Source organism: Chiloscyllium punctatum, unplaced genomic scaffold (genome assembly GCF_047496795.1).
Source record: "Chiloscyllium punctatum isolate Juve2018m unplaced genomic scaffold, sChiPun1.3 scaffold_440, whole genome shotgun sequence".
Classification (NCBI taxonomy): Eukaryota; Metazoa; Chordata; class Chondrichthyes; order Orectolobiformes; family Hemiscylliidae; genus Chiloscyllium; species Chiloscyllium punctatum.
Window position 1 is genome coordinate 1,807 of NW_027310174.1, and position 144,179 is coordinate 145,985.

General features: G+C 48.6%; 1 long non-coding RNA gene across 2 annotated transcripts; it reads right to left on the minus strand.

Moving 5' to 3' along the window:
* Positions 1-21,566: 21,566 nt before the first annotated feature.
* Positions 21,567-71,145, minus strand: LOC140472772 (uncharacterized). Of its 2 annotated transcripts, none has more exons than XR_011957850.1 (8): positions 71,066-71,145; positions 62,767-62,873; positions 60,264-60,363; positions 57,286-57,390; positions 40,146-40,718; positions 35,142-35,248; positions 29,277-29,394; positions 21,567-22,172 (listed from the first exon to the last, which is right to left on the minus strand). It is a non-coding gene; the product is annotated as an uncharacterized lncRNA (long non-coding RNA). The 2 variants fall into 2 exon arrangements; XR_011957849.1 differs by having other exon boundaries at positions 29,210-29,394.
* Between the last annotated feature and the right edge of the window lie 73,034 nt (positions 71,146-144,179).

The window sequence follows — 144,179 nt, forward strand, 5'->3', positions numbered from 1 at the left end:
CAACCCTTCTGCCTGTTCCACAAGAAAAGAAGCAGTCTCGTCAGTGCATCTAACTGCTAAACAGGAACGTGAAAAGTCCAATCAGACCCTTGAGCGTGTTCCATGCGACCTGGACGAGAACATTCATCTCCTCAAGGGTTTATGGAGAAAAAGGAGGATGTCATTGATGCTCCAATGTGACAAACAAAAGGAGCAGAGACTGCACTCAGCGATGGCTCCATGATGTTCCTCGTAGCCCCATTGCATGTGGAACGTGTGCCATTTTAACATAGTTTCCTGGCGGTGAGGAGAGAAGCCACATATCTTATGCGAGGTCTCAAGGAGACATCTTCCCCCTCCGAGAAGACAGAACCATGTTCTCCATCCAGGACAGAAGCTGTTGGGAATAGTTAACTGTTTTAGAGTAAAGATATTTTGGCTGCTGTCGGGATTGTGGATAACATGACGTTCTGTGCAGAATCACACATACCGAATGTACTATATTAATGTCGGAGACTGTATGCAAACCCTGAACCTGTCTCTGTCAATCGACATGGAGAGTAGGGCTGAAGTAGGAGAAACGTTCTCAGAGGCACTTAAACTATCGAGAATTATAACCCGCGTAAAAAAATACAAACAATGGAATTTATCACGTTCTTAGTGTCTGTTTAGAACATAATGAGTGATTGCCCATTCCCCTCAAGTTTCAATGCAATTACCTCTTATTGTGTCACAGAGCTACAGATTAATCTTCACTCACTCCTCATGGTACAATGATTCCTGTGATTAGTCTGTTGACACTCTTTCACACTCTCTCTGTGACGAGGAGATCATTCCTTATAAAGGAGAGAAAATCTGCCCACAATACCCTAAATACTGCCTCAACAACACTCTCAGGGATGATCATAATAATTCCCTTCCCTCACTTTGCCGTCTCTGTTTCTTTCCTGTGGTGTGAAAAAGCCATTCCTTCTCTATGCCCTGAGACTGACGTGAAATTTACAAGTTCCTTCCGTCTGTACATCAACATCAATAAAGCCAACACCAGAGATGGAGATGAACATCACTCTTGTGGAGAACTTCAAAGATATAGAATCCACCTAAAACAAGGAATGGTCACCTCCCCCAATGGAAATGGGCTGTGGGAATATGGTAAACACGGAGAGGGAGGAGCTATCTTTCCTTTGTTCTTCCCTCACAGGATGTGTGCAGCCCTGTTCAGACCAGCATGTTATACCGATCTGAAACTGAGTGGCTGGTTCAGCTGTTCCACAGGACAGTAAAGAATAAACTACATTGCTGTGGGATTGCAGTCACACGGAGACCTGTCCAGGCAAGGATGACCCATTGTCTTCTCATAAGGACATGAGGCAAGCAGATGGGCTTTTTCTCACAAATGATAATGGTTTCATTTTAATTATATCAATTTCTTTCATGAGATGTCAATGGATTATTATTCAATGGCAGTAGGTTAAGTGTCATTGACTTGAGCACTATACACTGTCTTACATCTGACAGATTTTGTTCAGAGAACAAGTTAAACATCTCAAATGCAATTATTTTGTAGTGGACATGTGGTTTGAAGAGATTTGATGAAACAGCTGTATCGGATTTAACAAAAACACAAACGATGGTTCATTCAGGAGTTGCACTGAGGCTGAGGAGGCGACTGGGATATCATAATGGTGGTAATGGACAGCATTGGTGGGTAGGGAGGATATGGAAATGAAAATTTGTGCAGGACAGAAAGGATTATGGAGTTTGAGTTCCTTCTCGCATATCTGTGAGTAATTTGTAAATAGTAATTTGCTTTATATATTTTATAAGGAAAGGAACTTTTGATTGGAACTGAAGACATTGATTGCCATTTCCTATTATTTACATATCATGAGCAGAAATTCAGTTCGACCCAGGTTAACAGTCAAAGAGAATGACTTACTAAGAACACCAACTATAGTGAGGATGGGTTAGTAACCACCTTGAATAATCCAAAGGATTTCCTGGATCCGCCATGCTAATGATATCCAAGGCTGAGAAAGAAAGTAAAGACCCAAGGATAAACTCCTGTTCATTGTGGGAACATTCAAGTGTAATGTTCTCAGATTCTGATCTCTCCTCCCTTCCCTTTGGAGCTGCTGATCCCTGTTAGTGCTGTCGGTAATACTCCCTCTCACACTATCGGATAATACATTGACAGAGCCCATTTATCGTTTAACGATGGAAACCCTCCACTGGGATAATTAGAATCCACAGAGATTGACAAGAATCACAGTCGGTGAACAATTAGCTCCAGTTAAACCCTTTCAATTCAATATTAATTTTATTAAAATTCAAAATAACGTTTAAAATTTTCACAGTCTGCATGGGATATGTTGGAGTGACTGTGGGAAGGGATGTTGGAGATGGCAGATTGTTTGTGTGCAATCATTCAATCTGCCTTGGATATGAGAGCAATGACAGAGAATTGTTGGAACATAAACGAGTTTCTCCATTTATCAATGGAAATGATAGCCTGAAATTATTGATCAGTGATTATATTGATGAATTAACTTTTATAGCCCAAAATCTGATGGGAAAATGTGTTTAATATAACATGGATTATAACAGGCAAACTGCATGGATATGTTAACAGAGAATTGTACATGACAAATACAATTCAGATTGTTATTTGAGGATGAGAAGGGGCAAGTAAGGGTCATGCTGTTGATGTTATTGATGTCAATGAACTCTGATAAAGTATAATTTATTAGACTTCAATTACTGTGTGATTATGACATTGGGGAGGAGACAGAAATCAGAGAGAATTGGAGGAAATGGCTGCTGCGACTGGAGGGAGAGATAATGATATTGCCAGTCATCAGTATTGGAACGTGCCTCTTTATAAATCATTAGGTCAGAATCATGATGCAGCTATAGTAAGGGATGAGGACAGCCAACATTAACCATAAGATCAGAAGACATAGGAGCAGAAATGTGGCCTTTCCGCCCATTGAGACTGCTCCGCCATTTGATTATTTCTGTTTAGCTTCTCAACATCACTCTCCCGCTTTCTCCCCATAACCCTTGGTCTCCCTGACAATCAAGAACCTATCGAGCTCAGTCTTAAATATACATAATGACCTGGTCTCTCCAGCGTCTGTGGCCGTGAATTCCAAAGATCCCCGACTCTCTGGCTGAAGAAGTTTCTCCTTATCTCTGTTCTAAAAAGTCTTCCCTTTATGCTGGGATCTAGAGTCCTAGTCTCTCCTATCAGTAGAAACATCTTTCCCACATCCTGTCTGTCCACGTCATTCAGTATTTGGTAAGTTTCAATTAGATTCCCCAGATAATTCTAAACTCCATCATATACTGACCCAGAGTCCTTAAATGTTACACATATGTTAAGCTTTTCATTCGAAAACCATTCCTATGAATCTTCTCTGAACATCCTCCAGTGTCAGTATATACTTCCTGAGATACGAGGCCCAAAACTGCACACAATGCTCCAAATGTAGTCTGACCAGAGCCTTATACAGCCTCAGAAGTATATCCCTGCTTTTATATTCAAACCCTTTTGAAATGAATAGCTTCATTGTATTTGCATCCCTTACTAGTGACAACCTGCAAGTCGACCTTGAGAGACTCCTGGACTAGAACTCCCAAGTCTCTGCACTTCTGACTTCTGATTTTACTCTTAATATTGAAAATAGTCCATGCCTCTTATCTTTCTGGCAAAGAGCACGACCACACACTTTCGCGCACTGTACTCTATTGACCAGCTCTTTACCCAATCTCCCAAACTGCCCACATCCTTCTGCAGGCGAAGGTGAGGACTGCAGATGCAAGAGATCATAGCCCAAAAGTGTGGTGCTAGAAAAGTACAGCCGGTCAGGCAACATCCGAGGAGCAGGAGGTGCGACGTTTCAGGCATAAGCTCTTTGTCAGGATTGAGCAGGGTGGGCGAAACGGTGCTGAAAGATAAATAGGAGAGGCTGAGGCTGGGGGGATGGTAGCATGGAATGCGATAGTTCGACGAAGGTGGATCGTGATCGTGAAGGACAGGGAAGATGGAGAGATTGGACAGTTCAAAGGGACAGTGCGAAGTTGGAGTGTTCGATGTGAGATAAGGTGGGGAAGGTGAGATGAGGAAATTGGTGAAATTGACATTGATACCGTGTGGTTGCACGGTCCCAGGGTGGAAGATGAGATGTTGTTCCTCCAGGTGTTCGGTGACTTGGGTTTGGCAGTGGAGCAGACCCAAGACTGGCATGTCTTTGGCGGATTAGGAGGGAGAGTTTAAGTTTTCGGCCATAGGGTGGTAGGGTCATTGTGTGTGTGTGTGTGTGTGTGTGTGTGTGTGTGTGTGTGTGTGTGTGTGTGTGTGTGTGTGTCCCAGTGATGCTCCCTGAAACGTTCCAAAATTTGACATCCTGTCTCCTCAATGTAAAGGAGACAGGGAACAATGGACAAAGTACAATGTCTACGGGGTGTGGAAGGATCCTTTAGGGCCTTTGATGGAGTTGAGAGGGAAGGTGTGGGCGCGCATTTTACACAACTTGGGATGGCAAGGGAAGGTGCTGGGAGTGGATGATGGCTTGGTTGGGGGGTTGGGGCGTGGACCTAATGAGGGAGTTGTGGAGGGAATGGTCTCCGCAGAATGCTGATAGGGGTGGGGAGAGAAATAATCTCTGGTGGTGGGGTCTGACTGGAGGTGACAGAAAAGTTGAGGATGATGATTCTATCTGGAGGTTGGTGGGGTGGAAGTTAAGGATCATGGCAGTCTATCCTTGTTGTGGTAGGAAGGGTGGGGTTCAAGTAGAGAGGTTTGGGAAGCTGAGGAGAATCGGTGGAGCAACTTTCCACAAGCTCACTACCTCTTCAATGCTATCTGACCCTCTTCATATCTTTGTACTGTCTGAACATCAAGCTATCGGTGGCATGGTGGCTTAGTGGTTAGTACAGTCTCAGGGACACGGGCTCGATTCCCACTTCGGGTCAATGCGAGTTTGAAGTTTGTGTATTCTCCCCATATCTGCGTGGGTTCCCTGAGGGTGTTCTGGTTTCCTGCTGCAGTCCAAACATGTGCAGATTAGGTGAAATGGGTGTGTTAAATTGCCCAGATATTACGTTCTTAGTCAGCAGAAAATGGGTCTGCTTGGATTATTCTTCGGAGGGTTGGTGTAGGACTTATTTTGCCAAAAGGTCTGTTTCCACACTATGGTGATTCTAATACTAAAAATTAGCCAAAGTGCCCTCTGTTCCTTCATCTAGATCGTTAGCTGTATAAGGTGAAATTTGGTGCTCCCAACACTGAGCCTTGTGGCAATGCTTGTCACTGACTGCCATCGTGAGATGGCAGATTTTATGCTTACTCTCTGTTGTCTTCAATCGATGCCAGCACGTTGCCTCTGACACAATGGGTCCCCTTTCTCTATAACCTCCAGTGTAGCAATTTGTCAAAGGACGTCTTGAGGTGTAGGTAGATAATATCCATTGGCTCTCCTAATCTGCTCAGTACTTCCTCAAAACATTCTAGTATGTTTGTCAGGCATGACCGCCCCTTGATGAAACCAGGCTAACTCTGCCCTATTTTACCATCTACATCCAAGTATTCAGAAATCCCATCCTTCATGATGGATTTCAGAATCTTACTCACAACTGAGGGTAGGTTAATCAGTCTGTAATTTTCTGTCTTCTGCCTTAATCCCTTGTTAAACGGGGTGTCACGTTAGAGATTTTCCAGTCCACTTTGCCCTTTCCTGATTCTAGTCATTCCTGAAAGATCACAACTAACGCTTGCACTACACCTTCAGCTATCTCCCTTACAAGGCTTGGGTGTAGTCCATCTGGTCCAGATTATTTATCTGCATTCTGGCTGTTCAGTTTTCTAACCCGTTCTCTTTGGTGATGAACACCATACTCTGTTCTTCCCCTCACTCTGTTGATTTTTTGGGGAAAGTAATCCTGTCTTCCACTGTGAAGACTGACGCAAAGTTCCTCAGCCATTCCTTTGTTCCCCACCACGACCTCTCTGGCATCATTTCCAATATCTACTTTTGCTTCTCTTTTGCACTTTATATATCTAAGTGGCTCGCTTACCTCATTATTTAATTTTCTCCGTCCTGAAACATTTTTGTTGCCCTCTGTTGGTCTTTATAAGCTTCCCAATACTTTGGTTTCACACTGCCCTTCACCACATTATATACTTCTCTCCTTTGCTTTGATGCTATCCCTAACTTCCCGCGTCAGCCATGGTTGCCTCATCCTCCCTGTACCATGCCTCTTTGTCCTTGCAATGTATCTCTGCTGTGTCTCCTAAATTACTCTTAGAGCCTCCTGCCATTGCTGTTCTACTGTCTTTTCTGCAAGGCTACTCTCCCAGTCAATTCTACCCAACTTCTCCCTTATGCCTCTGCAGTTGCCTTTATTCAGCTGAAGTACTGTTGCCTCTGATTCTATCTTCTGCCTCTGAAATTGTAGTATAAATTCAACCATGCTATCATCGCTGCTTCCGACGGCTTGCGTCAATTTAAGATCCCTTATCTAGTCTGCCTCTTTGCACAACACTAAATCCAGTATTGCCTGTTCCCTCGTGGATTGCACCACAAGCTACTAAAAAAAAATCTTGTAGACATTTCATGAATTTCTTTTCTTACAATCCACTACCAATCTGATTTTCCCATTTCCCCCTGAATATTGACATCGCCCATGATCACTGTAACCTTGCTTTTCCTACACATCTTTTCTATCTCCTGATATATCTGATGGCCCAGCTCCTCACTACTGTTTGGAGGCCTGTATAAGACACCAACTGTCGTTGCTTTAACATTGTGCTTCCTCAATTTTACATATGCAGATGCTGCACCATCTGACCCTATGTTATTTCTTGCTATTGATTTAATTTCATTTCTTACCGATAAGGCAACCCCACCTCATCAGCCCACCAGTGTATCTTTTGGATAGGGTGCATATCCTGGAATATTTAGCTCCCAATCCTGATCCCCTTGCAGCCATAATCTCCGTGATGCCCATCACGCCATACCTGCCATTGTCGATCTGGGTCACAAATTCATTTACCCTATTCCTCATACTGCATGCATTCAGATATAATGCTGCCAGTCCCGTATTAACCATCTCTCTTCTCATTGTCATTCATATTCCAGTGTGCTTGAAGTTTGTTTGTTAATCATTTCTAGATACTCAATGCTATTTATGTCTGTGATGGAGATTTTAATAATCTATCCTGAATTCTGCACTCTTACATCCTCTTTTAATTCAGGTTTCTAATTCCCCCGATAACTGATTCCCGTTCCCCCACTCCTATTCCATTTACATCTCTGTCTATCGCCCTAGTTAAGCGATTCATTCGGACTCTGGTCCCAACATGGATCCGATAAAAGCTGTCCCATCAGAACAGGTACTTTCTTCCCCAGAAATGATATGCGTTTATTCAACACAAAATACAGGGTCAAAATGATTTTCTCGACAAATCAAAATATGAAATGTACAAAGAGATAGGATTGTTAAAATACCCTCATGATACCGAGCTGTATGAAGTGAAATGTGGATTACTAAACCATGGAAGTGGGGTGCAAACCTTTTCAGTCATTACTTGACCCATAGCTGAGATGCTGATTTCCCCTCTGACAGTGATCCCCCTCACTGAGATTCTCTGGCTCAGTCACTCGCACAGTGTCTCAGGGGGTTATCAGTTCCTGCTACCATTGGCACAGTCTATTTAAATTAATCCACCTTCTCTCTGGAGTCAGTCAATTGGTCTATTGGATTCTGTTTAGCTGTCAGCCACTCAACTCTGTGATATTATAGGAGATAAATGATCTGGGATCATAACCAGTATCACCATGGTGCTCACAGGGTATGGCTCCCAAACAAAGACCTTTTGGTTCAGGGGAAATGTTGAAATAAAACTTCCATGTTCTGTCTATGTCTCCTCATGCTGTCTCCTGATCTACCTAATTTCATCCCCATTTCACACCCCTTCATTTCTCACTCACTCTGTCACTCCGTTTTCTCTCCTCTCTGTTCATCTCCCTTCACATTCTTTCTTTCTATTTCATTCTCTCTCTCTCTCTCTCTCTCTCTCTCTCTCTCTCTCTCTCTCTCTCTCTCTCTCTCTCTCTCTATCTCCAATAACTCTCTCTGCTTTCTGATTGCATAGTTGGAGAGCTTGTGAATGTACGAAGGACTGAATGGCTTCCGTCTGTGCTCTATTAATTCTGTGGTGCTCTGACCCACAATAAAAATATTAGTTGCCTGTAGAGACAATCTGATTCAGTGAAGGACACAGGTCACAATCATCCATTATCTCTTTCTGTTCTCTGGTATACAGCGACTTCGAAATATCTGTTCAAATAAAATAGATTGAAATTCGAACAGTCAAGAGGACGTTCGCCAGATGATATTGCAATCAGGATTTAATAAACAGTTGCCACATACAAAATGTGGATTTGTCTGATAGCTACTCCTCCCAATTAACACTCCCTAGCTCCTGCCTGATACTGACATAACTTGCCTTACTCCAATTCCATAGCTTCTCAAAAGGTCCTGACTTATCCATGTTCTTAGCTATCTTAAAACTGAAGGAGTTTCCAAAATGATTCCACAATGCTGTCCCTGAAAGGTCAGTCAACTGTCCAGGCTCATTAGCCAATACGAGGTCCAGTACGGCCCTTCCTGGAGTGGACTACCCACATACCGATTCAAGTAACCCGCTTGGATGCACCAAATTCTGCCCCGTCTAAGCCAATTGCTCTAAGGGAGTCCCAGTTCATATTGGGGATTTTGAAGTCACTCAAAATGACAACTCTGTTTTTATTACACCTTTCCATTACTGGTCCACACATTTGTTCTCAAAGCCTCGGTGGCTGTTGAACGGACTATAGTATCATCCGAACACAGTAATTGCATCAATCTTATTTTTGTACTCTACTCATATTGCATCAGTGGATGAGCCCTCCAGTACGACCTCTCTGAGAGCAAATGCAACATGATCCCTGATTAGTAATACAGCTCCTCCACCTCTTTTACCTTCCTTTATATCTCATCTAACACAACAATAACCTGGAATGTTGAACGCCCAGTCCTGTCCCTCTCCAAACTAAATGCCTGTAATAACTGCAACATCATGGTTCCATGTTTTGAATCAGGCTGTAAGCTCATCTGCCTTACCCATAATAATTATTGCATTGACATAAACACACTTCAGCCCAATGCCATCAGATCCTGAGTCGATAGGATATACACAAGAAGGACAGGATGGACCTTAATTGGCAGCAATCTCCGATATGGGGATCATTGGGATTTTCAGGTCGGTAGGATGTTCGCAAGAAGAACGGGATGTACTGAACTGACAGCAATCTCCTGGCAGGCAGGTTTGCTGTTGTCAAACAGGAGGGTTTAAGCTAGTGTGGTCGTTGGGGGGAGGGGGGAACAGTGGGAACCAGAGCAGTAGGTCCACAAGTACACGACTGAGGCGGGGTTGGTGACTAGTCCCAGTACAACTAAGACCAACAACAAACAGACAGAGGTTACTGAACACAATGATCCTGGCAGTCTGAAGTGCACTGATTATAATGTGAGGAGTATGACAGGCAAGACGCATGAACGTGGAGCTTGGGTGAGTATATATCACTGCTATGTTAACATTATAGAGATTTGTTTGAGAGAGGGACTTGGGAAACACAATGATACACATATTGGAAGTGCTGCCTCCTCTACCAGTTCTTTGCCCATGTATTTAACTCTACCTCCATCCTATTCCTAACCTCATTGGCGCATTGAATAATCTTGTCGCATGAAAATGTAAATATCACTTCAGCACAACTCCGGCAATTACGTTGTATTTAAAATGGACAGACTTGACAATAAATACTTAAGAGTGAGTTCATTAACTGGGAAAGAGGAGTCCTCTGAATCAGTCCAGTGATTACAGGATCTGATATCTATCACCTCCACCAAACCTGCTTGACAACAGCCTCCATTTTTCCAGAGCGGCGGGGAGAGGAGGAGGAGTGAAGCGAGGGCTGATGGGAAGGTTAGGGCTTAATTTATATCTGGGCTGTGGCTATACCGAGATAGGACACGTATATCTCCCTAACGCCCCGCTCAACTAACCAGAAGAAAATGATCCTGTAAGGTAAGGATTTTATATCTTATCCATCCTTTTCATTTATTTAAGTGCATTGTTTGGTTTTAGTTAGTTCATATAAAGTTAAGCTTACAATGGCAGGGGACCTCAGACACGTGCCATGTGACTATTGCTTGATGTGGGAGCTTAGGAACGTGTCTGTCGTTCCTGACTCTTACACTTGCAAGAAATGTGTCCAGCCGCAGCTGTTGTATGACCACATGATGGCTCTGGAGCTGCGGATGGACTCACTGTGGAGCATCCGCGATGCTGAGGAGGGAGTGGATAGCACAGTTAGTGAACTGGTCACACCGCAGGTTAGGATTGCTGAGCGAGACAGCGAATGTCTCCAGCTACCACATGATGCAGAAATAACACATCCCCCGACCAACCATCGTTATTGTATTGAATTTGTGGTGTTTTTATTTTTAAATGTTTTTATATCTCTACTTATGCAACTTGTAACCAATAGATGAACAAAATTCAATTTAAGGCAGATTCATATTTCGCAGAGTCCCAATTAGCCAATCAAATCACATCCTTTCTTGTCAAACTTGCACATTCTCATCTGAAATAATTCTGCCAGACTGGTCAGCGAGACCTCTCCTTGATGAAGTCATGCTGACTCAGCCCTATTTTACTACGCACCTCCAAGTACTGCATTCCAAGGGCCCAGTTCTGCAGCGAAATATCCCATGCCAAGCCATATCCAGCTGCTTCATCAATGTCCTTCCCTCCATCATAAGTCCAAAAGTGGGAACGTACAATGACAAATGTGCAATTAATACCACCCACAACTCCTCAGTTTAAATTTAACATAGCACAATCCATTAGAGATTGGGCAACTTTAGATTTAGTCCTAGCAATGAGAAATTCTAATTGCCAGGCCCCAAGGGATCTTTCCATATCGCCACAAATTCACCTGCACTCCACACATATCATTTACTGCATCCGCTGCACCCGATGTGGCCTCCTCTATATTGGGGAGACAGGCCGCCTACTTGACGAACGTTTCAGAGAACACCTCTGGGACACCCGGATCAACCAACCCAACCACCCCGTGGCAAAACACTTCAAATACCCCGCCCCCAACTCCACCAATGACATGCAGGTCCTTGGACTCCTCCATCGCCAGACCATAGCAACATGACGGCTGGAGGAAGAGCGCCTCACCTTCCACATAGGAACCCTCCAACCACAAGGGATGAACTCAGATTTCTCCAGTTTCCTCATTTCTCCTCACCCCACCTTGTTTCAGTCCCAACCCTCGAACTCAGCACCACCTTCCTAACCTGCAATCTTCTTCCTGTCCTCTCCGCCCCCACCCCCACTCTGGCTTATCACCCTCACCTTAACCTCGTTCCACCTATCGCATTTCCAACGCCCCTCCGGCAAGTCCCTCCTTCCTACTTTTTATCTGAGCCTGCTTGGCACACTTTCCTCATTCCTGAAGAAGGGTTTATGCCCGAAACGTCGATTCTCCTGCTCCTTGGATGCTGCCTGACCTGCTGCGCTTTTTCAGCAACACATTTTCATCCTAAATTATTCACAAGGTTTATAAATAAAACATGCAGAGCTGGCAGAGCGTACGTAAAACGAAAGTTCAGCTCTGTGTTCAAAATGCTACTTCAGGCTCCCTCAGAAATGACCTTAACTCCATTACTCTGTACATTCCCCCCAAAATAAGAACAGCAAGAGATTGTCCCACTATTTCCATCGCTGTGAGCATCATGTGGTGAGGAATACAATCTCCAAGGTTACACAGCATCCTGGCTTGAATCAATATCATTGTCCCTTAAATGTCACTTGTTTAGAATTCTGTGGCTCTCTTTGAAACATATCAGTTAGTGCCCCTGCACCACGAGGATCACTGGGGTTCACCACCATATTCTGAATGGAAATTAGACATGGGCAATAAATGCTGGTCTTGCTAATGGAATTCACCTTACAAGAACAACTGACAGGAATCTGCTCAATTAACGGCATCCATTCTAACCTGTCTGATTTTTAACGCAGTTTTAATGAGGCTTTTACTTTGACCTAAGCATCTGATCTTTCTGTAACTCCATGAAACTTCCACGAGCGCTTTTGCAGTGCTGATTAAAAATCACATTTGCAAGTTGTGCTCATCATTCTGAAAGGGAGAGCCTTTTTGCACTTGAGAATGCTTTCATTATTTGTCAGTATCTAAAGGCAATAGCTACAAAGAAACTAAGATCAGGAGTAAGTGATTGGACAACTTGAACCAAGTCTGCCATGTAATAAGATCATGGATGATCTGATTGTGGCTATGCCCTATAACTTTAATTCATAATTCATAGCCGATAAACTGTCTGACTGTGTCTTAGAATATTCATTGTCTTACGTTTCATCACTCTCTGGGAGGGATGTTCCCACAGACGCAGAACCCTTTGAGATGGTTAAAACAATCACAAACTCCTTCACTGGGATATTCTCCAGTTTCCAGGAGTCCATCCATTTCTGGAAATCTCTCGCACAAATTGAAATATTGTTTCAGCATTCAACTTGAATAGACTACTCAGAATATTATGGGTTTAAAAGGGATCATGCGTCATTTGCCTATACCCTAACTGATCCAAAGCCAATCTGACAACGTTCTTTCAGAGATAAATGCTCCTCACAGGAATCAGTTGAGTGAATCTTCTCTGGACTGCTTTTCATGTCATTGGGCCCTCAGCTCTCCTAATGTGGTCTCACCGTACCCTACAAAAGTGTAGGATATCTTCCCTACTCCTGAATGTATTCTCTTTCAAAAGGTTTGAAAATTTATATCGCCTCCCTATGATGTGCACGCAACGTGTTTTTTTTTGTTATCCAGGTGTCTGATTCCTCTGTGCCTCAGCTTTGCAATCTCTCCATTGGATTAATGCACCGTTTTTCATTCAAATCACCAATCTATTCAAACACAGACACATATTTCCTGCTATGCCCCATATACCAATATATCATTCACTTGACCCACTTCGAACTCTCTATAATATAATGAAGTGGAGGTCAACATCCATCTGATAATTAAAAGCAATGCACCCAGCGAAGAGAGTGTGACAAGTGATGTAACCCACTTCCTTTTTGACAACCCAGTTTGTTATAAAGGAATGGTTCAATGAAATGGAATCCTTTCACGCATTTTGTAATTAACAAGTACTATTTGATTGTCTAAGGGTGACACCGTGGCTCAGGGGCTAGCACTGCTGCCTCATAGTGCCAAAGACCCAGGCTTGATTCCAACCTCGGGCAACTGTCTATGTGTAGTTATCACATTCTACTCGTGTCTGCGTGGGGTCAAACACGTGCTCCTGTTTCCTCTCACAATCAATGATGTGCAGGTTACTTGAATTGGGCATGCCAAATTGCCCATAGTATTCACGGATGTGGAGGTTAGGTGCGTTAGTCAGGGGTAAATATAGTCAATAGTGTAGAGGATTGCATCTGAGTGGTTTACTCTTTGGAGGGCCTGTTCGTCCGAAGGGCCTGTTTCCCTACTCTATGTATTCTATGATTCTAACTTGAACAGTGAACAAATCACTAACAAACTGAACGAGCAGTCTGTAACTAATTACGTTTTCCGGAAAAAAAAACAAGATTTTCATGATATGCAGTTTCATTAATGCGGATTCCACTCATAAATCCAGTAGTACTGAGTAAAATTAAAACTTAGTTTCTCAAAGTTCATCCAGAATGGAATCTCTTGAAATTTCTGTATCTTATTCCGTCGTCTTTCTCTGCCTGAAATGCCTTCTCAGTTGTTTTCTGGTTTCAAGAATATTTGCTCAGCGTGTTGTGTACCTTTATTGATGGATAGAGGTTTTTAGGCAGGGCATGGAGATTTTGTGTGAGACCCCAATATTTCTTTCACAGATGACACTTCCCTGTCATCGTTTTTTTCAGCTAGCAGTGGACTCCCCCCCTCTGTCCAATTGCCTCTCTGTTATATATATCTCCTTGACACAATAAATTCTTAGTATATGATTAGTTTCATATTGTTAACGCAAAAATGGTTCCTAATCTCCAAGTGCCGTTTGAAGTTAATTGGCAGCATTCGAACTGTTGCCTGGATAAAAATGCTGCTTGGGCCTGCTAACTGAACGGGTTTGATCCATTCTTTCAATTTGGGCACCTGTAAACTGCTTACCACAGACATTTGTTCTTCTGTTGAATCACCAAAAAGCACCTTACCTTGTTAAAAGTCATCATGGTATTGCCAAAAATTTTGCAAGTTCGCCGCTTTCACTAACCAATAGACTGATATGCACACTGATACCTCCACCTCTATAATAATAGCCCGATCAAAAAATCCTGATGAAGATTTTTTTTAAAACTCTTATTTCAAAACCAGGCAGCTGTCGAATCTTCTCGATATTCCTTCCTTATTATTGGGGATTCTGCTTCCCAGGTCTTTGGTTGATAAAGGTCCCTGTCAGATTAGATTAGATTACTTACAGTATGGAAACAGGCCCTTCGGCCCAACAAGTCCACACCGCCCCGCCGAAGCGAAACTCACCCATACCCCTACATTTACCCCAGCACCTAACACCTGACCTGCACATCTTTGGACTATGGGAGGAAACCCACGCAGACACGGGGAGAATATGCAAACTCCACACAGTCAGTCGCCTGAGGCGGGAATTGAACCCAGGTCTCTGGCGCTGTGAGGCAGCAGTGCTAACCACTGTGCCACCGTGCCGCCCTTGAGAGCAGATCTTTCTGCTGCCAGGCTGGACTTGTTAGCGGCTTGCTGCTCTTTGCAGCTCTGGCCAACTGTTCAAAATGTTTGATATTTATACCTTCAAAAATTGGATTGTTTTATTGGTTTTATTATTGTACAAACACTAAATACAAACTTGATTAGCATTTGGCGTCTTGGCACATTATTTAAACTGATTGGCTGAATTTAAATTTGAATTTGTTTCATAGCAACCCAGATAATGCTAGCTGTTTGACCAAATATTACATTTTTAATTTTTCCACTACTCTGGCCAGCCTTTCAAATCTCTTGAAGGTATATACACTTAAAGATTCATAACACTATCCACCCTATCTAACCCTCTGATTATCTTTTCTAGATCAATTCAGACAGCTCTCATCCTTCTTCTCTCGAATGAAAACAGCGACAACTACCTCAGACTTTCCTTATAAGACCTTCTCTCAAAAACAGGCAACATCCTTGTAAATCTCTTTTGCACCCTTTCCAAACGTTCCACGTCCTTCCTGTAATGTAGCAAGCAGAAATATACAGTACTCCAAGTGCGGCCACATCGGAGTTTTGTGCCCCTGCAGTATGATCATGTGGCTCCAAAATTCTATCCCTCTTACAATAAAAGCTAACATACTCTACGCCTTCTTAACAAGCCTATTAGACAGATTGGCAACTTTCAGTGATCTACGTACATTGACACCGAGATCTCTCTGCTCGTGGACACTGCCAAGAATCTTACCATTGGCCCAGTACTCTTTATTCATTTTGCTACTTCCAAAATGAATCACCTCACACTCTTGCACATTAACCTGAAGTTGCCACCTCTCAGCCCAGCTCTGTAGCTTATCTATGTCCCTCTGTAACCTGCAACATCGTTCAGCACTATCCACACTTCACCAACCTTAGTATCATCATTAAATTTACTACCACATCATTTTATGCCCTCATCTAGGTAATTTATTAAAATGACAAACAGCAGTAATCCCAACAAGGTCCTCTGTAGGAACTATAGTTTTTAGTGTAGTCTGTGAAAACAGAAAACATTGCTTTTGTGCCTTTGCCATTTTTGAGTTTTTCATCGTTATTTTGTCAGTTTCATCCTGCAAAGAGCCATCACTTAGTTTCACTCTGCGATTCTTTTTTATGTACTAGTGAAAGCTACAGGTATCAGTATTTATATTTCCGTTCATTTCTTGTCATAGCTTCTTTTAATGTTGTGTGTTAACCCTTTGCTGATTTTTTTTTGTTTGTTTTCATCAATTCACAGGAAGTGGGCATTGCTGCGTAGGCCAGCATTTATTGCTCATCCTTGATTTCCCAGAGGGCAGTTAGGAGTTATCTACATTGATGTGGGTCCGGAGTCACATATCGGTCAGACCAGGTAAGGATGGCAGTTTCCTTCCACATAGGACATTAGTGAAACAGGTGAGCTTCTTCTGACAATCTACTCATGTTCACCATCAGTTTGGTAAAAACAATGACTGCAGATGCTGAAAAATACATACTGGATTAGTGGTGCTGGAAGAGCCCAGCAGTTCAGGCAGCATCCAACGAGCAGGGAAATCGACGTTTCGGGCAAAAGCCCTTCATCAGGAATAAAGGCAGCGAGCCTGAAGCATGGAGAGATAAGCTAGAGGAGGGTGGGGGTGGGGAGAGAGTAGCATAGAGTATAAAGGGTGAGTGGGGGAACGAGATGAAGGTGATAGGTCAAGGAGGAGAGGGTGGAGCGGATAGGTGGAAACGAAGATAGGCAGGTCGGACTAGTCAAGGAGACAGTAAGTGAGCTGGAAGTTTGAAATTAGGATGAGGTGGGGGAAGGGGAAATGAGGAAACTGTTGAAGTCCACATTGATGCCCTGGGGTTGAAGTGTTCCGAGGTGGAAGATGAGGCGTTCTTCCTCCAGGCGTCTGGTGGTGAAGGAGGCCCAGGACCTCCATGTCCTCGGCAGTGTGGGAGGGGGAGTTGAAATGTTGGGCCACGGGGCGGTTTGGTTGATTGGTGCGGGTGTCTCGGAGATGTTCCCTAAATCGCTCTGCTAGGAGGCGCCCAGTCTCCCCAATGTAGAGGAGACCACATCGGGAGCAACGGATACAATAAATGATATTAGTGGATGTGCAGGTGAAACTTTGATGGATCTGGAAGGCTCCTTTAGGGCCTTGGATAGAGGTGAGTGAGGAGGTGTGGGTACAGGTTTTACAGTTCCTGCGGTGGCAGGGGTAAGTGCCAGAATGGGAGGGTGGGTCGTAGGGGGGTGTGGACCTGACCAGGTAGTCACGGAGTGAACGGTCTTTGTGGAAGGTGGAAAGGAGTGGGGAAGGAAACATATCCCTGGTGGTGGGGTCTTTTGGAGGTGGCGGAAATGTCGGTGGATGATTTGGTTGCTGCGAAGGTTTGTAGGGTGGAAGGTGAGCACCAGGGGCGTTCTGTCCTTGTTACGGTTGGAGGGGTGGGGTCTGAGGGCGGAGGTGCGGGATGTGGACGAGATGCGTTGGAGGGCATCTTTAACCACGTGGGAAGGGAAATTGCGGTCTCTAAAGAAGGAGGCCATCTGGTGTGTCCTATGGTGGAACTGGTCCTCCTGGGAGCAGATACGGCGGAGGCGGAGAAATTGGGAATACGGGATGGCATTTTTGCAAGAGATAGGGTGGGAGGAGGTGTAATCCAGGTAGCTATGGGAGTCAGTGGGTTTGTAAAAAATGTCAGTGTCAAGTCGGTCGTCACTAATGGAGATGGAGAGGTCCAGGAAGGGGAGCGAGGTGTCAGAGATAGTCCAGGTAAATTTAAGGTCAGGGTGGAATGTGTTGGTGAAGTTGATGAATTGCTCAACCTCCTCCCGGGAGCACGAGGTGGCGCCAATGCAGTAATCAATGTAGCGGAGGAAGAGGTGGGGAGTGGTGCCGGTGTAATTACGGAAGATCAACTGTTCTACGTAGCCAACAAAGAGACAGGCATAGCTGGGGCCTGGACTATCTCTGACACCTCGCTCCCCTTCCTGGACCTCTCCATCTCCATTAGTGACGACCGACTTGACACTGACATTTTTTACAAACCCACTGACTCCCACAGCTACCTGGATTACACCTCCTCCCACCCTATCTCTTGCAAAAATGCCATCCCGTATTCCTAATTTCTCCGCCTCCGCCGTATCTGCTCCCAGGAGGACCAGTTCCACCATAGGACACACCAGATGGCCTCCTTCTTTAGAGATCGCCATTTCCCTTCCCACGTGGTTAAAGATGCCCTCCAACGCATCTCGTCCACATCCCGCACCTCCGCCCTCAGACCCCACCCCTCCAACCGTAACAAGGACAGAACGCCCCTGGTGCTCACCTTCCACCCTACAAACCTTCGCATCAACCAAATCATCCACCGACATTTCCGCCACCTCCAAAAGACCCCACCACCAGGGATATGTTTCCCTCCCCACCCCTTTCCGCCTTCCACAAAGACCGTTCCCTCCGTGACTACCTGGTCAAGTCCACACCACCCTACGACCCACCCTCCCATTCTGGCACTTACCCCTGCCACCGCAGGAACTGTAAAACCTGTGCCCACACCTCCTCACTCACCTCTATCCAAGGCCCTAAAGGAGCCTTCCACATCCATCAAAGTTTCACCTGCACATCCACTAATATCATTTATTGTATCCGTTGCTCCCGATGTGGTCTCCTCTACATTGGGGAGACTGGGCGCCTCCTAGCAGAGCGATTTAGGGAACATCTCCGAGACACCCGCACCAATCAACCAAACCGCCCCGTGGCCCAACATTTCAACTCCCCCTCCCACTCTGCCGAGGACATGGAGGTCCTGGGCCTCCTTCACCGCCGCTCCCTCACCACCAGACGCCTGGAGGAAGAACGCCTCATCTTCCGCCTCGGAACACTTCAACCCCAGGGCATCAATGTGGACTTCAACAGTTTCCTCATTTCCCCTTCCCCCACCTCATCCTAGTTTCAAACTTCCAGCTCACTTACTGTCTCCTTGACTTGTCCGACCTGACTATCTTCTTTTCCACCTATCCGCTCCACCCTCTCCTCCTTGACCAATCACCTTCATCTCCTCCCCCACTCACCCATTGTACTCTATGCTACTCTCTCCCCACCCCACCCTCCTCTAGCTTATCTCTCCATGCTTCGGGCTCAGTGCCTTTATTCCTGATGAAGGGCTTTTGCCCGAAACGTCGATTTCGCTGCTCGTTGGATGCTGCCTGAACGGCTGTGCTCTTCCAGCATCACTAATCCAGAACTCACCATCAGTTTGTTAATCCCAAATTTGAATTCAAATTCCACCATCTGCCATGGCTGGATTCGACCCCAGCTCACCAGAACATTGTCTGGGTCTCTCGATGAGCAGTTTAGCTGTAATGCACTAGGCCACCGCCTTACCCAATCTCCCGGAGCATGACTAACTTGTGCAGTATGATTTGCCCTAGTTTTTGCCCTCATGTTGTCGTTGAATTCCTTATCAAGACATGATATAAATTTTCTCTGTCATGCAATTCCTCTTCTCTCACAAATATACTTTAATTGAGAGGCATTTAGTATCCCCTTAAGTATTTGCCAAATTTCTTCATCTGTCCTGCCTTTGACTGTTCCCCCACACCCCACCAACACCTTCCTTAGGCCACTGTAAGTATCATTACCCTACACTAAGGCTCTCGTATGTGACTCTGTCCTCACTCTTTCAATCTAAATTTGAAACTACAGCATGTTGTGGTCATTCTTTTCAAGAGGATCCTTTCCTGCAAGATCGTTTTTCATTCCTTGCTTATATCAAAACTAAAGTACCCTGCTCTCTGGTTGGTTCCATGACATGTGTTCTTAGAAACTATCCTTCATATACTCTACGATTTGTTCTTGGAGCCTACCCTTTGCCAAGTTGATTAATTGATTCAATATGCACGTGTATCCCACCGTTGTTATCTTGTCACGAACCTTCATCATTTCCGACCTCAGAAGTATTTTAGGGAGACGGTGGCTGAAAATTACTCTTCCAAAGAGGTTTCTTCAGTTGCTTTTTATTTGCACCTGGACTGATTTTAATTTTGCTCCCTAGTGCCAATATCATTTCTTAATATAGCCTTGATATCATCCTTAACCAACACACCAATTCCACCTCCTTTACCTTCATGTCTATCCTTTCGGAATACGGAGTACCCATGGGCAGTTCACTGTCCAGTCCTGATCTTCCTGTAACCATGTTACAATCATCCTTACCAGGCCATACCCATTTATGTCTGTATCTACTGCCAGCTCAGAAATTTTATTCGAAATACTGTGTGCTTTTAGGCCTAAGGATTTTAAATAAGATTGTTTCAATTTATTTTTCCCCTTTAATAGTTTCTTGAGTACGAGCTCCTTGATCTCACACACCGCACTCCTTCACGAACCCCATACATTCCATCTTCATTTATTAATCGTTGACATACATCTCGATCATTTATTCCAATCTCCAACTAACATTTTGGACTGATTTGATTCCTTCTCGCAGCATCGTCATGAGACTCACCTCTACATTCTGCTCCGTTGCTGACCTGCTGCTTTGTTTCCCAGCCTCCTGGTTTATTAGTTTAGATCCACCCAATTTGCACGAGAAAACCTCCCCACTAGGATGTTGGTGCTCTTCCAGTTAAGATACAATCTCTCCATTTCTTAAAGCCCCCACCTGTCGTGGAAGAGGGCCCAATGATCCAGAAATCTGAAATCATCGCCCCTGAAGTAGCTCTTTTACCATATGTTAATCGTTACCTAATCCTTACCTCTTTTACACCAGGCATTGGGTGTAATTCAGACATTACAGAGAATTGTTTTCTCTCTCTCTCTCTCTCTCACACACACACACACACACACACACACACACACACCCTTCATTACTTTGAAGAAGAATACCTGGAACCTTATAAATAATCAGAATGATAAGTGGAATGAAGAAATTAGTTAAAGGTAGGATGTGAGAAATTAGAGTAATGAACTTACTCCTGATTGATCAGAACAGACTAGGATGTGAACTTATTGCAGTGATCAAAATTATGGCAAAAAAACAGGGTAAAATAAGAATACTTCATTTCTCTTAGCTGGCATTACATCATCCCAGTTTCAAGATCATCGGCACAAGACGTTGGAGTGAGATAAGTCAAAAGCTCTTTATTGAGAGAGTTGTTAGGATTTGGAATGCCCTACCTGGGAGATTTGTGAATGAAGACTCAAGAGGGAAATGGATATATAATTTAACCTTCCCAAATTAAAGGGCAACAGTGATAGAGGTGGCAAATGGGAGGATTTGGGAGACACTTCCTCAGCTGATGCATACACACTGTTCCAATAGCCTCATTGTGTACATTAAAGTTCTGTTCTCTATCAGGTACAGATGCAAGTCAAAGCCAGTATCAGATTATTTCCAGCTGTAAATGTTGGCAAATATCTGATCATTTTGCTGTAGCATAACCATTTATAATGCAAGTATTGCAAGTTCAGCTTCCTGATGAAGTCTAATTAGTACTCAGCACACGAATATTTTAAATTTTGTATCCCAACAAATAAAACAAATATTTCCTTTGCTTTGCCACAATACTCTTTCGAAAATGTCTGACTGTTTACTCACACGGATGTATGTTGTTCATTCTTTTTCACATTTCACATTAAATACCATTCATTCTGAAAATTGCAAGGTTTCAAATTGTTGTTCACTTCAATTTAATAACATAAATCATTTATTTAATCTAATATTCTCTGAATTATTGTCATTTTTCAATTGTTGGAAAATAACTGAAGCTCGCACATTTGGTGAGAAATTAAACTGATCGATTATGCATAAATATGTAAGAACGCAATTTCTATATTACTGTTCAATAGTTTTCTCACTCGAAAAATACAATCATTCAGAAGCCAACGACTTTCCAAATGTTGGAGCAACGATGTATTCATTTAAATACTGACAATGAGTGTGCAATTGCAGCGAGTTTTGAGAAGATTTTTAGCTCAGGTTGAAATTTTGGATGTAGGCTTCTTCGCTGAGCTGGGAGGTTCATTTCGAGATGTTTTACCATCTTCATCTTCAGTGGGCCTCAGGGGAACCAACGCTGAAACTTCCTGCTTTCTATTTATATGTTTGAGTTTCTTTGGGTTTGTGATGTCATTTCCTGTGGTGATGTTATTTCCTGCGGTGAAGTCACGTCCTGTTCCTTTTCTCAGGGGTGATGGCTGAGGTCTAACTCGGTGTGTTTGTTGATAGAGTTCAAGTTGAAATGCAATGCTTCTCGGAATCCTCGTGCGTGCCTCTATTTGGTTTGTCCTAGGAGGGATGTGTTGCCCCAGTTGAAGTGGTGTCCTTCCTCATCCGTATGTGAGAATACTAGTGAGAGAGGATGATGTATTTTTGTGGTTACATGATGTTCATGTATGCAAAAGCATGTAATTGTGATCACCACTATAGTCAGATAACATGTTCTTTGTTCGGTATTAAATAAAATATACAATCTTTATTTTTGTATCATAAAATGTTGGCAGGAAAGTATATTTTAGTTCCATAAATATAACATCAACCTAATTATTTTCAGAGGTGATGCAATTATTGTTTGGTTAAATAATGATATTTCACACTTTTGTGAATCACAGTTCACGATCATAGCAAATATCTGATTTTATCAGATCAGATTGCAATCATAACCTACATTGAAAAAAGACTTTAAAAGATTTGAATTCATGCACAGCTGCCTGTGATACTGGGTAAGACATTTGTCTGCTCTTAAATGAATCCAGAGAGCTTCCACCTGGGTCAGGGCAGTCATTCAAACATTATTTCACAACAAATTATTTCGACTCCATCTTCGGTCTGAGCCTTGACTGGGGGCAGATGAATGGACATGGAGTCTCAGAATCACATCGCACAAGTTACTTATGGTGATTATATCTGGCCTGCCTCCCAGACTCCAAGCATCTGCTATCTGGACCAGACACTGGGTAAAGACAAGTTGACAGTATTCTGCAGCACATTGTGTCTCGCAAAGAAAGCTCCAAACCCGTGTCCAATAAATGTCACCTTCACATTCACCAGTATACAAATAAAATTGTACATCTCTGTTGATGGACAAAAAAATAATACATGGGTCAACCAACAAAATCTATCTGAAGAAAACAGCAGCAAATGACAAGTCCAGAATCACCTTAATAACAGAACTTGACAGATTCTGTCTGGTGTAGGTCATCACACACATGTTGTACTGGTACTCAGGTGACTGTAAAAATGCACCCCAGAAGTGGACGCCTTGGCCCAAGGCCCCTACAGAGCTTCCTGATCTCACACACATCACTCCCTCACACATTCAACAATTGAAAAGAATCCACATGCTGAGTGAAACATAGAACAGTACAGTGTAGACCCTTTGGCCTTGACATCCTGCCGACTCTTTATCCTACTCTAACATCAGACTAACCTACATACCCTTCATTATACTATCATTCAATTGCCTATCCAATCGTCTCTTAATATATCCCCAATGCAGCTGACTCTACTACAGTTGCCAGCAGTACATTCCAACCATCCACCATTCTCTATGAAAGGAACCTACCTCTGACATCTCCATTCAACCTTCCTCCAGTTACCTTTAGGTTTTTCTCCCTCGTGATAGATATTTGCATCATGGGAAAAAGTATCTCGCTATCCACTCTATCTTTGCCTCTCGTCATCTTATAAACCTCTATCAAGTCATCTCTCATACTTCTTTGTATTCATCAAATGCAACTTTCCAGAACTAAGTAATGGAGAAAGTGAGAACAGCAGATCCTGATGAACTGCTGATTCCCAAAGCTTTGACTCTCCTGTTCCTCAGATGCTGCCCCAATGGCTGTGCTTTGCCAGCACCACACGTTTCGACTCTGATCCCCAGTACCTGCAGTTCTCACTTTCTCCATTACTTCGAGCTCTCCCCTCTGCACACTGAACAGGGAATTAATCAGCAGAAACCCGTTGCATGTGGAGCTGACTGTTTAGTTCTGGAAAGCTGCATTTGATGAATACATTTATTAAAAGAGAAATTACAATTCAACAAATATTCATTCATTCCCAGAGGTATAGGATTGGTTCATGAATTGGGCAGCTTGAGAACAAACAATGAATGACGAACGAACTCCGCGTTATAGAGTATTCCAGGTGTTACATTCCAGGCTGGATTTTGTTTACCTTAATGCTGGGAATGTTATCGGATAAACAGATGTGATAACGGAATGAGGTGAAATGGAGAGTTGTGACATTTTTGCCATCACAGAGATGTGTTTGAGGGAGGTCAGGGCTGACAACTCAATGTCCTGTCGTACAAGATCTCGAAGCACGACAGGAGAGGTGGTAAAAGAGGAAAGGGGGTAGCATTACTAATTGTGGAGAAAGTTACTGCAGTAAGAAGGATCTAATGAGGCTTGGTGGTTAGGGCTCAGGATCAAAACCATGAAGACACACCGCTGGGGATATATTATAGACTCCCAAACAAAACAAAGTACAGGAGCTGATATAGAACCAATTTACTGAGGTGTGCTAATACAACAATGGGGTCATTATATTCAGGCATTTCACTTCCAAACATTCATTCGGGCAGTGATAACATTTTTAAGAGGGGACAGATGCCTTGAAATTTATTCCTGGGAGCTTGTTATGTCAACGTGTAGCAGATACAACAATGGGCGGGGCTGTGCTGGGCCTCACCGTGGGGAACGACGCCAGTCAGATGTTGCAGGCAGGATTGGGGTGAGCATGAAAGGACCAGTGACCGTGTCTCCTATGTCTTGAGTTTGCTAAGGAAAAGACCCAGAAATGTTTGAAAAATAAAAGCTTCTTGGATTTTGGAGACCGATTTTATGAAAAATATATGACAGGATCTGGCCAAAGTGCAGATGCTTCTGGGTGCAACTGTAGCAGAACAGCGTGGGGCGCTAGTTAGGGGGTCACTTGAACAAAATGTAATTGATGACAGTATCGGCCCAGCATGTTACACCGAAGATAAATTTTAGGAACACAAGCCCAGAGAACCTCGGGTGTCGACACATTTCCGAACAGAATTAAAAAGGAAAAAGAAGCTTAAAGCAGTTACAAAGTGAGCAGGTCCACGGAGGTCCGAAAAGAATATAGAAAGTGTAGGGCAAAACTTAAAAAGTCAGTAGAAGAGCAGAAATGTTGGCGGGGAGTTAAAACATTCGAGGGTAGAGATGAGCAAGAATTCAAAGACATTCTTTCGAGTTATTAAGGGGAAGAGGATAACGCGGGAGAGAATGGGGAGTATTAAGGACCAAGGGGGCAGCCTGTGCACGGAGCCAGAGAATATGTTAAACACTGACTTTCTTTCGGTCTTCAGTTTGAAGAAGGAGTTCCTGGATTCAAGGAGAGTGACCGTGTGATCCTTGAGTGAATTGATACAGAAGCTGGCAATGAATTGGAAGTTTTTGTGGGATAGAGAGTAGTCAAATGCACAGACCAGAATGCGCTGTATCTTAGGCTGACGTGAGGAGAATACTGTCTCTTAACTTTTCATTTTTGTTTTGCCTCTGGCCACAGAGAAGGTGTGATAGGACAGGATAATATCTAATATTGATACAACTTTCAAACAGAGTGCTAGAAATACCGCATGGGGTTAAAGACCACCAAGTCTCACATCAGTGAGAGGGAAATCATGTTCGAAAATTCTTCGGGCTGTTGAGGCTGGCTCATTAAATATCTTTAGGATTGAGGCAGACATTCTCATACAAGGTTTATGGGGAAAATGCAGACAAGTGGAATGGGGGATTATCAAAATCGATCTCACCTAATTGAGTGGAAAAGCAGACTCAGTGAGCGGATAGACATATTGTTGGCCCTGTGTCGAATTGTATCATTTTTTCAATCGCCTTGTATTCTCTGGAACATCAACCTCTCTCGCTGTGGAGTGAGACACAGTTTGGAATGCAGTCGATAGATTCATGGAATTAATAAATGCAGTACTCTTAGACAGAAAGGACCAAGGGACTGTGACAACGCAGATTGGCTGCCGGGGTCAAGATTAGCATCAGTGCAGTTAGCACTACCAGAAGGAAAATCTCAGTAAGACATCTTCCAAGGCCAATCAGTGATCTTGGATGGAGAGCAGGTAGTTAGTGGCCAGGTGTCAAGGAGTGCTTAATGCCCAAGTGCTACATCACTGAGTGTCTCCCTCCTTCCCTAACCAAAACTAAATGTGAAGGGGTAGAGAGACATGCGGTTGGTAGCAGAGTCAGGAGTAATGTTTGGCTCAAGAGGTTTTGGACAACAGCAGCTCAGCGAAAACTACAGGCAAGCTCAAAAAAAAGTCCTTTAAACTTTAGTCTTGCAGCAATGGAGATGGCAGTTAGGACTGTTGATACGGGATGTGAGGAGCTCAGAGAAATTCCCACAGTCCTTGGTAACTACACGTGTGGAAAATGCACCCAGCTGCAACTCCTGGGAGACCGTGTTCGGGAGCTGGAACTGGATGCACTCAGGATCATCTGAGATATTGAGAACTTCATCGATAAGAGCTTTCGTGTTGTGGTCACACCCAAGACTCGCCCCAATCATATTTCTGTAATGACTATAATATCCCAGTCCCGCATTAAGATCCATGTTGTGAGTACATTAGGTTTACCTATCTGACCTGTTGCATTTAAATAAGGGCAATTTAATCCAACATGAGTCCTTGCTCCCTGTTGTGTTCAAGACAGAGAGGAAGTTGGCGACCACCTGGAATGGGGAACGGAGTAGGCAGAGAATGCAGGAATACCCTATGGCAATTCTCCACAAAAACAAGTACACCGATTTGGAACCTGTTCAGGGTAAATACAATCCAGGGGAAAGCAGCAGTCGCCAAGGTTGGTGGCATTACCATTGACTCTGGGGCACAGTGGGAAAGGGTAACAGTTAACAGGACCTTAGAGATAGTAGAGTCGATTGTTAGAGGGACAGACCGGAGATTCTGTGGCTTCAAATGGGAATCCAGAATGTTGAGTTACCGCCCAGGTGCCAGGGTCCAGGATGTCTCCGAGCGGCTGCAGAACATTCTCAAGGGGGAGGGGGAGAAGCCAGAAATCATTATGCACGTTGGCACAAATGACACGGGTCGATGTCGGAATGAGGTCGGACACAGTGATTAGTGAGAGCTGGGAGAAAAGTTAAAAACCAGGACCTTGACCATGGTCATCTCCTGATTACTTCCATTGTAATGAGCTAGTGAAAGTAGGAACAGGAGGATATGGCAGATAAATAAGTAACTAAAGAATTGGTGCAGGGGTGGGGGGCAGGGAGATTCAGATTTTTACATTGTTGTCTTTTCTGTGACAGAGTTGACCTGATCAGGAGGGACAGGTGGTGCAAGCACTGGGAATGGGACCAGGATCTTGTTGGCGAATTTTGTTCATGCTACAAGGGAGGATTTAAACTATATTGGCGAGGAGCAATATCGTCATGATCAGGGAGGCAAGAACGAGGCTGGTAGGAGATACAGTAATCAGAAACAATAAAGTGAAGAGACAGGACAGGCTGGAACATGATAAGGAGTAAGGAATGCCTGTTGGATTAAACTACTTTCATTTCTGTGCAAGAGGGTTGGCAGGTAAGACCAATAAACTAATGGCGTGGATAGGAACATGAGATTGGGATAATGTAGCCTTTATAGAAACATGGCTAAGCGAGGGTCAGGACTGGCAGCTTCACGCATCAGGTGCTGGTGCTTTAGGCGGGACACGGATGGTGGAAGGAGGGGAGGAGTTGAACTTTTGATTAAGGGGATTATCACAGCAGTAATCAGAGATAAAATAACTGACCAATCATCCAGTGAGGCTTCACGGGTGGAGCTAAGAAGTAGGAAGTGGATGATGATGTCACTGGGTTTGTACTATCGGCCTCCAAATAGTCAACGTGAATTTGAGTAACAAATATGCAGGGGGAAAGTAGACATGCAGGAGCAATATGGTTGTCAGAAGAGTGGATTTTAATTTGTAACAGACTGAGACTGCCAGAGCGTGAAGGGATTTGATGGAGTGGAATCCGATAAGTGAATTCAGGAAACTTTCCTCCAGCAGGATGGAGAGTGTCCTACTTGGGAAGGGGCAAAACTCAAACAACTCTTGGGAAACAGAGCGGGACAGGTGACTGAGGTGACAGTGGGGGAGCACTTTGGGACCAGTGACCATCGTCCTATTAATTTTCAAATAGCTATGGAGAGGGACAAAGCTGGTCCACAGGTTCAAGTTCTAAATTGGGACAAGGGGAATGTTGATGGGATTGGACAGGATCTTGCAGGGGTCGACTGGAGTAATTTTTTTGCGGGTAAATGGCTCGCTGGCTAGTGGGAATCCTTTAAACGTGAGATAGCTAGAGTTCAAAGTCTATATGTTTCTGTGAGGGTGAAGGGCAAGGTTGGCAGGAATGGGGAACCCAGGATGACAAGAGATATTTAGGCATTGACTGGAAAAAAGGGATGTGTGACTCAGGCACAGGCAACTGGGATCATGGGAGTCCCTGGCGCACAATAAGGAATATAGGAGTTAACCTTTGATGGAAATCAGGAGACAAAGTGGTTATGAAAGAACCTTGGCTGAGAAGATTAGGATGAATCCAAAGAGGCACTTTAAGAATATGTGAGAAGTCTGGTTGAATTTATAAAACAGATGTCAAGCTGGAAGATTAAGTCCAATCCCAAGATCCTGTGCTTAACCAAAGTAGACTACAACAGGATGAGACAGTAATTTTTCAAAGTGCACAACAAAATTATGTATATTTGTGAAAAGGAAGGACTGTAGGAAAAGGAGTAATCTGTCATTTGTATCTAAGGAAATTAGGGAGTCTATCAAATTGAAATAGAAGGCATACAAATTGGCAAAGACCAAGGAGAAACTAGGAGATTAGAAAAACTTTAAAGATCAACAAAAAGCTTGATGGGATTTTGACTGGGTATACAAATGAGTAGCTATCCCCAGGGCAAGAATAGCAGTTTACAATGCTCGAGGAAACCTATTGCGTGGGGAACATATGGCTTATTTAATTGTTGAAGTACTTATCTGAAGAAGTCTGTCAGCATAGAGATGAACCTGATAAAGTTAAAAATTACATCGTGCTTGGAAAGCTAGTGCTTCCTAATAAACCTGTTGGACTACAACCTAGTGTCATGTGATTTTTAACTTTGTCCACCCCATTCCAAGACCGGCTCCTCCACATGAGAATCCTGACAGACAACCCCACCGAAAATGAAGCACCTGTCAAGTACTTGACTGAGCCATGGAGGTGTTGGGGAGGGGTGTGTTGTTAAAAAAAAAAATGCTGAATTGAACTAGTATTTTTAAACTGCCGTTGCCACGGAGATAATCCTGACAACCAGCTTCCATTCAAAGCCACAAAGCACGTTAACATGGACTTGCCTGTGTCTCAGTCCGTTTTCCAGTCACACTGAGATTTGAAATATTCGCCCACGGACAGAATACACACCTTTCCTTCCAGATGAAAAGGCCAATGATATTCAGATCGGCACGGATCAAGTAACTATCAGATCAGAACATGAAGTTCAATTTGAATTTCTCATCCGCAAATCCACCCTTTCAGTACCCTACAATAGGAAAAAACAAGTCAACATTGTTAATACAGGATGGAACTTTAAAAGACAATGATAGTATTAAATTGTAGTTTCCTTGTTCCCCCAAAACTTTAAATCTCAGTCTCACGATTTCTCTCTCTTGTTAACTGAAATCCAAACCAATCTCGTCCCTCCTTTCCTCCACACTCAGTTCTCGCAATCTCTCTCCTCGTCTTGAATTCAGTTTCCGAGCTGCTGTCTGCAGACTAAGAACCAAATCAATGAGTTTGACTTGGAGCCTCCAGGGTGTTGGTGAATCCTCCCCCAATCTCCCAGAACACCCATTCTCTGATGAGAACCATTCTGCACACACTGGCCAAATCATATCTGGTTGAACTAAAATTAACCAAATTAGAACTCTAATTAGAGGCCCATCCTTGTCATTTTCCATAACAATCCTGACTATTCATAAGAGTTCTGACAACTTGCTGCAAAATGCTCCCCCAGTGATACTTTGACCAATCGTCAGGACACCAGGCAAAGGGCTATTCCCCTGGGTCGTGTCCTCAGAAGAAAGAAGGAAGGGAGCTGCTAATGACAGATTAATCCCACACATCCACAGCCTCCCTCCCTGGCACTGACCCGCCCTGCACATCTGCCAACAACTGGCCAGCACTGCGCCCGTGCACTGATCTCCCTTCCTACGGAACATGCTCTCGATCACACAGGAGCCTGGAGGATTGATATCAGCTGCTGCCCAATAGAGTGGAGGGGGCGGGGCTGGAGGACGGGAAATAATGGGATTGTAAACAATGAATGAATGTGGAGGACACTGGGGGATGGACAGGTCAGTGAGGGACAGGAGCAGTGCAGCAGCAGGAGGGGATCCTGGACAAACTGAGCAATGGGAGAGTCTGACAGGAGAGAAACGACAGGATGGTTCTGTTTGGAGCCTCAGGCAGGGACAGGTGGGAGACAGTATGGCCTGGTGGCTTGGGCATGATTTCCAATCAGCCTCTTCAAAGCCGCTGTTACCAAACTCTGAACCCGATTCTCTTGGTCCAGAGGAAAGGACACTACCACCATTTCATAGTGGGGTTGTGGAAAGAAAGGAAGATTTGCTCAACCTCACTCACATGGAAACTCCGCGAGTTCCTTGTACTTACAGTCTACCGTGGAGATGGAGGAGACAGAGCAGGTGGGAGGGGGTAGGGATATAGGGACTGCCTTTCAAAAGGAACTCACCTGTGTTGGTGTTATTAACAAGACTCAGTACACAGTCACCAACACAAAGCTGGTGTACGTGAATGTCTTGTGCGTGGGAAATCATGACTCATGGAGTGGACTGAGTTTACTGAAGAAGTAACAAAGCGGATTGATGAGGGCAGAGCGGTGAACATGATCTTCATGGACTGCAGTAAGGCGTTCAACAAGGTTCCTCATGGGAGATTGGTTCGCAAGGTTAGATCTCATGGAATACTGGGAGAGCTAACTATTTGAATATAGAACTGGTTCAAAGGTCGAAGACAGAGAGCGGTGGTGGAGTGATGATTTTCAGGCTGGAGCCCTGTGACCAATGGAATGTCACAAAGATCGGTGCTGAATCCACTACTGTTTGCCATTTATATTAATGTGAACATAAGAGGGATTGTTAGCATGTTTGCAGATGAGACCAAAATTGGCAGTGTAGTGGACAGTGAAAAAGATTACCTCAGAGTTAAACGGGATCTGGATCAGATGGGCGAATGGGCTGAGGCGCTCAGTTTACATAAATGTGAGATGCTGCATTTTAGGAAAGCAAACATTAGCAGGATTTTTGCAGTTAATAGTAAGTTCCTGGGGAGTGTTGCGAAACAAAGAGACCTTGGAGTGCAGGTTCAGAGTTCCTCGAAAGTAGAGTCACAGGTGGATAGGATAGTGAAGAAGGCAGTTGGTATGCTTTACTTTATTGGTCAGAGACTGTAGGAAAGGTGTCGGGATGTCGTATTGTGGCTGTACAGGACATTGATTAGGCAACTTTTGAAATATTCCAGCAATTCTGGTATCCTTCCTATCGGAAGGATGTTCTCAAACTTGAAAGGGGTCAGAAAAGAATTACAAGGATGTTGCAGCGTTGGATAGGGTGTTTTCCCTACAGCGTCGGAGGCTGAGGGGTGACCTGATAGAGATTTATAAAATCAGCCGGTCATGGGTAGGGCAAATAGACAAGGTCCTTTCCCTGTGGTTGGGGTATACAGAACTAGGGGAGAGGGAGGGGAGAGTAGGCAGAGAGGGTGGGCTGAGGGTGGGGGGAAAGAGAGGATGTGGGGATTGAGAGTGGTCGCACGGGTGAGGACAGAGATGGGGGCAGGGGAGGACAGACAGAGGCAGGTGAGAATCAGAGAACGGGGAGTGGAACAGAGGGGGAGGGAAACAGAGTGGGGGGGAACAGAGTTATTTTATGGATCTACAACTCAACCCTGTTCCTGTTTTCGCCTCCTCACTTTCAACCCCCCTGAAGAGCTCAGAACTGCATAGTTCCTGGAAAGTCGAGTTTCAGGGAAACTGGGTGCTGAAGACTGCATTTGGCATGCTGACCTTTATTGGTCTGTGCACTCATCAATAAAGGGACCTGGGTTCGATTCCACTTTGTGTCGTGTTGGCACATTCTCCCTCTGTGTGTTAGCACGGGCGTCCTCTGGGCGCTCTGGTTTCCTCAAACAATCCAAAGAGGTGCAGGTTAGGTGGATTAACTGTGGGTAATGCTGGGTTACATGGTTCTGGTGGGATGGTATTCCGATGGTTGGTAAGGTCTCATGGGCTGAATGGGCTGCTTCCACACTGTATGGATTCTGTCACTGAGTATAAGAGTTAGGAGGTCACGTTGTGGCTGTACAGGGCATTGGTGAGGCCAGTTTTAGAATACTACATTCAATTCTAGTCTCCCCGATTTCAGGAAGATAGGACTCAGCGCCATAATAACAAGTTCCTGGGAAGTGTTGACAAATAAATACACTGTGCAGAGTGGTTTGATCGTTCCTTGAAAGTAGGGCTGAAGGTAGACAGGTCGGTGAAGGTGGTGTTTGGTATGCTAGCTGTTATTTGGCAGTGCATTGAGTATAGGAGTTGGGAGATCATGGTTCGGTTGTACAGTTTATTGGCTCAGCCACTTTTGGAATGCCTAGACTGCTTTACATTCTAGTATCCCTGCTATCGGAAAGATGTTGGGAAACCTGAAAAAGTCCAGAAAAGATTTATAAGGGTGCTGCCAGTATTGAAACATGTGACCCATAAGGAGGGGCTGAGGACATTTTGCCTGGAGTAGTGGACGTTGTGGGATGGCATTATACAACGTCTTCAAGGCTGCAATGTTTCCTGCAACTATCACCATTTCAGATGCTGCCAGACCTGCTGAGGAGCTCCAGTAATTTTTTTTTTTAAATTTCAGATTTCCACGATTTTGCTGAGGCACTTAGAGTCATAGACATTTAAAAGGCTTCATATTTTGTTGACTCTCACCCCTGGGATGGCAGGACTGATGGATGAAGAGGACTCAAACCTCGTTTAATTCTCCTTTCCTTTGTCTTTCTGAGCTGTTGCCTGCATCACGAATACTCTATCTCCCATTCCCTGACCTGAATCTGGCCCATCTAAGCCACTCTTTAGCTCCTAACCCCCTGCCAGACTAGTTACAGTCTCATCAATGGAACTGGCAATCACCCCACCAGGAGATTTCTCCCAGCCCTGCCCAGGGGTAACCAGTCAGGCTGGTACAAGTCTCACCTAGCCCAGAAACGGTCGCAGTGCCTGGAAAATCTAAACGCTTCTCTGGTACACCATTTCTCCAGCCACACATCCAGCTGATCTATCCTCTTGTTCCTGGTCTCACTAGCACATGGCACTGGGTGTAAATCTGACATTATTTCTTTTCATTTTAATATATCTCTGATTTTCCTTTATACATATTTCAGGCCCTCATCCCTTTGTTTCGCGATGTTGTTGGTATCTGTGTGTTCCACAACCATTAGTTATTAACCCTCCAGCTGCAGAACTCACTGTAGCCACTCCATGCTATGACGAATCCTAGCACCAGGGAGGTAACATGCCATCCTTGATTCATGTCTGTGGCCACAGAAGTACCTGCCCTTACTCTGACGACTGATCCCATGTCACGATAGCCCTGCAACTGTCTTTCCTCCTGTTCTGTGCAGCAGAGTTATCTGTGGTGTCATGACCCTGGCTGTTGCTGATTTCCCCGAGAGACCACCCCACCCATTCACCCCCAACAGAATTCCAACCAGTATACAATATCTGTTTGAGAAGGGGATGATGAATGGGGACTCCTGCACTCCCTTGCTGAGCCTTTAACTTGATGTGATGGTCACCTATTTGTGCCTGTGTAACCCTCACCTGCAGTGTGACGAACTCACTAAACGTGCTGTCCATAATATTCTCAGTATCGTAGATGGTCCACTCACAGCTCCAGGTCTGAAAAGCAGTTTCCCAGTAGCGCAGATGGACACACTTCCTACACACATAGCCGTCAGGGACACTGGAAGCGTCCCTTATTTCCCACATTGTACAAGAGGAGCCCGCCACGGGTCTGAAGATTCCTGTCTCAATGTCTCTCTAGATTCAGCTAGTTGCTCTCATTAAGAGAATTTAAAAGAGCTTTCAACCTTACTTCACTTCAAACATGTCCATTATAATCAATAGCCCTAATCTTTACTTAAGCTGATATATTATACTTTAAAAACTGTTAACAAATACTCCACAGTGTCGCTTACAAATTGGCTGTTCCCACTGGGACCATGCGAAATTCTGAATAGACTGAACTAAAACTGAGTTTCAGCATCACCTTCTCCCTGTCTCATCCCCCTCTGTTTTCACCCAACTCCAAAACATTCTCATTGAGCCAAGCAGCACTCAGCGTCAACATGGCCTTCAGCAATTTCTGGATGAACAGATAATTGTCAGAATCTGTAAAATTCCACCTGAAAAGTTACTGGAATTTGAGTCCATAAGAAATTGTAATGGGAAATTTACATGGAATTGAAAGTAAGGAGTTCACAGGTGAAAGTCATAGAGTGGTTGACTGGGTCTAAACATAACAGTTCCTGCAAAGAGTCGAGGTGTAGTTTGGATAAATCTATGTTCCCTCTCAGACCAATATCTCCTTCCCGGGCTGCACGGCCCAGAACAGAGCACGTACCCCAAGGGTGAACCAACCATGAATTTGTACATCTTTCTGCTATTTGCTTGACAAAAATATGAGAGTCTGGAATAGGGTGGTTCTGGAAAAGCACAGCAGTTCAGGCAGCATCTGAGGAGCAGTAAAATCGATGTTTCGGGCAAAAGACCTTCATCAGGAATAGAGACAGGGTGCCTGCAGGGTGCAGAGATAAATGAGAGGAAGAAAACGTAGGAAAGAGTACAATAGGTGAGTGGGGTGATGATGAAGGTCAGAGAGGAGGGTGGAGTGGATAGGTGGAAAGGAAGATAGGCAGGTAGGACAAGTCATGGGACAGTGCTGAGCTGGAAGTTTGGAACTGGGGTGAGGTGGGGGAAGGGGGAATGAGGAAACTGGTGAAGTCTACATTGATGCCCTGGGGTTGAAGTGTTGAAAGGCGGAAGATGAGGCGTTCTTCCTCCAGGCGTCGGGTGGTGAGGGAGCAGCGGTGAAGGAGGCCAAGGACCTCCATGTCCTCGGCTGAGTGGGAGGGGAGTTTAAGTGTTGGGCCACAGGACATTGTTTTTACCTAAAAATATGAGCTACTTTTCGACAGACAGAACAGACAAACCTTTCTCGTTCCACAGTGAAATGCCAATGATATCCAGATCCTGATGACTCCACTGACTGTAGAAACCTGCTTTTGAGATCCCGGTCTCAATTATTCTCAATTAATATCTGATAAAAAAAATCACAAGACAAAGGTCACAGTCAGTGCAAGATGAATATCAAAGACAAATATTTCCCTGGTATGTGTCTGATGTGTAAATGCTCCTCTTCAAATCGCCCCGCCCCCACCTAGGAAGAGGACATGTCCATGCGCCTCGCTGTACCTTGCCCCCAATAAAGATGGTGGCCATAACCCAGGACCGATCATTGCCGGAGGGCCACAGACATTTTCCCATTTGCTGCAAACGTGGGAGCAGGAGTTTCTAATTCAGGACTAGCGACCTGTACAGAGTGTAATTAAACCTCTCCCAGTCTAAACTGATACATTTCATTCGATTTCCGCCGACACTTCCCCTTTCCCGTTTCCACCTCCTTCACACACCAAGGGTCATTCTGGTACCTGTGACCCGTCCTTAGATCCGATTGTAGGAATTCTGAATTTTCCCAGCTCCCGTGTGGAAACAGGGCCATCAGCCCAACAAGCTCACACCCACCCTCCGATGATTATCCCACCCAAACCCATTCCACGACCCTATTACTCTACATTTCCCCTGACTAATGCACTTAAACTATGCATCCCAGAACACTCCGGGAAATGTAGCTGGGCCAATTTACCGAACCTGCATATCTTTGGACTGCAGGAGATAGGGGATAAAGAGTAAATAATAGGTTGAGATGGAGTGCAAAGAGAGACAGGAACATGTGGACAGACAAAAGAGTGGATAATGATCTTGCTGGAAGGGTGCACAGCTGTTAATGGAGGGGACAGGAACCTGTGTCTGGCAGCATCTCAGTGGAGGTGGTGGAAATGGTGGCTGATGATCTACGTTCTGCTGCAAAAACAGACCCTGAGCTTCCAGTTGCCTGCCACTTTAACACACGAGCCTGTTCCCTGGCCAACATCTCTATCTCAAGCTTACTGCAGTGTTCCAGTGAAACTTGATGCAAGCTGGCAGAACCCTCCAAAAACATACCAAATTGCCTCCTCTTTCAAGGATTCACAATTTCCCCTCCCATGTGGTCAACAATGCTCTCCAGTGTAGTTCCTCCACTTCCTGCACCTCTACTCTTGAACCCCACACCTCCAACGCAACAAGGATAGAACCCCCCAGTCCTCACCTTCCACCCAGATACAACACATCATCCTCTGACAGTTCCACCACCTTCGATCAGACCGCACCAGAGATATATTTCTCTTCCCACTCCTTTCAGCATTCCACAAAGGCCATTTCCTCTGCGACTCCCTCATTAGATCCATGCTCCCCACCAACCCACCCTCCACCCTCCACTCCCAGCACCTTTGCTTGCCAGTTCAAGAGGTGTAAAACCTGTGCCCACACCTTCACCTCAACGTCAATCCACGGCTCCAAAGGATTCTCCCACATCCAGCAGAGATTTCCCTGCACGTCCAGATACCTCACCTATTTTATCCTTTGCTCTCAATGTGGTCTCCTCTACATTGGGGAATCAGAACGCCAACTTGATTCAGAGAACATTTCTGGAACACATGCACCAAACAACTCCACCACCCTGTGGCCGACCACTTCAACGCCCTCTCCCACTCCACCAAGGACATGCAGGTTCTGGACTGCCTCCATCGCCAAATCCCAGCCACCCGACGTCTGGAGGAATAACACCTGATCTTCCACCTTGGGATCCTTCAACCACACGGCATCAAGGTTTGCTCACCTCCCCTCCCCCCACCTTATCTCCGATCCAACCCTCCAACTCGACACTGGCCTCTTGAACTGTCCCACCTGTCCATCTTCCTTCCCAATTATCCACTCCAACCTCTCATCATTACCTCCCATCTACATCGACCTATTGCCTTCCGAGTTCCCATCCCACCAACCCCACACACCCCTCTTATTTACCTCTCAGCCCTCTTACTTTTGGAGAGCTGATGAGTGAAGCAGCCTCCTTTCAGCATTTACAATTCTGTGAACATTTCATTCTGAGCCCTCGAAGGAAAATCAGGGCAGGGTTTGTAAAGAGGTCAGATTGAATGAGGGTCTCAGTGAACAAAAGTGAGACACAAATACAGAGAGGTTTTGGGATGGATTGAATCAAATGTTATCAATTTGCACGGCTGCCAACATTACAGAAGTTACAAATGGGACTGATCAAGAGAGTGGAATTAGAGCAGCAAATAAATCTTAAACATTTATGCAGCTAAAGGGGATACTGGGTAAAGATACCACAGTTAGTGCTGATTTCATTCCAGACACACCGGCCAGGGCACACTTCCGTGCTGTGTCTACCATATTGATCTCTTTAAGATTTTTGTTCATTTGAAGTGTTTCATGTTTAGATAGTCCAGAGAAGACAGCTTCATTCTCCTCAATGTCTTCTGCCAAGGCAATGCTGCTGTTAGAATTCAAGTCGCTATGGTGTGTTACTGGCTGCTTCAAGGACTGGAACTGGCAATTGAGACTGAAAGGTTACTGTATAAAATATCTTCAATTGTATTGCCAGCTTGCCAGACACATGAGGGGCTTTAGAAAAAGAACTTAAATGATGGGCACTGAGTGTCAGAGTGCCTACTGTTGTGGGGACATTCTGTTTGGCTACAATCTATTGGTAATTGTTAGAATTGACTTATCCTGGCTCCAGAGAAGTGGTCAGAGCATTATAACGGTCATCAAAGATGGTAACAAATTTCCCAGAGGTTACAAATCGTAAATGACAGAGTAGGCATGAGTTCTGCTGGTAAAAGTGTATAAATTTATTCAAAATGGCTCCAATTTACTTTCAGAAACAAGTGAGAGAAAAGCACATTACTGAGGCCTTTACATTAGTTAAAATTTAGACATTCAGGAGAGCTGAAGGGAGAGCTGGTGTTGGCAGTTGTAGTAATGATAGGGAAAAACTTGTTTCACAGACAGAGAGAGTTCACAGATGGAAAACTCAGCTTTAACATCACATCAACTGCAGAGTCGTCCAATTCTGCAGGTCCTGGTCCTTATCAGTAATATAAAAGGGAAAGCAGCATTCCTAGCTCAGAGAAATCATTCCCATGTTAGGCAGCTGGTCGAATATTTAACTGGTCATGTGATCTGGGAAGACACCAATGTAACGGGACCAGGGCGAAGCTGTGTAAATGTGGGGACTGTGGGAAGAAATTTACTTACCCTTCCCAGTGGGACACTCACTGACACAGTCACACTGGGGAGAGGCTGTTCACCTGCCTCACGTATGGGAAGGGATTTACTCGATCTTACAATCTGCTGAGGCACCAGAGCGGGCACAATGGATTTAGATCCTTCACCTGCTCCATGTGTGGGAAAGGATTCACTCAGTCCTCTGATCTGCTGAAACACCAGCGAGCTCAATCTGGAGAATGACCATTCACTTGCTCCCAATGTGGGGAGAGATTCACTCAAATGGACCACTTGCTGAGACCCCAGTGAGCCCACACAGGGGGAGAGGCCATTCAGATGGTCAGTGTGTGAGACGGGATTCTGTGATTCATCCTGACTCCCTGAGACACCAGCAGGTTCACACTGGGTAGGAGCTGTTTCCCTCTCTGTGTGACAAGGGATTTGCTGAGACTCAACACGACTGAGGGCCCAGTGAGTGCTCACAGGGAAGTGGTCATCCCCCTGCTCCGTGTGGACTGCAGGACTCTGATTCTGATGTTACTGTCCATCAGAGTCAGGAGTGGACCTTGTACATGATGACACTGCTGGAGTATTGATGTTGTTGTTAACCACATTAACTGGGCTGGAGTTGACTGAATTTATATTGCCACTTTCTGAACCTCTGGGTGTCTCTCTGGGCAGTAGGTCACCACAAACAGCAATGTGACAAGGAGCAGGGTTCATCTGTATTGATTTAAATTGTGATCATAGCACTGCTGTCTCACAGCACCAGGTAAAAGGTTAGAGTCCAGCCTTGGTCAACGGCCTATGTGGGGTATCCACATTCTCCCCATAATAGTGTGGGTCCCCTCCATGTGCGCTGGTTTTCTCCCACAATTCAAAGATATGCAGGTTAGGTGGATCGGTCGTCATAAATTGTCCACAGTGTTCAGAATTTGCAGACTAAGTGGATCAGCCATGGGAAATACACTGTTACAGGGATGGAGTGCTCTGGGCGGGATGTTCTTCGAATGGTCGGTGGGGTTTGATGGGCCAATGCTCTCCTTCCACACTGTAGGGATTATATTCTATGATTGAGGATAAAGAATATTCTCAGGGTCTCCTTGGAGGAGGAGCATGTGGAGTGTATCAATGCTCTCTATGCCATTAGATAGAGGTGGGCACCGCAGGGGATACAGTGCATTATCTCCACCGCCACCGCCACCCCCTCACCCCCAACTCTACATTGATTTAGTCCCTTCCCACTCTGTCACTTGTAATGGTTTGCTTTGCCCATAATGGGTTTTGTTTGTAAATATTCAACTGACGACACTGGTGTGCTACTGATGGTGATTATATGTTAACAAAAAGCAAAATAATGGAATAATGATGTTGATGGTGGGAAAGTTGCTCAGCTGTGTGAGATAACACTTCTGGGTAAGAGAAATGGGAGAAAAATGCTTTACAGCTCACAGAACAAGAACTGAAAGTAGTTAAATCAAACCAGAGAGGAAGGAATATTTCCCTGGAGTTTGAGTAACTGAAAAGTGATGGGGTCCGGGAGTAGGCAGGATTTTGTTTAAAGGGCATTTGAAATTTTAAAAACTGTTATATGCAGATAGTTTCGATTCTTTAAGTTTTATTTATTATGGAATAAACTTGTACTTTTAAAAAAAAACAAATTCACAAACCTGGCGTTAAAGACAAATGTTAAATAAAATCCATCAAACTATCCCTCACTGAAAACAGATGTGGAAGTGCAATCTCCTGCAGAATCCCTGCCCTGACTACTTCTTCCTACCTGGGGCCATTGGCTATATGCGTACCTGGGAGATAGCAGCAGGAGAAGGCCATTCGACCTTTGAATCTGGCTCCACCATTCAATGGGAAACAGCTGACCATCCAGATCAGTCTCCTGTTCCTGCTCTGTTCCAATCCCCTTTCATGACTTTACCACGAAGAACTATATTTCAGTCCTCCTTGGGCTTCACTGCCTTATATACCAGTGATGTTGCTGTGTTATTGCTGGGTGTAGGCAGGGGTAATGTGATGGTGCTGCTTCCTGGAGGACACACTCAGCGTCCCTCATCATCCTGCAGTAACATCAACTGGGTTTCAGCAATTAGAGATAGAACCCATTTCCAGGATATGGTCATCACTTGCTCAGCCAGCATTTATTCCCCATCTCTAGGTACCATTGAGAAGATGGTCGTGAGCTGCTGTCTTGAACCATTCACGGTCCATTTGGCGCAGATAGACCGACAATGCTGGGAGGGAGAGTGTTGCAGGATATTGGTCCAGTGATTCTCCATCTTTGGTTCTTCAAATACTGGTCAACTTAATCACAATCTGCACATGATTTTGAGATTTCAGTCTGCAAATCTTCACCGTCTCGCACCCTGTGTAAAGGAATATGCACAGATTAGAAATTCAGAACAGACTATTCTAGTTTCTCTGGAATATCTTTTTCCCCTTTCTTCCCCCGAAGCTGTAACCCTCCAGTCCACTTACTCTCTCCTACCATTCTGACTCTGCTGCCCCTAATGAACACCCTCCCCATTCTCATGGAGTTACTGATAAACAGATCCATGCCATCACTTCCTGTCCCTGGTTAGACTCTGCACCCTTTCTGGGTTCACTTCCTTTCCCTTCAGTTGTTGCAAGACAATAATATAAGAACAGAATGAAACAGACAGAAACAGAAAGGGAGGTGGCACATCCTGGACAGAAGAGGAACCTTAAGTCTGGGAGAATGAGTCAGATTCTTCCTTGTTTCCCATTAGTTTATTCCCAGCATTACAATGAACTGGGGATGGAGAGTGGTCCCACGAGGGTGTAGTGACACTCTGACCCCCCAACTGATCAATACTACAAGCAGATACGTTCCTCCTCTAGCCAATCACAGTGTGAAATACTTTCCCCTAATTACCCCAAAACACGTGCTCCAAAACCTGCCAACATTCTGCACATGTACAGTGCCGGGTTTCCCCACACATGTATTGTCCCTGCCTCAGGGATTGTGGGAGTTTCAGTCCCCATGAAGTCACTGGAGGCCTGTCTCTGGAAAGTGAATGAAATGTGTGGGGTGGAAGGGTGTTATGTATAGGATCCCCATTCAGACAGACAAGGACATATGGCTTGTCAATGGGTTTTACTGAGACATCTGGTTAGACATCCCAATTTCTGACGTAAGGAATATAGATTCAGTCAATTGCAGGGTGGAGGGGTCAATACGGGGAAGCAGTTTTAGGCAGAGGTGGCTCAGTGACTCGCACCTCAGCCTCACAGCTTCAGAGATCCTGGTTTGATTCAACCCTTAGGTGACTGTGTAGAGTTTACACGTTCTCCCAGTGGCTGCATGGTTTTGTTCGGTGTTCCAGTTTCTTCCCAAAGTCCAAAGATGTGCAGGTTAGGTGGATTTGCCATGCTAAACCACAGTGTCCATGCATGTGCAGGTTAAGCCATTAACCATGGGAAATACTGGGAATGGGTGACTCTGAATGGGATGCTCATTATAGGATTGGTGTGGACTCGATGGATGAATACCCTGCTTCTGCACTGTAGGGATTCTATTCTATTCTCATGAAGAAGAATGTACCTATCTCGATGTGTTGTGAATCTGTGGAATTCCCTATTCAATACGCAGTGGATGCCAAGACAATGAGCAAATTTAATGGACAGATACAGATTTTTAATTTGCAATGAGCTGAAGGGTGAGAGAGACAGAGAGAAGGCGGGAAAATCCAGCTGAGACCGAGGTGAGCTCAATCATCATGGTATTAAATGGTGGAGTTGATTCGAAGGGCTGCATTGCCTCTCCTGTGCCCAGGGCTTATCTTCTTACGGTAATAACTGGAAAGCGGAATCAAAACTCACCAACTTCACCAAAGGAGATTTTCGGAAAATGTCGGATAGTCAAGTGGAATAGTATTCAAAACTGAGATAGTGAGGAAGTGTGTAGAAGATAATGATTTTGCAATTTTAAACTGAGGGGTAACAGTGATTTATGGTTATAGACTGTGTGGTACATTCACACTGTCCAGAATACTGTTTTGTGAATATCTATTCTGCAATTTATTACAAAGCCAAGGTCACTGATAATGAAAACCAAAACACCCAGGAAACATCGCCTCACCTCGTAATCTAACAAAAGACGCGTGATATATCTGGTTGAATTTAGAACACAGATGGAAAGCGGGTAGATTAAATCCAGTACTAAGATCCTGTGCTTAAACAAAGAAGACTACAATAGGACGAGGCAGGAGTTGGTAATGTAGACTGGGAGCAAAGACTTTACGGTGAGATAGTTTACAGATAGTGGAGGAATATCAAAGTAATTTTTCGAAGTGCTCAGCAAAAGTATATATCAGTGAAAAGGAAGGACTGTCGGAAAAGGAGTAATCTGCCGGGGGTGTCTAAGGAAATAAGGGAGTCTATCAAATTGAAATAGAAGGCATACAAATTGGCAAAACCAAGGAGAAATTAGGAGATTAGAAAAACTTCAAAGGTCAACTGAAAGCTTAATGGGATTGGGTATAAATAGTGATGAGTAGCTATGCCCAGGGCCAGAATAGCAGTTTACACTGTTAGAGGGAAACCTATTGTTTGGGGAACATATGGCCTCTGTAATTGTTGAAGCATTTAACAGTTACCAGAGAGATAATCCTGATCAAATTAAAAATCACAGCACACCCCAAAAACTTGTACTTCCAAATAAACCTGTCGGACTATAACCTGGTGTTGTGTGGTTTTTAACTTTGCCCACCCCACCCCAACTCCGGCTCCTCCACATCAGAATCCTGACAGACAGCCCCACTGAAACTGAAGCGCCTGTCAGGTACTTGAGGGAGCCACGGGGGGTGTGGGGGGATGGGGTGGAGTGGTGTGTGGTTTAACCACAGAGTTGAACTGAACTAGAATTTTTAACTGTTGTTGCCATGGAGATAATCCTGAGAGACAGTCTCTATGTAAAGTCACAAATCACAAAGGAAGAAGAATGGGAGCCGTACATCGGACCTGATGCTGCCTAAAGGCGTTTTGCACGTAAAATACCCAGGTAACGACCACGTCTCATCAATAAATACTCAAAGAAGACCTCTCAGAGTTCTGTGCCTTGTAATTCCTATCCAGCAGGGTTCAGGAAGATGAGTACACAGCAGTCAGTCTTCACAATGGAGGATACGAAGAACATGCCAGTAATTGATAAGGAAACTGAGGAAGGTGAGGACCTAGATAATAACCATTATCGTGAAAGAGTTAGAGCTGGGCAAGCTAATGGAGTTAAAGGTACACAAGTCTCATTGCCCTGATGGAATACATCCCAGGATACCAACAGAGTTAGGGGGACAAATAGCAAATGCACTTACTTACTGCATCCTACAGCAGAGACAGGCCCTTTGGCCCAAAATGGCCCATGCCGATCAGAATGCCCATCCATGCTAACCCCATTTCCCTGCACTTGGCCCACCTTCCTCTGAAACTTTGCTATCCATGTATTTGTCCATGTTTTTACATGTTGTTAGTGTACCCGCCTCAACCACTTCCACTGGCAGCTCATTCCATATGCGTACCACCCTCTGTATAAAACAGTTGCCCCTTAGCTTCCCTTTTATTCTTTCTCCTCTAACCTTAAACTGATGCCCTCCAGTCCTTGGTTCCTTGGGAAAAAGACTGAGTGCATTCACCTTACCCACGCCTCGCATGATCTTATACACTTCTATAAAATATTCCCCCTTGGTTTCCTCTGCTCTAAACAAAAAAGCCCTCACTTGTCCAACCTCTCCCTGTAACTCAGATCCCTGAGCCCTGGCATCACCCTTGTAAATTTCTTCTGCACCTTTTTCAGTTTAATAACTGAATAATAATAGTTTAATAACATTGCGTTCATCACTTTTCCAGTGTTTCCCCATGGCGCTGGAACAGACATGACAACGCCAATGGATTACAATCAATGATCAATAACTTACCCCGTTACAACAATCCCATTTTCATAGCTTTTTCCATGATGCAGGTATTCTTTTGTCTTTCTGGTTTCATGGTTAATTGCCCTCATACAAAACCAATCTATGGCTTACCTCTTCCAGGGAAATGTGCCATGATTTTTTAGACTTTCAAGAACCAATGAAATCTCTCTCCACAATCCCCACGCTAACATAGACTTCACTGTCTCAGTACTTTTTTCCCCAATCACACTGAGATTTGAAATATTCGCCCACGGACAGAATGCACCACCTTTCCATCCAGATGAAAAGGCCAATGATATTCAGATCAGCACGGATCAAGTAACTATCAAAACTGAACATGAAGTTCAATTTGAATTTCTCAACTGCAAATCCCCCCTTTCAGTACTCTACAGCAGTGAAAACAGAAAGTGCTGGAAATCCTTAGCAGGTCTGGCAGCATCTGAAACGCTGACAGATGCAGGAAACATTGCAGCCTTGAAGAAGTGGTTAGATTATCACACCAGGCATGTGCGCTTGGTGGCCAGTATGTAGAAGATGGGGACATTGTGTTCAACAGTTTTATACCAGAGACTCTGACCTCATTTGATTCCATGTTTCTCTGCGATTCCCTCTTTTTCGGAAGTAGGCAGGAGTGGGAAGCAGTGGAGAATGTAAATGATGGGTGACCTTCCCAGTGAGAGGATTCGTGTACAGGAGCAGGGATCCCTTTCTGGAAGGGCCTTGGTGAGACCACACCTGAAGTACAGTGTATACCTTTGTTCCCCTTTCGCAAGGAAGGCTCTCCTGGTTATTGAGACAGTAAAGTAGGGTCACCAGCCTGAGTCCTGGGATGTGGAGATAGTTATGGGCTGCAGATGCTGGAAGTCAGAGTTTATACAATGTGGATCTGGGGAAGTGCAGCAGGTCAGGCTGCATCACAGGAGCAGGATGGTTGATGTTTTGGGTCGGAACCCTTTGTCAGCCCTGATGAATAGTCTTGACCTGAAACGTCACCTTTCCAGCCCCATCTTATTCATGCTGGTCATCAAGCACCTATTAATTCTCGTCCCACGTTCTGGCACTCAGCGTGTAACCGATATTGTAGTGCCTGGTGTGATCATCTCAACACTTCTTCAAGGCTGCAATGTTTCCTGCATCTGTCACCATTTCGGATGCTGCCCGACCTGCTGAGGATCTCCAGCACTTTTTATTTTTATTGTGGATTTCCCCCATTTTGCTCAAGCACTTCGAGTCAGAGAGCTGTACAGCTCCATATTTTGCTGACTATAATTCCTGGGATGTCAGGACTGATGGATGAAGAGGGACTCAATCTTCATTTCATCCTCCTTTCCTTTGGCTTTCTGAGCTGCTGACTACATCACTAATCTTCTACCTCCCATTCCCTGTCCTGAATCTGACCCATCTAAGCCTACACTTTAGTTCCCATCCCCCTGTTAGACTCGTTAAAACGACACCAATGGGACTGGCAAAACACTCCACCAGGAGATTTCTCCGAGCTTGCCCAGGGGTAACCGGTCAGGCTGGTACAGGACCCACCCAGAAACGGTCCCAGTGCCGGAAGAATCTAAACCCTTCTCTGGTCCAACATTTCGCCAGTCACACGTCCAACTGATCTGTCCTCTTATTCCTGCTCTCACGAGCACATGGCACTGTGAGTAAGTCTGACATTATTTTATTTCAGGAGCTACATTTTACTGTATCCCTGATCTCCCTATATCCAGCTTTCAGGATCTCATCCCTTTGTTAAGTGATGTCATTGGTATCGGTGTGTTCCACAACCACTGACTTTACCCTCCAGCTGCTCCATGATAATCGCGGATCCTGGCACCAGGGAGGTAACATACCATCCTGGATTCATGTCTGTGGCCACAGAAGTGCCAGCCTGTACCCCTGACCATTGAATCCCCTGTCACTATAGCCCTGCCACTGTCTTTCCTCCGGTTCTGTACAGCAGAGCTATCTGTGGTATCATGAACCTGGCTGTTGCTGATTTCCCGAGAAGCCACTCCACGCATTCACCCCCAACAGAATCCCAAGCAGGATTCAGTATCTTTTTGAGAAGTGGATGATCACTGGGGATTCCTGCACTGCCTTCCTGAGCCTTTTATTTGGTTTGATGGTCACCCATTCTCTTTCTGCCTGTGTAACCCTCACCTACAGTGTGACAAACTCACTAAACGTGCTGTCCATAATATTCTCAGATGACTCCACAATGAGTCCACTCATAACTCCAGGTCTGAAAAGCAGTTTCCCAGCAGCTGTAGGTGGGCCCACTTCCTGCACACATAGCCATCAGGGACACTGAAAGTATCCCTTATTTCCCACATTGTACAAGAGGAGCACACCACAGGTCTGAGGGCTCCTGTCACAACGTCTCTCTAGATTCAGCTAATTACTCCCATTAAGAGAATTTAAAAGAACTTTCAACCTTCCTTCACTTCAAACATTTCCATTATACATCAAAAGCCCCGATCTTTATTTAAGCTCATACATCATATTTCAAAAACTTAACAAATACTCTGCAGATATCACTTACAAATTGGCTGTTCCCATTGGGACCATGTGAATTTCTCAATGGCCTGAACTAAACCAGAGTTTCAGCTTCAACTTCTCCCTGTCTCACCTCCCTCTGTTTACACCCAACTCCAAAACGCACTCATTAAGTCAAGCAACACTCAGTGCAGCCCTGTCATTTTCATTGTCTGCTCACACCTACACTGCCCTCAGCATCCTGTCCTGTCCCTATGCATCGCAATGGGAGCTCAGGAACTGCATCTCATCTTTCAGCTCAGCCCTTTGTAACCCCAGCGTCAACATGGACCTCAGCAATTTCTGGATGAACAGACAGTTGTCAGAACCTGGAACATTCCACCTGAAAATGTGCTGGAATTTGAGTTCACAAAGAATTTTAATGAGAATTTTGCAGGGAGTTGAAAATTAGGAGTTTACAGGTTAACATCATGAAGTGAGTGATTGGGACTAAATCTGACAGTTCCTGCAAAGAGACTAGGTATAATTTAGATAATTCTGTGCTCCCACTCAGGCCAAATCGCCCATGGGGGATTCAACCACAAATGTGAACATCTTTCTGCATTTTGCTTTACAAAAGTATTGAAGATATTTTACCAGAGACAGAACAGACAACCCTTTCTCCTTCCACAGTAAAATGCTCATGATATTCAGAGCCTGATGACTCCGCTGAGTGCAGAAATCTGCTTTTTTGAAATCCCGTCCTCAATTATTCTCATTTAATATCCCATAAAGAGAATTCACAAAACAAATCTCAGCCAGTGCAGGATGAATTGGAAAGACAAATATTTCTCCGGTATGTGTCTGATGTGTAAATGCTCCTCTTTCAAATCACCCCTCCCCCACCCAGGAAGAGGACATGTCCATGCACCTTGCTGTACCGTGCCCCCAGTAAAAATGGCGGCCATAACCCAGGACCTATCACTGACTGAGGCCCACAACCGTTTTCCCATTTGCTGTAAACATGGGACCAAGAGTTTCTAATTCAGGACTAACATCCTGTACAGACGTGTAAATAAAACCTCCCAGTCTAAACTGAATCATTTTCTCCCGGTTTCCGCTGCCAATCCCCCTTCCCAGTTTCCGGCTCCTGCACACAACAAGGGCCATTCCGGGTCCAGTAACCCTTCCTCAGAACCGATGGCAGCTGGGAAAATTAGACTCCCTACAGTGTGGAAACAGGCCATTCGGTCCAACAAATCCACACTGACACTCCGAAGAGTATCCCACCCAGACCCATTCCGCTACTCTGTTACTCTAAATTTCTCCTGAACAACGCACCTCACCTACACATCCCTGAACACGACGGGAAATTTAGCTTGGTCAATTCACCTAACCTACACGTCTTTGGACTGCAGGAGATAGGGGTAAAAGAGTAAATAATAGGTGGGATGGAGCGACCCTTCAACAACTTGTCAACATTTACTCATCTCCTCTCCCCGACCTTATCTCAGATCCAACCCTCCAACTTTTCACCGCCCTCAAACTGTCCCATCTGTCCATCTTCCTTACCAAATATCCACTCCACCCTCTCACCATTACCTCCACCTGCATTTCCCTATTGCCTTCCCAACGACCTTCCCACCAGCCCTACACACCCATCCTATTATCTGTCCTCTTCCCCACCCTCACATTCCTGAAGAAGTGCTTAGGCCCAATATGTCAACTCGCCTGCTCCTTGCATACTACCTGACCTGCTGTGCACATCCAGCGCCACACTTTAACACAAGCTGGAAGAACATCACCTCATCTTGTACCTGGGGACCCTTCAGCCCTCTGGCCTCAATATTGGATTCCATAATTTTAAGTCCTAAGCCTCCTACGTACTAGTGTCCTAGCCCCCATCCCATAGACCAGGCCCTGTTATTACATCGCCTGCAATTACACACTACCTATGGTTAGTCACTAACAGTCTCCATAAACAGCTATTCACCCTCCCCCAGCCAGATCGTTATGCACTCATTTGTCCAACTGCTCCCATCACGTTCTTTGGAATCTATCACCACCTATCATTTACACCTTAAACCCTACCTTCTGCATATAAACCAACATTGTTTCTCAGGAACATCAGTTCTGACAAAGGGTCATTGGATCAGAAATGTTAACTTTGACTTCTCTTCACAGATGCTGCCAGACCTGCTAAGCATTTTCAGGATCTTCTGGTTGTTGTTTCTGATTCACAGCATCCGCAATTCCTTTGGTTTTCATTTACTGGGAGTTTATAATTCAGGTCTAGCAGCCTGCATCGTGGGTTTATCAACCCACCTAGTACACAAACTCAATTTCTCTCCCAGTCTCTGCTGTCTCTCCCACTCTCTTCACACTCACTGGGTCCCCCCTCACAGTGACATTGCACCTGCACAGCTCATGGTCACGTGTTGGCCTGCTGGCCACACCCCTCATTCACTCCCATTGGCGGGAGGATTACACCAACTCCCCTATTGGTCTGAAGCTGCCATCAATCAGCCGGGTCCCTTTGTGACTTGAGTGGTAGGAGGCTGAGGGGTGACCTCAGAGGTTTATAAAATCATGAGGGGCCTGGATGGGATACAGAGACAAGGCCTTTTCCCTGGGGTTAGGAAGTCCAGAACGAGGGGGCATAGGTTTAAGGTGAGAGGAGAATGATATAAAAGAGACCCAAGGGGCAACTTTTTTCATGTGCGTGTATGGAATCTACTGTCAGGGAAGTGGTGACAGCTGGTATAGTTCCACCATTTGAAAGGCAGCTGGATGGGTATATGAATGGGAAGGGCGTAGAGTGATATGGGCTAACTGCTGTCACATAGGACTAGATTAGATTGGGATATCTGGTCGGTGTGGACAGGTTTGACTAAAGGGGCTGTTTCCTTGCTGTACATGACTGTGGCTCTGCCCTGGGATGAGCTTCATCATTCAGTGAATGGGGCAGTATCACAGAGCCCAGGGCCTGGGGGTTATTCAGCCCATTGGGGCTGTACTCTCTCCATCTGGAGATGCTGCCAATCTGCCCTTTCTCCACTCCCATTTACCAGTAGCCCTCCACATTTATCCTCAAATAGTTAAATTCCAAATCTTTTTTGAAAATAACAAAAGCTGCATCGAGCTGTGGTTCAAGCTTTTCCAGATGCTCAGAACCTACTGAGTAAAATAACCTTCACATTTTTAACCTGCATTATTTGCCAATTACCTGAAAGTAGTTACTAAAAATTGTGACAATAAATTCTCTCAGTGTTTCTGTAAATTAAATATCCTGGAAACAAATCTGTTTCTGGTTGAAATGACTGATTAAGCTTCTCAGCTCCAAGGAGAATTGTCAGGTCTTTTGCTAGCTCTCCATAAAAGAGAAATCTATCTTAATTTGAATTTATTAGTGTCATAGAGATGCACAGCACAGAAACAGACACTTGGGTCCAACTAGTCAATGCCGCCCAGATATCCTAAATTAATCTCGTCCCATTTGCCAACACTCGGCCTATATCCTTCTAAACGTTTCCTAAACACGTACCCAATCAGATGCCTTTTAAATGTAATCCTACCAGCCTCCACACTTCCTCTGGCAGCTCATTCCATACACGTACCATATTCAGCTTGAAAACATTGCTCTTTAGATCGCATTTAAATCTTTTCCCTCACACCTCACGTCTGTGCTCTCTGGTTTTGGACTCCCCTAACCTGGGAATAAGACCCTGGCCGTTCACCCTAACCATGTCCTTCACGATTTATCAACCTCGAAGGTCACCTCTCAGCATCCGATGCTCCAGTGAAAACAGCCCGAGCCTATTCAGCCTCTCTGTATGGGTCAAACCCTCAACCCTAGAAACATCTTTGCACACCTTTTCTGAATCCTTTCATGTTTTATTATATCATTCCGATAGCAGGGAGCCTAGGACTAAAATCAGAATTCCAGAAATGGCTGAATCAATGTCCTGTACAGCTGCAAAATAATGTCGCAACTCCTATACATAATGCACAGACCAATAAATGCAAGTTAACCAAATGCCTTCTTCACCACCCTGCCTATTGTACTTTCAAAGAACTATGAACCTGCACTTCAACATCTCTTTGTTCAGCAACACTCCCCAGGCCCTTCCCTGATTTGTTTTTCCAAAATGCAGCACCTCACATTTATCTGAATTCCACTCCATCTGCCACTCCTCAGCCCAGTTGTTTGAAGTCTCATTGTTCTCTGAGGTTACTTTCTTCCCTGTCCACTGCATCTCCAATTTTGGTGTCTCTGTAAAGTCACTAATCATAGCTCCTATATTCACATAGAAATCATTTATATAAATGATGAAAAGCAGTGGACCCAACACCAATCCTTACACCATATTGCTCATCACAGATCTCCAGTCCGAAAAGCAACCCTTCACCACTATCCTCTGTCTCCAATTTTCCAGCCAATTTTGTATAATTTGTTAACCAGTCTGTTATGTTGAACCTTGTTGAACGTCTTTCTGAAGACCAAGTTAGTGATTTCCATGCACAAAGCCATGCTGACTATCCGTAATTATTTCTTGCCTTTCCAATTACATCCAAATCCTGTCCCTGAGAACCCTTCCAGCAACTTGCCTGACTTCAGGCTCATCGGTGTATTGTTCCCTGGACTTTCCTCATCACCTTTCTCAAATAATGGCACCCGTCTTACAGCACATCACCTGTGGTTATTGGTGATACAAATATCTCAGCGAGGGGCCCGGCAATCACTTCCCTATCTTCCCACAAAGTTCTGGGACACACCTGATCAGGTCCCAGGGATTTATTCAGCTTTATGTATTATAAGATATCCAGTACCTCATTCTCTGTAATATGGACACTTGTCAAGTTATCACTATTTATTTTTCCAAACTGTCTCACTTCCACATCCTCTAAGTAAAAGCTGACATGAAATCCTGCCACCTCCGATGGTTCCACAGACAGCCTTGCTGATCTTTGAGGGTCCCTAATCTCTGCCTGGTTACTCTTTTGTCCTAGGTGTATTTGTCGAATCTCTTTGGGTTCTCCCTTAAACCTATTTCCCAAAGCTATCTCATGTCCCCTTTTAGCCCTCATGGTTTCCCCCGACTATACTCCTACTGCCCTTTTACTCCTGGAGGGATTCACGCAAACCCTGTAACTGCCATATCCCTCCTTCATTTTCTTGACCAGGCCCTCAATTTCTCTCGACAGGCAGCATTCCTTACACCTCCCAGCCTTGGCCTTAACAGGAACATACTGTCTGTGTACTCTCGTTGTTGCAGGCCTATGGATGCAATGGCAGATGAGGACATAGAAGCATTCTCAGTAAAGAGGTAGTGTTGGGAAAGATAACAGCCGAAAGGTAGATGGGTCGTCTGGCCGTGATGGAGTGCATCCCAGGAGACTATAACAGATGGCAGAGGCTAAATAGCAAACGCACTCGTGATAATTCACTAAAATGTGCTGGACTCTGGGACGGTTCTGACAGATTAGATAGCTGCAGATGTGATGCCAATATTTTTAAATGGACCTGTTAGCATAACATCTGTAGTGGGGGAAATGCTCGATCTCTCAAGGAAGAAATAGTGAGCTATCTGGATAGAAATTGTCTCAGAGCAGACACAGCATCGATTCATGAAAGGTAGACAACACTAAGCTGAGTGGTAGAGCAATGTGTGCAGAGGCCACTGTAAGTCTGCAGAGGGATACGGATAGGTTAAGTGAGTGGGTAAGGGTCGAACAGATGGAGGACAATGTTGGGAAATGTGAGGTCCTCCATTTTGGTCGGACTAACAGCTAACTGATGAAATGGTGAAAACTTGCAGCAGGCTGCTGTACAGAGGGAGCTGGGTTTTCTTGTGCATGATTCACAGGAAGTTGGTTTGCAGGTGCAGCAGGTAAATAAGACAGTGAAGGGAATATTGTCCTTCATTGCTAGAGGGATGGTTATGCTGCAGCTGTACAGGGTGCTGGAGAGGCCACACCTGGAGTACTGTGTACAGGTTTGGTCTCCTTACTTCAGGAAGGATGTACTGGCACTGGAGAGGGTGCAGTGGAGGATCACTAGTTTGAGTCAGGATTTCAGAGGGTTGGCGTATGCAGAGAGATTGAGAAAACTAGTTCTATACTCATTGGAATTTCGAAGTATCGGGGGGTTGGATAGGAAAAAAATTGAAATTATTAAGGGAGTAGATAAACTTGAAGCAGGGAGGTGATTTCCACTGGGGACAGAGCAAACTAGGGAGCAGAGAGTCAAAATAAGGGGATATCAGATTTAGGACTGAGATCAGGATGGACTTCTTCAGATAAATCTGTGAATCTGTTGAATTTGCTGCTGAGTGCAGCAGTTGACGTTATCAACTTGACTATCGTTAGGTCAAAAGGTAGATTTGTGAACAGGAAAGGAATTAAGGGTGATGGTGAGAGAACAGGACAGTGGAGCTGAGGCCATGAAAAGATCAGCCCTGACCTTATTGAATGGTAGAGCAGGCCCGAGGGGCCAGGGAGCCTACTCCTGCTCCTCTTCCTTCTGTTCTTTTGTTCCCACTTTCCAGCCATCCCTTTACCTGGGAATAGCAAAGAAATATTGAAGGTTCTCGCCTTGTACCGTCAAAATTCGCCTTTGTCCAATTTAGAACACCGTTTAGATCTGGTTTATTATTTTCTGTAACTATTTTAAAACTAGTAGAATTATCAGAGAATCCTGACAGTGTGGAAGCAGGCCATTCGGCCCATCACATCCACACTGACCCTCAAAGCCTCCTACCTTAAACCTGTAACGCTGCATTTCCCACGGCTAATCCACCTAGCCTGCACATCCCTGAACAATATGGCCAATTCAGCCTGGAATATCCACCCAACCTGTATATCTTTAGATAGTGGGAGGAAACCACAGCAAACAGACGAAACCCACGCAGGTAATAACAACAAGGTGATCATCCCTTTCTTATTTCCCAGGTCAACCTAAGTAACTTCGCTGGACGTAATCTCAGAATATCCTCCCTCAGCACAACTGTAATGCTATCCCTAATCAAAAAGGCCACTCCGCCCCCTCTCATGTCCCCCTTTCTATCCTTCCTCTTGCATCGATACCCCGGAACATTACGCTGCCAGTCCTACCCATCTCTGAGCAACGTTTCTGTAATACCCATGATATCCCAGTGCCACATTCAAAACCATACCCTGAGCCCATCTGCCTTCCCTGTCAGGCCTCTTGCATTGAAGTAAATGCAGTGAAACTTGTCAGTTCTACCTGGTTCTGTGCCTTGCCCTTGCCTGCCTTGACCGCCTGACTTCTGAACTGTACCAGCCTCAGACTTACCTCTTTTCTCACTATCTCTTTGAGTTTACCCACACTCCCTCACTGGTTTAATGACTCCTGAGTAGCACGAGCAAATCTCCCTGCTTGGATATCAGACACCTTCCAATTCAGGTACAATCCATCCTTCTTATGCACATCAACTCTACTCAAGAGGAGATTACAATGATCAAAACATGTGAATCCTTCTGCCCTATACCAGCTCCTTAGCCAATCATTCATCTCCTCCATCCTGCTATTCCTAGTCTCACGAGCATGGAGCACCTGGAGTAATCCACATATTATGACCGAGGACCTGGTTTATTATACTCCAGGCTAATTTGCTATATTCTCTCATCAGGCCATTTATCTTTTCCCCTTCCTTTTTCATTGGTACCAATGTACAATGACCTCCCACTGGTCATTCTTTCCTTTGAGAATATTCTGCTACCTGTCCGAAACATCCTTGACCCTGGCACCAGGGAGGTATCACCCCATTCTGATGTCTCACTGTTAGCTGCAGAAACAGCAGTCTGTGCCCGACTAGAAAGTCCCTTATCATCCTTGAGCGTTTGGAATCTGATAGACCTCTCATTATAGTGGAGCCAATCTCAGTAACAGTAACTTGGCTGTCAGTGCAACATTCCCTGGAAGTCTATGACAACCTACATTATCCAAAACAGTAAACATGTTTGAGATGGGGATAGCCACAGGAGACTCATGGCTGAAAAAATGTGTTGTTGGAAAAGCGCAGCAGGTCAGGCTGCATTAAAGGAGCAGGAGAATTGACGTTTCTGGCACAAGCCCTTCTTATGCTCGAAACGTCGATTCTCCTGCTCCTTGGATGCTGCCTGACCTGCTGCGCTTTTCCAGCAAAACATTTTTCAGCTCTGTTCTCCAGCATCTGCAGTCCTCACTTTCTCCACAGGAGACTCCTGCTCTACCTACCTCCCTCTCCTACCTTTCCGAGAGGTAACCCATCTACCTGACTGTATCGGCAGTTTTCCGGCCTGAAACTGCCACCTATCACACATCCTGACTCTTGTAAATTCTTCATTACCATTAAGTACTGCTCCATCTGATCCATGTGATCCAAGAGGACTTGCATCACTTCCTGCAGGCTATCATCAGGATCATTCAAACTCCCCCTACTCTCCTCCAGGAAGTGCACATCACTGTACGAATGGCCATCTCTGCACCTTAATCTGTAGATCCAGAAAAAGGCAGAGTCTTACAGCTTTACAAAAGACTACTCTCGAATACATTGGTACCTGTATTTTATATTTAAAACATTCAACCAAAAGATCATAACAGAGGCATTTAAACTAGTAAACACTCACCCTACTGAATGTTTTACTTTTTACAATCCGCAACAGAGTAAGATTTACCTTTTAAGAGACTGAAACCCACTGAGCTGATCCCCGGCTGCGAGTCACAGACATACAGCACGGAAACAGACCCTTCAATCAAACTCGTCCATACCGACCAGATATCCGAACCTAATCTCGTCCTATTTGCCAGCACTTGGTCGATATCCCTCTAAACCCTTCCTATTCATATACCCATTCAGAAGCCTAATAAATGATGCAATTGTACCAGCCTTCACAACTCCCTCTGGCAGCTCATTCCATAAACGCACCACTGTCGCATGAAAAAGTTGCCCCTTAGGTCCCTTTTATATCTTTCCCCTCTCGCGCTAAATCTATGCCCCCTCGTTCTGGACTCCCCCACTCCAGTGAAAATACCTTGTCTATCTATCCGATCCATGCTCATGATTTTATAAATCTCGGAGATCACGCCTCAGCCTCTGACACTCCAGGGAAAACAGCCCCAGCCTGTACAGCCTCTCCCTATATCTCAAACCCTCCAACCCTGGCAATATCCTTATAAATCTTCTGTGAACCTTTCTAGTTACACAACATCCTTCTGACAGGTGGAGAACAGAATTGCGCAGAATATTGCAAGAGTGGCCAAACCAATGTCCTGAACAGCCGCAACATGACCTCCCAACTCTCTTACTCAATACTCTGGCCAATAAAAGAAATCATACCAAACACCTTCACGATCCTATCTACCTGCGCCTCTACTTTCAAGGAGCTATGAACCTGCACAACAAGGTCTCTTTGTTCAGCAACACTCCCCAGGACCTGACCATGATGTGTATCAGTCCTGCTAAGCTTTGCTTTTCCAAAATAGAGCACCTCGCACTTATCTGAATTGAACTCCATCTGCCACTTCTCAGCCCATTTGCCCATCTGATCAAAATCCCATTGAAATCTGAGGTAACCTTCTTCACTGTCCACTACACCTCCAATTTTGATGCCATCTACAAACTTACTAACAATACCTCCTGTGTTCACATCCAAATCATTTATATAAATGATGAGAGGTAGTGGACCCAGCACCGATCCTTGTGGCACTCCACTAGTCACAGGCCTCCAATCTGAAAAATAATCATCCATCACCACCACCCTATGTCTTCTGCCTTTGAGCCAGATCTATATCCAAATGGCTACTTCCATGAGATCTAACCTTGCTAACCAGTCTCCCATGGGGAACCTTGTCGAATGCCTTACTGAAGTCCATATAGATCACATCTACTACTCTTCTCTCATCAATCCTCTTTGTTACTTCTTAAAAACCAGATCAAGTATGTGACACATGATTTCCCATGCAGAAAGTTATGCTGACTATCCCTAATCAGTCCGTGCTTTTCCAAATACACGCAAATCCTATCGCTCAGGGCTCCCTCCAACACCTAGTCTAGCACAGCGTCTGTAGTTCCCTGGCTTGTCCAAACCACCTTCGTTAAATAGTAGCACCATATTAACCAACCCGCAGTCTTCTGACACCTCAGCTGTGACTATCAATAATACAAAAATCTCAGCAAGAGGCCCAGAAATCACTTCCATCGCTTCCTACAGAATTTTTTGGATACACCTGATCAAAGCCTGGGGATAGATCCACCTTTATGCATTTCCAGACATCCAGAACTCTGCAGTATGGACATTTTTCAAGATGTAACCATTTATTTCCCCACATTTTACATCTCCCGTGTCCTTCTCCACAGTAAATACTGATGCAAAATATTGCATCTTGATAAAACAAACAAGGGCAGGACTTACACTAATTAAAAGTAAGGCTTTGAGTAGTGATATGGAACAAAGAGACCGAGGGGTTCAGGTTTTCTTAGTCTGTGTCACATGTAGACAGGGTGGTTAAGAAGGTGGTTAGCACACTTACCTTCATTGCTCAGACCTCTGAGTACCGGAGTTGGGAATTTAGGTTGAGGCTGTACAGGATGTTGGGGAGGCCTCTTCTGGAATACTGCGTCCAGTTCTGGTTGTGCTGTTATAGGAAGGATATTATTAAATCGGAGCGGATTCGGAAGAGACTAACCGGGATGTTGCTGTGAATGGAGGGATTGTGTCACAAGGAGAAGCTGGATAGGCTGGGATGCTTTTTCACTCAAGCGTAAGAGGTGGTGGGGGGGGGGGGGTGGAATTCAAGACCTGGGTGCATACAATTTGAAAATAGATGAGAAAGGTTTGAAAAACTAATTGGGGATTTGTTTTTACTTTTACATGTGTGAAGTGAACTCCCAGAAAAAGAGGCAGCTGTGAATACAATTACAATGTTTAAAAGACATTTAGACAAGTCCATAAATAGGAAATGTTTGGATGAATGTGGACCAAGCGGAGGCAGGTGCGATTAGATTAGTTGGGAATTATGGTCGACACGGACTGGTTTAACCACAGGGTCTGTTACTATGCTGTATCACTTTATGACTAATTCTCGCTATCTCTGTGAATTCCTCCATCCTCACAACTCCCCAGATCTCTGTCACCTCATCCAGACTTAACTCTTCCTTATCTCTAGAAGTCCTCTCTAGCCTCAGAACCATCACTATCTCTGGTATCACAAACATGTCAATCTCTATAACATCCTCCAATCTCCTCCTGTCTCATCACCCTCACGATCTCTAATCTTGACAACCTCCACAAATCTGTCCTTCTCCACAGTAAACACTGATGCCACTCGTTTAGTATCCCCCCAACAACCCCATCTCCTGCGTCTTCACACATAGGCTGCCTTGCTGATCTTTGAGGTGGCCTATTCTCTCTCTAGTGACCCATTTGCTCTTAATGTATTTGTAAAAACCCTTTCCCTATTCGCCAAAGCGGTCTCCTGTCCCCTTTTAGCCTTACTGATTTTACCCTTAAGTATACTCCTCTTGCCTTTATACTCGAAGGATGTTTGTGATTTGTTGGATTGGAATAAATGCAAAATATTACATCTTGGTAAAACAAACGAAGGCAGGACTTACACTGATTAAAAGTTGGGCCTCGGATAGTGATATGGAACAAAGAGACCGAGGGGTTCAGGTCTTTGAAGTATGTGTCACATGCAGACGGGGTGGTTCAGAAGGGCTTTAGCACATTTGCCTTCATTGCTCAGATCTTTGAATATAGGAGTTGGGACGTTATGTTGAGGTATTACAGGATGTTGGGGAGGCCTCTTCTGGAATACTGTGCCCAGTTCTGGTTGTGCTGTTATAGGAAGGATATTATTAAATTGGAGCAGGTTCAGAAGAGATTTACCAGAATGGTGATGGGAACAGAGGGATTGAATTATAAACAGAGTCCTGATAGGCTGGGTCCCTTTTCACTGGAGCACACAGGAGGCTGAGGGGTGACCTGATTAGAGGTTTATAAAATCCTGAAGAGTTTCGGTGATGTGAACAGCAGGTGCCCTTTCCAGGAGGGGACGCAATTCAAGACTGGGGACATACTTTTTAACGTGAGAAAAGGAAGGGTTTAAAAAGAAGTTCCGGATTTATATTTTGTTTTTGCACAGAGAGTGGTTCACATGTGGAACAAACTTGCAGAGGACGTGATAGATGTGAATACAATTACAATTTCAGGGTGGCACTGTGGCTCAATGGTTCGTGCTGCTACCTCTCAGCGCCAGGGACACAGGCTCAATTCCTGTATTGGGTGACTGTCCATGTGGAGTTTGCATATTCCTCCCCATGACAGCATGGGTTCCTCCAGGTGCTCCCGTTTCCTCCCACAATCCACAGATGTACAGGGTAGGTGAACTGGCCGTGCTCAATTGCCCATAGTGTTCAGGAATGATTGGGTTGAGTGAATTAGTCAGGGGTAAATGTAGAGCAAGAGGGTAGGGGAATGGGATTCTAATAGGAAAAAAAACATTTGGACCCGTATATCAATAGGGAGTGCTCGGATGGACTTGGACCAAGTGGAGGCAGGTGCGATTAGTTCAGTTCGAATTTATGGTCGACACGGACTGGTTAGACCACAGGGTCTGTGTCGATGCTGTGTAACTTTATGACTCGTTATCTCTGTAAATTCCTCTATGTTTGGAACTCTCCCTATCAGTGCCACCTCATCCAGCCTTACAAATCCTCCACATCTCTATAATTCCACTCCAGCCTCAAAATCCAAAAACCTCTATCACAAATATTTCTATCTCTGTAATATCCCCCATCCTCACAATCCTTTCCAACTTGCATCTCCTCCAGCTTCATTATCATCCCCATGTCTAATCCCCTCCAGTCTCTCAAAGCTCTGCTATATCTGCCTTTCGTTATTTCCAGCTTTCAGGATGCCCAATGTTTATTTCTCACTTGATGATGGCCCTTTCCAATTCCTGCGCTGAGCTTCTGAATTTCCTCTTAAAACTCTGCATCTCACGTTTCTCCCAAAAACATTGACCAATCACGTGCCATCTATTCTAGTATCACCTTTTCTGACCTGATGTCCAATGGAGCCTGTCATATTCCTATAATAAACATCTCAGCGGTCTACAAGACAGAAAAACGCTCTAGTGGTACATTGGGTCTGTGAGAAAGAAAACTTTCTTTCATACTGTTGAGGGCTGCACTGATGCAGGCAAGTGGAGAATGTTCCAACACGATCCTGATGCGTGCCTTATAGAGAGCAAACAGACACTGGGGAATCAGGGGTTTGGGAAAACTGAGATTGTTCTCCTTGTAGCAAAGGAAATTGAGGGGAGCTGAGAGACAAGTGCTTACAAAACATATACATCAGGATGTTAAACCTTACACTCATCAATTCATCATAAATGGATTACTGGACACATATTGAAGATTTCGGGGAGATCGATTGACAGGACGGTTTGATTCAAAGGAGAATTTTTATGCAGAAAATGGAATTGAGCTGGAACAAAATACTCACACACAGTGCAAATATCCAGGTCCTGATGAATGGAGTAATTCAATCAGAGTTTGGCGTTACAATTACTGAGATTGACATCTGAATATCCACCTGTAGTATCCTGTAATACAAGTTTATAAAATCTGTCACTGTCAGGTCAGGTTAGAAACTCACACCATCCCCTCCTCCTGGTCCAGGATGACTGTACACATCACCCCTTGTGGAGACCAGTAGTCAGCTCAGGGGGAAATCTGTGTGGGTTTCTATGAGTTTCCACCTTGGGACTTCATGTGACTGAACAGGGCAGATCTTTGACACATGGGAGAGAATGTTCCAAGAGTCAGTGAGATGCGGACAGCAGGATTTTCTTCCTTTTCTTTCCTTCCGTGCTGCCGCTGTGCCTCATCAATAAGACATGGAGGGTGAAAGTCTCATGCAGCTTGATGGGCAAGTTCTGACCAATGGGCAGCAAGATATTCCCAATCCTTCCAAAGAGTCTCTCTGAAAAGACAGCAACTCAGCATGCTTCACACTGCCCGGTGCTCCCTGGAAAGGTTGAGAAGAATGAGGGGGGAATCTCCGAGAAAATGCAGACCAGTATACTTCCAAAAGGATTATAAACTGTTTACAGAGAGGGATTCGTTGGAGAAGTGGACACCAAGTTGGCAAATGGCGCATAACTTGGGATAATGTGAAGTTGTTCATTTTGGAGGAGTTAATAAAAGAACAGAGGACTATTTAAATGGTAGAAATGTAGAAACCTGCAACACAAAAGAGACCAGGAGGTAATTGTGCAGGAAACACAGAAAGCCAGCACACAGTTACAACAGGTCATCAGGAAGGGAGATGAAACGTTGTTCCTTGTTTGAAGGGATTTGCAGTATAAGAGTTTGGAGTATATACCTGAGAGCAACTTTATAAAGTGCGAGTGAGACTACATATGGAGTAATGAGAGACATTTTGGACCCTTTATATAAGGAAAGACATCACTTCATCGGAGGCATTTAGAGAAGATTGACTGGGATGATCCCTGGTTTGCAGGGACTCCCTTTTAAGAAAAGGCTGAAGAAGTTGGGACTCGACTCACTGGATTTGGGGGAGAATGAGAGGGGATCTTATTGAAACACATTGGCTTATTAAGGGGTATAAAAGGGTAAATACTGAGAGGATGTGTCCCATCATGAGGGAACCTGGAACCAGACTCTGGGGCAGTTGCAGAATCAAGGGTTCTGTTTTAGATTTGTCAACTTTAATGCAACACAGACATGGGTAAGGGGTTTCAGTAGCAATGGAGCTGGGGTGAGGTGGAGAAAAATAACATTTTAGAGATTGGAGTTCCTGGTGTTTGCGATTGTGTAGATGTCTGATCAGAAGGTCACCTTGGGGTCAGAATATGAGAGCAATATTGTGAAGTCCTGCCTCAGGCATTTCCCAGTAAGAGGGATGGGCTCAGCAATAAGGGAAAGGAATTTGTAATAGCAACTGAAGGCAATGGGTTTAACCATTGCAGTGTTTCATTGGAGGAAATTGCAGCCAATCGAGTGGTAAGCAGTTTGATGAATGAGTAACAGTGGAGCAATGGAGAGGGATGATAGGGAGAGAGAGCTGGGCATTGTCAGTCTACATGGGAAACCAATACGATGTCACCTCCTGGCAGTATGTAGGTGAGATACAGGAGGGCACAAAGATAGATCCTGGATGGACACCACATATGAGGAATCCAGAAAGGAAAGGGAGAGTGGAGATGGAGCAGGACCTTGACGTCAAACATTAGTTCTTAGCAGAATTGGAGAGAAGGACATAACCAGAAAAGACAGACAGAACAACGAACAATATTTGTGAATGGGTGAGGGGGAGTGATGAGGAGGGGCCCGACTCAAAACTGCTATTCCTACATCAGTGACATCACCCAACTCCACCCTAGTCTCAGCTCATTTACTGAAATACTCGTGCATCCTTGTGTTATCTCCAGACTTCGTTCTCCAAACACACTCCTGGCCAGCCTCCCACATTCAAATTACATATAATCTCAAGAGTATCGAAAACCCTACTGCCCAAGTGCTCACTTGTACCAAAACTTGTTGATTCATCAAAAGGCTTCTATTTACAAGCAACAATTTAAAATTCTCTCACTTGATGTAATTCCTGGCTGTGAACATCCCTGTCTCCCTGCACCACACAACCTGTGAGACCTCGACAACTCATTTTCTTTCAGACTCCCAAAGATGCATTTATTCATTGCTTCACCGGTCTGGCTGTTTCGACAGTTGTCAAGGCAACACGGTCTGGAATTCACTTCCTGACCCTCTCAGACCTGCTTTTATTCTTTAAGGTATTCCTGAAAACCTGCTTATTTGGCAATACTTTTGATAACATACCTAATATCCCCATCTGTGGCCTTATGTCAGAAATTCTCAATGTCTGTGAAATTATAAAAATGATAAAAATACAAACTGCTGTTGGTTTGCACACACATTGTCAACTCTTCACTGTCGCTGAATGAATAACCTATAACATCTCTTACCCAAGAACATTGTGGGAGCACCTTCACCACACGAACTGCAGCTGTACAAGGAAGTCAAACATCATCCTCTCCACAGGCAATGGGGCTTTGGCATTAATCACTGGTGTCTGTGGAGAGAGAAGCATTGTTGATATTTCAGGGAGGGCTAAATGCATTACAGGAAATGAGAATGTTGCAGAATATGATGGTCAGAAATGGAAGGAAAATGCACTCTTTTGTTGAAAAAAAAAGAATTATTCACTGTCAAAGATACTGTGGAAAATTTAGTCCGTTTAGAGAGGAGCACATTGTCAGGGGTTGGGCAGCAGAGGAAAATTAACTAACAAAAGGTCTGTGAAAGTAACAGGAAAACACTAAACAAGTCAAACAGCCTGTGCCCAAAGACATTAACTCCCCTTCCCGCTGCACCAAAGATATGCAGGTCCTGGGCCATCTCCACCGCCAAATCCCAGGCATCTGATGCCTGGACGAAGAACGCCTCATCTTCTGTGTTCAGATCCTCCAATCACATGGGATCAATGTGGATTTTACCAGTTTCCTCATTTCCACTCCACCCACCTTATCCCAGATCCAGCCTTCCAACTCGGCACTGCCCTTTTGACCTGTCCTACGTTTCCAACTTCCTTCCCACCAATCGGCTGCTGCCTGACCTGCTGTGCTTTTCTAGCATCACACTCTTTGACATTGAAAACATCCTGACTCTGACACTGTGTAAATCCTGCCCTATCACTCCCTGCCAAGGAAGGCTGCGCATGCGTCCCCCTACAGCTTGCCCCTCTCAAAGTTGGCAGCCACACACACGTGTCCCGTGGATCACTGCCCCCAATAAAGATGGCGGCGATCACTCACACCTTTCACCATTTGAAGCATTTTCCCGTTTGCCACAAACACGGGCCTGGGATTTTCAAATTTGTGTTTTCCCATGTGCACTAAGTTCTGTAAAACGTCTCAGCCCGTTCCATTAAAATTTCCTTCTCTTCCTGGTCAATATGTCTTTCCTTAACCATGTACTGCACCTTCACACATTTCCAATGCCTTGGTCACAACATCACAGTGCTGCCAGTGAAGGTTATCACGTGGTATCACTTCATTCCTGATGAAGGGCTTTTGCCCGAAACGTCGATTTCGCTGCTCCTTGGATGCTGCCGGAACTGCTGTGCTCTTTCAGCACCACTAATCCAGAAGCTTATCACATGGTTGAGTGTAGCCACGCCCCTCATTCACTCAGACCAACCGGCATTACCTTGTCTTCCAGCCCTGTCCCCATCCTCTTATTGGTCCTGCACTGAGATCAATCACCAGAGGCCCTTTGTGGCTGGAGCATGCTCAGTGCTTCCTGCTTTTGCTGCTGTTCATCAGGTACAAGAGAGAGTGTTCATTCCTGTTTCTCCTAATGTCAGACATTAACAACAACGAACTGCATTGTATGGAGCCTTTCACACTGACAAGTCTCCTGAAGTGCTTCACGAATGCTGGAAACATTGATTAAAGAGAACAACTTTAAGATACATCTTTGAGGAGTACTGAGGGGGTTGGGAAGGATATTGAAGAGGTTTTTAGATCAGACAAACCATCTAAAGAGCAACCCACCCAGACCCATTCCCCTACATCTAACACTACGGGCAATTTAGCGTGGCCATTTCACCTAACCTGTACATTTTTGGACTGTGGGAGGAAAGCGGAGCAGCCAGAGGAAACCCACGCAGACACTGGGAGAATGTGCAAACTCCACACAGACAGTTGCCGGAGGTGGGAATAGAACGCGGGTCTCTGGCACTGTGAGGCAGCAGTGTTAACCACTGTGCCACCGTGCCGCCAATCTGCAACTTTGTCCTCTGCAGCTCCAATCATGGAGTGATGTCTGTGGAGAACAGCTTACGACGGAGACAGTTAGTGGCTAACCGTAGTTTAGCAACCCCATGTCCTAGCCCCCCTACCCCACACACCAGTCCTTGTTCTCACAGCCTGTCATTACACACTACCTATGGTTAGCCACTAACAGTCTCCACTAACAGCAAGTCGCCCTCCCCAGCCAGATCGTTATCACTCCTTTATCCAACCCTTCTTCTCACTCTATTCCCACCTATCCTTTACTCCTTACATCCTCCCCTAAACCCTACCTGCTCATATAAACCAACATTTTTTCTCTCAGTATCAGTTCTGAGGAAGGGACACTGGGTCTGAAACTTTATCTGATTTCTCTTCACAGATGCTGCCAGACCTGCTGAGCTTTTCCAGAACCTCCTGGTTGTTGTTTCTGATTTACATCTTCCGCAGTTCTTTTGGTTTTAATTTCCCGGGAGTTTGTAATTCAGGTCCCACAGCCTCTGTCCCAGTCTCTGCTGTCTCTCCCAACCCCAAACAGTGACACTGCACCTGCACAGCTCATGGACCTGTGTCATCTTGCTGGCCACACCCCTCATTCACTCCCATTGGCTGCAGGACCACACAGATTCTCCTCCCATTAGTCTGGAGCTGCTGTCAATCAGCCGGGCCCCATTTTGATGAGAGTGGAGGGCTAATCCCTCTCTCTGCCCTGGGATGAGCTTCATCATTCACAGTGAATGGGGCAGTATCACAGAGCACAGGGCCTGGGGGCTATTCAGCCCATCGGGGCTGTACTCACTCCCTCTGGAGATGCTGCAAATCTGTCCCAATTCCCCTCCTATTTGCCCACAGCCCCCCAAATCTTTCCTGAAAAATTAAAATTTCAAGTCTGTTTCAGAATACCTGCTAAATCTGTGTCGTTCAGACTGTTCCAGAGGCTCAGAACTTACTGAGTACAATAATGTTCACATTTTCACTTTATATTATTTGCCAATTACTTGAAAGTAGCTACTAAACGTTGTGACAGTGTTAATAATTCGTCTCTCTCTCTGCAAATTCAAGACCTTGGAACCAAATCTGCACCAGGTCAAAATCACTGCTTCACCTTCTCACCTCCAAGGACACCTATCTGTGCTTCAGCTTGCTCTCCACAAAAGAGGAACGGATCTTAGTTTATTAACGTCATAGACATGTCCAGCACAGAAACAGGACTTCGGTCCAATTCATCCATGCCAACGAGGAATCCTAAACTACTGGAGTCCCATTTGCCAGCTCTTGGTCTGTATCCATCAAAACCCTTCCTGTTCACCTACCCAATCGGATGCCTTTTAAATGTTGTGATTTTATCAGCCTCCACTACTTTACCTGGCAGCTCATTCCATACACACACCACACTCAGCTTGAAAACATTGCCCCTTAGATTCCTTTTAAATCTTTGCCCTCTCAACCATGTGCTCTAGTTTTGGACCCACCTAAGCTCAAGAAAAAGAACCCCGGCTGCACACCTTATCCATGCCCCTGGTGATTTTATAAATCTCCATGAAGTCACCTCTCAATCTTTGAATCTCCAGGGAAATTAACCCCAGCCTATTCAGCCTCTCCCTGTAGCCCAAATCCTTCAATCCTGGCAACATTTTTGTAACTCTTGCCCGAACCTTTTCACGTTTCACAACATCCTTCCCAGAACAGGGAAAATCAAACTGAAAACAGAATACGAGAAATGGCTTCATCAATGTCTTTTAAATGTTGTAATTGTACTAGCGTCCACCCCTTCCCTTGGCAGCTCACTCCAAACATGCACTGCCCTCAAACTGTCCAACTCTGGCAAAGTCCTTGCAAACATTTTCTGAAATGTTTCAAGTTTCACAATATCATTCCTGGAACAGGGAGATTGGAACTGAAAACAGAATTCCAGAAGAGCCTTAATCAATGTCCTGTACAGCAACAACATGACGGAGAGCATAACAAACGCTGCATTCACTCCCTTACCTACCTGTGACTCTACTTTCAAGGAACTATGAACCTGCACTCCAAGGTCTCTTTGTTCAGCAACACTCCCCAGGACCTTACCAGTAAGTGTATAAGTCCTGCCCCGATTTGCCTTTCCAAAATCCAACAGCTAACAGTTATCTAAATTGAACTCTATCTGTCATTCCTTGCTCCACTGCCATTCTGATCAATATCCTGTTGTATTCTGAACTAACCCTCTTCGCTGTCCATAACAACTCCAAGTTTTGATGTCTTGTGTAAAGCTACTAATAATACCTCATATATTCACATTCAAGTCATTTATTTAAGGACCCAATAATCGATCCTTGTAGCACACTGCTGCTCACAATCCTCCAGTCCACAAAACAAACCTCCATCATCACCCTCTGTCGCTTACCATCAAGCCAGTTTTGTACCCAGATGGCTTGTTCTCCCTTCATTCCATGTTATGTAACCCTGCTAACCAGTCTGCTTTGTGGAACCTTGTCGAATGTCCATATAAACAAAGTTCACAGCCTGGTTTAATCAATTTTCTTTGTCACTTCAAAACATTCAGTCAAGTTAGTGAGACACGATTGTGCACGTACCAAGCCACATTGACAATAGTCAATGATTATTCCTTACTTTTCCAAATAGATGGATATCCTGTCCCTCAGAATCCCTTCCAACAACTTGCCTGCCACTGACTTCAGGCTCACTGTTCTCTTGTTCCATGGCCTCTCCTTACCACCTTTTAAAATAATGGCACCTCATCTGTCGCTATCAATGATACAAATACCTCAGAAGAGGCCCAACAATCACTTCCCTAGATTTCCAGAAAGTTCTGGGATACATCTGATCAGGTCCCAGGGCTTTATCCACCTTGATGCGATTCAAGACATCCAGTAACACCTCCACTATAACATGGATACTTTCATGTTCTCTCTGTTTATTTCTCCAAACTCTCGAGCTTCCATATCTTTCTCCAGTAAAAAGGACGTGAAATATTTGCATATCTTCCCCACACCCCGGTGGTTCCATAGACAGCCTCGTTAATCTTTAAGGGGTCCTATTCCCTGGTCCAGTTCATCTTTTGTCTGTGATATATTTGTTTAATCTCTTTGGGTTCTACTTAAACCATTTCCTGAAGCTATTTCATGTCAAACAGCATCAGCAGCAACAGAGCTAAACAATCCCACAACCAATGGAATAGATCGGAGCTCTGCAGTTCAGCCACACCCAGTTGTGAACGGTGATGGACAATTAAACAACTCACTGCAGGAAGCATCACAGATATCCCCACCCTTACTGATGGAGGAGCCTCACACCCTGCAACAGATAAGATGACAGCATTTGCAGCAATCTGCAGCCAGAAGTGCAAAGTGGGATGATCCATCTCAGCCTTCTCCAGTGGTTTCTAACATCACAGATGTGAGTTTTAAGCCAGTTTGATTCAGTTTGAATAACATCAAGAAATGGTTAAGTAGTGCAAACGCTATGGGCCCTGCAAAATTCTGGCAATAATACTGATGGTTTGAGCTCCACAACTTGCCACCCACCAAGCCAAGTACCGCTCCAGCACTGGCATCTACCGACAATGTGGAACATTGCCCAGGAATGTTCAACACAAAAACACAGGGCAATCCAACCCAGCCAATTTCCCTCTATCAGTCCACACTCGATCAGCAGTAAAGTGATGGAAGATGTCATCAACAGGACTACCAAGCAGCAGCTGCTCAGCAACAGTAAGCTGAGTGACACTCATTTTAGGCTCCACCAGGGCCACTCAGCTCCCGATTGTGTTACCGCCCTGATTCACAACCTGACAACCAGCTGAATCCCAGAGGTGAGGTGAGGGTGACAGCCCAGTCCCACTCCAAGATCACTATTTCTAGCCGATTCTACCCTTGTCTCAGCTCATATACTCTCATCCACCTTGTGTTATCTCCAGACTTCAGTATCCAAACACACTCCTGGCCAGCTTCCCACAGTAAATCTCCCTGTAATCTTCAGAAAAACTAAATCTCTGCTGCCCAAGTGCTCCCTCCTACCAAAACTTGTTGATCCATCAAAAGGCTCCTATTCATAATCAACAACATAAAGCCACAGAGATGTACAGCATGGAAACAGACCCTTCAATCCAACCCATCCATGCTGACCAGATATTCCAACCCAATCTCGTATCACCTGCCAGCATCCGGCCCACATCCATCAATTTAAAATTCTCACCCTTGATTTAATTCCTGGTTGTGATCATCCCTAGCTCGCCGCATCACACATCATTGAAGACCTCGACAACCCATTCTGTTCGAGACTCCCAATGATCTGTTAATTCATTACTTCACCTGTATGGCTGCTTTTACAGTTGGCAAAGCAATATTTTCTGAAATTCGCAGCCAAAACCTCACAGCTCTGCTTTCCTCCTTTAAGACATTCCTCAAAACTTGCTAATTTGGCAATGCTTTTGGTCACCTGACCTAATATCATCCTTCTCTGGCCTTATGTCTAAAGTTCCCAATAATATTTTTGTGAAATTATAAGCACGATGATAAAACTACAAACTGTTCTTGATTTGGACATTACCTTCAAATCATCACTGTTGCTGAATGAATACTCTGTAATGTCTCTTAACCAACCACATTGTGGGAGTACCTCCACCACACAAACTGCATCTGTACAAGAAAGTCAAACATCACCCTCTCCACAGGCAACAGGGCTTTGGCATTAATCACTGGTTTCTGTGGAAGGAGAAACACAGTTGATGTTTCAGGGAGTGCAAAACAGATTACAGGGAATGAAAATGGTGCAGAATTTGATAGTCAGAAATGGAAGGAAAATACACTTGCTTATTGGAAAAAAGAATTCTTGACTGTCAAATATTTTCCAGAAAAAAAATTAATAAGCGGCACATGGTCAGGGGCTGGGCAGCAGTGAAAAATTAATTTACAAAAATGTCTGTAAAAGTAATCATAAAATACTAAACCGACCAAAAATACACCATTGTTCGATACTGAGCAAGCTAGATATTGACAAAGTGCTCATAAGGGATCCCAGAGATGAAGCACAGCTGTATAAGCTATTATGATCCCACAGTCATAGAGACGTATAGCACCGACACAGACCCTTCGGTTGAACTCATCCTTGCCAACCAGGTATCCGAACCTAATCTATTCCCATTTGCCAGCACTTGGCCCATATCCCTGTAAACACTTCCTAATCGTATCATGTGTCTAGTTAGATGCCTTCAACAAGTTTTAATTGGACTAGCCTCCACCACTTCCTCTGGCAGCTCATTCCACCCACTGCATGAAAGAGTTGTCCTTTAGGCCCCTTTGAATTTTTGCCCCGTTCAACCTAAAGCAATGTCCTCTACTTTTGGACACCACTGCTCGAGGGAAAACATCTTGTTCATTTACTCTGTTCATGCTCTTCATGATTGTATAAACCTCCATAACATCACTGCTCAGCCTATGGCACTCCAGGGAAAACAGCCCCAGCCTTTTATGCCTCATCCTGTCGCTCAAATCCTCCAAACCTCACAACATCCTTATAAGTCTTTTTTGAAACCTTTCAAGTTTCACAGCACCCTTCTGATAGGAGGCAGGCCAGAATTGCACACAATATTCCAAAAGTGGCCTACGAATGTCCTGTACAGCAAAATGACCTCCCACATCCTATACTCAATGCTCTAACCAATAAAGGAAAATACACTGAACACCTTCTTCATCATCCTATCCACCTGCAACTTGACTCGCAAGGTCTATGAATCTGCAGTCCAAGGTCTCTTTGTTCCGCAAGCGTCTCCAGGGCCTTGCCATTCAGTGTATAAGTCCTGGGCTGAAAAAGCACAGCAGGTCAGGCAGTATCAAAGGTCAGGAGAATCGACGTTTCGGACATGAGCCCTTGATGCAGCTTGACCTGCTGTGATTTTCCAGCAACACATTTTCAGCTCTGATCTCCAGCATCTGCAGTCTTCACTTTCCCCTAGTGTATAAGTCCTGCCCTGACTTGCTTTTCCAAAATGCAGCACCTCACATTAATCTAAATTAATCCGTATCTGATCGATATCTCAATGTAACCGGAGGTAAACTTCTTCACTATGCACAATACCTCCAATTTTGAATGACCTGCAAACTCAGTTACAACAGCAAGTCATTTAAATGAATGACAAAACAAATCCAGAAATAAACATTCATTTGAATGTGCTCTGTGCAAATCCTGCCCAATGACTCTGTACCAGAGAAAGGCTGCACATGCGCCTGGCTGCACCTTGCCCCCTACAAAGATGGCGGCCGCGCACGTGTCCAGTGAATCGTTGCCCCGAATAAAGATGGCGGCGCTCACTCAGGCCTGCAGCCGCGCTGAGGCAATTCCTCGTTTACTCCAAACACGGGACTGGGACGTTCAAATTTGTGTTTTCCGACGTGCACAACTTATTTGTAAAAACTCTCCGCTCATAACAACACAGTTTTTCTCCCGTTTCCCTGTTTATTTATTTCCTTACCGTATCCTTTCGCTCCATAACTTCCTGAGCATCCATTACAGCGACTCTCCTCCGCGTGCGAGGGTGATCACGTGGTTTAGTCTAGTTCTGCCCCTAGTTCACTTTGATTGGTTGGAGGATCTCCAGTTCCGCCCACCGTCCTTTCATTGGTCCGGAGCTGACATCAATCACCCGGGGGTCCCTTTGTTGGCTAGAGCATGCGTAGTGCGTGCTGCTTTTGCTGATATATTGGGTAATGTGATGGGAGAGTTCACTGAGGGGAAGGATCCCTTTGTGTGAGCTCTGCAGTAGATTTCCTTTATTCATGGAGGGAATTGCCTTCCTACTCATGACTGTATAGCTGTGATTGATGAACCAATGCCATCTGAACCAGTACATAAACACACCATTTTCACAATATCTGAGATCTTCAGCACATTGTATCACACTCTTCTTTGGAGATAAAAAAAGCATGAAATGGAGCCTCAAGGAATCAGAACAGGAGTAGGGCATTCATCTCCTCCAGCTTGTTCCCCCATTCTATCAGATCATGGCTGGGCCAACCCAGACCTCAACACCTCTTTTATGCTTGATCCGCATAGCCCTCAACTGCTCAATATTTCAAAAATCTATTTGCCCTCTTTTAGAATAATTTGAGATAGAATCATAAATTCCCTACTGAGTGGAAACATGCCCTTCGGCCCAACAAGCCACACTGACCCTCTGAAGAGTAACCCAACCAGATCCATTCCCCTACCACATTTAACTTTCACAATTGTTTGGGCTAGAAAATTCTAGCCATTCACTGAGATAAAAAAATTCTTTACATTTTTTACAAAATGAATGTTCCCTTATGTAATGTTTGGTTTGAGACTTCATTGGTGCTAGAAGATCTAGTCAACATCTACCCTGTCAAGGTCCTCAGAATCTTGTTTCCATAAGATGACCCTTATATTAAGTGGGTGTCACAGTGGTTAGCACTGATGTCTCACAGCGCCAGAGACCTGGGTTTAATTCCTGCCTCAGGTGACTCTCTGTGTGGAGTTTGCATGTTGTCTGCGTGGGTTTCCTCCGGGTGCTCTGGTATCCTCCCACAATCCAAAAAAAATGCAAGTTAGGTGAATTGGCAATGCTAAATTGCCTGTAGTGTTAGGTGAAGGGGTAAATGCAGGGGAATGGGTCTGGGTGGGTTGTGCTTCGGCGGATCGGTGTGGACCTGTTGGGCCAAAGGGCCTGTTTACACACTGTAAGTAATCTGGCTGTCGAGATTCTATTGAATAATGACCTAACCTGTTTAGCTATTCTTGATAGAACCTTTTCGTTCTCAAAGCAGCTAGTTGAATCTTTTTTTGAATGGTCTCCAATACTGGTTTATCCCTTATTAAATATGGGAGCTAACATTGTATACAGTACTCCAAGTGAGGTCTCGGCAACAGCCAGTATGGTTAACCAATCCTCACTCCATGCAAATACCTTACCCCTGACACAGTGAGCTCCTGTATTATGCAATTAACTTTTCTGTAGCACCTTATCATTTGCATTTTTAAAATCCAAATACAGAACATCATTGGATTGCCCTTTATCAGCCCTGCTTGTTATCTCCTCAATGAACTATCGTAAATTTGTCATAGTGTCTCTTTCACAAAACCCAGTCTACCATGTTAACTGATGAGCTTTTCTAAATGTCCTGCTACTTATTACTTTAATATTCGACTCTGCCGTATTACAAAATCAGATATTAAACTAACTAGTCTATAGTTTCCTGATTTCTGTCTCCCTTCCCTTCATGAACAGGTACATCAATCCACTGGATTTTTCCTGTATCCCCTGATTCTGGAATGTTCCAATCGATGCCTTGAATATCTTTGCAGTCAGTTGCCCTAAAAGTGTTTGATCCAGGCCATTAGGTCCTGTCTGCCATTAGTCCTATTAGTTGGTCAATACTTTGTCCCTTGTGACAAAGACTGTTTTAACAATTTTCTACTCATGATTAACTTGCTTATTTGCTACCTTTAGGATGATAACGGTATCCTCCTTCATGAAGATCAATGTAAAATATCGGTTTAAATTATCTGCTGTTTCCTTGTACCCATTATCAATTCCACAGTCAGAACCTCCAAGGGTTCGATGCTGACGTTAGATACTCAATTTTTATATACCTGTACAACTCTTGCCATTCATTTTTGTTTCTTGTCAATTTAATTACATGATCAGTTTTCTCCCTTTTTAGTCATCCGCGGCTATGTCATTCTTTTCCTTGTGGGTACTACTCTTGACTGTCTTTATTACCCATGGGCAGTTCACCTTTCTCTCCGAGTTCTCCTTTTTGCTTCAAATTAACTTTTGCTTAGAATTATGTTAAACAAAACTCATCATATTACAGTGACTGAGAATGTGATTTTTTTAAACACTGGTTGCCTTCATGTTCTCATTGGGTTTTGCTGTTTCAAAGAAGAGCTGAGATCATCTGCAAAGGAGGTGGCAGCTGATTCACTGTTAATTTCCAAAATTAATTTGAATACTTGCAAAAAGAAATTATTTGCTTTACTGTGAGAGCAGGGATCTAGCCAAATAGCTATTTTAAAAAGGTGGCACTGTTGTGATGGGTTGAATAGGGGCCTCTGATTTCAAAAGCACAATGTGATCCAAGTTGTCTTCTTATCTGTGCTGTACTAATTCTTTCTGATAGAGATGACTGGGTTGGCATGTGCGCAGGTTGTAGCAGGATCTCTGACTGCCACAAACCGATCTGGGGGAACAGCTCCTGTGTCAGTGACAGTGCTGTTGGACTAATAGAGGCAACAACATTCAGACTTCACGAAGCAACTGCGAACCAGGGCTGCAAACCCACAATTCAAAGAACTGCAGGTTAGGTGAATTGGTTATGCTAAATTGCCATAGTGTCCAGCGATGCACAGTTTCAGCGCATTAATCAGGGGTAAACATTGAGGAATAGGTTTGGTTGGGATACTCTTTGCAGGGTTGGTGTGGATTTGTTGGGCTGAAGGGCGTGTTTCCACAACGTAGGGATTCCTTGCTATGAGTAATTTTGGGGATCTAACAGAATCCTGGAATTCAGAGGGTTCTCTGTTAGTTAAAATAGTATTGTGCACTCTGCTTATGCTACCTTCTGAAGCAGTTTGAGGTAGACTGCTCTGTGCAATTTTACAGAACAGATGCTCTGGAACCAATCAGGGAACAGCTATTTTAGACCTGATAATATGATTGATTAATGAGCTCAATGTAAAAGACTGTTTTGGTAAATGCAATGCAGCATGATAGAATCGAGCTTTAGGGTGAGGAATTTGACTCTTCAACTAGTATCTAAACTTAAAGGCAGTGACAAGGGGATAAGGTAGTAGTTCGCTAAACTGGAATGGGACTCTAGTTAGAATGTCAAAGCAGAAGAATATATTCAGTTATTTTATTATTCTCAACAATATATATTAACTTGTAAAAGAAATGCACGATGAACAGCGGTGCATAGCTGAGGGAATTATGAGTGACATCAAATTGAAAGAAAAGATGTACAAAACTGCAAAGATGATGGTAGACAAGAAAGTTTAAAAATTTCAAACTATCGAAGGATGAACAAAACAACAGATGGAAGATATCTTGTCCCTTGTCAGAGAGACTGTTGTAACATCTTTGCTCCCATTTAATACCTTGCTTATTTCCCAGCATTAGGATGGTAACAGTATCTTCCAGATTAGTAAGATAATTGGGCAAATTAACCCACCATTTACTCAGCCTAAAACACAGTGCTCTTGTGTCTCCAACTTTGAGCCAGAAGGCCTGGAACTGTCCCACCTGCTCCAGAGGTGTCACAATGCATTGAAATAGGTTGATTGGGAAAGCAATACTGAGACAAACTTCAGTAATTGAATGGACAACCTTGATGGTCTCTGGAAGTTCCAAACTTGACTATTTGTATCCTCACCTGAGGCCTGATCTCAATTAATCTGCCTCATTTAAATGGAATTGCCTTTTCTTGTGTTGAATATAAGTGAAGTTTGCCCTGTCTGCATGCCCCCTTGTGCAAAACATGTTGCAATCTGTCAAAGAATAAGATTGAAAACTCAGATCAGCTGATAGCCGGTTCAAGGGCTTAAACCAGTGGCCTTTTCCACTGGGACAGTAGGCGCTACAGAATTGATCCCATTTCCCATTAAACTGAGACAGGTGGTGGTGAGCTTGCTGAAATGTCTTTCACTGAAACATTTTTGAAATAAAATAAATTACTTTGGTTGCGGTGCAATTGAATTTAGAGATTTGGTGGGGAGTATCGACTGTTATCTCTTTGTTTGTTTCATCGCAGATTTAATGAGACCAGCCCAACGCCAGCCGAAACTGCGGAGAAACTGCCAGATATTAAAATGCGTAACTCTGCTTCATTAGCCAATCTGACTGAGTCATCCAGACTCAAACATCATAACCGGAGATGGGCTTTTTGTGTTCACTGTGGATGCTTTTACAGAGTTCAAAATTAATGCATAACATATTTCTTGAGAACTGAAAACAACAAATACTGAAGATCACAGGAGGGAGCTGATGGCTGAATGGTATTACTGCTAGACTGTTTATCCAAAGATCCAGGTTGCATTCTAGAGAACCAGGTTCGAATTGTGTCACGGGAAATGGTGGAATTTGAATTCCGTGAATATCTGGAATTAAGAATCTCATGACCATGAATCCTTTGTTGGGTTACGGAAAACCCATCTGGTTCACTAACATGCTTGAAGTAAGAAGCTACCATCCTTACCTAGTTTGTCCTACATGTGACTCCAGACACACAGCAATGAGCTTGACTTTTTACTGCCCCTTGGGCAATTAGGGATGAACAATAAATGCTGCTGAGCCAATGACACCCTCATCCCATGAACTTCTTTTCAAAAAAAATTGATGGAGAGACCAAGCTAACATTTTGAGTCCAGATGATTCTACATCAGATCTCTGATCGAGTCATGGAGACACATCGTTAGCTTGCTTGGTCTCCATGGATGCTTTCTGACCTGCTGTCAGCTCCAGCATTTGCTGTTTTCAGTACAGGTTCCACCATCTGTAGTAATTTCCTTCTATACTTCTTCATTATGTTGTTTATTAAATGTCCACTAAATTGCAGCTACTACTCAACACCTTACCTACAGAGTACTGTGGCCCTGATGTCAAAAGCCTCCATTAACTTGTTCAATTACACCATAGTTTAGGACAATTGCAAAATGCCACTGTGGCTGAAAAGAATAGAATCATAGTCACCAACATGGAAATGAACCCTTCGGTCCAACTCATCCATGTCAACCAAATTTCCCAAACTATGCCAGTGCAGTTTGTCAGCATTTGGCTCATATTCCTCAACCTTTCCTATTCATGTGCCTCTCCAAATGTCTTTTAAATGGTGTAACTGTACTTGCATCTACCACTTCCACTGGCCGTTCATCCCGTGTCCCAACCAATCTCTTTGTGAAAACGTTGACAACTGATAGTTTCACTGTTGACTACGGTGTGTGAATCACTGGGGATGATTGTTCGTTCAGGACCACCCCTGTCCGAGCACGGCTTGAATGTAGCTTGGGCCTCCTTGTGGGTTACCACATGCTGCTCAAGGCTTTGTGTTTGTGCAGCGCAGCTGTCTATGGGTGGGGGTGTTGTGGAAGGAAGGAAGAGGCATGAAGGAATTAATGAATTTATGGAATATGGGTGTCACTGGCTCTGCGAACATTTATTCCCTCATTCTAATGCCCTTGAGAAGGTGGTTGTGAGCTCCCTTTTTGAATCACTGCAGACGGTGTGGTTTATAGACCTATTGGTAGTGCTGTTGGGAGGGAATTCCAGAATTTTGGCTCAATGACACTTCAGGACTGCCGAAGGATTTTCAACTCCAGATGGTAGTGGCTTGGAAGGGAACCTGCAGGAGGTGATGTTCCCATGAAACTGCTTCCCTTTTCCTTTTATTTGGTATTGGTCATAGGTTTGGAAGATGCTATTGAAGTGTTATGAATTGATGTAATGTATCTTGGAGATAGTACATAGTGCTGCTCTGGGCATCAGTGGAGGAGGGAGTGAATGTGGTGCCAATCAAGCAGTCTGCTTTTTCCTGACACTGTCAAGCTTCTTGAGTGTTCTTGGAGCTGCACCCAAACCTAGCCAAGTAGTGAATATCCTATTGCACTCCTGAGTTGATTCTTGTAGATGGTGGACAGGCTTCAGAGTTTGGAGGGTGTTTTCCTTCCCGTAGTTATAGGGAAAGTCCACTTCAATTTCTAGTCAATAGTAAACCCCCAGAATGTTGATGGTGGGGGATTCGGTGATGGTGGGTTTGGAGAAAGAGGCTGCAAGGTTTTTGGTGAAGGAGCTTCAGGCTGAAAGCTAGGGAGGGGGGAATAAGGTAGAGGCTAGAAACGTATAGGTGGGGAAAGATGCTGCAAAGAAAACATCACGGTCTTTTCTCTGTGCTGGGCCCAGCTGGTCTGCTGACACTACTGTAGAGATATTGTGCCACACTTCACCAAATCAAACAGCCTCTCACCATAGTCTTTCCAATACCAGGCCCATTAAACACCTTGTATTAGTCCATTCCTCTTACTTCCTCCTTTTGAAATAAAAACATAAGAGCATCAGAATTAGGAGCAGGATTATTAATCCAGCCCCTTGTACCTGCTCTGCCATTTGATACAGACATGGTGAATCTCATCTTGGCCTGAACACCAATTTCCTGCCAGCTCTCCTTAACTCTTCAACCCATTATTAATTAAAAACCTGTGTGTCTCTTATATAAATTTACTTCATGTCCCAGAATCCACATTGTTCGGAGGTAGTGAATTCCCAATATTCACAATCCTCTGAGAGAAGTATTTCCTCCAACTTTCCTTTTATTGTAAACTTACGACAACTCATTGTAGATTGAATCATCTTCTCTGCATCTACTTGGTCAATCCCTTGACCATTTTATAGACCCTCAATGATACCACCTCTCATTCTTGGGCTGCAATGAATATGAATGCAAATAGTGGTTGGAGTTCAGCTTGTGACATTTTAATAATTGTGGCAGAGGATGTTGGTTCAAAACTGAGCTGGACAGTTAGCGCTTTTCAAATAAGAAATAGTTGATGAGATTAAGTATATTAATATATTGAAGTTTTGTTTTGAGGAAGATTTACTGTTGGGAAGATTTGGTTAAGGGAATATTGCAGTCAAAGCTGTGGAAGATTAAACTCCACCCATGTATGAGGTCGTACACTGTGGTCAAAAGACTAAAGAGACCACTTTCTCTTTGAAAATATGTCCTTAAATAGGGCAGAGGGATCTGGAGATAGGAATGAGTCACTGGCAGCAAATGGCACCGGTTTGTGAGATTAGATCGAGAAGTAGGCCATGGGTTTATTTCTGGGGCGACAGAATGGAAATGTGTTAGATATGTGTAGGACCATGGACAGATCACCCTTGGAGCACTGCAAACAGTTCTAATCTGGGAAGATAAAGAATAGTTACTGGAATTATATCCAAACTGAGTTTGAATTCATCAAGTAAGATTGGGCAGTCTTGTCTCATTGAAAAAGAGTGACATGGTCCAGTAACGTTTGATCGAGTAGACATGGAAAAGATGTTTCTGCTTGCGAATGACAGAATCCACTGGATCTGGGGATATAATTGTAATCACTATTAAATCTAATGGGGAATTTGCAGAGGGCGACAACGTCTTTACCAAAAAGGGGTTTGAATGTAGAACTTACTTCATCAGGAATAATTGAAGCAAATAACAGATGAATTCAAGGAGGAGCTTGGAAGACAAGAAATCGAAGAAAACTATGTTGATGTGTTTACGTTGAGAAGGAGGCCTGTGTAAATCATAAATACTGAGAACCTGTTTTTGTGTCCTGAAACTATACATCTGTGTTGTTCTGTGTCATTTCTATAGGAGCAGCAGCGGCAGCAGTAAACAAGGCAGCTCACCCTTACCATTCTTGGAGAAAAGCAGAACCTCTGGCCACACAAAAGGGAAATAGCTCTATTGAGGAGGTGGTTCAAACAGTGGTCTACGTCTCGATCCGCAGAGACAGTGTGCCTTCAGTACCAGGTGAGAAAGGTGAATTCTTTAACCAGAAATGATGTTTTGTCCTTCCACTGATCTCATGACTGAAGCGGGGAAATGTGTCTCTTCAGTTAGATGATTTGAATCAATCAAATCTTTTGCTACGTTAGCACTCCTTCCCTACGCAAAGGATATGTGGGTCAAATAGGCACATGTCCTGCACTGATTTATTTCAAGATTCCTTTATTCAGTCATGTGCTTAAGCTATTCAATCCAACTTTCTTGTGTTTCCCTTGGATCTGTGGTTGTGCATAAGGAAACTTAAACAATGTGTGATTCAATATCAAAGTTGTGTTGAATCAATAATTGTAACCCAACTCTGCTCTTTGAGCAGATAATTAATTCAAAGATTCTAGCTCAGCCCCTAACTTCAAGTTCAAGTTCTAAACCTTTCACTGAGCAATGGAAAATAACAAAGAACAATGTCAATCATTTATTGTCTCTCCAGACTCTGCTTCTGTTGCCACTGAGTACTCCCATGAGTTCGACAAGTCAATGACGAAAGATGAGATTGAAGAGAAAACCGTCCATTCCCTTCTGCCATCAGAGAGCCATCACCGCTTTAATCAGGGGAAGAAACGCAGCCAGCAGGATGATTCAGATGAGGACATAGTGCGGGACCAATCGGCTTCTCCTATGGATTAGGGTGAGTGGTGGTACCAATTACTGGGATCTCAGTGCTTGGAATAGTTGCTCCTCTCCATGTTCGAGGTACTTTGCCATGAGATTCAGATGGAGAGGACGAGGACCACATTGTGTAACGGGTGTAAGCCAACAGTTGGGCGGGGCCTGTGTTTTTGAAAAAGAAAGCGAGTACCACTCGGTAACAATGTGCCCAGAGTTTATCAATCGTGAAGGAGAATACATATTTAACATTATTAATCTTTGTGATTGAGTTACCATGTCATGAAGATAAAGATTAATATTTAATGGGATTCATTGCTCCCCCAATCAGATAAACACAAGGCAAATTTGACTGTGAAGAATGTCCCTAAATTTACACCTTTCTACTCTCCATTAAAGGTAATAAGATGCAAAAGATGACCTTTCAGAGGAACTTGATTTGAACAAGACACATTTGTGCAGATAATAAGAGATATTCTCGTTGGAAGGATATGTTTAGTGATATCCTGCACGGATCAATGTTGGAGCCCTAATTATTCACTATTTATAATGAAAGGAAAGGCACATTCAAAATTTGGGACCACTCTGCAGATTACTGCGATTCCAAGTGTAGGTAAATGGAAGCATAGCATTAGAAAGCAATCTTGATAGATTCAGTAAATGAAAACAAAACGACAGATGAGTTTGTGTCGGCAAGTGAGAGGTTGGATCAAAATAGGATATTTCTTGATTGTGAAAATAGAGAGAGAGTGGACTCCAAAGAAACTTGGTGGGATTGATCCAGCTGTATAGTTCATGAAAATGTCACCAACAGGTTCAGAAAAGTGACCAAGGGACCGGTAGAATGTTGATTTTGATCTCGACAGAAGACGAGATACCAAAGGATTAGAAGTCATGCTTCAGCAAATCTGAACCTAGTTAGACCAAGCTGTGAGGGCTGGGCACCATGGCTTAAGGAGAGTATCACTCTGACTGGAAGTGCAGTGTAGATTTACTGATGTGATACTTGGATTCCAAGGCTTAATTTAAGAAGAAAGATTAAACAGATAAACTGTTAGAGTCAGAACATTGAGGTGTGATATCGGGGAACACTTTTATACACAGAAATGGATAAAGTTTGATAAAGTTCCACAAACAGCGATTGATTTGAAATCATTTGCAAATTTTAAATCTGAGATTGGTAGATTTTGAATGAAAATGCTGAAGGATTATGAGACAAAGACAGAGATTTGTCATGATGATGAAGATTACCATGATTTGGGTGAATGGTGGAATAGGCTCACGGAACTAAATAGCCTCCTCATGCTCTGATGTTGATGCAACCATGGCTCCCTTATTCTCTGCAAGTGCAACTCCTGTTGTGTCTTTGGTTACTATCAGAACCTGGCAGCAAGTTAGTGACTGGAGTCCTGAACAGAAAATCATCAGTATGAGGGCCTTCGCCGGACTTAAAGTATTTCACAGATGGTGAAATGACGTAGCCAGCACTCTCCTTCCCTCTCTCCCCCCTCTCCCCTCACTCCTCCCCTCCCATCCCTCTCCCCCACCCTCTCACGCGCCCCCAGCAAACCCCTCTTAACCACCCCCACCTCGCACCCCCCGCAACCTCCCTCATCCCCCCTCTCGCACCCCCGGGCCACCCTTCCCCTCCATTCACCCCCTCTCACTCCCCCCCGGCCCCTCCCGGGCCACCGTTCCCTCCCTCCCTCCCTCTCTCACACCCCTCTGTCTCTCATCCCTCTGTCTCTCACTTGACCCCTCTTTCTCTTGCCCTCTCGCTCTCCTCATCTCTCTCTCTCTCACTCCTTCTCTCTCTCGCTCTCCTTCCCCCCTCACACCCCCTTTCTCTCCTCTCTCATCCCATCACTGTCACCCTCTCTCTCCCTCGCCCCTCTCCCTCTCTCTCTCTCGGACCCTCCCTCTCTCTCGCCCACCCTCCCTATCTCTCTCGCTCCCCCTCTCTCTCTCATCCCACTCCCTCTCGCTCTCTCGCAACACCTCCCTCTCCCTCTCGCCCGCCTCCCTCCCTCTCTCTCGCCACCTCCTCTCTCTCTCGCCCCCTCACTTTCTCTCTCTCTCTCGCCCCTCTGTCTCTCACTCGCCCCTCCCTCTCTCTCTCTCGCCCCCCTCCCTCTCTCTCTCTCCCACCTCCCTCCCTCTCTCTCGCCACCTCCCTCTCTCTCTCCCCCCTCTCTCTTGCCCCCCGTCTCTCTCTCGCCCCCCCTCTGTCGCCCCCCTCTCTCACCCACCTCTCTCTCACTCTCGCCCTCTCCCTCTCTCCCTCTCACCCCACTCCTCTCTCTCTTGCCCCCCTCCCGCTCTGTCTCTCACCCCCTCCCTCTCTCTCTCGCCCCCCTCCCTCTCTCACCCCATCCCTCTCTCTCTTGCCCCTCCTTTTCTCTCTCGCCCACACCCTCTCTCTCTCACCACATTCCTCTCTCTCTCTCTTGCCCCCCTCCACTCTCACTCTCGGCCCCCTCCCCTCTTTCTCTCGTCCCCCCTCCCAATCTCTCTCCCCCCCTCTGTCTCGCCCCCTCCCTTCCTCTCTCTCGCCACCTCCCTCTCTCTTTCTCTCGCCCCCTCCCTCTCTCTCTTGCCCCGTCACTCTCTCTCTCGCCCCCTCCCCCTCTCTCTCACCACCTCCCCTCTCTCTCGCCCACCCTCTCTCTCGCCCCCCTCTCGCTCCCCTCCCTCCCTCTCGCCACATCCCAATTTCTCAGTCCCCTCCCTTCCTCTCTCGCCCCTCCGCCCCCCTCTCTCATGCTCCCTCCCCCTCTCTCTCGCCCCCTGTCTCTCTCGTGCCCCTCTCTCGCCCCCTGCCTCTCTCTCTCGCCCCCCTCTCTCTCTCGCCCCCTCCCTCTCTCTCATCCCCTCACTCTCCCTCTCGCCCCGTCCCTCTCGCTCTCGCCCCAATCCCTCTCTCTCTCGCTCCCTCTCTCTCACTCTCACCCCCTCCCTCTCACTGTCACCCCACTCCCTCCCTCTCTCACCCCATTCCTCTCTCTCTCTCGCCCCCTCACTCCCTCTCTCTCAATGCCTCCCTCTCTCTCCCACCCCCTCCCTCTCTCTTGTCCCCCCTCTCTCTCTCGCATCCCCTCCCACTCTCTCTCGCACCCCCTCCCTCTCTTTCGCCCCCTGCCCTCTCTCTCACCCCCTGCCCTCTCTCTCGCCCCCCGCCCTCTCTCTCACCCCCCTGCCCTCCCTCTCGACCCCTGCCCTCTCTCTCTCACCCACTGCCTCTCTCTCTCAACCCCTCCCTTCGCTGTCTCTCGGCCTGTCTCTCTCCCTCTGGAACCGTCCCTCTCTCTCTCGCCCCCTCCCTCTCTCTCGACCCCTCCCTCTCTCACTTGCCCCCTCCCTCTCTCTCTCTTGCAAACTCTCTCTCCCACCCCTCCCTCCCTCTCTCTCAAACCCCCATCTCATCACTCCTCTCTCTCGCCCCCCCTCTCTTGCCCCCTCCCTCTCTCTCTCTCACCCCTCCCTCTCTCTCTCTCGCACCCTCTCTCTCTCTCTCGCCACCTCCCTCTCTCTTTCTCTCGCCCCCTCCCTCTCTCTCTTGCCCCGTCACTCTCTCTCTCGCCCCCTCCCCCTCTCTCTCACCACCTCCCCTCTCTCTCGCCCACCCTCTCACTCGCCCCCCTCTCGCTCCCCTCCCTCTCTCTCGCCACATCCCAATTTCTCAGGCCCCTCCCTTCCTCTCTCGCCCCTCCGCCCCCCTCTCTCATGCTCCCTCCCCCTCTCTCTCGCCCCCTGTCTCTCTCGTGCCCCTCTCTCGCCCCCTGCCTCTCTCTCTCGCCGCCCTCTCTCTCTCGCCCACTCCCTCTCTCTCATCCCCTCACTCTCCCTCTCGCCCCATCCCTCTCGCTCTCGCCCCACTCCCTCTCTCTCTCGCTCCCTCTCTCTCACTCTCACCCCCTCCCTCTCACTGTCACCCCACTCCCTCCCTCTCTCACCCCATTCCTCTCTCTCTCTCACCCCATTCCTCTCTCTCTCGCCCCCTCACTCCCTCTCTCTCAATGCCTCCCTCTCTCTCCCACCCCCTCCCTCTCTCTTGTCCCCCTCTCTCTCTCGCACACCCTCCCTCTCTCTGTCATCCCTCCCTCTCTCTCTCTACCCTCCCTCTCTCACTCGACCCCCCTCGCATCCCCTCCCTCTCTCTCTCGCATCCCCTCCCACTCTCTCTCGCACCCCCTCCCTCTCTCTCGCCCCCTGCCCTCTCTCTCACCCCCTGCCCTCTCTCTCGCCCCCCACCCTCTCTCTCACCCCCCTGCCCTCCCTCTCGCCCCCTGCCCTCTCTCTCTCACCCACTGCCTCTCTCTCTCAACCCCTCCCTTCTCTGTCTCTCGGCCTGTCTCTCTCCCTCTGGAACCGTCCTTCTCTCACTTGCCCCCTCCCTCTCTCTCGACCCCTCCCTCTCTCACTTGCCCCCTCCCTCTCTCTCTTGCCCACTCTCTCTCTCACCCCTCCCTCCCTCTCTCTCAAAACCCCATCTCATCACTCCTCTCTCTCGCCCCCCCTCTCTTGCCCCCTCCCTCTCTCTCTCTCACCCCTCCCTCTCTCTCTCTCGCACCCTCTATCTCTCTCTCGCCACCTCCCTCTCTCTGTCGCCCCCTCCGCCTCTCTCTCACCCCCCCTCTGATTCTTGCCCCCACTCTCTCTATCACGCCCACCTTTCTCTCTCACCCCTCCCCCTCTCTCTCTCTCTCGCCCTCCCTCTCTCTCTCTCGCACCCTCCCTCTCTCCCTCTCACACCCTCCCTCTCTCTCTCGACCCCCTCCCTCTCTCTCTCGCCTCACTCCCTCTCTCCCTCGTCCCCTCCCTCTCTCTCTTGCCCCCTCCTTCCCCCCTCTCTCGCCCACTTCCCTCTCTCTGTCGCCCCCTCCCTCCCTCTCTCGTCCCCTCACTCTCCCTCTCGCCCCATCCCTCTCTTCTCTTTCACCCCCTCCCTCTCTCTCTCACCCCACCTCTCATTCTCGCCCCCACTCTCTCTCTCTCATACCCACCTTTCTCTCTCGCCCCTCCCCCTCTCTCTCGCCCCCTCCCTCTCTCTCTCGCTTCCCTCCCTCTCTCTCTCGCCCCTATCCCTCCCTCTCTCGCCCCCTCCCTCTCTTTCTTGCCCCATCCCCCTCTATCTCTTACCCACTCCCTCTCTCTCTCAACCCCTCCCTTCTCTGTCTCTCGCCCCTCTCCCTCTCTCTTTCGCCCCTCTCCATCTCTCTCTCGCCCCTCTCCCACTTTCTCTTGCCACTTTCTCTTTCTCTGAACACCTCCCTCTCTCTCTCATCCCCTCCCCCTCTCTCTCGCCCCTCCCTCTCTATCTCGCCCCCTCCCTCTCTCTCGCTCTCTCGCCCCCTTGCCTCTCTCTCTCGCCCCCTGCCTCTCTCTCTCTCGCCCCCTCCCTCTCTCTCTCAGCCCTTCCTCTCGCTCTCACGCCCCCTCCCTCTCTCTCTTGCCACCTCTCTCTCACCCGTCCCTCTCTCTCGCACCCTCTCTCTCACCCCTCCCTCTCTCTTTCCCCTTCCCTCTCTCTCTTGCCCCCTCCCTCTTTCTCTCGCCGCCTCCCTCTTTCTCTCGCCTCATCCCTCTCTCTCGCCTCACTCCCTCTCTCTCGCGCCCACCCCCTCTCTCTCTTGCACCCTCCCTCTCTCTCTCTCCCCCCTCTCTCTCTCGCCCCTCTCTCTCTGTCTCTCTCTCGCCCCCCCCCACCCGTCATCTCTCTCTCTCGCCCCTAATTCACTCTCTCTCACCCCCTTTGTCTTTCTGTCAACACCTCCCTCTCTCTCTCTCTCACCCCTCCCTCTCTCTCTCGCACCCTCCCTCCCTCTCTCTCGCATCCTTCCCTCTCTCTCTCAACCCACTCCCTCTCTCTCTCTCTCGCCTCACACCCTCTCTCTCGCCTCGTCCCTTTCTCTTGCCCCCTCCTTCCCCACTCTCTCGTCCACTTCCCTCTCCCTCGCCCCCTCCCTCCCTCTCGTCCCCTCACTCTCCCTCTCGCCCACTCCCTCTCTCTCTCGCCCCGTCCCACACTCTCTATCACCCCCTCCCTCTCTCGCACCCCCTCCCACTCTCTGTCTCGCTCCCTCCATCTCTCTCTCACCCTCCCCTCTCATTCTCACCCCCTCTCTCTCTCACCCCCCTTTCTCTCACGCCCCCAATCCCTCTCTCTCACCCCCCCTCTCTCTCGCTCATGCACCCCTCCCTCTCTCTCTCGTCCCCTCCTTCTCTCTCTCTCTCACACCCCCCACACCCCTCCGCTGTCGCGCCCCCCTCTCTCTCGCCACCTGCCGCTCTCACTCTCGCCCCCTCCCTCTCTCGCTCTCGCACCCTCCCTCTCTCTCTCGCATCCTCCCTCACTCTCTTGCCCCCTCCCTCTCTCTCTCGGCCCCTCTCTCTGTCTTTATCTCTCACCACCCCCACCCCTCCTCTCTCTCCCACCCTCTCCTTCGCTCACTCTCTCGCCCTCTTCCCTCTCTCTCTCTCTCACCCACCATCTCATTCTCACACCTCTCTCTCACTCACCCCCACCTTTCTCTCTCACCCCTCCCCCCTCTCGCCCCCTCCCTCTCTCTCTCGCTCCCTCCATCTCTCTCTCGCCCTCTCCCCTCTCTCTCTCGCCCTCTACCCCTCTCTCTCTCGCCCTCTCCCCACCCTCTCATTCTCACCCCTCTCTCTCACTCACCCCCCACCTTTCTCTCTCACCCCTCCCCCCTCTCGCCCCCTCCATCTCTCTTTCTCTTTCTCACCACCCCTCCCTTTCCCTCTCGCACACCTTCATCTCTCTCTCACTCCTTCCCTCTCTCTCCCTCTCTCTCACCCCCTCCCTCCCTCTCTCTCACCCCTCCCTCTCTCACTTGCACCCCTCCCTCTCTCTCTCTCCCCATCCCTCTCTCTCTCACACCCCGCCCTCTCTCTCTAGCCTCCTCCCTCTCTCTGTCTCTAGCTCCCTCCCTCTCTCTCTTGACCCCCCCCTCTCTCGCCACCCTCCCTGTCTCTCTCGCCCCCCCTCCCTCTATATCTCTCGGCACCCTCCCTCTCTCTCTCGACCCCCTCCCTCTCACGCTCTGCCCCTCTCCATCTCTCTCTCGCCATCTCCATGTCTCTCTCTCCCCCTTCAGTCTCGACACCCTCTCTCTCGCCACCCTCTGCCATTTCTCTCTCTCCCTCTCTCTTTCGCCCCCTGTCTCTCTCGTCCCCTTCCCTCTCTCTCTCTCTCACCCCTCCCTCTCTCTCTAGCAGCCCCCTCCCTCTCTCTCTCTTTCCCTCTCGCCCCTTCTCTCCCTCTCGCCACCCTCCCCCCTCTCTCTCTCTCAACCACCCCGTCTAGCCGACTTCCCCTCTCCCTCGCCCGCACCCCTCTCTCTCTCGCCGCACCCCCCTCTCTCTCTTGCCAACTCCCTCTCTCTCTCTCGCCTCCTCCCCCTCCGTCTCTCACATCCCCCTCTCTCTCCCTCTCTGACCCCCTCCCTCTTGCTCTCTTGCCCCCTCCCTCTCTCTCTCGCCCCCTCCCCCTCTCTCTTGCCCCCTCCCTCTCTCTCAGCACCTCCCTCTCTCTCCCTCGCCCCCCACCCTCTCTCTCACTCCCCCTCCCTCTCTCTTCCCCACCTCTCTCTCACACACACCCCTCCCTCTCTTTATCCCACTCCTCCCTCTCTCTCTCCCCTCCACTCTCTCTCTCTCAACCCCCCTCTCTCAATCTCGACCCCCTCCCTCTCTCTCTCTTGCCCCCTCCCTCTCTCTCGCTCCCTCCCTCTCTCTCTCTCACCCCATCCCTCTCTGTCTCAACCCCTCCCTCTCTCTCGGCCCGTCTCTCTCCCTATCGCACCCTCCCTCTCTCTCTCTCTCTCTCTCTCTCCCCCTCCCTCTCCCTCTCTCACGCGCCTCCCTCCCTCTCTCTCTCACCCCCTCCCTCTCTGTCTCGCCCCCTCCCTCTCTCTCTCGCCCCCCCTCGCCCCTTCCCTCTATCTCTCTCTCGCCCCCTCCCCCTCGCTCTCTCTCTCTCGCGCCCTCCCTCTCTCTCTCAATCCCCTCCCTCTCTCACTCTCGCCCCCCTCCCTCTCTCTCTCGCCCCTCCCTCTCTCTCTCCCCCTCCCTCTCTCTGTCACCTCCCTCTCTCTCAATCCCCTCGCTCTCTCTCTCTCGCCCCCTCCCTCTCTCTCTCTCCCCCCTCACTTTCTCTCTCACCTCCCCTCTCTCTCACACCCCTCCCCGTCTATCTTGCCCCCTCCTTCTTTCTGTCTCTTGCCCCTCTCCCTCCCTCTCTCGCCCCCCTCCATTTCTCTCTCGCCCCCTCTCTCTCATTCCCCTCACACTCACTCTCTCTCGCAACTCTCCCTCTCTCTCGCTCTCTCACCGCCACTCTCTATCTCGACCCTCTCTCTCTCTCGCCTCCTCCCTCTCTCTCTCGCTCCCTTCCTCGCTCTCTATCCCCTTCCCTCTCTCTTGCCCCCTCCCTCCCTCTCTCGTCCCCTCACTCTCCCTCTCGCCCACTCCCTCTCTCTCTCGCCCCCTCCCACACTCTCTATCACCCCCTCCCTCTCTCGCACCCCCTCCCACTCTCTCTCTCGCTCCCTCCATCTCTCTCTCACCCTCCCCTCTCATTCTCGCCCCCTCTCTCTCTCACCCACCTGTCTCTCACGCCCCCAATACCTCTCTCTCACACCCCCTCTCTCTCGCTCATGCACCCCTCCCTCTCTCTCTCGTCCCCTCCTTCTCTCTCTCTCTCACACCCCCCACACCCCTCCGCTGTCGCGCCCCCCTCTCTCTCGCCACCTGCCGCTCTCACTCTCGCCCCCTCCCTCTCTCGCTCTCGCACCCTCTCTCTCTCGCATCCTCCCTCACTCTCTTGCCCCCTCCCTCTCTCTCTCGGCCCCTCTCTCTGTCTTTATCTCTCACCACCCCCACCCCTCCTCTCTCTCCCACCCTCTCCTTTGCTCACTCTCTCGCCCTCTTCCCTCTCTCTCTCTCTCACCCACCATCTCATTCTCACACCTCTCTCTCACTCACCCCCACCTTTCTCTCTCACCCCTCCCCCCTCTCGCCCCCTCCCTCTCTCTCTCGCTCCCTCCATCTCTCTCTCGCCCTCTCCCCTCTCTCTCTCGCCCTCTACCCCTCTCTCTCTCGCCCTCTCCCCACCCTCTCATTCTCACCCCTCTCTCTCACTCACCCCCCACCTTTCTCTCTCCCCCCTCCCCCCTCTCACCCCCTCCATCTCTCTTTCTCTTTCTCACCACCCCTCCCTTTCCATCTCGCGCACCTTCATCTCTCTCTCACTCCTTCCCTCTCTCTCCCTCTCTCTCACCCCCTCCCTCCCTCTCTCTCACCCCTCCCTCTCTCACTTGCACCCCTCCCTCTCTCTCTCTCCCCATCCCTCTCTCTCTCACACCCCGCCCTCTCTCTCTAGCCTCCTCCCTCTTTCTGTCTCTAGCTCCCTCCCTCTCTCTCTTGACCCCCCCTCTCTCGCCACCCTCCCTGTCTCTCTCGCCCCCCTCCCTCTATATCTCTCGGCACCCTCCCTCTCTCTCTCGACCCCCTCCCTCTCACGCTCTGCCCCTCTCCATCTCTCTCTCTCCATCTCCATCTCTCTCTCTCCCCCTTCAGTCTCGACACCCTCTCTCTCGCCACCCTCCTCCATTTCTCTCTCTCCCTCTCTCTTTCGCCCCCTGTCTCTCTCGTCCCCTTCCCTCTCTCTCTCTCTCACCCCTCCCTCTCTCTCTAGCAGTCCCCTCCCTCTCTCTCTCTTTCCCTCTCGCCCCTTCTCTCCCTCTCGCCACCCTCCCCCCTCTCTCTCTCTCAACCACCCCGTCTAGCCGACTTCCCCTCTCCCTCGCCCGCACCCCTCTCTCTCTCGCCGCACCCCCCTCTCTCTCTTGCCAACTCCCTCTCTCTCTCTCGCCTCCTCCCCCTCCGTCTCTCACATCCCCCTCTCTCTCCCTCTCTGCCCCCCTCCCTCTTGCTCTCTTGCCCCCTCCCTCTCTCTCTCGCCCCCTCCCCCTCTCTCTTGCCCACTCCCTCTCTCTCAGCACCTCCCTCTCTCTCTCTCTCGCCCCCCACCCTCTCTCTCACTCCCCCTCCCTCTCTCGACTCTTCCCTCTCTCTCTTGCCCCCCTCCCTCTCACTCTTGCCCCCCTCCCTTTCACTCTCGCCCTGTCTCTCTCTCTCTCTCTCTCTTGCACCCTTCCCTCTCTCTCTCTCGCAGACCTCCCTCTCTCTCTCTCAACCCCCCTCCCTCTCTCTCTCACCCCTCCCTCTCCCACTTGCACCCCTCCCTCTGTCTCTCTCCCCATCACTCTCTCTCTCACACCCCGCCCTCTCTCTCTAGCCTCCTCTCTCTCTCTCTTGGTCCCCCTCTCTCTCTCGCCACCCTCCCTCTCTCACTCGCCCCCTCCCTCCCTCTCTCTTGCCCCTCCCTCTCTCTCTTGCCCCCTCCCTCTCTCTCTCACCCTCTCCATCTCTCTCTCCTCCCCCCTCAGTCTCGACCCCCTCTCTCTATCGCCACCCCCCTGCATTTCTCTCTCGCACCTGTCTCTCTCTCTCTCGCCCCCCCTCTCTCGCCCTCCTCTCTCTCACCCCCTCCCTCTGTCCCTCTCGTCCACTCCCTCCCTCTCTCTCGCCCCCTCCCCCTCGCTCTCTCACCCACTCCATCTCTCTCTCAACCCCTCCCTTTCTGTCTTGCACCTCTCCCTCTGTCTAGCCCCCACCCTCTCTCACTCGCCCCCTCCCTCCCTCTCTCGACCCCTCCCTCTCTCTCTCGCCCCCTGCCTTTCTCTCTTTCGCCACCCGCCCTCTCTCACTCACCCCCTCCCTCTCTCTCGTCCCCTCTCTCTCTCTCACACCCCTCCCTCTCTCTCCACCACTCTCTCTCGCCCCCTCCCTCTTTTCCCTCTTGCCCCCCCCTCCGTCTCTCGCCCCATCTCTCTCTCTCTCACCTCTCCCACTCACTCACCCATGCCCTCCCTCACTCTCTTGGCCCCTCCATCTCTCTCTCGCCCCACTCCCTCTCTCTCTCCCATCCCTCTCTCTACCTCTCTCACCCCTTTCCCTCTCTCTCGTCCCCTCCCTCTCTCTCACCCCTCCCTCCCTCACTTTCTCGCCCCCTCCCTCTCTCTCTCTCGCACCCTCTCTCTCTCTCTCGCCCCCACCCACTCTCTCTCCCCATCCCTTTCTCTTTCACCCCCTCCCTCTCTCTCGCCCCTCCCTCTCTCTGTCTCCCTCTCTATCTCGCACCATCCCTCTCTCTCTCGCCTCCCTCCCTCTCTCTCTCGCCACCTCCCTCTCTCTCTCACACCCTCCCTCTCTCTCTCGCCCCCTTCCTCTCTCTCTCTCTCACCCCCCTCACTCTTTCTCGCCCCCTCCATCTCTCTCCCGCCCCACTCTCTCTTTCTCTCTCTCCCCATTCCGCTCGCTCTCTCTCTCAAACCCTCGCTCTCTCTCTCTCTCCCTGCTCCCTCTCTCTCTCACCTCCTCCCTCTCTCTCTCAACACCTCCCTCTCTCTCTCAACACCTCCCTCTCCCTCTTGGCCCATCGCTCTCCCCCTCGCCCCCCCTCCCTCTCTCTCTCTCGCCTCTCCCTCCCTCTCCCTCTCGACCCCTCCCTCTCTCTCTCACATCCCCCTCCCTCTCTCTCTCTCGCACCCCTCCCTCTCTCTCTCACCTCCACTCTCTAACTCGACCCTCTCTCTCTCTCTCTCTCTTGCACCCTCCCTCTCGCTCTCTTGCCCCTCTCTCTCTCTCGCCCCCTCCCCCTCCATCTCTCACACCCTCTCTCTCTCTCTCACCCACTCCATCTCGCTCTCTCGCCCCCTCCCTCCCTCTCTCTCTCGACCCCTCCCTCTCTCTCTTGCCCCACTCCCTCTCTCTCTTGCCCCCTCCCTAGCTCTCTCGCACCCCTCCCTCTCTCTCGCACCCCCCCTCTCTCTCACACCCCTCAGGCTCTCTCTCGCCCCCCGCCCACTCTATCACCTCTACTCCCTCTCTCGATCTCCTCCCTCTCTCGTCCCCTCCCTCTCTCGTCCCCTCCCTCTCTCTCTCGCCCCCTCCCTCTCTCTCTTTCGCCCCCTCCCTCTCTCTCTCAACCCCTCCCTCTCTCTCAGCCCGTCTCTCTCCCTCTTGCCCCCCTCCCTCTCGCTCTCTCCCCTCCCTCTCTCTCTCTCTCGCGCCCTCCCTCTCTCTCTGAATCCCCTCCCTCTCTCACTCTCGCCCCCCTCCCTCTCTCTCTCACCTCTCCCTCTCTCTCTCGCCCCATCCCTCTCTCTGTCGCCTCCCTCTCTCTCAACCCCTTCGCTCTCTCTCTCGCCTCTCCCTCTCTTTCGCCCCCTCCCTCTCTCTCTCGCCTCCCTCTCTCTCAACCCCCTCACTCTCTCTCTCACCACCCTCTCTCTCTCACACCCCTCCCCGTCTATCTTGCCCCCTCCCTCTTTCTCTCTCTTGCCCCTCTCCCTCCCTCTCTCGCCCCCCTCCATTTCTCTCTCGCCCCCTCTCTCTCATTCCCCTCACTCTTGCTCTCTCTCGCAACTCTCCCTCTCTCTCTCGCTCCCTCCTTCTCTCTCTCGCCCTCTCCCCTCTCTCTCTCGCCCTCTCCCCCTCTCTCTCTCGCCCTCTCCCCTCTCTCTCTCGCCATCTACCCTCTCTCTCTCGCCCTCTCCCCACTCTCTCTCGCCCCCTCCCTCTCTCTCTCGCCCCCTCCCACTCTCTCTCGGGCCCTCCATCTCTCTCTCTCTCTCACCCACCCTCTCATTCTCGCCCCCTCTCTCTCACTCACCCCCCACCTTTCTCTCTCACCCCTCCCCCTCTCTCGCCACCTCCCTCTCTCTCTCTCTTTCTCACCACCCCTCCCTTTCTCTCTCGCACACCTTCCTCTCTCTCTCACCCCTTCCCTCTCTCTCCCTCTCTCTCACCCCCTCCCTCCCGCTCTCTCGCCCCTCCCTCTCTCACTTGCACCCCTCCCTCCCTCTCTCTCTCCCCATCCCTCTCTCTCTCACACCCCGCCCTCTCTCTCTAGCCTCCTCCCTCTCTCTGTCTCTAGCTCCCACCCTCTCTCTCTTGCCCCCCCTCTCTCGCCACCCTCCCTGTCTCTCTCCCCCCCCTCCCTCTCTATCTCTTGGCACCTTCCCTCTCTCTCTCTCGACCCCCTCCCTCTCACGCTCTGCCCCTCTCCATCTCTCTCTCGCCATCTCCATCTCTCTCTCCCCCCCTCAGTCTCGATACCCTCTCTCTCGCCACCCACCTCCATTTCTCTCTCTCCCTCTCTCTTTCGCCCCCTCTCTCTCTCGTCCCCTTCCCTCTCTCTCTCTCTCGCCCCACAACTCTCTCTCTCTCACACCCCTCTCTCTCTTGCCCCTCCCTCTCTCTCTAGCAGCCCCCTCCCTCTCTCTCTCTCCCTCTCGCCCCTTCTCTCCCTCTCGCCACCCCTCCCCCCTCTCTCTCTCACCCCCCCCGTCTAGCCGACTTCCCCTCTCCCTCGCCCGCACCCCTCTCTCTCTCGCTGCCTTACCTCTCTCTCTTGCCAACTCCCTCTCTCTCTCTCTCGCCTCCTCCCCCTCCGTCTCTCACATCCCCCTCTCTCTCCCTCTCTGACCCCCTCCCTCTTGCTCTCTTGCCCCCTCCCTCTCTCTCTCGCTGCCTCACTCTCTCTCTCGCCCCCCTCCCCCTTCTGATGCCCCCTCCCTCTTTCTCTCTCTTGCCCCTCTCCCTCCCTCTCTCGCCCCCCTCCATTTCTCTCTCGCCCCCTCTCTCTCATTCTCATCACTCTCGCTCTCTCTCGCAACTCTCCCTCTCTCTCGCTCTCTAACTGCCACTCTCTATCTTGACCCTCTATCTCTCTCTCGCCGCCCTCCCTCTCTCTCTCTCTCGCCCCCTCCCTCTCTCTCGCCTCCTCCCTCTCTCTCTCGCTCCCTTCCTCGCTCTCTATCCCCTTCCCTCTCTCTTGCCTCATCCCTCTCTCTCTCATCCCCTCCCTCTCTCTCTCGGCCCCTCCCTCTCTCTCGCCCTCCACCCCTCTGTCTCTTGCCCCCTCGCTCTCGCTCTCTTGCCCCCTCCCTCTCTCTCTCTCTCGACTCCCTCCCTCTCTCTCTCAACTCCCTCCCTCTCTCTCTCAACCCCTCCCTTTCTCTGTCTTGTCCCCTCCCTTTCTCTCTTGCACCCCTCCCTGTCTCTCTCACACCTCTCCGTCAGTCTAGCCCCCACCCTCTCTCACTCCCCCCTCCCTCTCTCTACCCCTCCCTCTCTCTCTCTCTCTCCCCACTCCCTCTCTCTCTCACCCCTCCCTCTCTCACTTGCACCCCTCCCTCTGTCTCTCTCCCCATAACTCTCTCTCTCATACACCGCCCTCTCTCTCTAGCTTCCTCCCTCTCTCTCTTGCTCCCCCCTCTCTCTCGCCACCCTCCCTCTCTCACTCGCCCCCTCCCTCCCTCTCTCTTGCCCCTCCCACTCTCTCTCACCCTCTCCATCTCTCTCTCATCCCCCCTCAGTCTCGACCCCCTCTCTCCATCGCCACCTCCCTCCATTTCTCTCTCGCACCTGTCTCTCTCTCTCGCCCCCTCCCTCTCTCTCTCGCCCCTCTCTATCTCGCCCCCTCCCTCTCTCCCTCTCGTCCCCTCCCTCTCTCCCTCTCGCCCCCTCCCTCTTTCTCTCTTACGCCCTCCCTCTCTTTCTAGCCCCCTCCCTCTCTCTCGCCCCCTCCCCCCTCTCTCACACCCACTCCATCTCTCTCTCAACCCCTCCCTTTCTCTCTCGCACCTCTCTCTCTGTCTAGCCCCCACCCTCTCTCACTCGCCCCCTCCCTCCCTCTCTCGACCCCTCCCTCTCTCTCTCGCCCCCTGCCTTTCTCTCTTTCGCCACCCACCCTCTCTCACTCACCCCCCTCCCACTCTCTCGTCCCCTCTCTCTCTCTCACACCCCTCCCTCTCTCTCCACCACTCTCTCTCGCCCCTCCCTCTTTTCCCTCTCGCCCCCTCCCCCTCCGTCTCTCGCCCATCTCTCTCTCTCTCACCCCTCCCACTCACTCACCCATGCCCTCCCTCACTCTCTTGCCCCCTCCATCTCTCTCTCGCCCCTCCCTCCCTCACTTTCTCACCCCCTGCCTCTCTCTCTCACCCTCTCTCTCTCTCTCGCCCCCACCCACTCTCTCTCTCCCCATCCCTTTCTCTTTCACCCCCTCCCTCTCTCTCACCCCTCCCTCTCTCTGTCTCCCTCTCTCTCTTGCCCCATCCCTCTCTCTCTCGCCTGCCTCCTTCTCTCTCTCGCCACCTCCCTCTCTCTCTCACACCCTCCCTCTCTCTCTCGCCCCCTTCCTCTCTCTATCTCTCACCCCCCTCCCTCTCTCTCGCCCCCTCCATCTCTCTCGCGCCCCACTCCCTCTCTCTTTCTCTCCCCATTCCGCTCGCTCTCTCTCTCAAACCCTCGCTCTCTCTCTCTCTCCCTACTCCCTCTGTCTCTCACCTCCTCCCTCTCTCTCTCAACACCTCCCTCTCCCTGTTGGGCCATCTCTCTCCCTCTCGCCCCATCCCTCTCTCTCTCGCCTCCCTCCCTCTCTCTCTCTCGCCACCTCCCTCTCTCTCTCACACTCTCCCACTCTCTCTCGCCCCCTTCCACTCCCTCTCTCTCACCCCCCTCCCTCTCTCTCGCCCCCTCCATCACTCTCGCGCCCCACTCCCTCTCTCTCTCTCTCCCCATTCCGCTCTCTCTCTCTCAAACCCTTACTCTCTCTCTCTCCCTACTCCCTCTCTCTCTCACCTCCTCCCTCTCTCAACACCTCCCTCTCCCTCTTGGCCCATCTCTCTCCCTCTCGCCCCCCTCCCTCTCTCTCGCCCCTCCCTCCCTCTCCCTCTCGACCCCTCCCTCTCTCTCTCTCACATCCCCCTCCCTCTCTCTCTCTCTTGCACCCCTCCCTCTCTCTCTCACCTCCACTCTCTAACTCGACCCTCTCTCTCTCTTGCACCCTCCCTCTCACTCTCTTGCCCCTCTCTCTCTCGCCCCCTCCCCCTCCATCTCTCACACCCTCTCTCTCTCTCACCCCCTCCCTCTCGGTCTCTCGCCCCCACCCTCCCTCTCTCTCTCTCCCCCTCCCTCTCTCTTGCCCCCCTCCCTCTCTCTCTCACCTCCACTCTCTCTCGATCCTCTCTCTCTCTCTCGCCGCCCTCCCTTTTTCTCTCTCTCACTCCCCACTCCTTCCCTCTCTCTCTCTCTCACCCCTCCCTCTCTCTCTTGCCCCCTATCCTCTGTCTCTCGCCCCATCACTCTTTCTCTCGCACCCCCTCTCTGTCGCAGCCCTCCGTCTCTCTCTCTTTCCCCCTCCCTCTCTCTCTCGCCCCCCTCCCTCCCTCTCTCTCTCACCCCTCCCTCTCTCACTTGCATCCCTCCCTCTGTCTCGCTCCCCCATCCCTCTCTCTCTCGCACCCTTCCCTCTCTCTCTAGCCCCTTCCCTCTCTCTCTCGCCCCTCCCTCTCTCTCTTGCCCACTCCCTCTCTCTCTCACCACCCTCACTCTCTCTCTCACCCCCTCCCTCTCTCTAGACCCCCTCCCTCCCTCTCTCGCCCCGTCCCTCTCTCTCTCTCTCTCCATCTCTCTCTCACCCCCCTCAGTCTCGACCCCCTCTCTCTCTCGCCATCCCCCTCCCTTTCTCTCTCGCACCTGTCCCTCTCTCTCTCGCTGCCCTTCCTCTCTCTCTCTCGCTCCCTCCCTCTCTCTCGCCCCCTTCCTCTCGTGCTCTCGCACCCCCTCTCTCTAGCCCTCTCCCTCTCCCCTCTCCCTCTCTCTCTCTCGCCTCCTCCCTCTCTCTCTCTCGCCCCCTCCCTCTCTCTCTCAACCCCTCCCTCCCTCTCTCTCGCCCATTCTCTCACTCTCATCCCCCTCACTCTCTCTCTCACCCCCCTCTCTCACTTGCACCCTTCCCTCTGTCTCTCTCCCCCATCCCCCTCTCTCTCGCCCACCTCCCTCTCGCGCCCCCTCCCCCCTCTCTCTCTTGTCCCCCTCCCTCCCTCTCTCTCTTGCCCCCTCCCTCTCTCTCTCGCCCTCTCAATCTCTCTCTCACACCCCCCTCAGTCTCGACCCCCTCTCTCTCGCCACCCCCTCCATGTCTCTCTCGCACCAGTCTCTCTCTCTCTCTCGCCCCCTCCCTCTCTCGCCCCTCACTCTCGCTCTCTCGCCCCCTCCCTCTCTCTCACCCTCTCTCTCTCGTCCCCCTCTCTCTTGCACCCCTCCTTCTCTCCCTCTCGCCCCCCTCCCTCTCTCCCCCTCCTTTTCTCTCTCTCACCCCCACACTCTCTCTAGCCCCCTCCCTCTCTCTCATCCGCTCCCCGTCTCTCTCTCACCCACTCCCCCTCTCTCTCAACCCCTCCCTTTCTCTGTCTCGCCCCTTCCCTTTCTCTCTCGCACCCCTCCCTGTCTCTCTTGCACCTCTCCCTCTCTCTCTAGCCCCCACGCTCTCTCTCTCTTGCCCCCTCCCTTTTTCTCTTCACCCCTCCCTGTCTCTCTCGCATCTGTCCCTCTGCCTAGCCCCCACCCTCTCTCTCTCGCCCCCTCTCTCTCGCAGCCCTCCGTCTCTCTCTCTTGCCTCCTCCCTCTCGCTCTCTGGCCCCCCTCTCTGTAGCCCTCTCTCTCTCCCCCTCTCTCTCTCTCTCTCTCGCCTCCTCCCGTGGAGGAACAATGGCAGATATTTCTGTGTATAATGCAGAAGATGCAGGATCAGTTCATTCCTAAAAGGAAGAAAGATCCCAGGAGGAGACATGGGCGGCCGTGGCTGACAAGGGAAGTAAAGAAACATATAAGGTTAAAAGAGAAAAAGTATAACTTAGCGAAGATAAGCGGGAAAACGGAGGACTGGGAAGCTTTTAAAGAACAACAGAGGATTAGTAAGAAGGAAATACGCAGAGAAAAAATGAGGTACGAAGGTAAACTGGCCAAGAATATAAAGGAGGATAGTAAAAGCTTTTTTAGGTATGTCCAAGGCAAAAAAATGGTTAGGACAAAAATTGGGCCCTTGAAGACAGAAGCAGGGGAATATATTACTGGGAACGAAGAAATGGCAGAGGAATTAAATGGGTACTTCAGATCTGTGTTCACTGGGGAAGACACAAGCAATCTCCCTGAGGTAACAGTGGCTGAAGGACCTGAACTTAAGGGAATTTCTATTTGCCAGGATTTGGTGTTGGAGAGACTGTTAGGTCTGAAGGTTGATAAGTCTCCGGGACCTGATGGCCTGCATCCCAGGGTACTGAAGGAGGTGGCTCGGGAAATCGTGGATGCGCTGGTGATTATTTTCCAGAGTTCAATAGAATCGGGGTTGGTTCCTGAGGATTGGAGGGCGGCTAATGTTGTGCCACTTTTTAAGAAGGGTGGGCGGGAGAAAGCAGGAAATTATAGACCAGTTAGTCTGACCTCAGTGGTGGGAAAGATGCTGGAGTCTATTATAAAGGATGAAATTACGGCACATCTGGATAATAGTAACAGGATAGGACAGAGTCAGCATGGATTTATGAAGGGGAAATCATGCTTGACTAATCTTCTTGAATTTTTTGAGGATGTAACTCGGAAGATGGACGAGGGAGATCCAGTGGATGTAGTGTACCTGGACTTTCAGAAAGCTTTTGATAAAGTCCCACACAAGAGGTTAGTGAGTAAAATTAGGGCGCACGGGATTGGGGGCAAAGTACTAGATTGGATAGAGAATTGGTTGGCTAATAGGAAACAAAGGGTAGTGATTAACGGCTCCATTTCGAAATGGCAGGCAGTGACCAGTGGGGTACCGCAGGGATCCGTGCTGGGACCGCAGCTTTTTACAATATATGTAAATGATATAGAAGATGGTATCAGCAATAACATTAGCAAATTTGCTGATGACACAAAGCTAGGTGGTAGGGTGAAATGTGATGAGGATGTTAGGGGATTACAGGGTGACCTGGACAAGTTAGGTGAGTGGGCAGATGCATGGCAGATGCAGTTTAATGTGGATAAATGTCTGGTTATCCACTTTGGAGGCAAGAACAGGAAGGCAGATTACTACCTCAATGGTATCAAATTAGGTAAAGGGGCTGTTCAGAGAGATCTGGGTGTTCTTGTCCACCAGTCAATGAAGGCAAGCATGCAGGTACAGCAGGTCGTGAAGAAGGCTAATAGCATGCTGGCCTTCATAACAAGAGGGATTGAGTATAGAAGCAAAGAGGTGCTTCTGCAGCTGTACAGGGCCCTGGTGAGACCACACCTGGAGTACTGTGTACAGTTCTGGTCTCCAAATTTGAGGAAAGACATTCTGGCTATTGAGGGAGTGCAGCGTAGGTTCACGAGGTCAATTCCTGGAATGGCAGGATTGCCTTACACGGAAAGACTGAAGCGACTGGGCTTGTATACCCTTGAGTTTAGAAGACTGAGAGGGGATCTGATTGAAACGTATAGGCTTATGAAAGGACTGGACACTCTGGCAGGAGGGAACATATTTCCGTTGATGGGGGAGTGCCGAACCAGAGGACACAACTTAAAAATACGGGGTAGACCATTTAGGACAGAGATGAGGAGAAACTACTTCACCCAGAGAGTGGTGGCTGTGTGGAATGCTCTGCCCCAGAGGGCAGTGGAGGCCCAGTCTCTGGATTCTTTTAAGAAAGAATTGGATAGAGCTCTTAAAGATAGTGGAGTCAAGGGGTATGGTGATAAGGCTGGAACAGGATACTAATTAGGAATGATCAGCCATGATCATATTGAATGGCGGTGCAGGCTCGAAGGGCAGAATGGCCTACTCCTGCATCTATTGTCTATTGTCTATTGTCTATTGTCTATTGTCTCCCCCTCTCTCTCGCACCCCCTCCCTCTTTCTCTCTCAACCATTCACTCCCTCTCTCTCGCCCCTTCTCTCACTCTGACCACCCCTCCCTCTCTCTCTCACCCCTCCCTCTCTCACTTGCATCCCTCCCTCTGTCTCTCTCCCCATTCTCCTCTCTCTCTTGCACACCTCCCTCTCTCTCGCCCCCTCCCTCCCTCTCATTTGCCCCATCCCTCACTCTCTCTTGCCCCTCCCTCTCTCTCTTGCACCCTCCCTCTCTCTCTCACCCTCTCCATCTCTCTCTCATCCCCCCTCAGTCTCGACCCCCTCTCTCTCTCACCACCCCCCTCCATTACTCTCTCGCACCTGTCTCTCTCTCTCTCGCCCCCTTCCTCTCTCTCTCTCGCCCCCTCCCTCTCTCCCCCCTCCCTCTCGCTCTCTCACCCCCTCCCTATCTCTCTCGCCCTCTCTCTCTCGCCCCCTCCCTCTCTCCCTCTCGCCCCACTCCCTCTCTCCCTCTCGCCCCCCTCCCTCTTTCTCTCTCACCCCCTCCCTCTCTTTCTAGCCCCCTCCCTCTATCTCGCCCGCTCCCCCTCTCTCTCTCTCACCCACTCTCTCTCTCTCAACCCCTCCCTTTTTCTGTCTCGCCCCCTCCCTTTCTCTGTTGCACCCCTCCCTGTCTATCTCGCACCTCTCCCTCTGTCTAGTCCCCACCCTCTCTCACTCGCCCCCTCCCTCGCTCTCTCTTGCCCCTCCCTCTCTCTCTTGCCGCCTCCCTCTCTCTTGTCCCCTCCGTTTCTCTCTTGCCCCTCCCGCTCTCTCTCACCCTCTCCATCTCTCTCTCATCCCCCCTCAGTCTTGACCCCCTCTCTCTCTCGCCACCCCCCTCCATTTCTCTCTCGCAGCTGTCTCTCTCTCTCTCGCCCCTCCCTCTCGCTCTCTCACCACCTCCCTCTTTTTCTCGCCCTCTCTCTCTCGCCCCCTCTCTCTTGCGCCCCTCTCTCCCTCTCGCCCCCTCCCTCTCACCCTCTCGCCCCCTCCCACTTTGTCTCTCACCCCCTCCCTCTGTTTCTAGCTCCCTCCCTCTCTCTCGCCCCCTCCCCCTCTCTCTCTCACCCACTCCCTTTCTCTCTCAACCCCTCCCTTTCTCTGTCTAGCCCCCACCATCTCTCACTCGCCCTCTCCCTCCCTATCTCGACCCCTCTCTCTCTCTCTCGCCTCCCTCCTCTCTCTCTAGCCGACCTCCCCCTCTCCCTCGCCCGTGCCCCTTCTCTCTCTTGCCGCCTTCCCTCTCTCTCTTGCCACCTCCCTCTCCCTCTCTCGCCCCCTCCCCCTCCGTCTCTCGCCCCCTCATCTCTCTCCCTCTCTGACCCCTCCTTCTCGCTCTCTCGCCGCCTCCCTCTCTCTCTCACCCCCTCCCTCTCTCTCGCGCTCTCCCTTTCTCTCCCCCTCTCTCTTTCACACACCTCCCTCTCTTTCTCCCATTCCTCCCTCTCTCTCTCCCCTCCACTCTCTCTCTTTCGATCCGTCTCTCACTCTCAACCCCCTCCCTCTCTCTCTCTCGCCCCCTCCCTCTCTCTCTCTTGCCCCCTCCCTCTCTCTCTCGCCCCCTCCCCCTCCCTCTCTCTCGCCCCCTCCGTCTCTCTCTCGGCCTGTCTCTCTCCCTCTTGCCCCCCTCCCTCTCTCTGTCGACCCTCCCTCACTGTCTCTCTCGCCCCTCCCTCCCTCTCTCTCTCTCGCCCCTCCCTCCCTCACTTTCTCACCCCCCTCCCTCTCTCTCTCTCGCCCCTCCCTCCCTCTCTCTCTCTCGCCCCTCCCTCCCTCACTTTCTCACCCCCCTCCCTCTCTCTCTCTTGCCCCCTCCCTCTCTCTCTCCCCATTCCTCTCTCTCTCTCAACCGCTCGCTCTCTCTCTCACCCTACTCCCTCTCTCTCTCACCTCCTCCCTCTCTCTTAACACCTCCCTCTCCCTCTTGGCCCATCTCTCTCCCTCTCGCCCCCCCTCCCTCTCTCTCTCCCCTCCACTCTCTATCTCGACCCTCTCTCTCTCTTGCACCCTCCCACTCTCTCTCTCTTGCCCCTCTCTCTCTCTCGCCACCTCCCCCTCCGTCTCTCACACCCTCTCTCTCTCTCTCTCACACCCTCCCTCTCGCTCTCTCGCCCCCTCCCTCTCTCTCGCCCCCTCCCCCTCTCTCTCACTTCCCCCTCACCCCTCCCTCTCTCTCTCGCCCCCTTCCTCTCTCTCTTGCACCCTCCCTCTCTCACTCGCACCCCTCCCTCTCTCTCGCACCTACCCTCTCTCTCACACACCTCCCACTCTCTCTCTCGCACCCCGCCCTCTCTATCACCTCCACTCTCTCTCTCTCGATCACCTCCCTCTCTCGTCCCCTCTCCCTCTCTCTCGCCCCCTCCCTCTCTCTCTCGCCCACTCCCTCTCTCTCTCTCGTCCCCTCCCTCTGCCTCTCTCACCTCCTCCCTCTCTCTCTCTCCCCCATCCCTCTCTCTCTCAACCCCTCCCTCTCTCTCTCAGCCTTTCCCTCTCCCTCTCGCCCCCTTCCCTCTCTCCCTCTACTTCTCTCTCTCTCTCCCCCCTCCCTCTCTCTCTCTCACCCCCTCCTCCCTCTCTCTCTCTCACCCCTCCCTCTCTCTCACCTCCACTCTCTCTCTCGATCCCTCTCTCTCTCGCTGCCCTCCCTTTCTCTCTCTCTCCCCACTCCTTCCCTCTCTCTCTCACCCCTCCCTCTATCTCTTGCCCGCCTCCCTCTGTCTCTCACCCCATCCCACTCTCTCTCCCACCCCCCTCTCTCTCTCTCTTGCCCCCCTCCCTCTCTCTCTCGCCCCATCCCTCTCTCTCGCCCCCTCACTCTCCCTCTCTCGCCTCCTCCATCTCTCTCTCACCCCCCTCAGTCTCGACCCCCCCTCACCGCCGTTCTTCTCTCTCTCGACCCGCTCCCTCTCTCTCTTGCCCCCTCCCTCTCTCTCTCTCTCTCTCGCACTACCATCTCTCTGTCTTGCCCCCTCCCTCCATCTCTCACCCCCTCCCTCTCTCTCTCACCCCCTCCCTCCCTATCTCTCTCACCCCTCCCTGTCTCTCTTGCACCCCTTCCTCTCTCTTTGTCCCCCATCCCCCGCTCTCTTGCTCACCTCGCTCTCTCTCTCTCTCGCACCCTCCCTCTCTCGCTCTTGCCCCCCTCCCTCCCTCTCTCTCTTGCCCCCTCCCTCTCTCATTTGCCCCCTCCCTCTCTCTCTTGCCCTCTCCCTCTCTCACTCGCCCTCTCCATCTCCCTCTCACCCCCCCTCAGTCTCAAACCCCTCGCTCTCTCGCCACCCCCTCCATTTATCTCTCATACCTGTCTCTCTCTCTCACCCCTTCCCTCTCTCTCTCGCCCCCTCCCTCTCTCTCTCTCGCCCCCCCTCTTGCCCCTCCCTCTCGCTCTCTCACCCCCTCCCTCTCTCTCACCCCCTCCCTCTCTCCCTCTCGCCCCCCTCCCTCTCTCTCTCGCCCCCTCCCTCTCCCTCTCACCCCCTTCCTCTCGCTCCCCTCCCTCTCTCTCTCGCCCCCTCCCTCTCTCCCTCTCGCCCCCTCCCTCTCTCCCTCTCACCCCCTCCCTCTCTCTCTCGCCCGCTCCCTCTCCCTCTCGCCCCCCTCCCTCTCCCTCTCGCCCCCCTCTCTCTCCCTCTCGCCCCCCTCCCTCTCCCTCTCGCCCCCTCCCTCTCTCCCTCTCGCCCCCCTCCCTCTCTCTCTCGCCCTCTCCCTCTCCCTCTCGCCCCCCTCCCTCTCTCTCTTGCCCCCTCCCTCTCCCTCTCGCCCCCTCCCTTTCCAACTCGCCCCTCTCCCTCTCCCTCTCGCCCCCCTCCCTCTCTCCCTCTCGCCCCCCTCCCTCTCTCCCTCTCGCCCCCTCCCTCTCTCTCTCGCCCCCTCCCTCTCCCTCTCTCGCCCCCCTCCTTCTCTCCCTCTCGCCCCCTCCCTCTCTCTCGCCCCCCTCCCTCTCCCTCTCGCCCCCTCCCTCTCTCTCGCCCCCGCCCCCTCTCTCTCACCCACACCCTCTCTCTCAACCCCTCTCTTTCTCTGTCTCGCCCCCTCCCTTTCTATCTCGCACCCCTCCCTGTCTCTCTCGCACCTCTCCCTCTCTCTCTCTAGCCCCTACCCTCTCTCTCTCTCTTGCCCCCTCCCTTTCTCTCTCACCCCTCCCTGTCTCTATCGCACCTCTCCCCTGTCTAGTCCCCACCCTCTCTCTCTCTCGACCCCTCCCTCTCTCCCTTGCCCCCCTCCCTCTCACTGTCGCCCTCTCTCTCTCTCTCGCACCCCTCCCTCTCTCTCTCGCAGCCCTCCCTCTCTCTCTCACATCCCCTCCCTCCCTCTCTCTCTCACCCCTCCCTCTCTCACTTGCACCCCTCCCTCTGTCTCTCTCCCCATCCCTCTCTCTCTCACACCCCGCCCTCTCTCTCCAGCCTCCTCCCTCTCTCCCTCTCTCTAGCTCCCTCCCTCTCTCTCTTGCCCCCGCCCTCTCTCGCCCCCCTCCCTCTCTCTCTCTCACTCTCGGCCCCCTCCCTCTCTCTCTCGACCCCCTCACTCTCTCTCTCGACCCCCTCCCTCTCTCTCGCCCTCTCCATCTCTCTCTCACCCTCTCCATCTCTCTCCCCCATCAGTCTCGATCCTCTCTCTCTCGCCACACCCCTTCATTTCTCTCTCGCAAGTGTCCCTCTGTCTCTCGCCCTCTCTCTCTCGCCCACCCTCTCTCCTCCCCTTCCCTCTCTCTCTCTCTCGCCCCCCCACTCTCTCTCGCCTCCCTCCCTCCCTCTCTCTCTCTCACAAACCCTCTCTCACCCTCTCGCCCCCTCCCTCTCTCTCTAGCCCCCTCCATCCCTCTCTCCCTCTCTCTCTCTCTCTCTCTCCCTCTCTCTTCTCCCCCTCACCCTCTCTCTCAACCCCTCCCTCTCTCTTTTGGCCCGTGTCTCTCCCTCTCGCGCACCCCCCTCTCTCTCTATCCTCCTCCCTCTCTCTCTCTCGCCCCCCTCTCTCTCTTGCCACCTCCCTCTCTCGCCCCCTCCCTCCCTCTCTCTCTCTCGCCCCCCCCCTCTAGCCGACCTCCTCCTCTCCCTCGCTCGTGCCCCCTCTCTCTCTCGCCGCCTTCTCTCTCTCTCTTGCTACCTACGTCTCTCTCTCTCACCCCCTCCCCCTTTGTCTCTCGCCCCCATCTCTCTCCCTCTCTGACCTCTCCCTCTCGCTCTCTCGCCCCCTCCCTCTCTCTCTCTCTCTTGGCCCCTCCCTCCTTCTCTCTCTCGGCCCTCCCTCTCTCTCTCGCCCCCTGCCTTTCTCTCTTTCGCCACCCGCCCGATCTTACTCGTCCCCCTCCCACTCTCTCACCCCCCTCGCTCTCTCACACCCCTCCCTCTCTCTCTCCACCCCCCTCCCTCTCTCTCACCTCCACTCTCTCTCTCGCCCCCTCCCTCTTTTCCCTCTCGCCCCCACCCCCTCCGTCTCTTGCCCCATCTCTCTCTCTCTCTCTCTCACCCCCTCCCTCTCACTCGCCCACTCCCTCCCTCTCTCTCTCGCACTCTCCCTACATCTCTCTTGCCCCCCTCCATCTCTTTCTCGCCCCAGTCCCTCTCTCTCTCCCATCCCTCTCTCTCTCTCACGCCCCCTCCCTCTCTCTTGCCCCCTCCCTCTCTCTCTCTCACACTCCTCTTCCCTCTCTCTCTCAGCCCGTCTCTCTCCCTCTCGCCACCCTCCCTCTCTCTCTCACCCCTCCCTCCCTCTCTCTCTCACCCTTCCCTCCCTCTCTTTCGCCCTCTCCCCCTCTCGCTCTCGCACCCTCCCTCTCTTTCTCTCACCCCCACCCTCTCTCTCTCGCCCCATCCCTTTCACTTTCACCCCTCCCTCTCTCTCGCCCCTCCCTCTCTCTCTGTCTCCCTGTCTCTCTCACCTGCTCCCTCTCTCTCTCTCTCGCCCCCCTCCATCTCTCTCTCGCACCACTCCCTCTGTCTCTCTCCCCATTCCTCTCTCTCTCAACCCCTCACACTCTCTCTCACCCCACTCCCTCTCTCTCTCTCATCTCCTCCCTCTCTCTCTCAACACCTCCTTCTCCCTCTCGGCCCATCTCTCTCTCTCTCGCCCTCTCCCCCTCTCTCTCTCGCGCCCTCCCTCTCTTTCTCTCACCCCCACCCTCTCTCTCTCGCCCCATCCCTTTCACTTTCACCCCTCCCTCTCTCTCGCCCCTCCCTCTCTCTCTGTCTCCCTGTCTCTCTCGCCTGCTCCCTCTCTCTCTCTCGCCCCCCTCCCCCTCTCTCTCGCCACCCCTCCCCGTCTCTCTCCATCACCCCCTCCCCCTCGCGCTCTCGTATCCTCCCTCTCTCTCGTCTCCTACAACTCTCTCTCACACCTCCCTCTCTCTCTCGCCCCCCTCCCTCTCTCACTCAAAACTCTCCCGCTCTCTCTCGCACCCCACCCTCTCTCTCACCTCCACTCTCTCTCGATCCCCTCTCTCTCTCGTCCCCTCCCTCTCTCTCTCTCGCCCCCTCCCTCTCTCTCTCACCCCCTCCCTCTCTCTCTCTCTCGCCCCCTCCCTCTCTCTCTCTCACCTCCTCCCTCTCTCTCTAGCCCACTCCTTCTCTCTCTCTCGTCCCCTCCCTCTTCCTCTCTCGCCTCCTCCCTCTCTCTCTCTCACCCCATCCCTCTCTCTCTCAACCCCTCCCCCTCTCTCTCAGCACGTCTCTCTCACTCTCGACCCCCTCCCTCTCTCTCTCTCTCTCCCCACCTCCCTCTCTCTCTCACCCCCCTCCTCCCTCTCTCTCTATCACACCCCTCCCTCTCTCTCTCACCTCCACTCTCTCTCTGGATCTCCTCTCTCTCTTACCGCCATCCCTTTTTCTCTCTCTCTCCCCACTCCTTCCCTCTCTCTCTCTCACCCCTCCCTCTATCTCTTGCCCCCTCCCTCTGTCTCTCGCCCCATCCCTCTCTCTCGCACACCCCCCCTCTCTCTCTTGCCCCCCTCACTCTCTCTCTCGCCCCCTCCATCTCTCTCTCAACCCCCCTCAGTCTCGACCTCCTCTCTCTCTCGGCCCCCTTTCTCTCACGCACCTGTCCCTCTCTCTCTCACCCCCTCCCTCTCTCTCTCTCTCACCCCCTCCCTTTCTCTCTCTAGCCTCCCTCCCCGTCTCTCTCGCCCCCTCCCTCTCTCTCACTCGTCCCCTCCCTCTCTCTCACCCCCTACCTCTCTCTCTCTCACCCCTCCCTCTCTCTCTCTCACCCTCTCCCTTTCTCTCTCTAGCCTCCCTCCCCGTCTCTCTCGCCCCCCCCTCTCACCCCCTACCTCTCTCTCTCTCGCCCCCTCCCTCTCTCTGTCTCGACACCTCCCTCTCTCTCTCGTCTACCTCCCCTCCCTCTCGCCCCCTCTCTCTTGCTCTCTCGCCCACTCCGTCTCTCTCGCCCCCTTCCCACTCTCTCTCGCCCCCTTTCTCTTTCTCTCACCCCTCCCTCTCTCTCTCTCTCTCGCTCCCCTTCTCTCTCACCCCCTCCCTCTCTCTTTCACCCCCCTCCCTTTCCCTCTCGGCCCCATCCCTCTCTCTCTTGCCCCCCATTCTCTCTCGCCTCCCTCCCCTCTCTGTCACCCCCTCTCTCTTTCTTTCTGTCTTGCCCCCTCCTTCTCTCTCGCCCCCTCCTTCTCTCTCTCGCCCCCTCTCTCTCGCCCTCTCCCTCTCTCTCTCGCCCCCTCCCTCTGTCTCTCTCTCGCCCCCTCCCTACATCTCTCTCGCCACTCCCCCTCTCTCTCGCCCCCACCCAACACCTCTCTCGCCCCCTCATTCTCTGTCTCGCCCCCTCCCAACATCTCTCTCACACCCTCCCTCTCTCTCTTGCCCCCCCTTTTCACTCTCCCACCCCCTCCCTCTCTCTTTTGCTCCCTCTCTACATCTCTCTTCCCCCTCCATCTCACTCTCTCCCCACACTTTCTCTCTCTCTCTCTCTCCCCATCCCTCTCTCTCTCTCACCCACTCCCTCTCTCTCCTAAGCCCTCCCTCTCTCTCTCAGCCCATATCTCTCCCTCTCGCCCCCTCCTTCTTCTCTTGCCCCTCCCTCCCTCTCTCTCTCGACCCCTCCCTCTCTCTCTTGCCCCCTCCCTCTCTCTCTTGCCCCCTCTCTATCTCTCACCCCCCTCCCTCTCTCTCTCTCTCGCACCCCTCCCTCTCTCTCTCACCTCCACTCTCTATCTTGACCCTCTCTCTCTCTCTCGCCCCCTCCCTCTCTCTCTCTCGCCACCTCCCCCTTCATCTCTCGCCCCCTATCTCTCTCCATCTCGCACGCTCTCTCTCGCTCTCTTGCCCCCTCCTTCTCTCTCTCGACCACTCCCCCTCTCTCTCGCCTCCCCCTCACTCCTTCTCTCTTTCTCGTCCCTCCCTCTCTCTCTCGACCCCTCCCTCTCTCTCTCATCCCCCTCCCTCTCTCTCTCTCACCTCCACTCTATCTCGATTCCCTCTCTCGCGCCCCCTCCCTCTCTCCCTTTATCCCACTCCCTCTCTCTCTCTACACCCCCCCCCTCTCTCTCTCTCTCTCACACCCCCCTCCCTCTCTCTCTCGGCCGGTCTGTCTCTCCCTCTCGCCCCCCTTCCTTTCTCTCTCTATCTCTCTCTCTCCCCTTCCCTCTCTATTTCGCCCCTACTCCCTCACTCTCTCGCTCGATCCCTCCCCCTCTCTCGACCCCTCCCTCTCTCTCGACCCATCCCTCTCTCTCTTGCTCCCTCCCTCTCTCTCTCACACCCCACTCCCTCTCTCTCGCCCCGCCTCTCTCTCTCACACCCCTCCCTCTCTCTCTCTCACACCCCTCTCTCTCTCTCTCTCAAACCCCTCCCTCTCTCTCTCACCTCCACTCTCTCTCTCGATCCTCTCCCTCTCTCGCCCCTCCCTCTCCCTCTCTCGCCCTCTCCCTCTCTCGCCCCCTCCCTCTCCCCGTCTCGCCCGCTCCCCCTCTCTGTCTCGTCCCATCCCTCTCTCTATCAACCCCTCTCTCTCTCTCTCTCAGCCCGTCTCTCTCCCTCTTGCCCTCCTCCCTCCCTCTCTCTCTCTCTCTCCCCCCTCCCTCTCTCTCTCAAACCCACCCTCTCTCTCTCTCGGTCCATCCCTCTCCCTCTCGCCCCCCTCCGTCTCTCTCTCTCGCCCCTTCCTCCCTCTCTCTCTCGACCCCTCCCTCTCTCTCTTGCCCCCTCCCTCTCTCTCTTGCTGCCCTCCCTCTCTCTCTTTCCCCCCTCTCTCCCTGTCGCACCCCTCCCTCTCTCTCTCTCACACCTCCACTCTCTATCTCGACCCTCTCTCTCTCTCTCGCCCCCCTCTCTCTCTCTCTCTCGCCCCCTCCCTGTCCCTCTCTTGCCCCCCTCCCTCTCTGTCTCGCCCCCTCCCTCTCTCTCTCGCCCCTTCATCTCTCTCCAACCCCCTCCCTCTCTCTCTCTAGCCCCCTCCCTCTCTCTCACCCCCTCCCTCTCTCTCCAACCCCCTCCCTCTCTCTCTCTTGCCCCCTCCCTCTCTCTCTCTAGCCCCCTCCCTCTCCCTCTCTCGTCCCCCTCCCTCTGTCTCTCTCTCTCCCCCTCCCTCTCTCTCTCGGCCTCTCTCTCTCCCTGTCACCCCCCTCCCCCTCTCTCTCTCTCTCCCCCATCCCTCTCTATTTCGCCCCCCTCCCTTACTCTCTCTCTCTCGACACCTCCCTCTCTCTCTTGCCCCGTCCCTCTATCTCTGACACCCCTCCCTCTCTCTCTCTCTCACACACACCCCTCCCTCTCTCTCTCACCTCCACTCTCTCTCTCGATCCCCTCCCTCTCTCGCCCCCTCCCTCTCCCTCTCTCGCCCCCTCCCTCTCCCTCTCTCGCCCCCTCCCTCTCCCAGTCTCGCCCGCTCCCACTCTCTGTCTTGCCACATCCCTCTCTCTATCAACCCCTCTCTCTCTCTCAGCCTGTCTCTCTCCCTCTTGCACCCCTCCCTCCCTCTCTCTCTCCCCACCTCCCTCTCTCTCGCCCCCCTCCCTCCCTCTCTCTCTTGCCCCCCTCCCTCTATCTCTCATACTCTCCCTCTCTCTCTCACCCCTCCCTATCTCTCTCGTCCATTCCTCTCTCTCTCGCCCCCTCCCTCTCTCTCTCGCTCCCCTCCCGCTCTCTCTCCCCCACTCCCTCTCTTTCTCACCCCCTCCCTCTCTCTCACCCCTCTCTCTCTCGCTCTGTCTCGCTCTCTCTCGCCCCCTCCCTCTATCTCATCCCCCTCCCTCTCTCTCTTCCCCTTCCTCTCTCACGCACGCTTCCTCTCTCCCTTTTTCCCCACTCCCTCTCTCTCTCGCCCCATTCCCCTCTCTCTCGCCCCCCTCCCTCTCTTTCTCACCCCCTCCCTCTCTCTCACCCCTCTCTCTCTCGCTCTCTCTCGCTCTCTCTCGCCCCCTCCCTCTATCTCATCCCCCTCTCTCTCTCTCTTCCCCTTCCTCTCTCTCACCCCCTCGCTCTCTCTCTCGTCCCCTTTCTCTTTCTCTCACCCCATCCCCCTCTCTCTCGCCCATCCCTCTCTCTCTCGCTCCCTCCCTCTCTCTCTCGCCCCCCTCCCTCTCTCTGGCCCCCCCACCCTCTCTACCTCGCCTCCCTCGCTCTCTCTCTCAGCAGCCTCCCTCCCTCTCTCTCTCGCCCGCCCCCTCCCTCTCTCTCTCTCGCTCCCCCTCCCTCTATCTTGTACCCCTCCCTCTCTCTTGCCCGCCCTCCCTCTCTCTCTCGCTCCTCCCTTTCTCTCTCACCTGCCCCCTCCCTCTCACGGCCCTCCCTCTCCCTCTCTCTCTCTCCCCCTCCCACTCTCTCTCTCACCCCCTCCCTCTCTCATGCACGCTCCCTCTCTCCCTCTTGCACCCTCCCTCTCTCTCTCGCCCCATTCCCCTCTCTCTCGCCCCTTCCTCGCTCTCTCACCCCCTCCCTCTCTCTCGCCCCTTCTCTCACTCTCACCCCCTCCCTCTCTCTCTCTCTCTCGCCCCTCCCTCTCTCTCTCACCTGCTCCCTCCCTTTCTCCGTCTCTCTCGCCCCCTCCCTCTCTCCCTCTCTCTCCCACGCCCTCCCTCTCTCTCGCCCCCTCCCTCTCTCTCGCCCACCTCTCTCTCTCTTGCCCCATCGCTTTCTCTCCCGCCCCCTCCCTATCTCTCGCCCCTTCCCTCTCTCTCTCAGCAGCCTCCCTCCCTCTCTCTCTCACATGCCCCTCCCTCTATCACCCCCTCCTCTTTCCCTCTCCCCCTCCCTTTCTCACTCCACCCCCTCCATCTCTCGCCCACCTCCCTCTCTCGACCCCTCCCTCCCTCTCTCTCACCCCCTCTCTCTCTCTCTCTCGCCCCCTCCCTCTGTCTCTCTCGCCCCCTCCCTCTGTCTCTCTCTCGCCCACTCCCTCTCCCTCTCTCTCGCCCTCTCTCTCTCTCGCCCCCCCCCTCTATCTCGTCCCCATCCCTCTCTCTCGCCCACCCTCCCTCCCTCTCTCTCAGCCCCCCCTCCTTCTCTCTCTCGCCCCATTCCACTCTCTCTCGCCCCCTCCCTCTTTTTCTCACCCCTCCCTCTCTCTCACCCCTGTCTATCTCGCTCTCTCTCTCTCGCCTCCTCCCTCTATCTCGTCCCCCTCCCTCTATCTCGCCCCTTTCCTCTCTCTCATCCCTCCCTCTCTATCGCCCCTTCTCTCACTCTCGCCCCCTCCCTCTCTCTCTCTCTCGCCCCCTCCCTCTCCTTCTCTCACCTGCCCCCTCCCTCTCTCTCTCACTTGCCCCCTCCCTCTATCGCCCTCTCCCTCTCTTGCCCCTTCTCTCACTCTCGCCCCTCCCTCTCTCTCTCTCTCGCCCCCTCCCTCTCCCTCTCTCTCGCCCCCTCCCTCTCACTCGCCCCCACCCTCTCTCTCTCACTCGCCCCCTCCCTCTCTCTCTCACCTGCCCCTCCCTCTCTCTCTCTCGCTTGCCCCCTCCCTCTATCGCCCCCTCCCTCTCTCTCTCTCACCCCCCTACCTCTCTCTCTCTCTCTCTCTCTCTCTCTCGCCCCCCTCCCTCTATCTCGTCCCCCTCCCTCTATCTCGCCCGCCCTCCCTCTCTCTCTCAGCACCCTCCTTCCTTCTCTCTCTCTCACCTGCCCCCTCCCTCTCTCGGCCCTCCCTCTCTCACTCTCTCCCACTCCGTCTCTCTCTCTCACCCCCTCCCTCTCTCATGCATGCTCCCTCTCTCTCTCTCTTGCCCCCCTCCCTCTCTCTCTCGCCCCATTCCCCTCTCTCTCGCCCCCTCCCTCTCTTTCTCACCCCCTCCCTCTCTCTCACCCCTGTCTCACTCTCACCACTCCCTCTCTCTCGGCCCTTCTCTCACTCTCGCCCCCTCCCTCTCTCTCTCGCCCCCTCCCTCTCCTTCTCTCACCTGCCCCCCCCTCGCTTGCCGCCTCCCTCTATCGCCCCCTCCCTCTCTCTCTCTCTCGCCCCCTCCCTCTCTCTCTTTCTCGCCCCCTCCCTCTCTCTCTTCGCCCCTACCCTCTCTCTCTCTGTCTCGCCCCCTCTCTCTCTCTCGCCCCATCACTTTCTCTCCCGCTCCCTCCCTATCTCTTGCCCCTTCCCTCTCTCTCTCAGCCGCCTCCCTCCCTCTCTCTCTCGCCCGCCCCCTCCCTCTCTCGCGCCCTACCTCTCTCTATCTTGCTCCCCCCTCCCTCTATCTCGTCCAGCTCCCTCTCTCTCGACCCTCTTCCTCTCTCTCACCCCTCCCTCTCTCTCGCCCCTTCTCTCACTCTCGCCCCCTCCCGCTCTCTCTCTCTCGCCCCTCCCTCTCCCTCTCTCACCTGCCCCTCCCTCTCCCTCTCTCACCTGCCCCTCCCTCTCTCTCTCGCTTGTTCCCTCCCTATTTCGCCCCCTCCCTCTCTCGCCCCTTCTCTCACTCTCGCCCCCTCCCTCTCTCTCTCGCCCTCTCTCTCACCCCCTCCCTCTCTCTCGTCCCCTCCCTCTCTTTCTCTCTCGCCCCTCCCTCCCTCTCTCTCGCCCCCTCCCTCTCTCTCGCCCCCTCTCTCTCTCTCTCTCTCGCCCCCTCCCTCTCTCTCTCTCGCCCCTTCGCTCTTTCTTTCGCCCCCTTCCTCTCTCTCTCTCGCCCCATCCCTTTCTCTCTCGCCCACTCCTTCTCTCTCACCCCCTCCCTATCTCTCGCCCCCTCCCTCTCACTCTCACTCGCCCCCTCCCTCTCTTTCTCATCCCCTCCCTCTCTCTCACCCCTCTCTCTCCAGCTCTCTCTCTCACTCGCCCCCTCCCTCTCTCTCACCTGCCCCCTCCCTCTCTCTCTCACTTGCCCCCTTCCTTTATCACCACCTCCCTCTCTCTCTCACCCCTCCCTCTCTCGCCCCTTCCCCTCCCTCTCTCACCCCTCCCTCCCTCTCTCTCACCCCCTTCCTATCTCTCGCACCCTCCCTGTCTCTGTCTCTCTCTTTCACCCCCTCCCTCTCTCTCTCACCCCACTCCCTCTCTTTCTCACCCCTCCCTCTCTCTCACCCCCTCCCTCTCAAGCTCGCCCCCTCCCTCTCTCAGTCTCGCCCCCTCCCGCTCTCTCTCTCGCCCACTCCCTCTCTCTCTCTCCCCTCCCTCTCTTCCCCTCCCCCTCCCTCTTTCACCCCCTTCCTCTCTCTCCCGCCCCCTCCCTCTCTCTCTCACACCATCCCTTTCTCTCTCGCCCTGTCCCTCTTTCTCACCCTCTCCCTATCTCTCGCCCCCTCCCTCTCTGTGTCTCTTTCTTTCACCCCCTCCCTCTCTCTCTCACACACCCCTCCCTATCTCTCTCTCGCCCCCTCCCTCTCCTTCGCCCCCACCCTCTCTCTCTTGCCCCCTTCCTCTCTCTCGCCCCCTCCCTCTCCCTCTCTCTATCGCCCTCTCCCTCTCTCTCACCCCCCTCCCTCTATCTCTCCCTCGCCCCCTCCCTCTATCTCTCTCTCGCCCCCACCTTTTTCTCTCACCCCCTCCCCGTCTCGCCCCCCCACCTTCTCTCTCTCTTGCCCCTCCCTCTTTCTCTCTCGCCTCCTCCCTCTCTCTCCCGCCCCACTCCCTCTCTCCCACCCCCCTCCCTCTCTGTCTCTCTCACCCCCTCCCTCTCTCTCGTCCCCTCCCTCTCTTTCTCTCTCGCCCCTCCCTCCCTCTCTCTCGCCCCCTCCCTCTCTCTCGCCCCCTCTCTCTCTCTCTCCCCCTCCCTCTCTCTCTCCCCCTCCCTCTCTCTCTAGCTCCCCTCTCTCTCCCGCCACCCCCCCTCTCCCCCCTCTCTCACCACTCACTCCCTCTCTCGCCCTCTCACACACCCCTCTCTCCTTTGTGCCCTTCCTCTCTCTCACCATCTCTCTCTCTGTCGCCCTTCCTCTCTCTCACCATCTCTCTCTGTCGCCCTTGCACTCTCTCATCCAGTCTCTCCCTCTCCCTCTCTCTCTCACCTCCATCTCTCGACACTCTCTCTCTCTTCACACCTCTATCCCTCTCTCTCTTCCCTCCTGTTTCTGTCTCTAGCCATCCTGCTTTCTCTTGCCCCCATCTCCCAACCCCTGTCTCTCTCTCGCCCCTCATTCTCTCTCTCTGTCCTGTCCTTTTCTCTCTCTCTCATCTCCCCTATCTCTCTTGCCCCCTTTCTCTCTCTCGTCGCCCCTCTCTCTCTCTGTCTCTTTTTTCTCTCTTGCCCCCTCCCTCGCCCCTCTCTCAGTCTCACTCTCTCTCTCTCGCCCCTCTCTCATTATCTCCTCCCGTGTCGCTCTCTCTCTCTCCCTCACCCTAACTCACTCTCTCCCCCTTCTCGCTCTCCACATCCCTCAGTGTCTCTCTCCTCCCAGCTCTTTCTTTTCCTCTGACTGCATCTCTCTCCCTCCCTCTCTCTCTGACATACTCTGTCCCCCTTGACCTTCCCTCTCCCTCTGACCCAAAGACTGGGGGTGTTTGGGGGTGAGGCTGCGTGTGAGGGGTGGGGGTGAGTTGTGGGAGGTGGGGAAAATAGAGATGGAGTTGAGGGAGGGAGAGAGAGGGGGGAGAGGGAAGAGTGGAGGCAGGTGGAGAAACCAGGATTGGGGGGGTGTAACTGTGTGAGAGAGAGAGGGGGATGAGGGAGAGGGTTGAAAAAGAGTGTGTGTGCTGAAAGAGAGAGCGACAGGGAGAATTGAGAAGAAAGAGAAGGGGAGAGGTAATGGGGAGTCCAGGTTGGAGGGGGGGGTACAGAGGGAGTTAAACCCAGCTCCTGAGCTCAGGGCGCGGTGCCCTCCCCTTCCCTGAGGACCAGGACTTGGGGCTGAGTCTGTCTCTCTCCAGCTCAGCTTCTCCAACACAAAGACACACAACAACATCGGTCACTCTGCTGCTCGGCACGATTTAATCAACATTTTTATTGGTTACAAATGGAAGTGATGGATACAGTCAGTGGGATGGTGCCTTTTCTCACTGGCCCCTGAGTTGTGAGAAACATTGAATTGTTTCCCTGTAAGCCCCCTGTGGGATAAGGATGGACAAACCAGCGCTACCCTCAGTCTGTTACCAGAGTGACAGGCTGCTCCATCGCTGAAACACTGAACTGAAATGAGAAAATCCCGGATGGTGTGATTAATGAGGGAATTTGATGGATGGATGGATTTGGGTGAAGGGATATTTTAGCACATTCTTCAGCTGCTGCCTGAACTTAGTCTGGGTCACGGCATAAATCGCGGTGTTTGTGCAGCAACTGAGGAGCTGCAGCATGAAGCCCAATTCCCGCACAAAGTCATCGAGATACAGAGGGGAATATGCAATATCAGTGATCCGGTACCATATAGAATACAACATTAACGTTGACCATAACAGGATGAAATTGGCCGAGATCACAAACAGTAAAATGATGGATTTTTTTCGGTTTCTCATTTCAGTGTCAGACTGAGTGTCCCCATTGGTGTGAGCGCGGAGTCTCCTGCGGGCTCTGCTGGTCACTAAAATGTGTCTGACGGTGAGAACATTGAGCAGCAGAATCAGGAGAAATGGGACACACGGGGTTAGAATGTGGTGGAGGAACTCGATTATGACCCAGACACTGGACCATAGAACACCGTCTGTTACCTCACAAAACCAGGGTCGGTTCATCAGCCAATACCGAGCCGTGACCATAAAATACCAGGAAATGTTCTTTAAACAGCTCAGCACAGTCACTGCTCCCAGAACCACAGCCGCCGTTTTCTCTCTGCAATATTTACTTTTCAGCTTCTGGCAACAAATGGCCACAAACCGATCAAAGGTGAAAGTGACGGTGAACCAGACGGAGCAGTCAGTGGCTGCATAAAGCAGGACGGCGTGGATATTACACACGGGGACGGAGTCCATCAGGAAATAAAACTGTTCCCGATAAACAATGGGAATGTGTCTCAGGATCAGGTCGAGGATAATGACCAGGAGATCCGCCGCTGCCATGGCCCCCAGGTAACGTCTGACACATGGAGACAATCCACAATCTTTATAAAGCAGGACGTAGATGGTCACTACGTTAACTGTGAGGAAGGAAAACAAACCCATTATCCATCAGCCTGGAGGCAAAGGGACCCGTTTGATCGGGGACCCAGTGAGATTTTCAAATGTGTCCCTGTATTCAGGGATTTATTAAAATAATTGGAGCTGGAATAACAAATGGGAAGATCGGAATTACTGACAAAAATGTGACATAAACCACAAGAAACCCTCCCTCCCCAAACACACAGAGACGCATCCATAAGGACAGATGGTTTCTAGAACATTCCCACACACTCGATCACTCGAGAGCAGACACAGGTCACTCCATCCCAGTTCCTAATACGGAGGGTGGGAACGTTGCTGTCCTGAAGGATTCTCTCCCAGTTTCTTGAAGACAAACAGAGTTTGGGAATTTCTGTATTTTGGTCTAAATTGTGGTCGATCCTGTGTCGTGGAGAAATGTAAACGCAGGGAAAACGTATTCCCCCCTTTAACTGCCTGAGGGACCTTCGGAACAGTGTCTCCTTCTCCCTGGAACGGGATCTCTTCCCTCGGGATCTTATCGTTTGTTCAATTCACTGACGTCCGGCCGTTCACAAACAACGTCAGGGACAGAACGTTCCGGGGAATGTCAGTTATAGAATGTCAGGGACAGAACGTTCCGGAGAATGTCAGTTATAGAATGTCAGGGACAGAACGTTCCGGGGAATGTCAGTTATAGAATGTCGGGGACAGAACGTTCCGGGGAATGTCAGTTATAGAATGTCGGGGACAGAACGTTCCGGGGAATGTCAGTTATAGAATGTCGGGGACAGAACGTTCCGGGGAATGTCAGTTATAGAATGTCAGGGACAGAACGTTCCGGGTAATGTCAGTTATAGAATGTCGGGGACAGAACGTTCCGGGGAATGTCAGTTATAGAATGTCGGGGACAGAAGGTTCCGGGGAACTCCTTGACCTGTCCATGACCTTTTCACCCTACCCACCCCGCCAACATGATGTACTGTACCTGGACACACTGTAACATTAATAGGGTGAGACACGGAGGGTCCAATGATAGGAATGGGAACTAAAGGCATTGCCAGATCAGCTGAAATGGTTAGATATACCACATTCTCAATCCACCTCACAGAACCAGCCCAGACACCATACACCCAGAGGAGATATCTGTTCACCGTGGAACACTGTGCAGACCCGGCCAGTGTCCTGCTCAGTACAACCCAGCAATCTGTCCAGATTCATCCATTACACTGGTCAATACAACCCAGCAATCTGGCCAGAGTGGAACACTGCACCGATCAGATCAGGGCATTGATCTATAAACCCGGACTAGATATCTGTCCAGGAAGGGGAGCTGTGCAGACCACAGCAGTGCATTGATCTATAAACCCGGACTAGATATCTGTCCAGGACGGGGAGCTGTGCAGACCACAGCAGTGCATTGATCTATAAACCCGGACTAGATATCTGTCCAGGACGGGGAGCTGTGTTTACCACAGCAGTGCATTGATCTATAAACCCGGACTAGATATCTGTCCAGGACGGGGAGCTGTGCAGACCACAGCAGTGCATTGATCTATAAACCCGGACTAGATATCTGTCCAGCACCGGGAGCTGTGCAGACCACAGCAGGGCACAAATGTGTGAACCTGAAACAAATATCCATCCAGCATGGGGAGCTGCACAAACCATATCATTGCAGTATCTATAAACCTCAACCAGACAGTCTGACCAGCTCAGCGACCTGTGCAGTGATCACCCGTGAATTAATCTGTAACCCAGGAGCAGTTACCCTCCCAGCATGTAGGACTGTGTACTCCACCCCAGTGCATTGATCTGTAACCCAGGAGCAGTTACCCTCCCAGCATGTAGGACTGTGCACCCCACCCCAGTGCATTGATCTGTAAACCAGGAGCAGTTACCCTCCCAGCATGTAGGACTGTGTACCCCACCCCATTGCATTGATCTGTAAACCAGGAGCAGTTACCCTCCCAGCACGTAGGACTGTGTACCCCACCACAGTGCATTGATCTGAACCTAGGAGCAGTTACCCTCCCAGCATGTAGGACTGTGTACCCCACCCCAGTACATTGATCTGTAACCCAGGAGCAGTTACCCTCCCAGCATGTAGGACTGTGTACCCCACCCCAGTGCATTGATCTGTAAACCAGGAGCAGTTACCCTCCCAGCATGTAGGACTGTGTACACCACCCCAGTACATTGATCTGTAACCCAGGAGCAGTTACCCTCCCAGCATGTAGGACTGTGTACACCACCCCAGTACATTGATCTGTAACCCAGGAGCAGTTACCCTCCCAGCATGGAGGACTGTGTACCCCACCCCAGTGCATTGATCTGTAACCCAGGAGCAGTTACCCTCCCAGCATGTAGGACTGTGCACCCCACCCCAGTGCATTGATCTGTAAACCAGGAGCAGTTACCCTCCCAGCATGTAGGACTTTGTACCCCACCCCAGTGCATTGATCTGGAAACCAGGAGCAGTTACCCTCCCAGCATGTAGGACTGTGTACCCCACCCCAGTGCATTGATCTGTAACCTAGGAGCAGTTACCCTCCCAGCATGTAGGACTGTGTACCCCACCCCAGTGCATTGATCTGGAAACCAGGAGCAGTTACCCTCCCAGCATGTAGGACTGTGTACCACACCACAGTGCATTGATCTGAACCTAGGAGCAGTTACCCTCCCAGCATGTAGGACTGTGTACCCCACCCCAGTACATTGATCTGTAACCCAGGAGCAGTTACCCTCCCAGCATGTAGGACTGTGTACCCCACCCCAGTGCATTGATCTGTAAACCAGGAGCAGTTACCCTCCCAGCATGTAGGACTGTGTACACCACCCCAGTACATTGATCTGTAACCCAGGAGCAGTTACCCTCCCAGCATGTAGGACTGTGTACACCACCCCAGTACATTGATCTGTAACCCAGGAGCAGTTACCCTCCCAGCATGGAGGACTGTGTACACCACCCCAGTACATTGATCTGTAACCCAGGAGCAGTTACCCTCCCAGCATGGAGGACTGTGTACACCACCCCAGTACATTGATCTGGAACCCAGGAGCAGTTACCCTCCCAGCATGTAGGACTGTGCACCCCACCCCAGTGCATTGATCTGTAACCCAGGAGCAGTTACCCTCCCAGCATGGAGGACTGTGTACACCACCCCACTGCATTCCTCATTAACTCTGTATTAGATCCCTGCCCAGTGTGGGGAAAGTTGCAGCCCAGACTGGAAGTGTCAGGATGTGCAGCTCCCACCCATTTACAGCTCCATATCTCCATTGTTGCCCTGACAAGGGGGTGCTGTGCGTATGAACCTCACTGCCAGAGAGAGATAGTGGGGGAATCAGTTTAAATATCATCACATGGGAGGGGCTTGGTGTATGGACAGAGAGGGGGAGACTGAGAGACAGTGTCATGGAAGGATGTGTTCCCAGGTTGCAGAATACTGAAATGGAGACACTTCGATAACATCCTGTAACATGAGCCTGTCTTCCCAGGAAAAATGGGAAAATAGGATATTGTTGTGAGGTCAGATGATGGAGAGTTTTGGATGAGCATTTGTTCCACAGCTTTGTAAATGGTGTCCTTCATGGCTGGAGGTGCACCCCATCACCCAGATGCCCCTGGATATTCCGTGATCCCTGACACTGGGGCCATCTTTAAAAGCCCATTGGGCACACGATTGAGCTTTCTCAGTTTGGAGATGCCCTGGACAGTTTACCCCGAGCCTGGCAGATAAGGGGCAATTACACTATGGTTTGTCAACAGGGGCACGGAGGGCCTGGTGGATGTGCTAGTACAGAGGGGGACCATTCTCTTCCCAGAGGGGGCGACACCACCAGACCCACCGAGCATGGTCTGAGCTCACCACCCAGCTCAGTGCAGTATCTGTGGTCTGAAGAAATGTCCAGAAATACAGGACAAACATCAATAACCTTCCCCACTCTGTCAGGATAAGGGTCACTGTATTCTCTCTGCTCCCTCACACTCACTGTATATCTGTTATAGCACCGACCCCCGAACAAGGCTCATGGTCCAACACTGTCATTGCTGCATGAAGCACCATCCCTCTCTCTCTCTGTCTCTGTCTCTCCCTCTCTCTCCCCCCCCCCCTCCCTCCACTTCACCCCCACACTAATAACACTGCATGAATACAACACTGTGGACTGGCTCCCTCCAGACACCTCACCATGCCCCCCTCCCCACCTACACCAGCACTAACAGCAGGACCACCCACTCCCACCCTCACTCTCTCCCTCCCTTTCTCCCATTCCAGGAGAAACAGCCTGGAATAGGTCAGAAAGGGCCAAGCCAGGTGGTGGGGTGCCCGATATCCGTTCCCTCACCCCCCCCCCCCCCCCCCCGCCATGTGGGGAGGACCCTGGTAGAAGCCGGAGACGACAGGGACGCCTCATGTGGAGATTCTGAAACATCCACGTCCCACCGACCGAGTAAGGAGCAATGGTCAGTGAAGGGCAATTCTCACTTTAAACCCACTGGCAGCTCCGTTTCCCCCCGGCACGACTTAGAAGCTGTGGCCCTGATGCCATCTCCCTTTTGTGTCGAGCTGATACAAATGGAATCCCCACGGTCTCGGTGGGCAGGAGGGTGGGCTCACATCACATCGTCACCACCACTTCCCAGGAAGGGAGCACCGAGACTGCCTCCTACACCTCCCCCAATAAACAGCTCAGATACTGAAACTAAGTTGTGAGAGTTACTGCTCTCCCCACTTGTCCTGACATCTTCAACAATCTGTGCTCATATACACCCAGCGCTCTCTGCTCCTGCAGCCCCTTTATAATGGCACAGTCTGTTTTAAATTGTCTTTCATTGTCTTTCCTACCAAAGTGTATCACCTCAAACTGCTCTGCACTGATCCCCATCTGCCAGAAACTGAACACTGCAGCAACGTGTGATTGTCCTGTTAGAATTCCACACTCTCCTCCATAGACTTCAGATAACTTCCAGGTTCGGTGCCACCTACAAACATTGAGATTGTTATAGTGTCACAGTCCCCATGAAACAACTGAAATCCTGCCCCACACACATGAGTGTGAGTAAGTGAAATACTGATATATTCCTATGGACAGAGTCGAATAATGACATGCTGTCAATGGAGCAACAAAAGTCCTGACACACACCAGACGGAGCGAATGAAATATTGACAAACCACAGAACAAGAGAAATCGGATAGGTCCCACTTATCGATATTCATCAGGGTATAATGTGATGAAGTTGGAACAGAGAGGGAATACTATTCTAAACTGAGAGCTTACAAGCACCTGTGGTATGAGAGGATAGAAAACCCAGAAATAGTATATTGCTATAGAGCTGGAGTCGGGTAATAAGAAGTTAAGAGATAGAGGGTCCCAGAGTTGTGAATAGTTCATGTAAAATGTTCACTTTCAGAGTGAAAAAAATAATTTGATGATTTTATTTAAACAGTAGAATTTGGTAGATCTGTCCCGCATATTTTAACAGTTTACGAGACGAACTGAGTATTTCTTTTTGTTTCATTTAAATTACCAGATGAGCTTCACGCAGTGCCCTCACCATTCCCGTGTGTGTATCTGTGTGTCTCTGTGTGGGGCAGGCCTGGCAGTCTCTGTGGTGCTTAAAGTGATGCAATGCCACCCACTGCTGGCCTCCCCACGCCACTGCACAGGCATTGGCAGAGGGTGAAAACCAACAGGGATTCATTCAGAGAGGAGGGGGCAGAGGGCAGCTGCTCACAGCACCATCCAAACTGATGTCCTATCCATGGACTGATCTAAATGTCCTTTAAACGTTGTAACTGTACCTGCTTTCACCACTTCCTCTGGAAGTTCATTCCACACACAAGCCATCTTCTGTCTAACATAATTACCTCTCATGAATTTCGTAAATCTTTTTTCCTCGCACCTTAAAAATCCCTCAGTTTTGAATCCTCAACCCTAGAGAAAAGACATCTATTTAACCCTCATTATTTTATAAACCTGTGCAAAGTTACCCTTTAATCTCATATTCTTCAGTGAAAAAAGTCCCAGTCGATCCAGTCTCTCCTTAGAGCTCACTCCCTCCTTTCCCACCAACATCCAGGTTATTCTCTTCTCAATCCTCTCCAGCTTAATAATATCAACGTCAGTAATATCAAAGTGAATAGTCAAGGTATTTTCTAAGGATACGCGGAGCCCAAAACTAGAGGACATAGGCTTAAGGTGAGAGGGGAAATATTAAAGTGACCTAAGGGGCAGCTTTTTCAGGCAGAGGGTGGTGTGCCTATGGAATGAGCGGGCAGGATGACCAGACTAGACACAGTATTCCAGAAGAGGTCTCAGCAATATCCTGTACAACCACAACATGACATCCCAATTCCGATACTCAAAGGTCTGTCCTATGAAAATGTGTGTTAAACACCTTCTTAACCACACTATCTATATGAGATGCAAATTTTAAAGAATTAAATCTGACGGCCTAGGTTTCTGTTCTACAGCACTGCGAAAGACCCTACTTTTAATGTATAGGTCCTGCTGCCGTTTGATTTATCAAATCCAATATCTCGCATTAATCCAAACGAAACTCCATCAGCCACCCCTCAGCCCAGTGAGTGATATTACTGTCACCTCACCCTCCCCCTTCAATTTTAAAATGCCCATCCCTCTCCAGGAGGCCTGCACACTCAGGCCTTGTTTTTCACAAAGACCCTGAGCTTGGGTTGCCTTGTGTGGTTAGGGGGAGGAGGGACAGATTGCAGACACAGTCAGTGGGGAGGAGAGGCTGGACAGTAATCTGCGGCCTGGTGTCATTTCATGGTTTTAGGAAAAGGGGAGTCACACGTGAGAGTTGGTAAGAGTGATCGGTGTTTTGGGGCCAGAAATTAAGCTCTTCCTTCGTCTCTGGTGTTCAGTAATAAATATCTATTTGAGACCCTTCATTGGGCAGAGTGTGTCTGCAGGATTTCTTTCCTTAATATTGCATACTACAGATAATAGCACTTAAAGATGGTCATAGTTAATTTCAATGGCATAGCATATACACTCAATATCCTACAGTTGAGACAAATATCTTGCATTTGTTTAACAATACAAAGTGTTGTTTGTAATTCAGTAATGGGAACCTGATTATAATAAATCCACATCAAGCTGAAAGTGGGCACTAAAATATGACCCAAAATCTGGGTATGGTAGTGCAGTGGGTAGTGTCCCTGTCTCTGAGCCAGAGCTCTGGATTTGATTCCAATTCCTGAACTTGTGTGGTAGTGTTCCTAGCTCTGGACTAGAAGTTCTGGATTCAAGTCGTGCCTGTTGCAGAGGTATGTCCCAGCATGTCAGGACAGTCTGATGAACAAACACACAGGAGAATACTGTTACAGCTTTATGGGTATTGTTGAGTGATGCTAGTGTCCCTACCTCCGGGCACAAAGGTCTAGGTGTAAAGCCCACAGAAGTGTCTCAGGATATATCTGAACAAACTGATTAAAGTGGATTTAGATTGTGACTGGATGGAGAAGGAAGAGGTGTCAGTATGGCACTTCAGAATTTAGGCCCAGAATGACTGAAAGTTCAGCCATTCGTGTTGATTGGGGTCGCATTTTGCAGCCGTAAAGGTTTATAAAATCAAAATGGCCATAGATAGGGTGAGTAGTCAGGGGTTTTTCCCCAGGTTAAAACTAGAGGGCTTTGGTGGAAAGTGAGAGGGGAAAGATTTTGAGGAGGCCTAAAGGGCACCATTTCACACAGAGGGTGGTGTGCGTATGGAATGAGCTGCCAGAGGAAGTGGTGGAGGCTGGTACAACTACAGCATCTAGGTACTGAGAGACCTGGCGAGCTTTTCCAGCAATTTCTGTATTTCTTTAAAACAATGCATTCAGTTTAAGACAGGTATTCTGAATAAGTTAAACATTTTTATTTTTTAATGACGCAGGGACATATAAACATATCTTCAAATTGACCGAGACCATTTTCTGCTAAGGGTATGACTCTGTGTATAACAGCAGCAATGATGCACCTGCATGGAACAGGGAATGTGATGGAGACATAGTTTAGACAATGTACAAGGAGACCTCACATGGTCCAGTTTGGGAGAGGATGACATTACTGTGTGATTCAACTCAGAGAGGGAGAAAATGTAATCTGCCTGAGAAGGATTGGCCTATTGCACTCTCTCTCCTTCATTGTTCCTCATCACAGCAATGTGTGCGAGCTAAAAAAAACCCTCTACAGTCATCGTTACCGTTCTTATTTTTATGGAATCCCTGCAGTGTGGAAACAGGCCCTTCGACCCAACAAGTCCATACCAACCTTCCGAACCCATTCCCCTATATTTACCTCTGACTATTGCACATAACCTAGAAATCCCTGAACACTACGGACAATTTAGCATGACCAATCCACCGAACCTACACAGTTTGTTGTAGGAAACTGGATCACCCATTAGAAGCTCACACAGACAAGGGGAGAATGTGCAAACTCCACACAGATAGTCACGCAAGGCTGGATTCGCCCCCAAGTCCCTGGTGCTGTGAGGCAGCAGTGCTCACCACTGTACTACCCTTTGGATGATCCCGAACCAGAATTCACTGGAATCTCCTCACTGCCTAAAGCAAAGGGAATTCAGCCAAATCTAAACTCTCCCAGGATGAAATCCCATTGCTAGCAGCTGTGTGAGTACAATATCTTCAGAAGCAGGATAACGTTTTGGACAATCTCACAATTTTTCCTTTGTCACGAGTTTCAATAATATCTGGACCAAGTTATTTCAAGTTAAAATTGCAGAGATTTTGTGTGTGTGTGTGTGTGTGTGTGTGTGTGTGCGTGCGTGTGTGTGTGTGTGTCAGCATTTTTAGAAAGGGAAATATTGATTATATAATTGCAATACCCAAACAGTTTGCTGTTCATCTTTCCATCATAGTTTGAGTAACATTGCTCTGGATCATAAACGTGTTGTTTTAGCAGATTAAAGAAACTAGCCTGACTTGTTCCTAAAACTGACCCTGACCCAGTCTGAGACCGATATCATCGGCCATATCACCAACCTGGTCACATTTAACATTTGTTTTGAGCAGTGGAGTAGTGGGACAGGAAAAGGAAACAGTGACCCAAAAAGCCGGGGAACTATAGACCGGTGAGCCTGATGTCAGTGGTGGGTAAGTTGTTGGAGGGGGTTCTGAGGGACAGGATTTACATACATTTGGGAAGGCAAGGGCTGATCGGAGTAGACAACGAAGCTTTCTGCATGGGAAATCATGTCTCATTAATATGGTTGCGTTTTTTGAAGAGGTGACAAAGACGATTGATGAAGGCAATTTTGTGGACATTGTCTATATGGACTTCAGCAAGGTGTTCATTTAAAGAACAAAGACCAAAGAAAATTTACAGCCCAGGAACAGGCCCTTCGCCCTCCAAGCCTGAACCGATCCAAATGTACTGTCTAAATCTGTCGGTCAATTCTTAAGCATCTGTATCCCTCTGCTCCCCACCTACTCCTGCATCTGTCCAGACACATCTTAAATGAATCGACCGTGCCTGCCTCTACCACCTCTGCTGGCAACGTGTTCCAAATGCCCACCACCCTCTGTGTGAAGTACTTACCGCGTGTATCCCCCTTAAACTTTCCACCTCTCACTTTGAAAGCACGACCTCTCGTTATTGAATCCTTCACCCTGGGAAAAAGCTTGTCTCTATCCACCCTGTCTATACCCTTCATGATTTTGGAAACCTCAATCAGGTCCCCCCCAATCTCCTTTTATCTAGTGAAAATAAACCTAACCTACTCAGCCTTCCTTCACAGCTAGTATTTCATCCTGATTGGTAGACAGATTAGTAAGTTACAGTCACATAAGATAGTCACAAATGGCGTGAAGGAAGAGGGATATTTTTCAGCCTGGAGGCTTGTGACCAGCAGTGTGCTGCAAGTATCAGTACTGAGTTCACTGCATTTCATCATTTATGTAAAGGATTTAGATGTGAATATTGGGGCAATAGTTAGTACGTTTACAGATGACATCAGAAAGGTGGTGTAGTCGATTATCTCAGAGTACAACAAGACCACAATTAGATGAGACAAAGGGTCAAGGAGTAACAGATGAAGTTTAATTTAGATAAATATGAAGCTTTGCATTTTGGGAAGGCAAATCAGGGCAGATATTATATACTTCATGGTCAGGTCCTGGGGCATGTTGTGAAACAAAGGGGCATAGGGCTGCAGGTTCATTGTTCCTTGAACGTGGAGTTGCAGGTAGACAGAGTGGTGCAGAACACATTTGGCACATTTGCCTTAATCAGTCAGAGGATTGAGTATAGGAGTTGTGGTGGTATGTTGCATCTGTACAGGATGTTGGTGAGGTCACTTTAAGAATACTGCATACAACTCGGTTTTCTGCAGAAATGACTTACACGGATGTTCCAGGACTGGAGGCTTGAGCTAAAGGGAGAGGCTGGTTAGGTTGAGGTGTTTCCCCCTGGAGTGTCAGAGGCTTAGGGGTGACATTATAGAGGTTTATAAAACCATCAGGTGCATGGATATTCTGAACAGCCACGTTCTGCTCTCCAGGATTGGGGAGTCCAGAACAAGAGGGCAGAGGTTGAAGGTGAGAGGGCGAATAATTTAGAAGGGACCTGAAGGTAAATGTTTCACTCAGAGAGTGGTGTGTGTACAGAAAGTGCTGTCAGAGGAAGTAGTGAAGGTGGTTACAATCGCACATTTAAAAAGTATCTGAAAGAAGAGGGATATTTACCAAATGCTGGCAAATGGGACTGGATCGGATTTGATATCTGATCGGAGTGAACAGATTGGACTAACGGGTCTGTTTCCATTCTGCATGACTCTCTGATTCTATAAGAGGGATGATGAAAAATTCTGTAAGGTCCTTTCAAGTCGTACTTCTCTTCTCTGGAAGTTTATCGTGCCTCTATGTTTACATTGATTGAAAGCTGCATTAGTGAAATATTTGACAAAGAAGTGAGTCGCGGATAATGGGATATAGACAGGAAAGTGGGGCTGAGACCCCAACCTGATCAGCCACAATCTTAGTGTCTGGTGGAGAAGGCTCAAAGTATCTAATGACCCACTCCTGCTCCTCAGTCAAATGTTCCTGTGTTCCATTCAGCCCCTCAAACCTGCTAGACAGGAACAGTTGGAGGCCACTTGCTCCTATAACCTGTTGCACAGAAACAGAGGAGACCATTCAGTCCCTCAAGACTGTCCCACATGCTTTGAGGTGATTTGGGAAATGTAATTGGAAAATCCAGGCTGGGTATGAAAGAAGCCCCTCATCTCTCTTTAGAAAGCTTCCCCTATCTGCAGCTTGTGCTTCATTTGTTGATCATGTTGTAGACCCAGATTCACTGTGAAAACAGCCCACATACCTCACCCAGAGATGGCTCACAAAATCACCTGGTCTCCCTGACTGCAATATGCAATACCAGATCATTCATAAAAATAACACTCACTAACTTTCCAATAACAGAATGTGAGAGCATCAGAAACAGCGGCATGTCGTTCACTCCCCAAACGTGCCTTGCCCTTCACGAAGATCATGGCTGATCTGCTTCTGGCCTCAAATCCTCTTTCATACCCAATTCTTCATAGCCCTCACCTCTCTGACAGGTCAATATCCATCTACCTCCTCTTCAAATACTTTCAGTCATCTCGCTCCCCGAACACTCTTGAGAAGAGAAATCCTGACATTCAATCCCACCTGTCTGAAGAAAACACTTGCTGCTCCTATATCATGGTTTATTGATATGAACAAAAGAGGTTGAGACAAGGTTGCTGGTAAAAATGACTGGCCCTGATATCAAGACAATGGTTGACTTCTGTTGACATCAAGGAGCTGAACTTAATGGGAATCAGAGTAACCTCTCCAGTGTTTGGGGTCAAACCTGGCACAAAGGAAGATGTTCACCATCTCAGTCCTGGGTCACCTCTGTGGGAGATCCTCAGGGTAGCTTCCTCTTCACAAACATCTTCAGCTGCTTCATCAATGTCTCCCCGCCCCCACCTTTCCCACCATAAGATCAGAAGTGGGGATGGTCACTGAAGATTCCACAATGTTCAGAACGTTTTGTCCCCCATCAGCTCCTGAACTGGTCTGTGTCCATGTGCAACAAGACCCAGACTCCATTCAGGCGTGTGCTATTAAAGTATCAGTAACAATCATGTAACAGCACTGCCTGACACTGCACATTGCCACAGTAAAACAAGAGTTCATTCAGCACCTCACACTGGTTTCACGGGAATATGAGGAAGCCATTCAGCCCATTGACATTATTGGAGAAGAACAGGGATAGCCCATTCAGTGCCTCCAGCTTATTACTCAGGAAGAGAAGGAGTCTAGTGTGATGGACTAGAGCCCCTCGAAAATATTTGAAGGCAACATCCTAGACCTTTATGTTTTCTTAATTTAAAGGAAATGAAAAGTATCTGTTCCAGATGCAATGTGACTGGTCAAACTCCTCGGTGTGAAGCAAAATACCATCTATTTCAACATGAAAGAAGAAATAACACCACAGAAAGAGGAATTTAGAATAACGTAATTCTATTGGACAGCTTAACAGAATAATAGATCTAGGAACTATTACTAATGAACTGTTCCAATATAGGGAAATCCCATAAACACAGCCCTTGGCAAAAAGAAATATTCAGACATAGAATGTCACAAATATTTATCCAATCCAGGAATTAAAAACAGCATCAAGAGAAAATTCAGAGAGAGTAGCAGCCAGGAGACATTTACTGAAGCTTCCAACTCTATGGAGAGCCCAATAGTTTCTGATGTTACTGAGAAACCAAAACCCAGTGATCCTAATCTGTGAGAGCTGGCCACACCCATTCAGGCTGCATTAAAATAAACCCAAGGCCTCCCTCGCTGTTACTCAAGTGGTCTTAACTAACCAGCTTCGTCACGATCGTTCAATCTCTCTTAAAGGAAACCCGGACAAAATAACCTCTTAAAGCTGCAGCACCATCACACTTGTCAGTACATCGAGCTGTCAAACAGGAACCAGGGATAACCCAGTCAGTCCTTTGGCCCTGCCCAATTGGACAAGGAAGAAGCCAGTCAGTCCCTTGAGTCACTTATACAGGAACAGCAGGAGGCCATTCCCACCTCAATACACTTACACGGGGGCAGAATGAGGAAATTGATTCTGATTCCTGATGAATGTCTTATGCCCAATACGTCGATTCTCCTGCTTCAAGGATGCTGTCTGACCCGCTGTGCTTTTCCAGCAATCGACTCTCTTCTCTGATCTCCAGCATCGGCAGTCTTAAGTGTTTCCTGAATGATGCTCTAACATGATGAACAAGTGGAGCAGAGGCTGCACAGACAGAGTGCTCCACGATGTTCCTCTTGGCTCTGTTGCTTATGATACACACGTGGGACTTTAACGTGGTTTTCAAGAGGTGAGCAGGGAAGCCATATGTCTTGTGCGAAGTCTCAAGAAGGCATCTTTCATCTCTGAGAAGGCAGTCTGGTGTTCTCTATGTAGGGTGGAATCTGGTGGGAATGTCTACCTGTTTCAGATGGAAGGTATTGTGGCTGCTGTTGGGGATTGTGAGCAATCTGACGTTCAGTACAGGGTTCACACGCCGACTGCACAATAACGTGGGGAGAGTTAATTTAGGCATATAAACTATTAGAAAGGTCACGTTAGACTGATGAATTGACTCTCTAAGATCAAATAATGCTGATCTTGTTCATGTTGACCTTGTCTAGTGCATGTCCTGTTCAGTGTAACCTGTATGCCTTACTCTGTCCAAGTCTATTTCCACCCTATGATCTGTCTGGCCATGCTTACTATGATCTTCCTCCACTGCTCATAAACAAAGTGTTTCCCTGTACTGAGGTACACGTGACAATAAATCAAACCAATCAATCCTGGGTAAATTATGGAATTTCTCTCCCTGTCACTGTCTGTTTTGGAAATAAGTGATCGCTGCCACTCCTCGTGTTTCAGCATCACCATTTCTTCGTCTCTCACAGCTCTACAGATTAAACATTCAGCTTATTCACTCTATCCTCATGTTACCATCACCCGTGTCTGTGGTAAGGAGATCATTCCTTAAAAAGGAGATCAAATCTGTAGAGAGTGCCCCAATGCTCTCTCAGCAAGGCTCTACAACAGCAGGAAGATGGCTTTACTTATGTACTCTGATCATCTTACAATGAAGGACAGCATACCATTGACTGCACCCATTACTTACACAAGGTTTGATTCGGAGCAGTCAGCATAGACTTGTGAGTGGGAGATCATGCATCCCAAATTTCTTAGAGTCCTTTGGTGAAGTGACCAAGAAGGTTAATGAGGGCAGAGCGGTAAATGTAGTCTCTTTGGATTTCAGTATGGCCTATGATAAGTTTCCACATGGCAGGCTGCTCAGGAAGGTTCAATCACGTAGAATACTGAGGGAACTGGCCAATTGGATACACAGTTGGGTTGATGGTAGGAAGCTTGTTAGACTGGAGGTTGGGTCCATAGCTTTTTGTTATCTCTGATTTGGATGAGAATATACAAGGCATGAATAGTAAGTTTGCAGATGACACTAAAATAAATGGCAGCATGATCAGTGAGGACATTTATCAGAAATTGCAGCAGGACCTTAATCAGGTGGGGAAGTGGGCTGAGAAATGGCAAATGGAATTTAATATAGAAGTGTGAGGTCTTGCAGTTTGGAATCTCAAATCAAGGTAGGAGTTTCACAGTGAATGGGCGGGCCTTAAGGGGTGTAGTGGGCAGAGAGACCGTGGAATTCAGGTGCACGGTTCACTGAGAGTGGAGTCACAGGTAGACAGGGCAGTGAAGAAGGCTTTTGACACACTGGCCTTCGTCAGGCAGGACATTGAGTATAGAAGTTGGGAATTTATGTTGCAGTTACGCAGGACTTTGGTAAGGCCGCACTTGGAGGATTGTGTTCAGTTTTGTCAACTTGTTATAGGGGGGATATAATGTAATTAGAAAGAGTGCAGAAGAAATTTACAAGGACATTGCCAGGACCCAATGGTCCGAGTTATAGGGAGAGGTTGGACAAGCTTTGACCTTTTCTTTAGAGTGTAGGAGAATGAGGAAGTCCTTATAGAGCTGTATAAGATCATGAGGGATATGGATAGGGTGAATGCTCTCAGTCTTTTCCAAAGTTTAGAGAATCGAGGAGGAATGGGGATCAGTTTCAGGTTAAAGGGAAAGGAATAAAAGGGAACCTGAGGGACCATTTATTTACATAAATGGCTGGTACTTGGATGAGCTGCCAGAAGATGTGCCTGAGGGGGATGCATTAACAACGTTTCAAAAGCATTTGGATAAATATGTCGATAGGAAAGGATTAGAAGGATATGGGACAACTGCAGGGAAATGGGGTTAGTATGAATGTACATTTACAAGGTGGAGTCGAACCTCTTTGTTAATTAAAACCAAACACCCAGAAAAGCTGGCCTCACCTCGTAATCTGTTAACATATGAGTGATACAGATCTCCTACATTCCACTATTTAAACAAAAAATGGCAAGTTAGTTTCTTAACTTTAATAGTGAACACTAAACAAAAACTATTCGCAAATACAAGCCCCTCTTTTCTTTGCTACTTACTATCTGACTCCAACTCTGTAAAAAATATACTGTTCCAACAACCCACATATTAAACGTTACAATCTCAAGACCACACAGTCTCTATCTTCCCCGCTGTCTGCACTCTTTCAGCTGCTGATCTCCCTGGGTCATTTTTTTTTAACTGCAAGTATGTTTTACATGAACATGTGTCTTTGATGGAGAGTGTTTGAGATGGTCAGTTAGCACTCCTGCTCTACAGCAGTTACTCTGCTGTTGGATGGCAGCAGCTCTCCCTCCAGTGTTCAAATGCTGGATTTATTTACTTCCAATGATACAATAATTCTCATAATTTGATTGATTTCCAGGTGTACGAACAATAATATTCAAATTCCATTGGCATCGGATATTCTGAGCATTATTTAAACTCTTTGATTGCATTTCAATTGCTGTCAAAAAAAACCCAAAACTCAGGCTTCCATTTCCCATCTAATTGTTACATTTGGAACAGTCTGACCTTTAGCTGGCATCTGTGGCTGTACTTTCGATTCAGCAAAACCCGTCCTATCTTAAAGTGAACAGACATTGATTAGCTTCCAGACAGTAACTCACTCCGCGCTATCTGTTATTCTGTATACTAACCTCCTTGAACCCCTCAATTACATTCCAGGCTGTAACACACCCCAGAATATCTGTTATTCTGGATATAAACCACCCTGAACCCCTCAATTAGATTCCAGGCTGTAACTTCCTGTCAGGGTTGAAAGGGAAGGCTGGTAGTTATTGGGAATGCTGGCTGACTAAAGAAATTGAGGGTTTCGTTCAGAAAAAGAAGGAAGCATATGTCAGGTATAGACAGGATCGATCGAGTGAATCCTTAGAAGAGTAGAAAGGAAGTAGGAGTATACTTAAGAGGGAAATCAGGAGGGCAAAACGCGGACATGAGATAGCTTTGGAAAATAGAATTAAGGAGATTCCAAAGTGTTTTTACAAATATATTAAGACCAAAGTGTAACTAGGGAGAGAATAGGGCCCCTCTAAGATCAGTAAGGCGGCCTTTGTGTGGAGCCACAATAAATGGGAGAGATATTAAATGAATATTTTGCATCAGTATTTACTGTGGAAAAGGATATGGAAGATATAGACTGCAGGGAAATCGATGGTGACATCTTGCAAAATGTTGCAGATATACAGAGGAGAAAGTGCTGGATTTCTTGAAATGGTAAAAGGTGGATAAATCCCCAGGACCTGATCAGGTGTACCTGAGAACTCTGTGGGAAGCTAGAGAAGTGATTGCTGGGCCTCTTGCTGAGATATTTGTATCATCGATTGTCACAGGTGAGATGCTGGAAGACTGGAGGTTGGCAAACGTGGTGCCAATGATTAAGAAGGGCGGTAAAGACAAGCCAGGGAACTATAAACCAGTGAGCCTGACCTCGGCAGTGGGAAAGTTGTTGGAGGGAATCCTGAGGGACAGGATGTACATGAATTTGGAAAGGCAAGGACTGATGCGGGATAGTTAACATGGCTTTGTGCGTGGGAAATCATGTCTCACAAACTTGATTGAGTTTTTTGAAGAAGTAAAAAAGAAGATTGATAAGGGCAAAGCAGTAGATGTGATCCATATGAACTTCAGTAAGGCATTCGACAAGGTTCCCCATGGGACACTGATTAGCAAGGTTAGATCTCATGGAATACAGGGCGAAGTCGCCATTTACATACAGAACTGGCTCAAAGGTAGAAGACAGAGGGTGGTGGTGGAGGGTTGTTTTTCAGACTGGAGGCCTATGACCAGTGAAGTGCCACAAGGATCAGTGTTGGGCCCTCTACTTTTTGTCATTTACATAAATGATTTGGATGCGAGCATAAGAGGTACAGTTAGTAAGTTTACAGATGACACCAAAATTGCAGGTGTAGTGGACATCGAAGAGGGTTTCCTCAGATTATAACAGGATCTCGACCAGATGGGCCAATGGGCTGAGAAGTGACAGATGGAGTTTAATTCAGATAAATGCGAGGTGCTGCATTTTGGGAAAGCAAATCTTAGCAGGACTTCTACATTTAATGGTAAGGTCCTAGGGTGTGTTGCTGAACAGAGAGACCTTGGAGTGCAGGTTCATAGCTCCTTGAAAGTGGAGTCGCAGGTAGATCGGATAGTGAAGAAGGCGTTTTGTATGCTTTCCTTTATTGGTCAGAGTACCGATTACAGGAGTTAGGAGGTCATGTTGCAGCTGTACAGGACATTGGTTAGGTCACTCTTGGAGTATTGCGTGCAATTCTGGTCTCCTTCCTGTCGGAAAGATGTTGTGAAACTTGAAAGGGTTCAGAAATGATTTACAAGGATGTTGCCAGCGTTGGAGGATTGGAGCTACAGGGACAGGCTGAACAGTCTGGGGTTGTTTTCCCTGGAGTGTCGGAGGCTCAGGGGTGAACTTGTCGAGGTTTACCCTGGGGTAAGGGAGTCCAGAACCACAGGGCATAAGTTTAGTTTGAGAGGGGAAAGATATGAAAGAGTCCTAAGGGACAACGTTTTCACGCAGAAGGTGGTACGTGTATGGAGTGAGCTGCTAGAGGAAGTGGTGGAGGCTGGTACAATTGCAACATTTAAGACGAATTTGGATGAGTATATGAATAAGAAGGGTTTGGAGGGACATGGGCCAGGTGCTGCCAGGTGGGACTAGATTGGGTTGGGATATCTGGTCGGCATTGACAGGTTGGACCTAAGGGTTTGTTTCCATGCTGTACATCTCGATGATTCTATGACTCTATAACTCACTCCGGGCGACCTGTTATTCTGCATATAAACCACCCTGAAACCCTCGATTAGATTCCAGTTTGTAATTCACTCTGGGGTATCTGTTATTGTACACATAATCGTCCTGAATCCCTTCATAAAATTCCAATCTGTAACTGACTTCCAATTTTAAGGGACTCTGTACATTAGCCACTTCAATCGTTTGATTAGATTCCAGTCTGTATCATACTCCTGAGTATCTGTTATTCTGTATATTAACCATCTAATCCAAACCCTGCCAAATTTGTCCACAGTGTTCAGGGATGTGTAGCTGAGGTGCATTAGTCAGGGGTAAATGTGGGGAAGTGGATCTGGATGGGTTATTCTTCTGTGGATCAGTGTGGTCTTGTTGGGCTGAAGGGCTTGTTTCCCCACTGTCGGGATTATGTGAATCACCCGGAACCCTCTCTATTAGATTCCAACGTGTAACTCACTTTCATGTACATGTGACTGGCATGTATCAAAAACACCCCAAAACCTTCAATTCTATTCCACTTCGATAAACACAAGGCGCTGCATTTTGAGAAAGCAAATTTGAGCAGGACTTATATCTTAATGGTCAAGTCCGAGGGAGAGTTGCTGAACCAAGAGACTTTGAAGTGCAGGTTCGTAGCTCCGTGAGAGTAGAGTGGCAGGTGGATAAGATAATGAAGGCAGCGTTTGGTATGCTTTCCTTTATTGGTCAGTGTTTTGAGTATAGACATTGAGAGGTCATGTTGTGGCTGGACTGGACATGGGTTAGGCCACTGTTGGAATATGGCATGCAATTCAGGTCTCCTTCCTATCGGAAGGATGTTGTGAAACTTGGAAGAGTTCATAAAAGATTTACAAGGAGGATGCCAGGGTTAGAGGATTTGAGCCACAGGGAGACGCTGTATAGGCTGGGGCTGTTTTTCCTGGAGTGTTGGAGGCTGAAGGGTGATCTTATCAAGGTTTATAAAATCATGACGGGCATGGATAGGATAAATAGACAAAGTCTTTTCCTTGGGGTGGGGAGTAAAGAACAAAAGGGTTTAGTGTGAGAGGTAATATGAAAGAGTCCTAAGGGGCAACTTGTTCACTCAGAGGGTGGTACATGAATGGAATGAACTGTCAGAGGAAGTGGTGGGGGCTGGTATAATTGCAACATTTAAAATGCAGTTCGATGGGTATATGAATGGGAAGGTTTGGAGGGAGATGGGCCAAGTGCTTGAAAAAGAGACTAGAGTAGGTTAGGATATCTGGTCGGCATGGTCGGGTTGGACCAAAGGGCCTGTTTCCATGCTGTACATCTCTATGACTGTATGACTCCGTGATTTTGTGACTCATTCCTTGTTATCTGTTGTTCTGTATGTAAACCACCCGGAACCCCTCGATTAGATCCCAGTCTGTAACTCACTCCTGGGTATCTCTTCTGCTGTGTGTAAACCCTAAACGCCTCAATTAGATTCCAGTCTGGAACTCACTCCTGGGGATCTGTTATTGGATCTGTGAAGTGATCCTTGTTGGATGTTCGGCCGAAGACAAGATAAACTAAATGGTCAAATGTTACATTGAGAGCAAGAACACAGAAAGCTCCTGGTTCATTTCTGTCCTGTTACATATCTCCAAGTTTCAAATTGGGGCTGAACTTCTGTCACAATGGGGAAAGTCTCAAAAGCTGTTTACTGTCCTGCATGAATGCATCATCATAACATGAATTCTCTTGCAAGATAGGAAATGGAGACAGCTCCTGGAAGGTGTCTGTATCTCTGTGTGTGTGATTCGGTGTGTCTGTGCATGTCTGTTTGTGTGTGATTCTGTGTGCGTATTCAATGGTTTATATATTTTCAAACTGCATTGATATTGCCAGTCTCTCCTGCTTTTCCTAATTTATACACACTCAATAGACAATAGACAAAGACAATAGGTGCAAGAGTAGGCCATTCAGCCCTTCGAGCCTGCACCGCTATTCAATATGATCATGGCTGATCATTCCTAATCAGTATCCTGTTCCTACCTTATCTCCATAACCCTTGATTCATCTATCTTTGAGAGCTCTATCCAACTCTTTCTTAAATGAATCCAAAGACTGGGCTTCAACTGCCCTCTGGGGCAGAGCATTCCGCACAGCCACCACTCTCTGGGTGAAGAAGTTTCTCCTCATCTCTGTCCTAAATGGTCTACCCCGTATTTCTAAGCTGTGTCCTCTGGTTCGGCACTCACCCCTCAGCGGAAGCATGTTTCCTGCTGCCAGAATGTCCAATCCTTTCATCTTATACGTCTCAATCCGATCCCCTCTCAGCCTTCTAAACTCAAGGGTATACAAGCCCAGTCGCTTCAGTCTTTCAGTGTAAGGTAATCCCACCATCCCAGGAATTCACCTCGTGAACCTACGGTGCACTCCCTCAATAGCCAGAATGTCTTTCCTCAAATTTGGAGATCAGAACTGCACACAGTAGTCGTGTAGTTTTACTGATATAAAATGTTGGCTGTGGACAAATCTAAAACGTTTGCCTGACCGATTTCTGTCAGGAATACATTCAGCAAGGGAGAGGGGGCAACGTGTCAAAAGCCATTTCCATTCATTGATGCCAGCAGAGATAGGAAATGGAGACAGCTCTTTGAAGTTGAATAAAATGCAAATCCCAGAACCTTTTTACAGTGAATGCGGAGAGACAATGTGACATTCCAGTAAGGTCTGCCTTACTTTCCAAGCTCCTAATATATGAGAGAGACATACTATACAAAACCTGATAGAACTCAGCCACTGAATTGTAGATTTGCAGCGTTGAATCAGAATCCTGCCTGGCTAGGCCTCATCCCAAATTGAAGGGTTGCTCAAATTCCACACTGACCTTCTGTGGGTTCAAATTATGTGTTATCTACAAATAAAAGAAAATAATGCACCTGCAATTGAACAAAGCTTTTCTGGAACTTTGTGTCTCTGTTGGTTTAAGTATCTTTCAACAGGATTGAAGATAAATGAGACAGTGAGAGATAGGTAGCACTATAACCAGAATGTCAGTGCAGTATAAAAGGTATATTAATACTTTCAATGAAAGGGGAAAACAGAGGAGGATAGTCCTCAAACAAGGAAAATTGGGAGTCAGTAAAGTTGTGTAGTTTGTGACTGCATTATGTTTATTTGAGTCAAGATTTGAAACCACTTGGCCAATAGTACACTTTATGACTCACTCCCAGTTACAAGTTATTTCACATAAAAAGGTTAACATATCCCTCGATTAGATTCCAGGCTGTAACTCCCTCCGGGCTATCTGTTATTCTGTATCTAAAACTCCCTGAACTCCTCGATTAGATTCCAGGCTGTAACTCACTCCGGGCTATCTGTTATTCTTCACATAAACCATCCTAAATCCCTCGATTAATTTCCAATCTGTAACACACTCCAGGCTATCTGTTATTCCGTATATAAACCACCCTGAACTCCTCGATTAGATTCCAGACTGTAACTCACTCCATGGCATCTGTTATTCTGTACATAAACCATCCTAAACCACTCGATTAGGTTCCAATCTGTAACACATTCCAGGCTACCTGTTATTCTGTTTATGAACAACCCTGAACCCCTCAATTGGATTCCAGGCTGTAACTCACTCTGGGCTATCTGTTATTCTGTATATAAACCACCCTGAACCCTGCAATTAGATTCCAGGCTGTAACTCACTGCGGGCTACCTGTTATTCTCTATATAAACCACCCTGAATCCCTCGATTAGATTCCAGATTGTAACTCAATCCGGGGTATCTGTTATTCGTATATAAACCACTCTGAACCCCTTGATTCGATTCCAGATTGTAACTCAATCCCGGGTATCTGTTATTCGTATATAAACCACCCTGAACCCCTTGATTAGATTCCAGATTGTAACTCGCTCCGGGGTATCTGGTATTCTGTATATTAACCACCTGAACGCCTCGATTCGATTCCAGTCTGTAACTCACTCCGGGCTATCTGTTATTTTGTATATTAATCACCCTGAACCCATTGATTTGATTTCACTTCCTGACATGTTAAGCTCATGTTTCCAACACAATCTAATCTCAATAATGATTAATGTATCACTGGTCCTCCTATCTGCTGGCACTACCATCCTGTTAACTTTCTAATGTTTACGTACATGATCACCTGTAGCAGTGAGTCGCAGGTAGACAGAGTGGGACAGAACACATTTGGCACATTTGCCTTAATCAGTCAGAGCATTGAGTATAGGAGTTGTGGTGGCAGATTGCATCTATACAGGATGTTGGTGAGGCCGCTTTAAGAATACTGCGTACAACTCGGTTTTCTGCAGAAATGACTTACACGGATGTTCCAGGACTGGAGGTTTGAGCTTTAGGGAGAGGCTAATTACGTTGAGGTGCTTCCCCCTGGAGTGTGAGAGGATGAGAGGCAACATTATAGAGGTTTATAAAATCATCAGGGACATGGATATTCTGAACAGCCATGTTCTACTCCCAAGGATAGGGGAGTCCAGAACAAGACAGCAGAGGTTGGAGGGGAGAGGGCGAATGATTTAGAAGGGACGAGAAGGTAAATATTTCACACAGAGAGTGGTGTGTGGACAGAAAGTGCAGTCAGAGGAAGTGGTCAAGGCGGGTACAATCACAGGAGGAATATTGGCCAAATGCTGGCAAATGGGACTAAATCAGATTTGATATCTGATCGGAGTGAACAGATTGGACTAATGGGTCTGTTTCCATTCTGCATGACTCTCTGATTCTATAAGAGGGATGATGAATAATTCTGAAAGGACTTTTCAAGTCGGAATTCTCTTCAGTGGAAGGTTATCGTGTCTCTATGTTCACATTGATTGAAAGCTGCGTTAGTTAAATATTTGACAAAGAAGTGCACAATGGGACGCAGACAGGAAAGTGGGGCTGAGACCACAACCTGATCAGCTACAATTTTAGTGCCTGGTGGAGAAGGCTCAAAGTATCTAATGACCCACTCCTGCTCCTCAGTCCCATGTTCCTGTGTTCCATTCAGCCCCTCAAACCCGCTAGACAGGAGCAGTTGGAGGTTACTTACTCCTATAACCTGTTGCACAGAAACACAGGAGACATTTCAGCCCCTCAGTACTGTCCCACACGGTTTGAAGTGAATTGGGAAATGTAATTGGAAAACTCAGGCTTGGTATGAAAGAGGCCCCTCATCTCTCTTCACAGAGCTTCCCCTCTCTGCAACTTGTGCTTTATTTGTTGGTCATGTTGTACACTCAGATTCAATGTGAATACAGCCCCCATACCTCACTCAGGGATGGCTCACAAAATCCTCTGGTCGTCCCTGTCTGCAACATTCAATAACAGAACATTCATGAAAATAACACCCACTAACTTTCCAATAACAGAATCGGAGAACATCAGAAACAGGGGCATGTTGTTCACTCCCCAAGCCTGCCTTGCCCTTCTTTAAGATCATGACTGATCTGCTCCTGGTCTCAAATCTTCTTTCCTATCCAATTCTTCATCGCCCTCAACTCTCTGACAGGTCAATTTCCATCTATCTCCTCTTCAAATACGTTCCGTCATCTAGCTTCCCGAACACTCTTGAGAAGAGTGATCCTGACATTCAATATCACCTGTTTGAAGAAAACACTTGCTGCTCCTATATCATGGTTTATTGATGTGACCAAAAGAGGTTGAGACAAGGTTCCCGGTAAAAATGACTGGCCCCGATATCAAGGCAGTGGTTGACTTCTGTTGACATAAAGGAGCTTAACAAAACTGAACTTAATGGGAATCAGAGTAACCTCTCCAGTGTTTGGGGTCAAACATGGCACAAAGGAAGATGTTCATCATCTCAGTCCTGGGTCACCTCTGTGGGAGATCCTCAGGGTAGCTTCCTCTTCACAAACACCTTCAGCTGCTTCATCAATGTCTCCCCACCCTGAACCTCCCCACCATAAGATCAGAAGTGGGGATGATCACTGAAGGTTCCACAATGTTCAGAACATTTTGTCCCCCGTCAGCTCCTGAACTGGTCTTTGTCCATGTGTAGCAGGATTCAGATTCCATTGAGACTTGTGCTGTTAAAGTGTCGGTAACATTCATGTAACAGCACTGCCTGACACTGCACATTGCCACAGTAAAACAAGAGTTCATTCAGCACCTCACGCTGGTTTCACAGGAATATGAGGAAGCCGTTCAGCCCATTGACACTATTGGAGAAAAACAGGGACAGCCCATTCAGTGCCTCCAGCCTATTACTCAGGAAGGGAAGGAGTCTAGTGTGATGGGCCACACCAGAGCGCCTGGAAAATATTTGAAGGCGGTAGCCTAGATTCTAATGTTTTCTTATTTTAAAGGAAATGTAAAGTGTCTGTTCCAGATGCAATGTGACTGGTCAAACTACTCGGTGTGAAGCTAAACACCATCTTCTTAAACATGAAAGATAAAATGAAACCAAAGAAAGAGGAATTTAGAATAACGTAATTTTATTGGACAAGTTAACAGAATAATAGATCTAGGAACTATTACTAATGAACTGTTCCAATATAGGGAAATCCCATAAACACAGCCCTTGGCAAAAAGGAATATTCAGACACAGATTGTCACAAACATTTCTCCAATCCAAGAATTAAAAACAGTATCAAGAGAAATTTCAGAGAGAGTAGCAGCCAGGAGACATCCACTGAAGCTTCCAACTCTGTGGAGACCCCAATAGTTTCTGATGTTACTGAGAAACCAAAACCCAGAGATCCTAATCTGTGAGAGTTGGCCACACCCATTCAGGCTGAAATAAAATTAACCGAAGGCCTCCCTAGCTGTTACTCAAGTGGTCTTAACTGGCAAGCTTGGGAACAATCGTTCAATCTCTATCATAAAATAAACCAGGACAAAATAACATCTTAAAGCTGCAACATTGTCAGTACAATGAGCTGTCAAACAGAACCAGGGTTAACCAGTCAGGCCCTTGGTCCTGTCCAATCAGACGAGATTGAAGCCAATCACTCCCCTGAGTCACTTACACAGGAACAGCAGGAGGCCATTCCCACCTCAATGCACTTACACGGGGGCAGAATGAGGTAATATTTGCTGAATCCTGATGAATGTCTTATGCCCAAAGCGTCGATTCTCCTGGTCCTCGGATGCTGCTTGACTCACTGTGCTTTTCCAGCAATTGATGCTCTAATCTGATCTCCAGCATTGGCAGTCCTCACTGTCTCCTAATTGATGCTCTAACATGATGAACAAGTGGGGCAGAGGCTGCACAGACTGTCTGTTCCACGTTGTTCCTCTTGGCTCCGTTGTTTATGATACACACGTGGGACTTTAACATGGTTTTCTAGTGGTGAGGAGGGAAGCCATATGTCTTGTGTAAAGTCTCAAGAAGGCATCTTCCATCTCCAAGAAGACAGCCTGGTGTTCTCTATGTAGGGCGGAAGCTGGTTGGAATGGCTACCTGTTTCAGATGGAAGGTATTGTGGCTGCTATTGGGGATTGTGAGCAACATGACGGTTCAGTGCAGGGTTCACACACCGACTGCACAATAACGGAGCGAGAGTTAATTTAGGCAAATAAACTATTCGGAAAGTCACGTTAGACTGATGAATGGACTCTCTAAGTTCAGTTAATGGTGATCTTGTTCATGTTGACCTTGTCGAGTGCATGTCCTGTTCAGTGTAACCTGTATGCCTTACTCTGTCCAGGTCTATTTCCACCCTATGATCTGTCTGGCCATGCTTACTATGATCATCCTCCACTGCTCAAAAACAAAGTGTTTCCCTGTACTGAGGTACACGCGGCAATCAATCAAACCAATCAATCCTGGGTAAAGTATGGAATTTCTCTCCCTGTCAATGTCTCTTTTGCAAATAAGTGATCGCTGCCACTCCTCGTGTTTCAGCGTCACCATTTCTTCGTCTCTCACAGCTCTACAGATTAAACACTCAGCTTATTCACTCTATCCTCATGTTACCATCACCCGTGTCTGTGGTAAGGAGATCATTCCTTACAAAGAGCATCAAATCTGTAGAGAGTGCCCCAAAAGCTCTCTCAGCAAGGCTCTACAACAGCAGGAAGACGGCTTTACTTATGTACTTGAATCATCTTACAATGAAGGACAGCATACCATTGACTGCACCCATTACTTACACAGGGTTTGATTCAGAGCAGTCAGCATAGACTTGTGAGTGGGAGATTATGCTTCCCAAATTTCTTAGAGTCCTTTGATGAAGTTACCAGGACGTTTGATGAGGGCAGAGTGATAGATGTAGTCTCTATGGATTTCAGTAAGGCCTTTGATTAGGTTCCACATGGCAGGCTGCTCAGGAAGGTTACATCTCGTAGAATGCGGGGGGAACTGGCCAACTGGATACACAGTTGGCTTGATGGTAGAAAGCAGAGGGTTGAGTGGAAGGATGTTTGTCAGACCGGAGGCTTGGTCCATTGCTGTTTGTTATCTATTATTTGGTTGAGAATATGGAAGGTATGATTAGTAAGTTTGCAGATGACACTAAAGTGATTGGGAGCGTGATCAGTGAGAATGTTTATCAAAAGTTGCAGCAGGACCTTAACCAGGTGGGGAAATGGGCCGAGCAATGACAAATGGAATTTAATATAGAAGCGTGAGGTCTTGCATTTTGGAAACTGAAATCAAGGGAGGAGTTTCATTGTAAATGGTCTTAAGGGGTGCAGTGGGCAGAGGGACCTTGGTGTTCAGGTGCACGGTTCTCTAAGAGTGGAGTCACAGGTCGGCAGGGCAGTGAAGAAGGCTTTTGGCACATTGGCATTCATCAGGCAGGATATTGAGTATAAAAGTTGGGAAGTAATGTTACAGTTACACAGGAATTTGGTAAGGCCGCACTTGGAGTATTGTGTTCAGTGTTTGTCACCTTGTTATGGGGACGATGTTATTAAATTAGAAAGAGTGCAGAAGAAATTTACAAAGACGTTGCCAGGACCCAATGGTCTGAGTTATAGGGAGAGGGTGGACAAGCTAGGACCTTTTCTTTCGCGTGTAAGAGACTGAGGGAGTCCTTATAGAGCTGTGTAAAATCACGAGGAGTATGGATAGGGTTAATGCTCTCAGTCGTTTTCCAAGGTGTACAGAATCGAGGATTAGAGGGGATCAGTTTAAGGTTAAAGGGGAAGGAATAAAAGGGAACCTGAGGGGCCACTTCTTTATACAGAGGGCTGGTACAGGGATGAGTTGCCAGCAGATATGGTTAAGGGGGGGTACATTAGATTAGATTAGATTACTTACAGTGTGGAAACAGGCCCTTCGGCCCAACAAGTCCACACTGCCCCGCCGAAGCGCAACCGACCCATACCCCTACATCTACCCCTTACCTAACACTACGGGCAATTTAGCATGGCCAATCCACCTGACCTGCACATCTTTGGACTGTGGGAGGAAACCGGAGCACCCGGAGGAAACCCACGCAGACACGGGGAGAACGTGCAAACTCCACACAGTCAGTCGCCTGAGGCAGGAATTGAACTCGGGTCTCTGGCGCTGTGAGGCAGCAGTGCTAACCACTATGCTACCGTGCCACCCACGAACAACCAATTAACAACCCATTTCAAAAACATTTGGATAAATATGTGGATAGGAAAGGACTGGAAGCATATGGGCCAACTGCAGGGAAATGGGGTTAGCGTGGATGGATATTTATAAGGTGGACTCGAACCTCTCTGTTAATTAAACCCAAACACCCAGAAAAGCTCGCCTCACCTTGTAATCTGTTAAAATATGAGCGACAGAGATCTCCTACATTCCACTATTAAAACAAAAATTATCAAGTTAGTTTCTTAACTTTAATAGTGAACACTAAACAACAACTATTCGCAAATACAAGCCCCTCTTTTCTTAGCTACTTACTATCTGACTCCAACTCTGTAAAAATATGCTGTTCCAACAATCCACATATGAAACATTAAAATCTCAAGACCATACAGTCTCTATCTTTCCCG